Source organism: Lissotriton helveticus, chromosome 5_1 (genome assembly GCF_964261635.1).
Source record: "Lissotriton helveticus chromosome 5_1, aLisHel1.1, whole genome shotgun sequence".
NCBI classification, from domain to species: domain Eukaryota; kingdom Metazoa; phylum Chordata; class Amphibia; order Caudata; family Salamandridae; genus Lissotriton; species Lissotriton helveticus.
Genome location: NC_136065.1, coordinates 1,291,076,046 through 1,291,220,224, shown reverse-complemented (window position 1 = coordinate 1,291,220,224; position 144,179 = coordinate 1,291,076,046). Strand labels below are relative to the sequence as shown.

Genomic DNA, 144,179 nt, shown 5'->3' with positions numbered 1-144,179 from the left:
CAACAGAGGTTCTTCGGTTTTTGACTTCGTCCCGTATTCGGCCGCCGTTTTGTGTCTTTTCGCCATTTTGTATTGCCTTCACTCAGGCAGCGAACAAAGTGTTTTTGCCTTTTCCAGCTGCTACGTGTCTCTTCTGTTAAAAAGTAACCTCTTGCCCTTGTTTACGAAACCGATGTCAGGGTCTGGCCGAGTCTACTAATCCATGTCTGGGCTGATTGATCCCTGTCTCGACTGACTATTTGGCTCTCCCTATTCTTTCCTCATTTTATCTTATCCGACTGGCCTTCACTATTTTCTCCTTGTATTCTCTTGTTACACAACTATCCTTTGAGGCACACAAATGCGTCTTGCCTCCTGCAAATTAGATTATGGCACCAGCATTGATTAAATTGTGGGGAGGGGTGACACACAGGGTTTGAAAGGATGGCGTATTCGTGACATTTGATAACTTGTTTTTCAACTTTTCCTATTAGTCAGCTTTGTATGTATTAGGAGTGTACGTTGTAAATATGTGTGCTATAAAAGATTGTGCTCCACGTAGTAAAGTGGCAGTCTCCTAAGAACCTACTCTGTACTTCTGGGACAACTGTGCTTAGCTGCAGCTAATAAACCTGGTTTTCTACGCCTAACAGAGTGTCTCGTGTCTCTGTCTGACAAGGCAGGTGAACTCAGGAGATTTAGGCGTGCCCTGCGCCGCCAGGCCCATAAGGCCCGGTTCTTCAACTGGCGCCCAATGTGGGGCCAGTTTCAGTGGTAGCGGTTCAGCCCGAGGGTCGTGAGGAGCCTCGCAAGAAAATTCCGGAGGATTCGCGAACCACGTCAAGCGACCCCTGTATGTCGAAGTGGACCGAAGGTCGTTTGCAGCACGGCTACTCCTTTCCGACGGCTGCTGATGACTGCTGCCCTGACTGCCGCGCTGCCTTGGCCCCTTTGGTGACGATTGGTATTGCGAGACGTTAGACGGACCTCTGTTGGCGTGAGAGAACACTTAGTTAAGCATTCATGGGTAGCGCCCACTTCTTTGTTTTATTTTTGTTTTTATTATACGACAATTGCAATAGTCGAAGCCAAGGGGTGAGTACGTTTATGCTGTGTTATTTGCTTTAACCCCTTGAAGTTTGTAAGTAGACCAGTGAATTGAAGATGCCTGGTCTTAGTAAATTTAGGAAGTTTTGTTGTCTTGATTGTACTAGGGATTCCCGGCTGGAGGATTCTTGTCCGATTCCTCCGGTTGGAACTCCCACTTATGAGCTCTATTCGAAACAAGGTGTTGGCCCTATTACTTATAACGAAGCATGGATCCGATACACAAAGAAGGATGGTGTTTTGCAGTGGCCACAAAACTGTAGTTTTGAGCCTGCTATATTAGATAATTTAGAAGCAATTTTGTTCAAAAGAAAAGCCCGGCCGGCAATGTTTGACTCTTTCCGCCTTTGGCGTAAAGAAGCAAAACAGAGAGAAATTAAGCAGGCGAAGAAAGGTAAGAAAGAGAAAGGTATGACAATTATACAGGCTGCCCAGCAGTTTAAAGATAATGAGATTGATCAGGCGACTGGAGTCTCAGAAAGACAGCATCGTATGGCAATAGATAGATGTTACCCTGTGTTGCCTACTTCCCCACAGAGTAAGGATCTTGACGAAGATCCCTTAATGTCCCATTTGTTGAGATTGCCTCCGCCCTATGTACAAGGTGCTAATGCACCTCCTTTGTTACCACTTGTCCAGCCACCTTTTGTTCCACCATTTGCTCAGGCTCTTCCACAATTGCCTCTTCCAGTATTACCACCCCCACCTCCTTTGCCACCGACTCCTGTCCCTCGGACTCCTGTACCTCAGTCTCTTTTGCCACCGGTTCCTCTTATAACTCTCACACCTCCTAATGCCTTGACTCCCGTTCCATTGTCTGATTCTCCCACACCTCGTAAACGATTGGTCGACACTGTTTCTGGCCTTTTCTCCCCCCTCTTCGGGTCTTTTAATATGACTTCTGCTCTTTCTCGAAGGCAATCCCGTAGTCAACTCCCAGGTCCCGACGAGCGAATTGTGTTGAACAATCTTGCTCAAAAATGGATCATGAGTGGTCCACAGTATAGTGTACCTGATATTATGAGCACCTTTCACCAGTGGGATACGCCTAGACAGAGATACGTTTTTAATGTTATGTGTGACACTCTTGTCAAAGGATGGGAGGATATGGATTTGGGTTTAGCTCCCCAGGGTCTGTTAGACATACAGGCTCAATTTGATAAAGGACTTATTGTGGGTGCAGAGGTCGAGGACGCCGTGAAGACACTTGTCACTTTTAGGTCTTTGTTTTCTTCTCAGGCTTTTCTTGAACCTGATCCCGCAGTTAGTCAGAAATTGAAACATTATCCTATGAGAGAAGTCCCTCCAATATGGAGAGATGCAGTTCACCAGGCAGGCGCTGTTCCGGGTGTCCCTGCTCATTTTCAGCGTATATGGGTACATGTCCCCTGGAAACGATCTGAAGTCTTGGCTCTTAAACAGTCTTTGCAAGACCCTCGTAAAAATCCTGCTGGGTATTAAAAAGAGCTGTCCCAGACTGTTGATGCGTGTATCATAAATTTAGCCGACATTGATATGCTGATGGGAATTGTAGTCCCACAGGCGTTATGGGCTCGGATTCGTAGGGAGGACCATGACCAAGCTTTAGGCGGTAATTGGGCTGCTATAATTAACGCAGATGCAGCACAAGTAGGTGGGGCAAAACCCGATGTTTTGATTACAGAAATGCCCGGTAGGATCATCACTTTAATGAAAACGATGATGCCTGCCTTACGTGTTAATTGGGATAAGTTGGCTGCATGTAAACAATAGAAAGATGAGAGTGTTTCCGACTTCTTTACCCGTTTTGAAGAGACGTTTATCGACCACAGTGGTCAAGATATGAGTACTGAGGGTGGACAGCGATTATTTGTGGACACATTTTTATTTAATTTACTTCCAGAATTATCGCATACATTGAAAGACTCCGAAAGTTCGTGGGCTCTTTCTTCGTCTGCCCAGATATTAGCGACTGCTCAGTATTATAAGAATAGGGATAAGGAGGGAAAGGATAAACTAGAGAAAAAGACTAAGGAATTAAAAACAAAGGTTCTATTGCAACAGGCATATCCCCCTCGTTCTGCTCAGTGCCAATTACAACAACCTCCTCAGTTTCAGAGGTTGTTACAGAAACCTGACGCCTTTGTTCCGCGACCTTTGTTAGGTCCTAATCAATGTGCCTATTGTAAGGAGGAAGGTCACTTTAAGAATAGCTGTCCGGTTTTATTGCAGCGTAATGGTGGATTTTCAGGGTCGAGAGGCCGTGGTGGTTTTCAGTCAGCACCCAGTGGTAGAGGGAGAGGTGCGTTGTCTCAGACACAACGTTCCTTTCCCCCTCAGAATTCTATGAATTATTTTGATCAACAGACTATTCAGTCTGCACAATATTAAAATGACGATTATTGTGTTGAGAATGAGAGTCTGGATTTTCACACTAGCTAGGACAACCATGGACAAAGAAAGGGAGTTGTATCAGTTCCAGTGGATCAGGATGGGCCTTATGTTGAAGTTGTTGCATTGGGTATTTCAGAGCCATTTCTTTTGGATACTGGTGCAATGAGAAGTTTTATCATTCACTCCAAACTCCCTGGGGCACCTTTGTCTGGCTTAACGAATGTTTCTGTAGGATTCTCTGGCGCCCCAGTTCGCAACCCGGTTTCTTGCCCTTTGCCTATTTCAATTAGTCCTTATGATTTGGAGGCCCTGCTCATTTTGACGACTAGTTGCGGTGAGAATTTGTTGGGTGTGGACTTATTGAAACGTCTTCATGCAACATTGTATTGTTCCCCTTCTGGGGTGCATCTTACGTTGGGTGAGAAGTTGGTTTCTCCTATGTATTTGTCCAAAGATCAGTTTCCATCCGAATTGCATTCCCTTCCTGCTACGCTTTGGGCTACAGGTCCGATTGATGTTGGTCTGCTTCAAATTCCACCTTACGTGGTTACTGTCAAGCCTAATGTTAAATTACCACGCATTCCTCAGTATAACATTTCTAGCGATGGCGAAAAAGCTCTGTTGGCTATCATTTCAGATTTAGTTCAGAAGGGTGTGGTTGAGGAAATGTTTGCAACAGTCCTGTTTTACCTGTTCTTAAACGCACTGATTCTTCTCAGCCTCCTGTATATCGTTTTGTGATCGATCTTTGGGAGGTTAACAAAATTGTTATACCCCAGTTTCCGGTCGTCCCAGATATCACTGCTTTACTCACAATGATACCTGCTTCGGCTGCTTGGTTTTCGGTTATAGATCTCAAGAATGCTTTCTTCAGCATTCCTATTGCTGAGGAGAGTAGGGATATTTTTGGTTTCTCTCTCGGAGGCCGAAGTTTCAGATTCAAACGTGCACCTCAAGGATATTGTGAGAGTCCCTCCATTTATAGTCAGGCTTTGAAATCTCAGCTTGATGCTTTCACTTTGTCCCCAGGTGCCACTCTTATTCAGTATGTGGATGATTTGTTGATTGCTGCTGATTCAGAGGATGTTTGTAAGAATGCGACTGTTGCACTGTTGCGTTATTTGTCCAATTTGCATCACAAAGTGTCACCCTCTAAGTTACAATATTGTCGCCAAGAGGTTACCTATTTAGGTAATCTCTTGTCGAAGGAGGGAAGGCGATTGACCCCAGGACGTATTCGAACAATCGCACAAATGTCTGTACCATCCACACAGAGGGAGGTACGTGCCTTTCTGGGCATTACCTCTTATTGTAGACAGTGGATTCCAAATTTTTCTTTGTTGGCTAAACCTCTGCTGGCACTTACTCTGAAAGACACACCCCAACCTCTTCCTTGGACTGACGAATGTCAGAAGAGTTTTTCTGACTTACGTACTGCTTTGTGTTCTGCCCCTGTGTTAGGTACTCTGGATTACAGTAAACCTTTCACACTCTATGTTCATGAAAGAGAAGGTTGTGCATTGTCAGTTTTAACACAACAATTTGGAGACAAACAGCGGCCATGTGCCTATTTTTCGGCTACATTGGATCCAGTAGCCAAGGCATTTCCTAGTTGTCTCAAAGCTACGGCAGCAGCGGCGATTTCCATTCGTCAATCTGCAGGATTGGTGCTGGATAACACTCTTGTTGTTATGGTACCGCATGCAGTGGATACTCTTTTGAACAGAACAAAACCACAACATCTTACGAGTGCCCACTTGTCTGGGTATGAGCTGACGCTCTTGGCTAGTCATATACACATCAAGCGATGTAATACTTTGAATCCAGCAACATTGTTACCTATTCCGGAAGAGAAAGACACCCAAGAACAACATGATTGTTTTCTCCGTACAGACGAGGAAACGAAAGGCAGAATAGACTTAAAGGACACACCACTCGTGGATCCGGATGGGATCCTATGGGTGGATGGGTCTTGTTTCAAACTTCCTAATGGCGAGACGACAGCAGCTTATGCTGTTACCACCTTGCATACAGTAGTAGAGACAGCACGGATTAGACAGAATTCAGCCCAAGCAGCTGAGCTGATTGCCCTGACGAGAGCGGGTGTGTTGGCTAAAGGAAAAAGAGTGAATGTTTACACCGATAGCCAGTACGCCTTTGGCATGGCTCATAGCTTCGGACGTTTGTGGAAGGAAAGAGGATTCTTTACTTCACATGGGGCTAAGATAAAGCATGGTCAGTTGGTAACTTACCTTCTCGAATCACTTGCTTTGCCTACCCAGATAGCAATTGTGAAGTGTAGCGCACATAAAAGGATCACTGATGATGTGGGTCGCGGGAATGCTTTTGCAGACGAGGTAACGAAAGAAACAGCGAGAGATGCTACAAGTCGCATGTATGTTGCAGGTCCTGCAAGACGGGTCAGAGAAGGAGGAATGTGTGAGGACACAATAGAAAGTGTGAGGATGATTCAAGAAGAGGCTACAGAGAAGGAATTGAGTAAGGGGAGAGAAAGTACGGGAATGTTGGACGCGACAGGGTGTTGGACGGAATTGTCAGAACACCAGCGTTGGCTGTTACCAGACGCCTATGTATTGCCTGTAGTTACTATGGCGCATGGTCCAGCTCACATCAGTGCGAAAGGGATATGCAAACTTCTGGCTCCAGTATGGTAGAATGAAGGAATCCCTAAATGTGCGGAAAATGTGGTGAAACATTGTATTGTTTGTTTGATGCATAATCCAGGAAAGGGAACTCCTACTCCGGCAGGTCGCTTTGCTCCCCCTACGTATCCTTTTGAGGTATTATAAATAGATTACATTCATATGGAGTGTTGCAATAACTTGAAGTATGTCCTGGTGGTGGTCTGTGCCTTTTCCAGATGGATAGAGGCCTACCCCCTAAAGGATAATACTGCTTTGTCCACTGCCAAAGCTATTTTGAAGGAATTTTTCCCGAGGTTTGGTTTGCCGCAAATTGTCTGGAGTGACAATGGAAGTGAATCAGTAGGCCAAATTATGCAGAAGGTGTGTGCAGGTCTTGGTATTAGGCAGACATTCCATGTGGCAAACCACCCTCAGTCAGCAGGCTTGGTAGAGTGCTATAATGGCACTCTTAAACTTAAATTGGCAAAGATTCAGGCCAGCACGGATCTTACTTGGCCCGATGCTTTACCTTTAACACTCCTGTCAACAAGAACAGCTGTACACTCTCACTTGGGACTCAGCCCATACAAGGTTGTTTTTGGGCGCCCAGCAAATGTTTGGGGAGTTCCTAGACCTAAAAAGTACTCCTATATCCCGTATCCTATGTTGATTGACTACTTACATGACCTCACCACTAAATTTCTTTTTTCAGTATGATTTCTACTTTATTCCCATCCATGGCTCACAGAACATTATTGCCAATGGCATTTCTAGAAAACACATTTTGGTTGGGGATTTTGAGACTCTTGTCCTTATGCTTTCTGAACAAAGTTAACTGCCTGACAAGATCCTTTTTAAATCGTGAGAGAAAAGCTCTCTTCATTTTCGTTCTCTTTGAAGATTGACCCCACTTTTCATGTCTTACAGAGGCAGTATTTTCTGCCTGGTGCTTTTTGTCTGACTTCTCCTCTTAGTGTTACTATGGTAGATAGAGAACCCGAGTACCAACTTAGTGAGATCTGTGATTCCCAGATTTTCAGAGGCCGCTTTCAGTTCTGGAAGGAATATTCTGCTAGTGAGCGTTCTTATGTTCTTGCCTCTTCAGTCCATGCCTCTAGATTGGTTCATCATACTTTTCTGGTGTTCCGTGACAAACCTAGGGCCTTAGGAGGTGAGTATACTTTTGCAACTGTGGCCTATGGGCACCAGAGAACCATGGCACATTGCATGGTGCCACGGTTCCCGGGTCTCACAAAATGCAGCATGAAGCCCGCAGATGTGGGCAGTGAGTTTTACTTATTTATTTATTTATTTGACTCATCTGGAGCGGCATTCCCTGGTGGTCCTAGGCTTCTATCTCCTGCTCCTTGCTCCTCCAGCTCAACATGACAACAGGGTTTAAAGCTGCCTCAAGGTTTGCAGTTGCCTTTTAAAGGTGCTTTGCAGCTAGTTAGGTTCAGTTTGCATTCAATAGGGAAACAGACTTTACAATGAGGTTTTTACCATTGTGTGACTTCACCACATATTTTTTACCACATATGAATTTACAACATATATGCCTTTACCACACATTTAAGGTCAGTTCGGTGGTTTGGGGGTCTCCCCCCAGAAATACATTATATATGTGTGTGTATGTGTGTGTGTATGTGTGTCTATATATTACCTACTGATGATCGCCAGAAGGTAGTTATAGCGGTATAGTTAGGATGTAGTTTCACTAGGAAGAGCGGTTTTTCATTTGATAATAGACATGGACATAGTACAGAGACGGCACTTTTATTTATGGTTGAACACCTCCGCTCTGTACTAGATGCTGGTCAAACGGCGGCACTGGTCCTTTTGGACCTTAGTGCCGCCTTTGACACTGTATCCCATCCCATTCTTGTCCAGAGGCTTAGAGAGGCTGGCATCTCAGGCAGTGCGTTAGACTGGTTTCAGTCGTTCCTCTCGGAACGCTCCTTTCAAGTGATTGTACCACCATTTAGATCTAAATCTCGTGCCATCACCCAAGGAGTCCCGCAGGGGTCGGCGTTGAGCCCCACTCTCTTCAACCTTTACGTTCAACCATTAGCGGAGGTTGCTAAGAGTTGGGGTCTCACAATGGTATCTTACGCCGATGATACCCAGTTGGCGGTGGTCCTTAACGGAGAGTCCGACCAACGGGCATCCAACTTTGCGGATGGTTTGAGGGCAGTTGCCAGCTGGCTAACGGCCAACTGTTTACAGCTCAACGCCCTCAAAACCGAGGTGATGGTCTTGGGAAAACAGCCTGAGCTGTGGGGTGCAAATTGGTGGCCTAAAGAGCTGGGATCTCCCCCAAAACCTGTGTCGGAACTAAAGAACCTTGGCGTTTGGCTAGATTCCAAACTTACCTTCTCGTGCCACACCAAGAAGGTGGCATCTATGTGCTTCGGCATCTTACGTGGTTTGAGGCCTATCCTCAAATTTTTCGATGCCTCCACTCGCCAGATGGTGGTTCAAGCGAGTGTACTATCCAGACTCGACTACGCCAGCGCATTGCTTCTGGGCGCTAACCAGGCGGAAGTCCTGCGATTCCAACGGGTCCAGAATGCGGCAGCTAGAGCCCTGGTAGGCCTCCCGCGTGTCTGCTCAGCCCGCAGCACAATTGTTAAACTACACTGGTTGCCAGTCATCAGACGCATCGAATTTAAGGCCTTATGCTTTGCTTTTAAAATTCTGAAATCTGACACTCCCGCTATCCTCCAGCATCTCTTGACTCCTTATACTCCTTCGCGCAGCCTGCGCTCTGCTGGCCAAAGTCTGGCACTTGTTCCCCGATTCCATAAATGCAGAGTGGGCGGTCGATCTTTCATGGTGTTGGCCGCCAAACTGTGGAATGCACTTCCTGTCCACATTCGTTCTTTGGAAAATCTCTTTGCTTTTAGGAAAGTCATGAAAACCTATCTTTTCCCCCTGCCTTATTAGCTTCCTTTTGACTTCCGCTTGTTTGTTATGTTCCTTTTCAGACATAGCGCCAGGACGCCCCTTCGCTGGGGCAGCTGTGCGCTCAAAAAATACACTTAACATAACATAACAATATATATATATATATAAACAATGTGCGGTAAAGGAATGCGTAGTAAAAGCATATGCGTTCTAGTTCTAAAAAAATATGTGTTAAAAACTGCGTGGTGAAGCCATTCAAAGTATTTCCCTGTGTTGTCGGTCATACAACTGACTTCCATTCATGTTTCTTCTCCTTTTCCATCATGGGTGTTTCTTCCGTGATCCCTTTCTGCTTTTCTCAACTCTTTATGTTTCATGTCATGTGATGTTTGATTTCATTTCCTTTTCCTGTGTCTTTTTTACTACATAAAGGTTTCAGTCTGGTTGGAGGGTGTGTCACGAAAAAGCTTACCTTGCAGACCAACACAGCAATCATGTTTTACCTCGCAATGCACACTGGAATGTGCTAGTTCCTATAATTAACGGTTGTGCTCATTACTGGTAAAGGAAAGAGAGTTGACTTGAAAATAAAAAGCTGCATGATGTTAAATTACAGCATAAAGTGTCAGGATGCTGAAAGTCTAACTTGCTTTTAATGCAGAAATAGCAAGTAACACAGCAGAAAATGAAGAGACTATTGTCATGTCGTCCAACCAGAAATCTCACTCAAAATGCCCATTTGAAACACATGCTAAAACACATGCACAATGGAATGGTTTATATAGCGTTTTCTCTCCAACGAAGTCTAAGGAGAGCAACCAAGTGATGGAAAAATGTTCACTTTCAGAGAAACGTTAATCGTAGTTGGCAGTCTTTTTACAGGGAAAATGCTAGATGTCCTTGAAGCAGAGATACAATACATTAACACACCACTGAATTAATTACTTTTCCTGAAACCACGCTTCCAGTAGCCAATATTGAAAGCGAGGCTACACTTTACCATGAACTGTAGGAAATGTGAAATTTACTACATTGACTAAAAAGGCTTCTAGGCCTTCAAGTGTCATGAGACTTAACAAACATATTGAGTTTCAAGGGCACTTCAGATTTATGAGAAAACAACATTTATATTTGACTACAGAATATTATACCAGTACTTGTAAAATACGGAAGCAGAGAAATATTGATCTTAAAGCAATACAAGAGGTTTTTTAACATTGTTAATATTCTATGTTCATCCTAAGAAAACATTCCCACTCTAAAGAATGTGTGTTGCATGGCTTCTACTTGAAGAACTGCTAGAAACCCTTTCCCTTATCCAATGCCCCAAAACATTCTGCCATGTAAAGTTCAGAAAAGATCCATTGCCTGCTGGTAGCAGATGCAACAGATCTCTTGTGGTACAAGCTGCAACACAAAGGTTTATTTACTCTATACACAGCCAGTGCTCTAACCCCTCCTGAGGACCCCTAATGTTCTCTCAGCACATCATGAACCACCAATTCACCTTTTGTTAACCCTTGCACTTACACTTCAAGCAAAGTTAGCACCTCACACACAAAACCACACTACTACCTCAAGTACAGTATAACATTAGGGGCTTCCTTAGGAGTCTGACAGAGATCAGCCATCTGGCAGGATACAGTTTTGCCAGCTATACAGCTGCCCAGTGTTCCAGTACCTGGGATTAACAACTGGGGGAACACCTGGATCTGTTTCACGGAGTGTGAATCCACATATAATAAAACTGATGAGACCAGTGGGCTCAGGCAGGGGGCAGAACATCAGCGAGCCAATGCTCCTCCTAGCAAGGCCATACCCAGCACTGGCATGCCAGATTTTCCTTACTCCCCAGCTCAGTAACCCTCTGGGTCCCTGACTGCTGGCACTTAACGCCTTCTCAAATGAAGTGGTAAACATCTGCAGATGTGTCCACATATTCGGGGAAAGCCATCGGAAAAGTTTCTTGTATCTTCAGGGATGGACATAAGTTCATCAAAATTCCTGGTGTAGTTGAAGATACATCAGAAACCCGTTCACTTTCATGATGTCACAAGAAGTGACAACAATTTAACTTGACCCTGAATCTTCTCAAAAAGTAATGTCAAATTATCTTAACCCTTATGACAGCACAATAAATTAGTATCTCTAAAGGTTCATAACAATTGGATAATTAATTAACAATACAACACAGAAAATGCCTATTTTAGATACAACCTTTAGTATGGTGCTAACATATTATGCCAGGGAAACATTATTCCTTTTTCTTTGGATTATATGAAAAATATATATTTGTTAGAAGAGGATACAGGGCAACAAACCCCCAAATATATGTCATGGAGATTACCATCCTAATCATTGATCATGCCTCATAATTGTTTAAATTCACATCATGTGTACACTTTTTCTTCATGTTGGCATTAAACAATGTAGACATTAAAAAATTTAGGCAGAAATGTAATCCTTTCTCAATTACCAGTAGCAAGGGGGGTATAATTATTGCCATTTTGTAAACTTGAAATGTGTAGCATTTGCATATTCCTGAATGAGAAACATAAAAACAACAAGTTACAGACTTTTGTGCAATATCTGTATATTCAGATGAAGAATAAAATCTACATTTTGTGAATACAAAGAATTTTGAGACATAGTATATGGTTGACAAGGGCAATCACCATGGCAATGTCTATTGGATCCTAACCCCTGCCATCCTGAACAGGATCCCTCTCTGGTATATAAAACTACAACACACCACTGGGATTCTAAATTATTTATACCACAAATAACCATGAAGAGTGTTTACAGTGTATACCATAATGAGAAATGCGTTGACTAATCACAGTGAGAAGAAAACAAGAAATTAATAGCAGTTATGGCTACGTGTTCATTGTTATAGACATTACAGTGATTAGGAAGTATGCTAATAGCTTAAATTATCCCTTATTTTTAACACGTGTGGATTCATTGTCATTTGCAATACGCATCACTTGTGTAAAGCACAAAGGTGAAGGCTTTATTCGAACACATATTTGGTCATGTGTACACAATAATTAAATATGGCATGTATTAGGTTTTTAGAGTTTTGTTGTTTTTTATTTATTCAGAAAAGAGTGTATTGCACAGCCAAATATATTTCTTTTGGAAAACCTAAAACATGAAGTCCTGGTTACAGTGGAAGCAGCAGAGTAACAAGCATTCATCAAGACACTGCTTACCTTCTGTTCTTGCGGGTGATCTTAGAAAGAGATGGTGCAGTATACTTTCCCTAAATTGTAGGGAGAGAGCTAAATGAGTAAGCCAGAATTCTTTGAGCAAAGGATTTTTCCCAGGTGCCGCTATGCCAAGAATTGCCAGAGACAGCATTTTGTACTAGGTGTCGCTGTAAATCGAGAATTACCTTTGAGTATTCCAGTACCAACTGCAAACTTGCAAGTATTACACCGCATTCTCAAGCTTACTTCCATTCAGTCAGTCACTCACTCACACTCTCATTCATTCTCATTCATTCACTCATGCACTCATTCTTACTCTCATTCGTCACTCTCACTCTCTTACTCTGACTAACTTATGCTTTCTCACTCACTCACACTTGCAGTCACAATTACTTTCACATTCTCAGTTTATTTATTTTATTTTATTTATTTGAAAGGCTTTATATAGCACTGGCTAGACCCGGGGGTGTCAGAGCGGTTTACATGTGTGAAAAACAAGATTACAGGAGTTGCTCAAAAAGCACAGTATGAAATAATAAATAAAAACAAACGTTCCATTGAGGTGTAATAAACAGAGACATAGCAAGAGCAGATACATTTACATACATTTTTACATAGGATGGGGGAGATAGAAGGGGAGGGGAGAGGTGAAGGGAGGGAGTGAAGTAGAGGAGGATAGGGTCATCAGAGGTCAGAGGTATGATTTAAGGACCCCTGTATTTGCAGAGGAGGTGCAGTTTAAGGTCTTTTTTGAGGCATTGTAGGAGGGGTTGCAGCGCAATTCCTTAGGGAGGGCATTGCAGAAGATCGATGCATCTCCAGAGAAGGAGCGAGATTGAGTGGTTTTCTTTTTTAATAGGAGAGGGATGAGGAAGAAAGTGTTTGTGCTCCTTATTGTTTTGGAGCTGCCAGCTTTTTAAAGTTTGTTTGTGAGATACAGCGGGGCATTCTGGTGTAGGGCTTTATGTGTGATGCATGCTGTCTTGTAGGAGGATCTACCATCAACAGGCAGCCAGTCGAGAGCCTTCAGGGCAGGGGAGATGTGATCAAGGCGATTGTAGCCACTGATGAGCCTGGCTGCTAGGTGGAGCACTGATCTGAGTGGGGCTAGGTGGACTTTGGGGGTTCCTGTGAGGATAGCGTTCCCATAGTCGATTTTTGAGAGTACCAGGGATTGGATGACCCATTTGAAGACTTCCGGTGGGATGAAGGGTTTGATTTTCTTCAGGTTACGGAGAGTGAAGAGTGCTCCTTTAGCAGAGTTTTTTATGTGGTCATTGAGGGTTAGATTTTTGTCAACGGTAAAACCAAGAGATTTCACAGAGTTGGACAAAGAGAGTGAGCACTTGAGTGCATTGAGTCAGAGGTCCAGGTTTGGACGGGGATTTTGTTGTTTTTAGGGGAGAAGAGGATGATTTCCGTTTTCTTGGGATTGAGTTTGAGTTGGTTGGAGTGGAACCAGTGTTGGATCTTGTTTAAGGTATGGTTAAGATGTAGTACATCAGTGTGGGACCTAATCTTATAGTACAGTTGTGTGTCATCGGCATGGAGGTGGTAGCTGATTCCTGCTTGTTTCAGGATGAGGGTAAGAGGTTCTATAAAGAGGTTAAAAAGTGAAGAGGAGAGAATAGAACCATGGAGAAGCTTAGGGAAACCGTAGAGGGGTTGGATAGACAATCGTTCATTTTGACTTGTTGTGTTCTGTGTTGGAGAAATGAGGTGAACCATTTAAGGACCTGACCGTTAAGGCCAAAGCGGGACTTGAGTGAGTTGAGAAAGGAGTTGTGGTTGACTGTATCAAAGGCAGCCGAGAGGTCAAGGAGAATGAGTAGGCAGGATTCACCGTTGTCAAGGGAAGCGTGAATGTCATCGATTATATTTAGCATGGCAGTTTCCGTGCTGCAGCCTTTTCGGAAGCTGGATTGCAAGGGGTCAAGAAGGTTGAAGTTGTTAATGTGTTTATCTAATTGAAGGAGAGCACATTTTTCCAGGGCTTTGGAAAGGAGAGGTAGGTTAGAGATAGGGCGAAGGTTATTCAGGTCATTAGGGTTTGAGGTGGGATTTTTAAGGATAGGCGTGATATGACCAAGTTGAAGAGAGTCCGGGACACAACCTTTGGAGAATGAGGTGTTGATGATGTTGGTCCAGTAAGGGGCAATGATGTGTTTGAGATTCTGGATAAGACTGGAGGGGTTAGGGTCTTTGGTTTGTGAGGATGGTTTAAGATTAGCTATGATGTTAGAGACTTGAGGGCATATTATCAAGAACGGTGTTAAAATGATCGCCGCTTTAGCGGCAGGAAACTGCCGCTAAAGTGGCGATAATGGGCTTGATAATATGCCCTTGTGAATTCCCCTAGGAGCCCATGTTCACACCAGAACATGGGCTTCTAGGGGAATTCACAAGGACATATTATAAAGCCCATTATCCCCGCTTTAGAGGCAGTTTCCTGACACTAAAGCGGCGATAATTTTAACGCCGTTCCTTGATAATATGCCCATCGGAGTTCAGTCACGGGGTAGAAATTAGACCAAGATGCATCGTTTTTTAGTTGCTGCGGGGGAAGGCTGGGATCTGGAGGTGTAGTAGCGAGAGGGGGAGTGGAAGGGTAAGGAGACAGATGTTAGGATCGATAAGTGTATTGTCAGCGACGAGAGGGAAATTGGGTGTGATCTAAGTTAGATGGAAGGAGTGCTCGATTTTTGCAATTTTATCCAAGAAGTTGCAAATTTCATCACATTTATTTGTAGAGGTAGTAAGTTTAGGGGGGTTGTGGATGTTTGGTTGCGAACAATTTTAAATAGTTCTCTGTGTCTGTTTTTTGCCAGATCGAGTTGTATTTGGAAAAAGGGGGCCTTTTCCTTGAAGATGTGTTTCTTATAGGATGATCTAGCGGCTCTTAGACAGGCAAGGTGGGCGGCAGATGGGTGTTGTCTCCAAGATCTTTCAGTCAGTCTAAGGGTGGTCTTGTTGAAGAGTTCGGTCAGCTCATTTGCATCTTGGGAGAGAGGGGTTAGAAGAAGTTGAGCTTGTAGTTTAGACTCAAGTAGGCCAGGAGGGATTTGGTTGAGGTTTCTGGTCCATTTCAAGGGTGGGTGATTTTTAATAGGTGGGGGAGGGGAGTGGATTCGATCTTGAACAGGATGAGGTGATGGTTAGACCAGTCAATGGGAAGTATGCTGGAGATGGTAGCCAGGTCATCATTGGATATGATGGCATCGAGAGTAGCACCTTTGGCGTGGGTGGGAAAGTGAAAAAGTTGAACAAGGCCATTGATTTCTAGAAGATTGAAGAGATGGGTGACTGGGGGTTCAGCAGTATTGTTCCAGTGGATGTTAAAGTCTCCAAGGAAGATGCTTTTCGAGTTGGAGAGAGAGGATTGTGAAAGAAGGTCGGAGCGTTCCTCTGCAAAGGGAAGTGGATCACCCAGAGGGTGGTAGATGTTATGTAGGATAATTAGGGGGGGGGGGGGGAATCCTGAATAATGAGTTTGGCGCCAAGGTATTCGAAGGTTAAATGTTTGGCGTTTTTAACACAAGAGAGTTGCACTTCATTTTTGTAATCAGTGGTCATTAGGCCAGGTTTCTGTGAGGTAGGCAATGTCGATGGATTCACTAAGGAGGCTTTCAGGTATTTCAGTTGCGTGTCGTACAGCCGAGCGGCAGTTAACGAGCATGCAGGATAGGGGTTTAGGGTTGGCTTTGGCGGTAGTGCACAAGTGTATGGTGGTAAGTTAGGTAGGAGGTCAGGGCGAGACTGGAGAGGAGGGTGTTCTGCTCGTTCCCAAGATCACTGGGATGCTGAAGAAATGGGGCGTGCGCTCGGGGATCAGGGGTTTGGGAAGGTAAGAGTTGCATAGGTCCGTAGTGGCAGAGGGGGAGAGACTGTACCTAGCACTATGCGGCCTAGAAGATCTGTTGTAGAGGGGAATAGTTTTCCAGAGGTTATGTTGGGAGGGGGAAGTGAGGAAAGGACGGGGGGATCCAGATTGCGGAAGGCCTTGTTATTCAGAACCCTGATGTCTTCTCGGAGTCTCATAACTTCCGTCTGAACAATGGAGAGGTTTAGTTCGATGTTAGACAGCGATAATGTTGAGCATTAGCTCGGGTGGCGAGGAGGGGGTGGAGCATGGGGGTTCGGTGTTGGCCGTAGACAAGAGCCTGATGGGTGGCGGGGGAGATGCAGTGTAGTGGGGTCAGAGGGGAGCAAGTGAGGTGAGACGTTGAGGTGCAGGGGTCACTCATGCAGGTAGGTTCTGAGGCCAGGGGAGGGGATATGTTGGAGAGAGGGGAGGGGAAGGTGAGGTCATGATGAGGAGGAGGAGTGATATTCGGTGGTAGAGGTATAGGAGTAGTGGGGCGAGTGGTGGGAAGCAGTGGGAGAAGGAGCCAGGATTTCATTATCCCCGCGTGCGTGGGGTGTGTAGTTCGTAGTAGGTGTTGTGGGCATCGGGAGGGGGGACGTTCAGGGGGGAGGGATTTGGGAGATGTGGAGAGGTCATCGGTAGCGAGGTGGGTTTGGGGATGTCGGTCATTAGATAAGGAGGGGATTTGGGTGGAGGAATGCTTAATTAGGATGTCTAGGGGGTGTGGGCTCAGGGCTGGTGGGAGGGAAATGTGGGTGACTGACGTTTGGGAGGCAGAGGATTTTGGGGCAGGTTTGGATAGAAGATCTGTCAGAGAACTGTAGAGGTGGTCGAAGGAGTTGAGGTGATGTTTGGGTGCTTGAATGAGAATGTTGCCGGTTTTATAAATGGAGATGTCAATTACTCCGTTAAAGGCTGGGGATGGGGAGGTAAATAGTTTGAAACCATATGGGATATTGCCGGATTTGATGATTGTGAGATAGTTCAGGAAGATGCTTTTCCATTTGGAGGGGCGCTTGGAGAAGAAAATAAGATTAGTTTTTATAGGCAAAGTGAGGCTATGGTAGGAGTCAACTATGAGCGTTTTGGGGTGTTGAGTCAGTAATTTATGCTTAAAGTTTTTCTTGGCATGTTTGGATAGATTGGATGGGTATACAGTGTTCCAGGAATCTGGAACATGTCTAGAGAGGGCGGGATCTGGGGGAGTGGGGACGGAAGATGGGGGTGGCATGATGGGCCATCAGGGGAAACAACCTTTACAACGCAACTTTTACAACGCACTACCATTACAACAAAACTTTTACAACGCAACATCCATTACATCGCATGCCATTACAACGCAACCATTACAACGCATGACACTACAACGCATACCACTACAACGCATGTCATTACAATGCATACCATTACAACGCATAACATTACAATGTATAGTATCCTTACACTATCCAACACTTACCCTACTGTTGCACCCCCTGGAGTTAGAATAGTAATTTTTATCCCTACACTATCCAACACTTACCCTACTGTTGCACCCCCCTGGAGTTAGAATAGTAATTTTTACCCCTACACTATCCAACACTTACCCTACTGTTGCACCCACCTGGAGTTAGAATAGTAATTTTTACCCCTACACTATCCAATACTTACCATACATGCAATGTAGTGTTATGCGTTGTAATGGTATGTGTTGTAAAGGTAGTATGCGTTGTATAGGAATGCGTTGTAAAGGTAGTTTTTAAAAATCCATTGTAATGGCATGCATTGTAATGGATGTTGAGTAGTAAAAAATGCGTTGTAAAGGAATGCGTTGTAAAAGTATGCGTTGTAACGTCATACATCCGGCCGTCCGGAGGGAGTTGTTAGGAAAAAAGAGAGGAGATGAGGTTGGGTCAAAAGAGGTTTCATTTGATCACAGTAACTCTGACTCACTCTCATCCACTCTCTTTCACATTCACTTTATTTTGATTTAAATGTATACAACCAACAGTCAACCAGACCAAATAGATTTCCTAACATTCTACTGCGTCGACCACCAAAAACTGACTACATTTCTCGGTTTTACAACCAAGAACAAAAAACACAAAGATTCAAGATGTCGATACAGATAGTATATATTCAACATGTTTGAATGGCATCATAACAGTTATTGAAAGAAAATAAGCCCACACTGCCCTATATCTTCTTGTGTTTCTGAGGACATCCCTTCACCTTATGCATAGTCTCCTAAGCCACAGCATATCTGTCCCTGTCCCCATTAACCATTCCTCCATGGAAGAGGGATGCTTCCCTCCAATATTTTGCAATTCCCTTTTTGCCAGAAGCAGACCTGTGAATGCAAGCCTTCGCATTGCTCAACTTACCCGAACTTCTGACATGATTCTGAGCAGGGCAGTCCACAGACTGAGCGCCAGGGAAATTCCTATAAACATTTTGAGAGTTGTGTGAACCATCCACCAACAAACTTGAATCGCTGGGCAGGCCCACCCTACAAAATAGAAGGAGCTGTCAGCAGCCCAACATCTAAGATACCGGCCATCCACACGCCTACCCATCTTGCATAGCTGGGAAGGTGTATAGTAAATATGATGAATTTTCTGATTCACAGCGCGTAGCCGTAGCTACGCAGATGCACTCCACTCTGAAAATATGAAGACCACTCCAATTGTAGATTTGCAGTCCAAGGAAAATTTATTCAATCATTGCAGCATGGAAATCAGGCAATGGAACAAACCCCCAACGCGTTTCGGCGACGGTCTCGCCTTGGTCACAGGTGATTTTTAGTGAAATCCCAAAAGGATAAATAAAGTTTACTTTGAAAGCAATTCTCGTGTGAGCCCATGTGTAAACACAAACAATGGACTAGTAGCACCGTTACTTAGCGGCAATCTTGGAATGGTGTGTTAGTGCGATTAGTCTAAAGACCCGATTCCTATACAAATTCGGTTGCAAGTGCAAATAAAGAAAGTCAATATTGTAAAGGGAAACAAAATCCTGCCATGAATTGTGACAAGGGAAGCAAGGAAGGCTTGGGTTTGTAAACTAACTGGCCTAGACCACTCAAATTGAAGCAACAAAAAAAACATTGGCCAGGTAGATTGTTTATAACAAAGTCTAGTACCACTTACCCAATTAGTCTAAGTGGACACATTTGTCATTTAGTATTTTTTTACTCATTTTTTCATTTTAAAAAAAAACTTCATTCATATATGGCTGGAGAATGATACCATTTCAGTAGCAAAAATTCACATAAAAATTACACTTTTCGAAACATAAATTTTACAATCACTGTGAATGAGACATATTTACATTTACACAATAAATACAAAAACACAGACAAAAAAATGCCTATTTTCATTGAATGTTTAAGGCACCAGTCCTGATGTACAACCTACAAACAAGCAAGGGACCTTTTGATATTTTTGCTAGCCCGCTCGCTTGACTATACTGGAACTTGGCAACTACCGGGGTCAAAAATCAGGTAGAATTTATCTACAATTGAAGTCCTGACGTGCCCTACCTGAATCTTGTTCCAGTATCGTGTCAACGCGTTTCGAACCCAGTTGTTATTGAGGGGTTCTCCTCAGGACCTGGACTGGAAACTGTCCTGTACTGTGAAGTGTAATAAAGAATAACATCGTGTAAGAACCACTGATCCCTTCTGAAATTTACATACGCATTCACTCTATCTCAACTACGGATACCTGAAATGTAGCATTTGCGGAGCAACAGTATTCATTTTTTCGGGGGGACTGTAATTCTGTATATCTGTAGGTATACAAAAGATCGTATCAGGACCACCTAGATTAGCTACATTGTTTTCTTGTACACAGCTCGATATAAACAACAACACTCTGCATGTTTGAAAATCCTACCTCAAGGCGGGATTTTTTCAGACTTGTAGTCTATCTGCCCGGTGCTATTTGCTGCAAAGTGAGTAGAACAACGTTTGAGTTGTCTGTACACATGTCCGGCTAGTACACAACTCGTCTGGGGCGTCGTTTACACATACCTCATGGGCGAGGGAGTCGCGAGTGAATCGCGGTTGATGCAGGGGGTTTACTTCATGATTCTGCCGAGTCTGTTGGTAAAATGTGAGACGCACATTACAACCGTGTAACTGCAGAGTGCGCTCCATTGCCGATTTTGCTTGTATGCACTAGACACTTACGATTGCTCGTAAACCGACGCTGCGTCTGTCTCACCGCTCTCAACTTCGGCGTCTGACGTCAGCCCGTGGGGACGGGCTTGTCGATGTTTTCTATCACAACGCGAGTCACTCTTGCTGCGTTTTTTCACCCCGGGGCACCTGGTCCTTGTAGTCCTCACTGTTTTTTCATCTCATTAGGTTAGTGAGTGCAAACATTTACGACTTTCCAGACGTTTTTGCAATTAGGACTCTCTTTAGCTTGCTTTAGGCACCGCTCTTAGCTCAAGTTGCTCAACTCAGACATTTCATTTAGACCAACATTGGTTGTGTTAAATTTCAGGATTAGCAAGGCCTCCCTTCGTGATAATTGAAGATCCGGGTCAACTCCAGATCCATGGGCAATTTTGATAGATGATAAGACAGTCCATTTAAATTCGTTTGGGCCATGCTTTTGTTCCAGAAAGTGAGGTATCAGTGGGGCAGACATTACTTTGTTCTTTATCCTGGATCGATGTTGTATGATCCTCTGTCGCACCTCCTGCGTCGTTTTTCCGATGTATATCAACTGGCACGGGCACTTGATGGCATAAACAACGTATATAGTTTTACAATTTGTAAACACATTGTGTCTCCAATATATTTTGCCGTCACTGAACAATGTGCCCTCTTCAGTGGTGTCACAAACCGAGCAGGTTCCACACTTATGATGTCCTTTGACTGGACCTGCTCCTGGAATTGTACTCTGGACTGTCTTTTTGACCAATGGACATGTTGACACTATTTGTTGTCCAATACTGCGGGGTTTTTTCAGCGCTAACAGCGGTTTTCCCACTTGGGGGATGACATCCTCCACCAAGTGCCAATGATTGCGAATGATTTTCTGGACGGATTGTGTGTAAGGACCGAAGGTAGACACACAGACCATCCGTTCCGTAGGTGATTTATTTCTCTTTTGAAGTAAGTGCTCTCTAGGTGTCCACTGAGCCCTCTTCTTCGAGTGCTTGACCAATTTCCACGGATAACCTCTTTCTTGAAGTTTCTGACATAAAGCTTCACCATGTAGTTCAAATTCTTCAACCCTTGAGCAGTTCCGTCTCACCCTGAGGAATTGTCCATAGGGGAGGTTGTTTTTTAAATTTCTCGGGTGGTAGCTGCGAAAGTGCAGGGCATTGTTCTTGTCCGTTTTTTTCAGGTAGAGAGAGGACATCAGTCCTTCTGGAGTGTACTTGATTTCAACGTCCAGGATTGGGAGAGATTTACAGTCATACGTGAGGCTGAATTTAATGTCCGGGCTTCGATTATTCAGCCATTGATGAAAATTTTCCAATGACGTGGGTGTACCTTCCCAGATACACCACACGTCATCGATATATCGCAGCCATTGTTTTATATGTTGCTGGTAAGGGTTGTTGTTATATACGAACATATCTTCTCTGGCACAAACGGACAACCCATCGCGGTTCCTTTGATCTGTAAAAACAGATCATCCTCAAATTGAAAAAAATTCCTTTTCAATGCCAGGGCAGCCAAACGTAGAATTAAGTCAGTGGGCACTCAATGTGGGCGTGGTCTCCTTTTGAGAAACACCTCCATAGCATCTAATCCATCCTGTTGGGGAATCTGTGTATATAGGGACGACACATCCATTGTTGCTAAGATTTGTGTTGTTGGATCAAATGGGAACCCTTCCACCCGATTTATAAATTCCATTGTGTCCCGTAGATGTGCTGGGACCTCCAATATACATGGTTTTAAGAAGACGTCCACGAATTTGGATACTGGTTCAAGAACCGAATCACAACCAGAAACTATTGGTCGGCCAGGTGGTGTCATGGCATCCTTATGAACTTTATGTAGGAAATATAGATGGGGGGTTCGTGGGTGTTTTTTCACAAGGTATTCAGCCTCCTTCTTCCCAAGGATTCCTTTCTCCTTTGCATCATCAACAATCAATGTAATCTCTTGTAAGATCTGCATTGTGGGATCTGTAGAGATTGAACGATACCATTCCGGGTTTCCTACATGTTTGGCTCCCTCAGATTTATACAGATCTTTTGACCAAAGGACAACTGCAACCCTTTGTCTGCGGGTCGGATCACCACTTCCCGCTCATTCCTTAGTTTTTCGATGGCCTCTCTCTGTTTCTGAGTGATATTTACTGGAATGAAAGCACGCTTTCTCTCAGATACATTGAGGGCTGATAGTACAGTGTGTTCGAAGGTTGTTATTTCTTTGGGCATTTTATGGTTAGAAGGACAGAACGCCGATTTGTATCTCAATCCTGATGCTTCAGCAGAAGCTGTCTCTACAGAGTCTTTAAAAAAAACACCTCAGCCTGATTTTTCGGAAAAATTCGATGACTTCCATCTTCACTTTTGTGAAGTCCATCATAGTGCCAGGTACAAACGATAGACCAAGTTCAAGTACCTCCATCTCGGCCTTAGTCAACACCATATCCGATATATTGATGATTGGGGATTTGTTCACGATTTGTAATGTTGTTTGCGCGTTGTCATCTCCCATTGTGGTTTGAACCTCGTGCGTGGTTGTTGCTGGCCGCGGCCTAAAAAAGGCCTCTTTTGTGGCTGGTTCCTGTTAGAATACCCTTCTCCTGGATCAGAGTCACTTGTGATGTCAGAAGAGGAAGTATCCGAAAATGTAAGGAACTTTTTCTTTGATCTCCCTTGGTATGTATTGAGATACCTTGTAGAGTCTGATCGGGTGTAGAACTCGTCCTTTAGATAGGGATACACTATCTCCAAGTTAAAAATGTTCTTGTCTTTCTCGAACTTGGTAGTTTTGAAATTAATAGTCTGATCTTTAAATGTTGCGAGTTCTTTCTCAATTTTATCCAAGAGAATTTTGGCTTCTGACTCTGTATGATTTTCCTTAATCACCTTCAGTTGTTTCTCAATTTCCTCCTGTTCCTTCTTACAAATGCGTTGGCCAGTTTCAATAGTGTGCACCATCAAGTCCCTACTACACTTGGTGCTTATGCAACTAAATCCCTTCCTATACACAGGGTCATCGGTAAAAATCACTGGGACGTTTTTCACATGCAAACCCCAGGGGATGACCCCCGCTCTGAGATTTGCTAGGAGAAAATGGCCATGTAATTCGGTCCTAATGTTTTTCTTTTGTAGTCTAATGAGCCTGTCACTAATGTTCTGTTGTTTTGCCGAGCTGCTCAAATTGATAAAGGAAAAGAGTGTGGAATCAGCTATGAGTTTTTGTATGTGATCCTCACTAAAGGACAGTGTATCTTTCTCAGCCATATCAAGTATCAGGGGAGCACCTCCCCTGACTGCAAAGAATATTGCGCACTACTGGGTTTTAGTTGGACACCAGAGGACAGCCTTGCGAGCTATTGCTCGCACTACTAACAAGGGAAGCAAGGAAGGCTTGGGTCTATAAACTAATTGGCCTAGACCACTCAAATTGAAACAACAAAAAAAACATTGGCCAGGTAGATTGTTTATAACAAAGTCTAGTACCACTTACCCAATTAGTCTAAGTGGATACATTTGTCATTTAGTATTTTTTTACTCATTTTTTCATTTTTCAAAAAAACTTCATTCATATATGGCTGGAGAATGATACCATTTCAGTAGCAAAAATTCACATAAAAATTACACTTTTCGAAACATAAATTTTACAATCACTGTGAATGAGACATATTTACATTTACACAATAAATACAAAAACACAGACAAAAAAATGCCTATTTTCATTGAATGTTTAAGGCACCAGTCCTGATGTACAACCTACAAACAAGCAAGGGACCTTTTGATATTTTTGCTAGCCCGCTCGCTTGACTATACTGGAACTTGGCAACTACATGGCTACTTATAATTCTATAGGTACAATAACTAATACGTCCAGTGACCAATACACATTAGAAAGTGATCAGCACTGTCAACACCAAGTGGTGTTATAATATTCCAAATATTATTATTCTAGTTCAAAAGACAATCATAACAGTTGACATTGAATTAAGTCACTACCATCCCCAGTGGGCAATTAATAAGGGCATAATCACTTCCATGTGTAAATAAATCTTGCCACGACCCAAGAGGGTATTCATATCCGATGTGCAGATGCTTCAAATTGCCTAAACAGAAGGAAAAGGAGGAGCCGGTCAAAATCTCAGTGTTAGATATCCTCGCATACACCAAAATTAGCTACCATGGTACAAAGTCCCAGGCGGTTCACAGTGAACCATATTACCCACTCCAGAAGTGCTCATTTCCACAAAATGTGAATTAAGTTAAAAACAATAAAAAAATAGCACGAAAAAAGAAGAAGAACATCAGATATAAATTGCTCATTTCAGTCAATCAACAAAAACAGAAAAGCATGAGACAGAATATGAAAATACACATAATGCATGACAATTACAAAAAAGATCATGATATGTAAAATGATCAATGGTATCCACAGAATACAGACTAAAAGACAATAAGGCAAAACTACTCCCCCAGATGCCAAATCATTTCTTCTTCAGAGTTCAGGCCTCTGGGATCACTGATCACTTTCTAATGTGTATTGGTCACTGGACGTATTAGTTATTGTACCTATAGAATTATAAGTAGCCATGTCTTGTCACAATTTATGGCAGGATTTTATTTGCCTTTACAATATTGACTTTGTTTATTTGCACTTGCAACTGAATTTGTATAGGAATATGATCTTTAGACTAATCGCACTAACACACCATTCCAAGATGGCTGCTACGTAATGGTGCTACTAGTCCATTGTTTGTGTTTACACATGGGCTCACGCGACAATTGCTCTCGAAGTAAACTTTATTTATCCTTTTGGGATTTCACTAATAATCACCCGTGACCAAGGCGAGACCGTCGCCGAAACGCATTGGGGGTTTGTTCCATTGCCTGATTTCCATGCTGCAATGATTGAATAAATTTTCCTTGGACTACAAATCTACAATTGGAGAGGTCTTCATATTTTCAGAGTGGAGTGCATCTGCGTAGCTACGGCAACGCGCTGTGAATCAGAATATTGTAACAGGGTTACCTCTGCCCCTGTGATGCACCGCTGTCTTGGTGTCCCGGCAGTTATGCGGAGGATGTGAACATTTCATAGTAAATATGATGAAACTAATTAAATGGAGATGGAACACGTAACCAACAGATGGGCCACCATTCTAGCTTCCACCCAGTCCTTTTCCTCCAAGACACCCAGGTCTTGCTCCCATCTCCCCCACAGCAGTTTTAAGGGATCAGGGACATTGACCACCAATGTTCGATATAGAGAGGAGATACCCTTAGACTCAATTCCTCCCACCATAAGTTTTGATTCAAGTGAATTCATGTCAGGGGCCTCTTGCAAGTTCGTTTTATGGACCTCCAAAGCAGACTGTAGCTGCAGATAGAAGAAGAATTGAGAGTTCTGGAGGTTAAAATCTGCTTTCATCTGATCGAACAGCCAGGCACCGCCTATTGTGGATATCTCAATAGTGTCTCTAAGCTTGAATCCCAACAATTTCCCCAGAGACAGCCACAGAGGGCAACCATATCCCATGTCACAAGGGTGCATCATTGGTGATAAGTGTGTACTAACCCATTCCCTTCAGGGGCTTCTGCCAGCAGACCAAGGTAATACTCATGACCTGTGAGAGATGCTGGAGTACCTTCCCTTTCCACCATACACTTGGAAAAAAGCTGAGGGATACAAAGGGTTAAGATTTCTAGACTAACAGTGGGGTCTGAAATATCTGCCAAGAGCCAATTATTAATAAGGATCTACTGCGCCGCTCCATGGGACAACCTAACATGTGCTATGTCTAAGTCCTTAACACACTGTGATTTAAAGCATTTAGCGAATGAGACCCTGGGATCAAAACCTGCCCAGAGGTAACTGGTGCTGATAAAGCTATCTGGGAGAGAGAATGGATAGTTCTGAACGATATAAAGCAATTGAGGTAGCACAATCTTCTTAAAGATGACTCCTCATCTCATGACGAAAAGTGGCAATTTGCCCCATTTGTCCATGTGAGATCTATGTTTAGTAGGGGGGGGTGGTGCTTTCAGGTCTCAAACCCTGCCCAGGCTCCTTGTGATATGCATACCAACATACTTAAGTCTGACTGTACCTTTAAACCCACCCCAGTCCCTAATAAGTAGGGCACACATCTCCTCGCGAGGGAACCACCACAGATTTGTTACAATTGGGACACAGTCCTGAAGCCTCCCTGAAGACATCCAGCATCCGACAGCCTCAGAATAGACAGGGTGGGCCGTCCCACATATAGTTGGACGTCATCCGCATAGATGGCACTGCCGTTCTCATGGCCTCACCCTATAAAATACCCCAAAATGGAGCATCCAACTTGACCCACATGGCGAGCATTCAATGGCATGGATGAACAAAAGTGGTAACAGAAGGCACGCTTGCTGCATACCTTGCATGATTGCAAAAGGCTCTTATAATACTCAACTGATCCGCAATCTCTCTAAGGCAGAAAAGTATAAGAGCTTCACATAGCATTGAATTGAGGGGCCAAAGTTAATCTCAGTAGATGATGGATCATATCACCCCAGGCAGGCTATTCGCAATCATTTTCACAAGGAGCTTTGCCTCTGCAGTGGGCAGGGAGATAGATCTATCATACGCATAGGCCATGGAGGGACATCCAGGCTTTTGCAGAACAACAATTGTGGCTCATCGTAGGGACTGTTGGAACATAGACAGCATGTGAGGAATAAAGTCAGAGAAAGAGCACTTAAACAATTTGATGGAGAAGCCATTAGGCCCAGGACTTTTGCTGACTGGCATATCTCCCAGTACAGAATGCAGCTTCTCCTCAGAGAAGGAAAGGTCCAGGACTTTCTTTTCTGCAACTGACAGTCTAGCCAGCAGGAAGTCCTTCAACAGAGGTCTTTGCTATTCAAGCCCACTGGTTCTCTTTTAGCATAAAAGATTGCATAGTACCTAGCGAAAACATTAGCAATGCCCTTTTCCTGTCTGCCAGACAATGGATTTTCTTTCCTAACATTGTCGCCAGACTGATATATTTTACATTGGGATGTCAGCTATGCCATCTGGACCCAATTAAGGAACTTGGTCGTAAGCTTCTCTCTGATCACTGACAATGAATACAAATTGTCTGCAAAGGTTATAGTGATTCCCTCGTCTCAAGCATGGCTAGGTGCCTCTGGAGGTTGATAATTTCCTTTAGAATTTGTTGTTTCTGTTTAGTTGCATGTGCCATTATCTTGCCCCTTAGTAATGCCAAAATGACTGTGAGAGGACAACAGCAGAAGAAACAGAACTCTTGTTGTGCTAAAAGTAAAGAGGAATATCCTCTCTCAATTCTTCAACAAATATGACCTGCACCAACTAGCCGCTAATCCTTCACCCCCACTGACCCCAGGGGAGCCTTCGGTAGTGCCACCCCCACAAGGCAGTGATTTGAGAGTCACTGCTTATAGCACAAAGGCCCTCAACTTGGTGAAGAAGTAGTCTATCCTTTATTGAGTATTCTGGACATGGGAGTGGTGCATGTATTCGAGTCTACTGGGGTCAGGAACCCTCCAAATATCTCTCAGGCTCATCGGTTCAGCCCACTCTGCCAAGTGTTAAGCTCTGTTGCCTCGAGGGCCAGTATCAAACAGATCGGGATGCATAACTGAGTTAAAGTCTCTTCTCATCACTGTCAGTCCAAGGGGAGATTCAGCAAGAGAGTGACAAGGACCAACAAGGTACCTGCAATGACCGGCAGGGACATATACTCATTCACATTAGTCCACCTTCTACCCTCCACCTGGCTTGATATGTCAACCCAGTGACCCAAGGAACATGGACTACCTCTTCTATTTCTAAAGGGAATGTTTTATACAGAAGGATACAAACAAAAACGGAAGTCTTACAGGAGGTAAGAGCTGTCTCAGAGCACTCTTGGTGCACATACAGTGCGTGGTACAGAAGTAATTAGAATAGGCGTAATCATGTCTCCAAATGTTTTTGATGAAATTTATTTGCCAAAGTATTTCAAATAAGTTCAAAGGTATCTCAGTAACATATTGTCTTCATATGTTCATTTCAACTTTATACATGGAAAAAGACTTATGATCCATATGTCATCCTTCTCAAGGTAAGTTAGCAACCCCAATGCATTTCGTGCTAGGATAGCACTTCTTCAGGGAGATTATGTATCTAGAAAGAAAACAAATGTACAAAGCTCGATGTAGATCGCCGAAAAACAGGAAACAGTACAGGATATGTAAAACGTGAATACATAAGACGTGTGGAAGGAATTTAGGTTTGTGACTTAAAAGGTATAAGGTAGTGCTGATATCTCTGATCGAACTGTGAGGAAAAACGAAATTCCCCAGATCGAAAAAAAGAAGAAAAAGAAAAGAAATAGGGTGCGGTCAGTAGAACGTGCCTGATAGAGAAAATACCAAGAAAACTGAAAACGAGCCAAAGTGCTACGTGCAAATCAAAAAAGTTATGGCGTGGTGAATCGTCCAAAAGAAATATATACAACAAGAAGTGAAACGTGCTCATTCAGACAAAATGTCACCGCGTGAATCCATTAACCATAATAGCTTACCAGATACCGAGAAGGTTTACGAGTGAAACAGGTAGACTGCATCCAGTGTGACCGAGCCGTAACACGGAAAACGCCACGCATGCGCAGAGGCGCTCAGTAAAAGAAAGAAAACGTGAACAGAGAAACAGGACTGGCAGAGTTCATAAAGAAACCACAAATGGGCGAAGGAAAACATTATAAGAACCAAGAAGGAGAAAAGAGTATAATAAGTGAATAGTGAAGTGTCAAAAACAAGACAATAAAGCGTACAATGCAGAAAAAAAGAAAATAAGAACGAAATAAACCAAGGGTACAGAATTAGAGATAAGACATTTTTACAGTGCATTATCATACGAACAAATACAAAAGAAAACCATACGGTCTAGAAACAGAAACAACAAGAATCAAATGTAGATCACAGGCATGAGAGAGAAAAAGCACAAATGAATACATGTTATTCATAGATGACAACTGAGTTCAATTCTGTCATTTAATCCCTTCGGTTGTAGGGCTTGTAAGAAATAGATCCAGTGAAGTTCGCCCTGTAGTAACAATTTACCATTGTCTTTGTTAGGAAATTTCTTTACAACTTCCAAAACAAGAAAACGAATTTGACTCAGATTGTGGGATTGTGCCACAATATGAGCTGCTATGCATGACTTTAAGTTCTTCGTGCGAATGTTACTCCGGTGTTCCGTGAGTCGGGTTTTGATCTTGCGTTCCGTTTTACCCACATATGGGAGGCCGCACGGGCATTTCAGCATGTATATGACGTTAGTGGAGTCACAAGTTGCGTTCACTTGGAGGTGAATAGGGGTACCTTTCGTAGGGTGACATAAAATATTGCCAGGGATAATACTGTTGCAGTGTACACAGTTCCGGCATGGTATGGTTCCTTTAAAGACAGTCAAAGTTGATAATGTTGGTTGTTTTAGAAGAGTTTGTAAATTGTTAGAACGTTGGTATGCAAAAATAGGAGGTTTGTCAAAAATGTTGTTGAAATCTTTCTCCAATTGAAGCATTGGCCAATGTTTGCGAATTACTTCCTTGATTTTTTTGGATTGTGTGGAAAATTTGGATACAAAGACAGGACGATTTTCATCTTCTTGGAAGGTATTTTTAGGTTTGAGTAGGTCTGCTCTGTTAAGGCACATAGCGCGTTGTTCTGCGTTTTTTGTGATTTGTGTGGGGTAACCCCGTTGGTGGAATTTAGAGATGATTTTCTGGCTATCCTGGGTGTATAGTTCGGATGTAGAAGCAATGCGTTTGGCACGTAACAGTTGTGAATATGGTAAGTGACGTTTCAAACTGGGTTGATGGAAGCTTTGATAATGTAGGTAATTGTTGCGATCAGTTTCTTTCGTGTATATGGATGTGATAAATTGGTTGTTGATCAATTTGATTTGGACATCTAAGAAAGAAATTTCAGTTCTGCTGTAAGTGTGGGTGAAATGAATCCGGTCATTGATGGAGTTTAAATTCTCAATAGCACTGTTCAATTGTGTCTCATTACCCTTCCACACTAGGAAAATGTCATTGATGTACCGATGGTACGAGCACAAGAATGGTTCCCAGTTTTTGTGTTTCAAAATGTGTTCTTTTTCGAAATGGTACATGAACAAATTGGCGTAGGCTGGAGCAGCACAGTTGCCCATAGCTACTCCAGATAATTGCAGATAATGTTGGTTATTGGAGGATTGAAAGTAGCTGTGGTGGAGGGTGAACTGCATAAGTTCCAGGATAAAGATTTGTAAATCCGTGGGTTTGTTGGTTTGTACCAAAGCAGATTCTAAGGCTTCAAGGCCCAAGTCGTGTGGAATCGAGGTACAGAGTGAACTGACGTCTATGGTAGTTAGAATGACAGATTGATCCGGTGTGATATGTATTTCATGGAGTTTTCTCAGAAAGTCAGTGGTATCTTGAATATATGTAGACATTGCTTTGACACTGGCTTGAAGATGTTTGCCGATGTATCGTCTGGTAGGCTCATGGATGGAATCACAGGTACTGACAATCGGCCTGAATGGAGGTTTTGTGGGGTGTTTATGGATTTTAGGCAGTAGGTATATATGGGGCGTCTGTGGATATTCTTTGATGAGGAATCTTTTGTCCCTTTCAGTGATGGTATTAGCATGCGCTGCATTTGTCACTATGGTAACCAGAACCGATTTGAAATCGTTGGTGGGATCCAAGTTTAGTGTCATGTTGAGGTCCTGGTTGTTAAGATGAGCTTCCGAATTTTCAGTATAGTAGCTGGAATCTAAAGCTACTATGGCTCCACCTTTATCTGCTTTAGTGATTTTCAAATCCGTGTTGTTGGCAAGTTGTCTTAGAGCTTGACGTTCGTTATTAGACAAATTTGGTCTATGTGGTGTAAATGATGAAAAAATTCCATGTAATTCTTGTTGGACCACTGTTTCAAAAATGTCCAATACTTTGCGGCTTGTAGGCGAAGTAAAAGTGCTCTTAGGACGTAAGCCCATGAGTGTGCTGTCTACTTCTCTGTCAGTGGGTGCACATACGTTGGTGAAAAAATGCCTTAGGCGTAATGTTCTCATGAATTTGGAGAACGATATGGTGGTGTTCAGTTCATTGGTTTGGTATGTCGGTACGAAGTTCATGCCTTTTTGAAGGACTTTTTGTTGAGACATAGTTAAAGGTGTTTGAGAAATATTTATAATCAGATTCTGTGACTCCTGGTCGATTTGGCTGGAGGTAATAGAGTGGTGTTTCCTTCGGGACCTCCTGGATCTACGGAGGGCGTTTGGCCTACCCCTAAAAAAGAATCCGCATCTGTAGTTGGTTGGCTAACATTTCTCAAAACATTGTTAGTTCCGGATGTAGATTGCTGGTCCGATGTTTATGTTCCTTGTTGAGGACCTTGTTGTCTCGGTTTGCCTCGAAATGAACCTGTTCTTGGTGGTTCTTCCGATGATGTAGAGTCTCCATCAGTTGATCTGTTAGTCTGGGTGCGATGTTGCCTCCTTGCTGCGTATATCTCGGCCCAATTGTAAACTTCGCCAAGTTTATAATCGACAGTGTCGCGCTTAAATTTTCTTAACCTGCGTTCATTTCTTTCTTTCACATATTTATCTAACTGAATATTTACTTCATCCAAAGATTTAGACAGTTCTTCAGGTGTAAGTTTGGTACTTAGTTTGTGTTTTAGTTGTTTCACTTCGTTTTTCAATTCTTCTAGTAATTTAGACAATTCTTCCACAATAAGTAGTATAAGGTCTAAAGAACATTTATTCAATAATCCATACCACTTTTCAGTAAAACGTGGATTGTTTTTAAATAAGGTAGATTTCAAAGGAATTCGCAAGCCACGGGGAATGCGTTGGACTCGATGGTATCTGATTAGTGTTGAGGCGTGTAGCCTTTGGTTGACCTCTCTCTTGGCTGTGAACAGCAGTTGACGAATGTTAGATTGAGCAGAACCAGAGCTGGATTCAATGTATTCAGGTTCCTGTATCAGCGAATAAATACGATCAGTGTCATCCGTATTGAATTCAAAAGTATCTGCTTAATTGGTGGTTAAGCTGGCGATATCAGCATAGGACATAGTGAGTGGGTGCAAAGCGGTATTGAACCAGAGTGAAATAAAGGGAAATGTTGAGGCGACCGCTGCACTCCGAGGTAATAGAAAATCTTGTAAGTAACACAAAATTAATAATTTTCTAGGTGCTCTGGGAGATCACCTTCTGGTTCCAAAAGGTGCGAAGATACAAACAAAAACGAAGTCTTACAGGAGGTAAGAGCTGTCTCAGAGCACTCTTGGTGCACATACAGTGCGTGGTACTGAAGTAATTAGAATAGGCGTAATCATGTCTCCAAATGTTTTTGATGACATTTATTTGCCAAAGTATTTCAAATAAGTTCAAAGGTATCCCAGTAACATATTGTCTTCATATGTTCATTTCAACTTTATACATGGAAAAAGACTTATGATCCATATGTCATCCTTCTCAAGGTAAGTTAGCAACCCCAATGCATTTCGTGCTAGGATAGCACTTCTTCAGGGGGATTATGTATCTAGAAAGAAAACAAATGTACAAAGCTCGATGTAGATCGCCGAAAAACAGGAAACAGTACAGGATATGTAAAACGTGAATACATAAGACGTGTGGAAGGAATTTAGGTTCGTGACTTAAAAGGTATAAGGTAGTGCTGATATCTCTAATCGAACTGTGAGGAAAAACGAAATTCCCCAGATCGAAAAAAAGATGAAAAAGAAATAGGGTCCGGTCAGTAGAACGTGCCTGATAGAGAAAATACCAAGAAAACTGAAAATGAGCCAAAGTGCTACGTGCAAATCAAAAAGTTATGGCGTGGTGAATAGTCCAAAAGAAATATATACAACAAGAAGTGAAACGTGCTCATTCAGACAAAATGTCACCGCGTGAATCCATTAACCATAATAGCTTACCAGATACTGAGAAGGTTTACAAGTGAAACAGGTAGACTGCATTCAGTGGGACCGAGCCGTAACCCGGAAAACGCCACGCATGCGCAGAGGCGCTCAGTAAAAGAAAGAAAACGTGAACAGAGAAACAGGACTGGCAGAATCCATGAAGAAACCGCAAATGGGCGAAGGAAAACGTAATAAGAAACAAGAAGGGGAAAAGAGTATAATAAGTGAATAGTGAAGTGTCAAAAACAAGACAATAAAGCGTACAATGCAGAAAAAAAGAAAATAAGAACGAAATGAACCAAGGGTACAGAATTAGAGATAAGATATTTTTACAGTGCATTATCATACGAACAAATACAAAAGAAAACCACACGGTCTAGAAACAGAAACAACAAGAATCCAATGTAAATCACAGGCATGAGAGAGAAAAAGCACAAATGAATACATGTTATTCATAGATGAAAACTGAGTTCAATTCTGTCATTTTATCCCTTCGGTTGTAGGGCTTGTAAGAAATAGATCCAGTGAAGTTCGCGCTGTAGTAGCAATTTACCATTGTCTTTGTTAGGAAATTTCTTTACAACTTCCAAAACAAGAAAACTAATTTGACTCAGATTGTGGGATTGTGCCAATCTGAGTCAAATTCGTTTTCTTGTTTTGGAAGTTGTAAAGAAATTTCCTAACAAAGACAATGGTAAATTGTTACTACAGCGCGAACTTGAATAACATGTATTCATTTGTGCTTTTTCTCTCTCATGCCTGTGATCTATATTTGATTCTTGTTGTTTCTGTTTCTAGACCGTGTGGTTTTGTTTTGGATTTGTTCGTATGACAATGCACTGTAAAATTGTCTTATCTCTAATTCTGTACCCTTGGTTCATTTCGTTCTTATTTTCTTTTTTTCTGCATTGTACGCTTTATTGTCTTGTTTTTGACACTTCACTATTCACTTATTATACTCTTTTCTCCTTCTTGGTTCTTATTACGTTTTCCTTCGCCCATTTGCGGTTTCTTCATGGACTCTGCCAGTCCTGTTTCTCTGTTCACGTTTTCTTTCTTTTACTGAGCGCCTCTGCGCATGAGTGGCGTTTTCCGGGTTACGGCTCGGTCACACTGGATGCAGTCTACCTGTTTCACTCGTAAACCTTCTCGGTATCTGGTAAGCTATTATGGTTAATGGATTCACGCTGTGACATTTTGTCTGAATGAGCACGTTTCACTTCTTGTTGTATATATTTCTTTTGGACGATTCTCCACGCCATAACTTTTTGATTTGCACGTAGCACTTTGGCTCATTTTCAGTTTTCTTGGTATTTTCTCTATCAGGCACGTTCTACTGACCGCACCCTATTTCTTTTTCTTTTTCTTCTTTTTTTCGATCTGGGGAATTTCGTTTTTCCTCACAGTTCGATTAGAGATATCACCACTACCTTATACCTTTTAAGTCACAAACCTAAATTCCTTCCACACGTTTTATGTATTCACGTTTTACATATCCTGTACTGTTTCCTGTTTTTCTGCGATCTACATCGAGCTTTGTACATTTGTTTTCTTTCTAGATACATAATCCCCCTGAAGAAGTGCTATCCTAGCACGAAATGCATTGGGGTTGCTAACTTACCTTGAGAAGAATGATATATGGATCATAAGTCTTTTTCCATGTATAAAGTTGAAATGAACATATGAAGACAATATGTTACTGGGATACCTTTGAACTTATTTGAAATACTTTGGCAAACAAATTTCATCAAAAACATTTGGAGACATGATTAAGCCTATTCTAATTACTTCAGTACCACGCACTGTATGTGCACCAAGAGTGCTCTGAGACAGCTCTTACCTCCTGTAAGACTTCCGTTTTTGTTTGTATCTTCGCACCTTTTGGAACCAGAAGGTGATCTCCCAGAGCACCTAGAAAATTATTAATTTTGTGTTACTTACAAGATTTTCTATTACCTCGGAGTGCAGCGGTCGCCTCAACATTTCCTTATACAGAAGGATGGCAGGTGAATTCGGCATGATACGATCTGCTGTAACCGAACCTCCCAGGAGATTGACAATTGGGTGCATTTATGCTGAAGAGCTGCTGACAACTATCTACAGGCCTTTTACAGTACTGTTCTCCTCTTATATTCATTGTTAAGACTGTTGACGTTCCAGGATATAAACTTAGTGCTCAGTGTACCAGAGTCATGAACCATATTGCACAGAGAGTATCAGCGTATGTGATGGTACACACCATGGTGCAGTCAATGTACATAAAATAAAAAAAACACAACTAAAGCACCCCAATGAGTTCAAACATGAAAGACATCGCTGATGCAAAAAGAGGATATCCCTGCTTCATGACCTTCATCCTTTTTCCTGGATCGCGCTCTACGACTTCTCTGATTGTGTATCCGTAGACCCATTCCCCACCTTGGTCCTGGCAAACCATGCCACTGCAGTGGGCAGCCTACATTACTCTACCCAATCCCATGCACTCTCGGGGTCTTAAAGTAGAAGGCCTTGTCTTCATTCATCACTTTTAATTCAGCCAGTAAAATTACATGTATTTGGGAGCCATAGTCCTCAGCTTCTGCTTCACCCCTTCAACGGATTTAGGCTGCTGCTGTACTTTGGCATTAAAGTCAGGAAAAAAAATGATCTTGGTGTTGTCACATTTTAGGTCTGGGGTGTGATAAGCCACTTTAAGTATAGCATCCCTATCTTAGTAGTTCAAGTCACGCATTTATGAGCATTTTGGAGCAGAGAGCAGCCCTTGGTGGAGGCATGGGAGTCATTGCTCTTTGAGCACTCTCAAACACAAAACAAAAGGAGAGGTTGGAGTGGGGGGGTTGCAGGATTTGAACCATGTTGGGTAGAACTGTTCTGGCTTGTGGACCTTAGTTCCTTCCAGGACATCGATGAGCAACAGCTTACTACCTCTAGAGTGGCCCTCATCATCCGCAGTCATCTACTCCAGCAGCACTGAAACTTCACACTTCACATCCTCTGTGAGCGAGTAAACCTAACCCACCACCATGAAAATACCACTTTCGGCATCCATTTTGTGATTTTCCAGTTTTCTCAGATCTGGCACAGGAAAGAGACCTCAACTCCCCCTCCCAGCGGTGGCTCCTCCTCAGTGGCAGATGAGCATTGCCTCACTGCCCAGCTCAAACCCATTAAATGAAAAATAAAACAATGTAATCATTGTATTTTTCATTTGGCACCTCTGAGCCAGCTTGCCATGGGAGGGGTGGGGCATTGTGAGGAGGAGTGCGATGTGCACTCTTCTCCCTAAGTGAGTATATGTGTTTTGGTTGGTCATTTCAGGCCGACCAAAACACACATGCGCACTTAGGTTTTCTCCAGCCCAGCTGCATTGCAGAAGCCCACAGACTCATTGGTCTGAGCACAGAATTTTTACTGCCTGCTCAGACTTATCCCCGCGCTGCTCTCACGTGAGAGCAGCGTGGGTATTGCAGTGAGTTTGTGACATGGCAGCAGTGCTTGCTGGAACCAAGAAGGACTGAGACAAAGCACGAAGGGGGAGGCAGCTCCAGGTAATTTTTTACTTTAGATACATTTTTTGTTATACCCCCCAAATCCCCTGTGTGCTCCCCATCTCCTGCTCCCTCCTCCTGCCCCACCACCTCTTTATTGTAGCAACCATGACTGCCCTCTCCTCTTATCTATGCCTTCCACACCTCCCCGGAATCACGGATGGCCTGGAGAATGGTCACCGAGGAGGCCTTGCCAACAGATTTACTGTGGGGTGCAGCCGCTGCAGGGACTGTGTCTGTGCGGGTCTTGGAGGCCCTGGTATAGTTATCGATTTTCCCCTGTGTTGTGGCAGCTGTCCTTCCCCATGGCACTGGTTCAAACGTGTTTCCCCCCAGCCCCACTGGTGAAAAACACAGGTCTCTGCACTGACCAAGGGGTCAACTCACCAAATGTCCAAAGGGGGGGGAGGGCTGCCGCACCCTCAGCAAACAAATACAGACTATTAGAGTCGAGATGTCTCATCACAAGGCAGCCCCCTGCCTGCTCCATTTGCTTCCCCAATCCCCACACAGGCAAGCAGCAACAGCTATGTTCAACAGCAGAGCACTGTATAGTAGTGGGGAGACTACACGGCCAGTCTCACCTCTTCAGGGCAACACATTTCAGCAGCACTGCAGTATGACAGCCTTCAGTCAATTTATGTCCAGCCGATGTGACCCCATCCTTGAGCCGTGGCCCAATTTGGACCTTGGAACAGCCCTCGCACCAAAGATGAGGCAGAGGGATGAGGGGGCAGGAAATGTAGTCGTGGAGAGCAAGCAAAGATAGACCCGGCAACAGGGAAAGGAAACCTGGGCCACGGCCATGCTTCTGTCAATCTTCCTGGCTCTGATGTCAACAAATGAGCCCTCCTCGACCCATCCGCCTGCCAGTGTTTGACGCCAGGGCCTCAAGATCCCACGTGAGTGGGGGAAAGGATGCCTCCAGAACTCAACTCATCCTCCACTCTTCTTCGTGTAAAGGGGGCCAGGCTTTTTGGTGCTCTCACCACAACAGGATGTGCTCTTCCTCTGCCGCCGTTGCCTTACAGGATCGCTGCTCAATTGAGCCGGTATAAATAGGCTTGTCTGCCTATGCAGCCTTCTCTGGAGCATCGGTGCCACTCTGGTTCCTTGTTCCCATTAGTATTTTGCCAGAGTGTGCTTGCCACGACTGGACAGGGGCATGCTACAGGACAAGGCCTGCTTCACTGGCACCGCCTTCACATGTACCACTTTGCTAGTTCTCTATCATTTGTACTCAATCTGGCCCACTTTTTCTCACTCACAGTTACAGTCATCATCACTCATTCTCACTAATTCTCAGTCACAGTCCCTCACTCATTTACAGTAATAATTTCTCTCACTCAATCATACTCACCTATTGACAGTCTCACTCCCTCTCACTCTTTCCCTCATTTTCTCACACACACAAACACATCCAGATTCACATTCACACATACACATGTTCTATCTTGCACACACATGCTATCACCTGCAGGCACAGACACAACATATATTTAAAACATGTTATTTAACTTATCTTACCTGTCCTGCTACTTAATTTGTATTACACTAATAGTGAATAATTAACAATTGTTCATTCTTAGTGATATAAAAATGGACAGCAAACAAGGAGAGCGGAGACCAGAAGCCCATTAGAGCTAACTACTCCTGTGCCCTTGGCACTGATTCTGCCACCTCTAAAGAGAGGGGTCACAAAAGCAGAGCCAAGTATCACAAGAGGCAAACCAAAAGGGCACAGCAACTCCTGTTGACCCTAAACGATGTCCATGTGTTGATTACCCACCTCTCAGGTCTTTATTCTTTTCTATTTGTGTATTTAGTACCCATCTCCTCTCCTCTCACCTTTAGCCTCTCATTCTGAGCTCTCACAGTGGCATCTCTTTATTACCTCTCTAACACCTGTTTGCTACTCCCCAACTCCATCACTTTGAACTGTCTCTGTCTCCCTGTCTATCACCTCCTTTTCTGGGACGTCTTGCTTTTTTATGTGTCCTCCTTCTCTGTTGTTTCTTTCTAGACAGTTTATCTTTCATATATTTCTCAGTCTTGTCTCTCCTTTTATTTCTGTATCTTTTAGCAGTGTATTTTTTATCTGTCTTCCTGTCATACTTCTAACCTGCCTTCCTCTTCTGTAGTCTCCTTTGTCACCTACCTCTGTGTTCATAATCTCTTTCAACTATTGCTCCCTCGCTCTCAGTCTCTCAAATATCTTTCTCCTGAGCTGTCTTAGTTAGGTATTTATTTCTCTTTCTCACCTCTCTCTCTTTCACACATGATTTTTAAACAAATATCAGAAAATGCACTATATATCACGTCAATAATAGTGAGTACAAAAATTTCATGCGGGTAGGTTTCACTAGGTAAGCAACATTTTACTGTGTATAAGTCCATTTATATATGTACCATGACAATATATATCTTCAATGGACATAGATGTGGAGTTAAGAATATTGAATCCATGCTTACCTCTTTGCTGTTACCCTCTGGACATTTTGGTCCTTGATATTTTTGACACAATAATCTGCCACACAATATTTCTGTTACCAATATTCTGTCAGTGATCCCTCACACTCACATTTTTGTCTCTTACTGTCTCATCTATCTGTCTGATGTGCCTTCTTCCTCCCTTTTGGTCTCTCTGCTGCCTCTGCTTGTTTATTCAATATTTTTCTCTCAATTCACTGCCTTATTTCCATCTCCCCACCCGGCAGAGACATTGAGACTCCTTTTACTGAGTCCTCTCAAGGTAGAGCATTAAATTATTAATTATATTGCGAGTTTGTTATTTTGAAAACACCATGCCCTGTGCTTGCTAAGCAGTTTATAAAACTATACAACACGCTGCAAAGGAAGCTCAGGTCTCAGCCCCCAGGGAAGGAACGCCGGAAACATTGTTTCATTGCAGTGTGAGTTTCATTGATTTATTTATGACAGTTAAAAGTCCCTGTTGGCGGCAGGATAAAAAAGGTTTTAAAAAAACCCGATAGAGCTCGGTCTACCTTCTGTTTCTGTATTGCTTTAGCTGTCTCTTAAACAAAGGTCACAAAGCCAGTGCCAGGGGGTCGCAAGAAAGAGATCGGAACTGAAAAGCCAAAAAAGACGTCCATGTTTCCAGATCTGCATGGATATTCCTAAATCTGGAGACAAACACTCCTAACATCTGGATTTTGACTGGAAGATCTCAGTTGGAATCAATAATTTACTCCTGCTATCTCCTCGTTATAATCTACCGTTCTCATAATGAGTGATAGTCATTTTTTCCATATAAAGGCAACGCTTATGTTACCCTTGAAGGAGTGACCACCTCAGCCAGGACATGGCATCAATGGAAAGGTAAAGTTCAAGTTGAACCTGCATTATTTCAGGCACTCATGACAATTGTTGGCAGACAGCAGCTACACTTGATCTACTAAATAGAGGCCTATGTGCATGTATAGGGGCATGTATATTCCCTTGTATTTTTGTGTACATTCCATTCCATAAATATAATGTAGAGCAGATCCAATAAAATTAGTTGAAATCCCTACATCGCTTCGCATTTATTTATTTTTTTGTATTTATTTTTATTAATTGTAAAAACAAGCAAGGCATAAACAAATACAGAGTGCTGGAACGGGCGCGAGGCCAGAGAGTGAATAAGAGAAAAATCAACATTACATGTAGGGGGGGGGGATTCATAGGGGCAAACAATTAATCAAAATTACAATCAGTGAAAACAGGACTAGGGAGACATCGGAGCATCAATGTTATCCATCATTGGGGGAGTGCAGAGATCTCCACGGTAGGCGTTCCACTGTCCCCACACACTCTGCCATTTCCGCGGACGGCCCGGGCCACAAACACAGTTTTTTCACGAAACATGCACCAGTCCATGTTTTCCTTCCAAAGTTCGACCTGAGGTGGTCTTTGCGAACCCAACAATTGTGCAATATCACGTTTTGCTATCATGGCACCCAGGGTCGCCCACTGAGTTTGGGCCACATTATAATCCGTGGGCTCCCAGACATTCAAAAGACAGCGTCTAGCTTCCGGTAGGAGGGAGACACCCGTGACTTCCTCCATCACCTTATATACTCCATTCGAATAAGCAACAACCTCAGGACATTCCCAAAGAATATGAAGAAACGTCCCCACCGAGCCACAGCCCAGCTTGCAGAGTCCCTCCTCAGAAAAACTCATACGTACTAGACGGGGACCAGTGACATATACCCTATGCAGAATCTTAAGTTGGACCAGTCAGAGTCTCGCAGGGATCCCAATCTCCTTAGGCGAGGAGACAGCAGATTGCCAGTCCTCATCATCTAACTCGAGACCGTCTTGGACCCACCGGTCACGTAGTGGCAGGCTTCACATTTTTTAATGAATTCAATTAGTTGAATACATATCCATAGGCTGCAGCTACAATAAGTGCAGTGGATACAGTGGTACCTAGGCCCAGAGCTCTGAAGTGTACATTGAAATCTATTAACCACAAAACCTTAGTACCCCAACAACAATCAACGGGCGAATTTTCCTTGCTTGCAAAATGAAACTAATTTGGCGTTTATGAATTGTATCAGGCTGGGATATCTTCTGACTTCACCATTGCACGCAGCTTCTCCGAAGCAGATGAAGTCACAGGGTAATTCAGCCAAGAAACACGGTGGAGCACAGTTGATTTCCTGATTTTCTGGTTAAAAAAACAAGATATGTTAGCTTGCATTTAACAATGCTTATCAAAATGTCCAAGCAAATATTTAGTGGGGGAAAGATCACAATAATAATATGGGTATTTTGGGGGCCCCTGTTCAGAACAGTTTTGAATTTATTATTCAATTCCAGCTCTTTCATGCCCCGTTTGGCCAAGTCACTGACAGTGCACAAGCAGACTCCTCTTCTCCTATTCTAAATGTGTATTCTTCTAATATTCAGGGATAGTGACATGTGTTTTCAATATTGTAACACAGCAGCAGCTCAATAATGTTACTACAAATATTCTCTGTGACCCCCTCCCATTTCTCATATGTCAGGTCCTGTTTTGATCTAAAAGAAACAATTATATGGATGTTGCATGAAACATAAACACAACATTTCTCTGCAAAATGTCTGCCATAGACTCTAACACATCACCCACATTAAAAATAAATTTAAGGAAAACGGTTTTAAAACAATCTGCTTAAACATTATTCAAGGTCATCAGGACAAGACACTGCAAAATAGAGTTGGCTCTATCAGGCCCTCCCTGAAAGGCTGGGGTCTGGGCCCATGCCTCAAAACGCCTCTCGTCTTTGCTGCAACTGCGAAGTGCAGCAGAGCCTGCATGAGAGTGCCTGAATGAATTGCAGGCCCAATCATTGGAGCAGTGCTGGAATTGTTGTGTGCATGGCAAAGTCAGATCAAGAGGTTATGCTGGGATATGGCGGCTGAAGGGAGGAGTCACAGCACCGAAGCTCTGCTTTAAGGCCAGGGGTTGTGCTTTAAATGGGCTAGTGCTAATTTGAAAGGGGGAATACCATCATTTTTCAGCACTCCTGCAATATATTAAATGGGACAGTGCGAGGCCCAGGTAAAATGTCTTCTAGGCTGACGTAATCTCACATCATTTTGATAATCTGACATTTAGCATGCCACGCAAAATTCCCAAAATAAAATCAGTATGCCACATCCCGTAATTACATTCTGTTTGTGGAAAGAAAATAGCTCTCACACACATTGGAACAATACAAATGACCAGAGCACGAGCGTTTTTTTTCTTCTTTTTAACAGTAAAATACATATTTACATAAACAAATTGATGCATCTTGTGTAGTTACTAGTTAAGCATATTTCCTAAAATTGTCCATAATTATGTAATGCAACTTTTGCACATCCCTTAACATTTCCAGCACTTCTCAGGAGCAAACTGGTACTGTGGATAGAGAGAACCTGGGGGCATATTAGCGAGGGCGTTATCGCCACTTTAGCGGCACTTTTTTCCTATAAAGTGGCAATTTTTTTATCGCCCAATTACCAAGCTGTCACTAACAGTAGTTAGCGACAGCTTCCAGGCGATAGCGACCTGTTTGGGGCCTGCTTTGCATGTCAGCGATAGTTATCGCTAATGACATGTAAAGTGGGTGTACCCAAACTGGTAGCGACGGAAAGCAGTCACTAACACAGCTATCGCCTATTAGCAATACCCACGACGCGATAAAAAACGCACGCTAACCGCGATTAGCGCCAGGATTTTACACCTGGTAAAAACCTGACTTAGCCATAATAGTCAATGGGAGGTGGATTCTACCACTAAGTCCCCACCTGCCTGTTAGCGAGATTTTCTTTAGCGATAGGATTTATATCGCTGAAAATCTCACGTTATAGATGGGATTTTCCGCTATTGCTGGATTTTTTATCGCTGTGGAGATAAACGTTGGTAATACTGTGTTATCACCGCAATAAAATCCAGCGATAGGAGGCGATAAAAAAAATCACGCTGAGCACGGTTTGCGACAATTATCGCAAGTTGTTGCTAAAATACCCCCTGGACTTTTACATTTCCTTTTAAAGCACTGGCCTGGGGCCCATATTCAAGATGCACAGGTGTCAGTACTCCGCCTCGAAGTGCAGCGTGCAGTCCACATTCTAAAAGGGCAGGCCTAACTCCATTCTTTATTCATCATGATCACTTCCTCTACACACTTGCTGGCGCTGACAAGAGGATCCATACGTGCGGGAGGTATTTGCGGCCTGGACAGTGAACACCCTGCAGCCACTGCAGCTCATGCTTGCCTGCCCTCGCTGCTGTTCTCCTGTCACCCATAGACCAGCCCTGTCCTCTGAATTCTTTGTCCATGTTACTGTCCTGATATCCTGGTGCACTATGAATATTTCTGCTGTGTTTTTCCTGACAGTCCGCATGAAATGTCTTCAGTAATTTTTCTCTTGTTTTCTCTTTTGTTACTCCTTGCTTTTGTAACATGCTGAGACATTGGTTGGCTGCTCTAGCATTTCCAGAAATAAAATAAGATAAAATAAAAAACGATTTCTCTCTATGAGGCTGTGGAAAGGCCTGTACATGTCTAAGTTATTCCCTAATTGCACTTATACCCCTCTGTCAGATCACGCATGTGGAATGGATAGTTTGCTACTGTTATTTGTAATAATTCATTAAAAGTGAAGTGACATCAAAAAGCCTTCAAAGTGTCAACTGCACATTGCTGGCGATCTATGGTAGTTTGAAGGCTGATGGTACGTGAACAATCAAAAATAGTGTGGCACAACCACTGTGACAAAAAACATCTGCTTATCTCATTGCATAGAAGACTTTGGCACTCTCACAATGACTTTCCTTACAATGCCACAGGATTGCCGGTAACTCCAATCAACAACCAGGGGCCTCATTTATGAGAACTGACGCATCGCTGCGTGAAAGCAGCGATTGCGTCACTTCTCACTTCTACTTGCGACATACCTGATGCGTCATATTTAATGTATGACGCATCATGTCGCAAGGAGTTACAGATACGTCAGTATTTCTGACGTATCTGTAAGCGCAAAAGTGACGCATTGCTGGAGTGTGTCACAAAAGTGACGCAACTCCAGCAATGTGTCCTTTCACATGGGGCAAGCCCCATGTGAAAGGGCCTGCATCAGTCTTACGCCTGCTGTGAGACAGGCGCAAGATTTTGACGCAACAGCGTCCTAGAAGTGACGCAGTGAAATCTCATAGATTTCACTGCGTCACTTTTACAACCCTTCCTTGCGTCAATACGCCCCCCTTGCATACATTATACCTGGCGCAGGTATAATGTAGCGCAGGGGTTTACAAAGTGACGCATCTACTTAGATGCGTCACTTTGTAAATATGGCGCAACAAGGAGCATTTTTTACGCCACTGGTGCGTCACAAAAAGTGACGCACCGGCGGCGTAAAAGCGACGCACAGCCTCATAAATGAGGCCCCTGAAGCGTGAACCTCATAAAAAAAGCAAAATATTAATACACTGTATCAAAAAGGTATTTGTGAGAAAGTAAGGAAGGGTGTGCGAGGGTGGCAGGGAGGAAAAACGTATATACAAAACATTGTAAGGCAGATTTATTAAAAACATCACTAAAATAACTGAAAAGCAATGACGGGTGAAGTAAGAGCACTCTGAAAGAGAGTCTTGGGAAATAAATAAGGTTGCGCATAAAATGAATTTTGGTAAGAGGGAGAGGAAAGAAGATCTAGTAGAAAGAATACAAAAAGCCTTCGCAATGCAATAGGTCACGCATTTACGAGACTTGGAGCTATTGGCAGTGTAAATGTCAAAAGCTTAAATTCTCGCAAATGCTAGACCTTGGAAACAACAACAAACAAAATATTTGTAAAGCAATACGTGACACATATGCAAGAGTTTAAGTTATTGTCAGTTACAATGCCAATAACTCAAACTCTCATAAATGCGAGACCTATGGCATTGCAAAGAAGCGGCGCCATATTTCCGGACTGCTTGAAAAGTGAAAGCGCACATGGTGCACTGAATGTTGCTGCAAAGAACGTCGTGCTGCAGTAAGACAAAACTCACTAAAGAAAATAGTGCTTAAATTGTAAATAACACAGACAGTGTAACAACAGAAGTAAAAGGGCCAGTCCTCATGGGAGGTTACAAATGAAGGCAATCCAGTACTATGGAGGGACTAACAAGCCGATTACCGAATTAGAAGCCAGAATTCACAAAGGACAAAGACACAAGACAATGAAAAATCTGGGTGGAGAGTGTGCAGAGCTTCAAGTGCATACTCTAATACAGCATGCCTCGCAGAGCAGCGCATTTGCTGCCCAGGCTGGACCTAAACAAATTATGAGTGAAAGCAAATGATTCTTCGAGGCAAAGTTAACAAGAAACAAAACACCCTCAACCACTGTCCCTCATGGTTGCTCATTGTTTTATTAACAATTCATTCAAGAAAGGGAAGTTTTAACATTCAAATCCCAAAATGTGCCCGTTGTTAGTCGTACTTTAAAGGAAATAGTTCTTTCATGCCAACTCCCTCAAAATCAACATGTGATACAAAATAGATGTAATGGGTAACATGAGTAATATGGTCCTTTAACGCCTTAACCGCGGCGGTTTTTCTGCCGCGGTGCGGGTGTTCTAAAGGGTGAGCGGGGCTCCGTCGGCCATTAAAACTTAATTAGGCCGCACACCTAATGCCTTGCGAATCTTAATTTCTGGTTTTGTTGAGTTTATGGTAGATTTGGGCCTTCATACCAATTTAAAAAATCATTTATAATGTCTTGTGGCCCCAAAAGTTATAAAATAAGCCATATTCAATCAGGGGATGACATTTTAACAAGCACTTGCACTTTCCCTTATCTTGGGTTGTTATTTTCCAACATTGGCTCTTGGCAACCTCATGTTGCCCAAGCAAGGAACAAAATGAGCAAGGCCATAAATTCTTTAACCTCCCTTCGTCAACCCAATGAGGCAGATGTGATTGTGTCACTTTTACAAATCTATAAAACACAATGCCTGCCCGTGGGAACCTATGGTGCCGAGGTGTGGGGTTATGCTAACTGTACCCAATTACAGACCGAAGAAAATAGATTTTGCCGGAAGATTTTGGGGGGGTCATTAGTGCACCAACTTACATCTGCCACAGGGAACTAAACCTCCTTTACACAGAAGACTTCATAAGATCTAGACCCCCACTGTTCTGGATAAAAATCTGGTGTAATCCTGCTGCCTCCCTGTCACGCGATATTATCATGGACTGTTTAAACTGTGAGAGGGCTAATTGTATACCTTGGCTCAAAGCTGTGGAAAATAGTCTATCGAGTGTGGGGTTGGGTCATCTTTTTACTACTCCACAACTTATTGATCACACGCATAAGAATTTAACTAAAAAGGCCCTCTATGCTCGTTATCGCAAGGAGAGACTAACGCGTGATTAGGTAAAATCCACTACAATTAGATACACCTCCTTCATGGAGACAAGTGAGAAATCACCTGCCCTGCCCCAGGGCTACCTCCGCTTGAAGCTTGGCAGATGGAATAGGAGTTTGCTATTTCGGTTTTGGGGCGGAAGCATTATAAATTTACTCTGCTTCCCGTTAGGCTTCAACAAACATGTGGAAAACCTAAACTGTCCCTGCAACTTTGGCGGCACACAAAGTCTGCTTCATTTTATTTTCTTTTGTGGTTTTTATAGAATGCACACTTTGCACTTTTTAATGCCGTACTGAAAGATCATTTGACATTGACATTGACTTAACCACAATTCAATATATAAGACTAATATCACAAAAAATAATTATTTACTACATAACTGTGCAAGGTAAGTGTGAAAACTAGTGAGAATACATTTATTTATTTGCAGGTTTATAGAGCGCTTGAATCAACTCCCATTGGAGTATCTCTGCGCTTAGGAGCCAAAAAAACAAAGACAGAGCAAAATGACATCAAAAGGATTTAGATCTGATTTCTGAACAGCAGGGTTTTGAGCTGCTTTCTAAAATGTTGATGCTCTGAGCAATGTCTGAGGGACAAAGGGAGTTTGTTCCACAGTGAAGGTCCCGCTACAGATAGAGCTTTACCACCATGCCTGGCCTTTCTAGCACGGGGTACCACCAAGAGAAGGTGGTCACTGGATCTGAGAGACCGGGTCTGAACATATGGAGTAAATTTATTTTCCAAGTAGGCGAGCCCTTGTCCATTTAGACCTTTATGTATTAGACAGCAAATTTTAAACTTCGTTCTCTGTCGGATTGAGAGCCAATGCAGTTGTTCCAGAAGAGGTTTAGATGCCGTTCTCGGGGGAACCTTCAGGACTAAGCTGGCCGCCCTGTTCTGGATTACTTGGAGCTTAGCCATCACACCCTTATTTGCAGAAAGTACATTACATAATCTTCGTGCCAAATTGGTCTTGTCCTTGGTCTGTCAAAATGTTTGGTTATCATGTTGCCAAATGATTACCTCCAACACGATGAGATAGTCGTGAACGTTGATCATCAATCTTCACTAAACAAGATACATTCCGAACATCGCATGAATCTAAAATCACAACATTTCTCTTGACTTCAGATATAACAAAAGGACCTATAAATTTAGAATGTCCCTTTTTGACAATACCTGGTTTCCTGACAAGAACAGTATCACCAATATTCCACAAAGTTACTTTAGTACAGTGTTTCTTATCAAAATTAACTTTGTATTTATCTTGATTAATTGTTCTCCGTGAAATTATATCTGATAAAGAAGGTTGATCACAGTTAGTATTATTCAATCCTAACCAAACAGGATTTAATTTGCAATGCAGTTTCCTACCTCTGAGTACAGAAAAAGGAGAAGCATTTGTGACACAATTAGGAGTTACTCTATGTGCCCACCACGTTTCTCTCAAAACTACTTTCAACGATATCTTGTTTTGAATAGCACGTTGAACACAGTTCTTAACAATTTTATTCATGCAATATAAAGGAGTTCTAAAATGTAGAATTGCTAGACTGATAAGAAATTGTTCCACTTCTGAAGACACAAACTGCGGATTATTATCCGTAATAAGGGTTTGGGAATTCCCTCTCTAGAGAATTCATCCTTTAAAAATTCAATAACAGTTTGAGTGTTAACTGATGGAACACACTTAGTCACCACCCATTTGGAAGTATAGTCCACAAGCAGAATTACAAAACGCTCACTCTGATTTAATAACTCAAATGGACCAGCAATATCTAATCCCAATTTCGTCCATGGTTCAATTGGTATCTCAACAGGTGAAATTGGTGCAGAGAAGGTTTTCTTGGACTTATCATTGTTTGCACACTGCCAACAATCTTTAACAACTGACTCCACCTCATGTTCCATACCAGGACACCAATACCATTGACGAAGCCTCGATTTTGTTTTGTTGTGACCCAAATGGCCTTCGTGTGCTAAATTTATTATTTTGGATCTTAAGCTGGAAGGAGGAACTAAACGTTTTCCCCTCAAAACTCTATCATCAACAATACTCAACTCATCTTTTATACAAAAATAATCTGACATGGAAGAAGGTACTAGTTTTCTCTCTGGCCAACCTTTTACAATCAAACTTTTCAAAATCATTAAATCTGAGTCATTCAGATAAGAGTCACTCCATTCTTTATTTTCTAAAGCTGACTCAGAAATCCAATTTATACTTGGTAAGTCTTTACCATCAGAATCAACATGAAACTCAGTATGAATGGGCAACCAAGACATACAATCAGCCATGCAATTTTTTGAACCTTGTACAAATTCTACTACAAAATTATACTCTGTTAGTCCATCTATCCAGCGAGAAATTCTAGGAGAAAGATTATCCAAGTCCCTAGAAATGAAAATCCTTGTAAGGAGTTTATGGTCTGATCTAACCGTGAATGGTATCCTCCACAAAAAGAATTTAAAATGGAGAATTCCCCAAAACACTGCCAACGCCTCCCTCTCTATTACCGAGTACCTCTCTTCAGCTCCTCTCAATGAACGTGATGCAAAGGCAATTACTTTCATTTCACCACCAACAATTTGAGAGAGTACCGCACCTAATCCACAAAGACTTGCATCTGTAGACAAAACCGTTATTTTATTCACATCAAAATTTCCCAAAGTTGGTAATTTTGCAATTCCACTCCTCACATTATTGAATGCAACATCACACTCTTCTGACCATTCAAAGTGAGAACCTTTCTTTCAAAGAGATCTCAATGGTTGTGATAAGGAAGCAACATTTTGTATAAATTTAGAACAAAATTCAGCAAGCCCAAGGAATGATCATACTTGATCTTTGTTGGTGGGTTTTGGTGCTTCAATTATGCTCTTAGCTAATTCAAATTTTGGACTAACACCCTCACCAGAAATCGTGTGTCCGAGATATGTCACTGAAGTGACCCTAAATTTGGATTTCTCTTTCTTGATGACTAAACCTGCACCTTGTAACCTTTCCAAAACTTGCCATAAGATGTTGTCATGCTCCTCAAAATCCTTTCCATAGACCAAAATATCATCTTGAAAAAACTTAAAACTTTGTCTAAACCATTTAACACCTGTTTCATGATCCTCTGAAAACATGCCGCAGTGGAGGCAAGTCCAAAGGGCATCCTCACAAACTGAAACGCTCCAATGGGTGTTGCAAATGAGGTCAAATGCTTGGACTCTGGATGTAACTTGACCTAGTGGTAAGCGGAGGACAAATCCATAACACTAAAAATCTTAGCATCCTTAATGAGTGAGTTTGAGAGTTTCATTTATGTTCAGTAAAGGTTGTCTATCAACCCAAATAAATTTGATTAATCCTCTTAAATCCGCACATGAACTTATCTCTTTCCCACCATCCTTGGGTGCTACAACCACCGGGGCCAACCACTCTGAACTCTCAATCTCCTCAATCACCCCTCTCTTTTTCAGTTTCTCAATCTCACATCTCAATGGTTCCATCATCATGTTTGGCGCTTTCCTTACTTTTGCTACAAACGGAATGTCTCCCTGTTTCAAAATGATTTTATGTTCAAAATTCTTCAAGAGGCCTTGGTTGGTACTGAAAACTTCTGGAAATTTTGAGACAATATCTAAAGGAAATTCCTCTTTAGACAACAACAACACTTTTTGTGCACTATTGGGGTTAAGAGTTATGCCCATATCCCTCTGATGTCTCCAACCAAGAAGATTATCACCCCTTTATGCTATATAAACTTTTCCAACAGTCTCACGATCAGAAAATTGAATCTTTTTTACACAATAACCTAAAACGTCAATCTTTACACCACCATTACCTACAGGGTTAATGTCTGAAGGTAACAACTCAATATTATCACTTCTAAATGTAGTTTCCCAATTCTTGTCACCAATCATCGTGTATGGCGATCCAGAATCTGCCAGAACCATTATTTTCTTTCCACCCACAAATATTTCACACTCAGGCATATCAATTGGATCAACATCAACACATCCATCCTCATGTATACTAGATACTATTTTTGTTTCATCTATTAGTTGATTTACACCTTGCTGTTTGAATCCTCGGCATACTCGAGCATATTGGCCTTTCTTACCACAATTCTTACAAAACGCAAATCTTGCAAAACATCCGGGACTGTTCGTCCAATGACCTTCACTTCCACACCTAAAGCACTTGGGAATGGCAGATTTGTTGTCAATAGAAAATGTTTTCTGTTTTCTAATCTTTTCTCTGGTTCTTTATTTAGTGGAGGTGTTTCATCCCTGTTTCCCTGTTTATCTGTTTTATTCTGTTAACAGACTCTTCAGTATTCCATTTGTCTTTTGATGTAGAATCTTTATCTTTCTCATCACGCATCTTCCGCACCCACATATTAGTGTTTTCCATACCTCCTATTATAGCAACAGCATCTTTCAAATTTGGATTTTTACTTAACAACTTCTCTTGCACTTTAACGTTATTGGTGCATCTAACGATTTGATCCCTTATCAAGGAATCAGTCAACTGCTCCAATTCACATGTGGGTGCCAACGTTTTAAGGGAGACTACATAACTAGAAGTGTTCTCGTTTTTTCCTTGAACCCTGGAAAAGAATTTATGTCTTTCTAATACCACGTTAATGTGTGATCCAAAGTGTTGTTCAAGCATTAAAACTGACATATCATAGACATTACCTGGTTCTCCTGCACCATTACCTATTTCAATCTCATCTAAACTTTCATAAATACATCTACCTTCAATACCCAAATTATGTAACAAAATTGTTTGTTTGCGAATGGATGAAAATTTCTCACCTCTCACTGCTATGAGGTAAGAAGCAAAAATCACTTTCCATCTCCTCCATGGCAAAACAGGCTCACCTTTCTCAGTTAGAAAATGGGGAGGTTCAGATGTAGTTGCCATAGTTCAAACCTGCGAAAAAACAATTAAAATGGGTATAGAAGGTGTTCAAGGAAAACAACTTTCACAAAAAAATATAGAAAAGTGAAAATAATCAATAGTCCAATGTTTTGTTCCTGTTTTGTTCCAGTCAAATCACTTTGTTGATAGTCATGAAAATGACACTTTTCAGAAATATGTCTATCATCAAGTTGTAAGATCACCGTGAAGAAAATCAAATGTTCCCAGAAAGTCAAGTGTGCGCATCACTGAACGCACATCAACCAATTCAAGACAAGTGTGTGCATCACTGTGTGCACTTTGTCGATTTTTGGACTTGTCGACCTTCCAACATCAATTGTGTACATCTCCACCATAAATAGTTTAAATTGTGAAAACTCAAGATGAGATAAATAAAAGTTACCTTGGAATCCGTAACGTTTTGTTCCAGAGATCAGTAATGGTGAAACTGATGAAAATTCTCCTTTCCTTACTTAAAATGGCCGCCGTGCCATACGTCATGACGCACAGGAAGCGAATGCTGCGCTCATATTCCAAAACAGATGATGTGGAACTACGTTGACGGTCTACCTTATATTTCCCAGAATCCAATGGGAACGACTGTTGTAGAATCCATACGTCATCATTTGAAAATCGGAGCCGCGCTGATCAAATCACAGTATTGGATCCATGGCCACATCAAACTCCGGCACTCTCCACACACACGTAATAAAAGTACCTGTAGAGCCGATGTTCACTCAGAAGTCAATCGCAACGTTTTGAGAGTGAAGACATTAATGGTGACTGGTAAGAAAAAAATTACAATTCACTTTTTTTGTTCCACGTAAGTCCTTAGTTAAATGTCGTGTAGGGTTGTTGTCTATCTCCTTGAATTTCGTCGCCAATGTTAAGAATAATTGCTGCAGTCAATTAGGATTAAAATTGGTCTTTAATGCAGCAAGTTGGAAACACAACCCTCACGGACCAGGATCCACTCCAACTGTCCTGTGTCAGGTTCTAATAATTACATTCTTAAAAGAACTTAGAACTATAGTACATCATAGCATAGATATAGTAAAAGTATTACAGTAAAACTTAACAACAACAGTCTGGCTTTGATGTGCCGTACCCCACACTCATACAGGAACACCTCTCACCCGGTACTCATACAGGAGGATCCTTCACTCTGCACCTCTTCATCAATGCCAGCGCCTTCCTCCTCCTTGGAGACCTTAACTTGACAGCACCAACACAAACTCTACATCACTTCATGAAAATATCAGAATCATTGGCCTCACTCAGAACGTTACTGAACCTATCCATACCACCAGACACCTATTGGATTTAATTTTCGCCTCCATTTTTTCTGACCTTCTTTTTGTTGGTGTTAGGACTCTGGACTCTTTGCCACTGGTAGCCAGGGCTAAATCACATGTGCTTTCCCCCTAAACATGGCATGATTGGTTTACACCTATTTGGCATATTTAATTACTTGTAAGTCCTTCGTAAAGTGGTATACCATATACCCAGGGCCCGTAAATTAAATGTTTCTAGTAAGCCTGTGAACAATGTACAGGATACTTAATATTGTTGGTGTACAATGGCAGTTACCATTGGGATACGGATGCCGGAGAAGAAGACCAATCACAGAGAAATCAATACACAGGCCAATATTGTTAGTGCAAATAGTATATTTGTATTCTAGTACTGTAAAAACGAAAGTGCTCGATGTCCAAAGTTAACTAGAACCTATATTACCAGATTGACAATTTATAACATATATTGAGGTTTCACAATCAACAAAAACGACCATTTGTTTAATATATAGTCATTGTTCCTAACCTTCTACCATATTCAAAGGGCTATCAATTGGTTTGTTTAAATATATGTTGACAGAGTTTTAACCTCACCTCCAGTAAGGGGTCTCTCCAAGAACATTTTTATCGGGAGACCAGGGGGGACGCTGGGTGGTATGAGATTTGTGTCAACTTTCCCACACAGATATGTGAGAAAAATGTGATATTTTTCAGCTAACTTTGAGGTTTGCAGGAGATTCTGGGTAAGAAAGCTTTGGGGGATCCACGCAAGCCACACCTCCTTGGACTCCCCAGAATGTCTAGTTTTCAGAAATGTTTGAGTTTCGTAGGTTTGCCTAGATGGCCACCAATACCGGGACCAAAAACACAGGTGCAGCCCTGGCAAAACTAGGCTGTTATGTGATAGCTAATTTTGATGTCTCCATAATACATTTTGGGTTATTGCCTGTAGCGGATGCTGGGCCCGCCCACACAAGTGAGGTACCATTTTTATCCGGAGACCTGAGGGAATACTGGGTGGTAGGAAATGTGCATCAGCCACGGTGATCCAACATCTTTCATACACAGAAATGTAAGAAGAATGTGATTTTTTTCAGCTAAATTTGAGTTTTGCTGGGGATTCTGGGTAGAAATATTGGGGGATCCACACAAGTCACGCCTTCCTAAGCTCCTCCAGGTGATGTGTCCATGTTGCGTTTTGGGATGTTTCCTGTCACTGGTACCAGCCTACCCACACAAGTGAGGTACCAGTTTTATGAAGAGACTTGAAGAATGCTGAGTGGTGGACGTGTGTAGCCCCACGCAGATTCCAGAACTTTCCAGTACAGAAATGTGTTGTTTTTTTTACTAAGTTTGGGCTTTGCAAAGGATTCTGGGTAACAGAACCTAATGTGAGCCACACAAGTCGCCCCATCCTGGATTTCTCTGGGAGTCTAGTTTTTAAAATTGTATAGGTTTGCTAGGTTTTCCTGGTAGCTGGTTGCGGGTCCAAAATCCACAGCTAGGCACATTGCAAAAAAAAGGGTCCGTTTTCACTGGAAAATTGTGATGTATCCATGTTGCCTTATGGGCCATTTCCTATCACTATGCCTACCCACACAAGTGAGGTACCATTTTTTATCAGGGAGGCTTAGGGGAACACAGAATACTAGAACAAGTATTATTGCTAATTGGCTTTCTTTTTATTTCTGTGCTCCAAATGTAAGACAATGTGTAAACAATAAGTCATTATGAAAAATGTCCTCTAATTTACATGCTTGTATGGGTACCCACAATTTTGGAGATGTGCAAATAATCACTGCTTTTAAACCCTATATTTTGTTCTCATTTTGGAAATATATAGGTTTCCTTGATACCTATTTATTACTCTTTATATTTGACCAGTGAAGTAGTGTGGCTCACTGGTTAGAGGCGGCAGACCCGAGAGCAGAGGACGGCCCGGGACCAGGGTTCGATTCCCGGCGCGGCAGGTTTCTGGACCAGGGTCAGCGGACTCGATAATTCTCTCGCCTCGGTGCCCACTCTGATCAGCGATCACACTCGGCAACTCTGGGCATTAGCTTGCCTCATCTTCACTAACGGCCCCACCAGACCGCCGGGGATGCCTGGTCTCACCCTGGAGATACCCATTAAGGGACCATCTCTCAGGGAAGCCAGGAAGGGTTTCGCAGCGGTCGAAGCGCCTTGGGACCCTACGGGTAAGTAGTGCGCTATATAAATGCCTATACATTTTACATTTACCACATGAATTTTTAACTGGTACACAATGAAAAACCATTGTAAAATGCAGCTCAGTTATTGGCTCTGGGCTCCACAAGTTCTTGGTGAACCTACAAGTCCTATATATCTCTGCAACCAGAAGGGTCCAGGAGACATAACAGTATATTGATTTGAAAAATCTGCCATACTTAGAAGAAGTTACAGGTGAAAATGTTGGCCCAAATGGCTGTTTTTTTCAACTCAATGGTAATATTTTTTTATTTTCAACTGTTAGTTTCTATTAAAAAAACCTTGAAGGATCTACACAAATGACTCTTACTGAATTCATAATTCTGTCTGCCATCCAGAAATATATCGGTTTACAGGATCCAAAATTGCTTTTACACTCATTTCGGCCACTAACTGGCAGGAGGTTGAAAGCACAAAAAATAGATGAAATAGGCTTTGTCCCAGTAAAATGCCAAAACTGTGAAGAACATTTGGATTTACTGACAAAAGTCTGCCTGTTTCTGAAAGCAGGGAAGATAGTAATTGTAGCACCACAAACCCTTTCTTGATACCTTTTGCAGGGAAATAACTAGATGCTTTCTCCTGCAGCACTTATTTCCCATTTTACTTAAAAAAAAAAACGTACTGTATTTTGGCAAATTTCTCGGTTCCCTCTGGGGCATCCACAAACCCTGGGTACCTTTGGAATCCTCAAGATGTTGGAAGAAAAGTACGCACATTTTGCATGGATACATTATGTGGAGAAAACGTTACAGGGGCCTAATCACGAACTACCCCAAATAGCCCCAAAAAAAGGCTTAGCACAGGGTTAAAAGGCCTAGCAGTAAAGGGTTAATTGTCAACACCACACTTATGACAGTCTGTCACATGGTGGCACTGCTCATTTAATTTAAAGTAGAGCAGAACAACGGTTGTTTATGAATACAATAAACATAGAAAATTACTAATACCTACTCCCCAGCCATTTCCTTTACCTTTGAGGACCTGGAATAATGTGAACTGTTGCCCTTGCAGGCGAGACAGCTGGTTAGTAGTTTTGGGGTAGCAATGAAAGGAGTGATGATTGGTGCAAGCTTCTTTGGCCTCCTGGTCAGGGACCTGGCACATATTATTTTACGAATTAAGCATTGCGTATAGGTCGTCCTTAAGGTAGGCCCTTGGTAGCCCTATGGGCAGGGGTCGGTGTAAGTAAAAGGTAGGACATGTAACTTTATGTTTTGCATGTCCTGGTAGTGACAAACAGCCTATTCCATTTTTCTCTGCTTTGTGATCTACCGCTCTCATTGGCTAGCTTTGGGAATTCCCTTATATACTTTTAAGTAGTAATTCCTGATGAGAAAGGAGTGGCGTTGTAATGTTTGGATTGTTTAAAATAGTTGTGATAAATCCTGCTTACTGGTAAAGTTGGATTTTTCATTACTATTTTTGAAATGTCAATTTTAGAAAGTAGGCCTTTCTCTTTGCTTATAACTCTTTGTGCTTTGCAGCCTGTCTCCAATACACTTTTGGGCTCAGTGACAGCGACACTTTGTGCATTCTCTCCAGACAGCCAAAACACAGGAAGGGCTGGGTGTGACAATGGATAACATCTGCATTCATCTACATACTGAAGGTCCTCCTGGGCAGGGAGAGGAAGAAGCGGTTCACAATTACATTTCAATCGGTTGTGTCCTTCCCTCATACAAATGGCTGATTTACTCCCTACTGATTGTCTGGAGCCAGGGCTGGGATGAAAGGGATCAGTGCGCACTTCTGAGGGTTCCTTTGAAGTCCCCAACTACATCAAAGGCATTTTTAGTATAAGTACTTGGTGTCTGACCCCATGTTTTTAGAGACTGTGTGGGACTTGTAACCAGACACTGCTGGCTCTACATCTGCACATTGCCAGGAGGACTGCTGTGCTGCCAGGAGGAACCACCATTTTGCCTAACTGCTTTGTTGTGTTGGCATGCTGGCTGCTGATTGCTGGGCTGCAGGAGGGACTGCCACGTTGCAACCTGACCTACATGTGCTGGCCTGCTGCTTGCTGCTTCCTTTGTGGCCTCCAAGTGTTCTTAAAGGGCTTGTTGGCTTGCCCCCTATTCATTCCGAGTCTCAGGGCCAGAAAAGACCCTACATCATCAATTCCTTGACATGGGACACTGAGCCCAGCAATTCTACACTGAGCACAGCGCTTGTTGAGTGCTGCCTGTTTCCCCCAAGGTTGTCAGGGTCAGCATGTGTGGGGCACTCGTATTGGCACTAGGACTTGTTGAACACTTTTTGAAGAGGAGCGTGTGTCAAGCGCTTTGCTCTGTTCAAGATTTGAGCACCCTGGACTGATTGTCTAGAGCCAGGGCTGGGATGAAAGGGATCAGTGCGCACTTCTGAGGGTTCCTTTGAAGTCACCCCCTACATCAAAGTTATTTTTAGTATAAGTACTGGGTGTCTGACCCCATGTTTTTAGAGACTGTGTGGGACTTGTAACCAGACACTGCTGGCTCTACATCTGCACATTGCCAGGAGGACTGCTGTGCTGCCAGGAGGAACCACCATTTTTCCTAACTGCTTTATTGTGTTGGCATGCTGGCTGCTGATTGCTGGGCTGCAGGAGGGCCTGCCACGTTGCAACCTGACCTACATGTGCTGGCCTGCTACTTGCTGCTTCCTTTGTGGCCCCCAAGTGTTCTTAAAGGGCTTGTTGGCTTGCCCCCTATTCATTCCGAGTCTCAGGGTCAGAAAAGACTCTACATCATCAATTCCTTGACATGGGACACTGAGCCCAGCAATTCTACACTGAGCACAGCGCTTGTTGAGTGCTGCCTGTTTCCCCCAAGGTTGTCAGGGTCAGCATGTGTGGGGCGCTCGTATTGGCACTAGGACTTGTTGAACACTTTTTGAAGAGGAGCGTGTGTCAAGCGCTTTGCTCTGTTCAAGCTTTGAGCACCCTGGACTGATTGTCTAGAGCCAGGGCTGGGATGAAAGGGATCAGTGCGCACTTCTGAGGGTTCCTTTGAAGTCACCCCCTACATCAAAGGTATTTTTAGTATAAGTACTGGGTGTCTGACCCCATGTTTTTATAGACTGTGTGGGACTTGTAACCAGACACTGCTGGCTCTACATTTGCACATTGCCAGGAGGACTGCTGTGCTGCCAGGAGGAACCACCCTTTTTCCTAACTGCTTTATTGTGTTGGCATGCTGGCTGCTGATTGCTGGGCTGCAGGAGGGACTGCCACGTTGCAACCTGACCTACATGTGCTGGCCTGCTGCTTGCTGCTTCCTTTGTGGCCCCCAAGTGTTCTTAAGGGGCTTGTTGGCTTGCCCCCTATTCATTCCGAGTCTAAGGGCCGGAAAAGACTCTACATCATCAATTCCTTGACATGGGACACTGAGCCCAGCAATTCTACACTGAGCACAGCGCTTGTTGAGTGCTGCCTGTTTCCCCCAAGGTTGTCAGGGCCAGCATGTGTGGGGCACTCATATTGGCACTAGGACTTGTTGAACACTTTTTGAAGAGGAGCGTGTGTCAAGCGCTTTGCTCTGTTCAAGCCTTGAGCACCCTGGACTGTAAGACCGGCACCGCAAGTGGAAGAGCTGCATCGGCACTGGCGTGTCCCTTTGGTGACATGCACCACACAAGTGGTGCAGACTCAAACCGAGTTTCTGTCTTTGTCTCTGGCCAAGGCAATTTGGAGGCCCTTTGCACCGCTACCTGAGGGCAAAAGAGCAGTGTGATTCCCATCCGCTCAAATTGTCGGGGGTGATCCTGTACATCTCAGCGTAACGCCTCTTGTCGAGAGACAGTGGATCCCCAGTGATGAGTGGAGCACTCTGATTAAAAGAAGGTACTGTGCTTCAGAGAGGAGACCCTGATGAACCCTGAACACTGACTCATAGCTGTTTGTATGCGCATATCTGAGGGGTTTCTTGCTCATTTGGATGGATTACCTAGGTCGAGTGAGACCGCCAGGAAAGGAATCAATTTTGAGTGTTCTTTTCAGTGATCCTGTGGGTATCATATTTCTCCTAAAGGAAGCAAATAGGCTACTAGTGCTGTGACTGGCCATGCCTACTTTTGTTGATTTTGCTACTAACACTACTGTATCACGTATAGAAGGTGCACAAGTGCTTCTGTGCCCTTCGTTTGCTGCCTACATGCAATCATCAAGGAAATCCTCACCATCTTCAAAGATTTCACCGTGCCTCCTTACAAAATCACCCCCTCACAAGACGTTTGCAAAAAGCTCTCTGAATTCTTCTGAAACAAAATCACCCTAATTTACAGCAACTTCAACCCTCAACTGACCCATCACAGTTGAAATGGCCGATGAGTGAACCATTGAACTTGTTGCGCACATTCACTGCATCCATGGATACCATCCACTCGGGCCCCATCAGACCTTTGTCCCCATCACGCCCTCACCAAGGACTTCTACCAATCAGCAAATCACTGATACCCATCTTCAATGCCTCCATCGACTCAACTAACCCTGGGCGTAGTTCATGAAGTAGCGCTACGCGAAGCTACACGAAGTGCACTTCACACTACGCGAACTTCACGTAGCACTACGCGAGCTGCGTAGTAGCAGGTTCGCACTGTACAAGATGCATTTTCAATGATTGCACAGTGCCGGATGCTTGTTCACACTGTGCAATCATTGAAAACTGCATCTTGCACAGTGCAAACTGTAGTTTTCTGCCGCTCGAGTAGATTTTTACTTGAGAGGCAGCTTTCTCAATGCGAATTGGTAGTTTCTCATCGCGAGCGGTCGCGAGCATGCACGACCACTCGCAATGAGAAACCTGACCTCCCCGCGTTGAGAGTCTTGCCGGGATGTCATTTTGCTTGCTCGCGGTCGCGAACATGACGTTGAGGACCGCGAACAAGCAAAAAATGACCACTACACTACGCTGCGCTACGCGTGTTCGCTCTGTGCTACGTGCAGCTCGCATAGTGCGAAGTTGCGCAAACTTCGCAAACTACGCGAGCGTAGCGTGAGGCTCCCCCAGGGTTAGACTCAACAACATTCCTGGACACCTGGAAACATGCCCCCATCATTACACTGCTCAAGAATACATCTACTGACCCAGCCATGCTTTCCAACAACAGACCCATCTGCCTTCTACCATACCCAGCATAGGACTTAGAGATACCAATTAATAAATGCCTCTCTAACTACCTCAGCAACCACCTGCTCCTCGATGCTACACAGTCCAGGTTAAGGCCCAACCGCATTACAGAACAGCACTCATCCCCTCCAAAGACAACATCTGCATGATGCTTGAAAGAGGAGAAATGGCAGCCCTCATTCTCTGCAGCATTTGACACGGTCTCACACCCCGCCCTCATCAGGCACCTGCATGAGATTGGCACCCAAAGACTCTCCTTCCGCTGCTTCTGCTCCTTCTTAATAGATAGAACACAAGATATCAGCCTGCCACCTTAGCACTTAATAGCAAACTCATCTATGAAGTGACTCATTGCTCAGCCCTACCCTCTTCAATGCATACATGATCCCAATCGCCAATGCCATCTACACATCCTCTCCTACCCAGATGACATGCAGCTCATATTTTCACTCTCAGACACCACCCGCAACACAAGTACCAGGTTCACCGCCTGCATGACTGAAGTCGCTAACTGGATTAAAACCAACTGTCTCAAGCTCAACACCAACAAGACAGAAGTAGTGATCTTTAGAAAGAACACCTCACTTTGGAACTCCAACTGGTGGCCAGTAAAACTCAGTCCCACAACAATACCCAGAACACACACCAGGTACCTCGGAATAATCATGAACAGCAAACTGGACATGCCTGTACAAGTCACCGCCATCACTAAATCCTGCCTCACCCTGAAGATGCTGAGGAAGTTCTTCAAATGGCTCTCACACTATAAAAACTTTCAATAATGTCCAGGTCACCAACAAATTGGACTATGGGAACACCCTCTACTCCGGGATTGCCAAGCAACACACTAAAAGACTACTGTTATGAAGAGGGCAGACTGCACGATCTGCTGCACAGTTGCTTTGTCCCATTCTCAGTTACCTCTCTCCTCACTTACTTAGGTCCTGTCTTGTCTCTTCCTGGTTGCGTCGGGGTTTCCTGCTAGGCCTGCCTTGCCCCCCTGTGATGTGAGACGGGGAACATCCATTACGATGCGGTGTTTACACCACACTACCATTACAACGCTGGTTTTACAACGCAAGTCGTTACCACGACTTGTGCTGGAGGGCACTCTAGGCTAAGGAATAGTAGATTTACTATTCCAAAACCTTCCCTACTGTACGTAGGCTGGTGTTGGAATAGTAAATCTTACTATTCCTAAGTCCAGCACCCTACAGCGCAAGTCGTGGTAACGACTTGCATTGTAAAACCAGTGTTGTAATGGTAGTGCGGGGTAAACACCGCGTTGTTTTGACATACAACCATGTGAGACAGCCCTTTAGGTTTCCTGCCCTTTCCTCCATTTAGAGAGTCCTTACCTTGCTGCCTGGGCCCTTCTCTCTCCTCACTGCTATTGCTCTGGCCGTTTTTACTGAAATCTCACCTTTTTCAAAATATTGTGCAATCCTGTGCCCTAATATAGCTATAACTGAAGCCCTGGGCATGCACTGCTATTGTTCCCCACATTTAATATCACTCATGACATCTGCTATGACACCATTGATAATATTACTGCAACATTTGCAGTGAAATAGGGAACAAGTTATGCTTACCTGAGCCAACTATAACTGGATGATTTCAAAAACTTTGTACGTTACAAACATTACGATGTCACTGAAATTCTCACCCTACTATAACGTTACTTTAACCTTTGTTTTTAGTGAATATATATATATATATATATATATATATATATATCTTTGCTCCAACAAAACACCAAGACGCTGCACTCACAGGCGGGTGCTCCTTGAAGTGGGGGTGCACCCACTTTTCAAATATCCGCTCCTTTTCCGTACTCAGGGGCAATATCCAATGCCCAAACGGCAAAAAAAGGCACTCGCGGGGGACAGTTTGGGTTATTTTATTCAAACACCAAACAAACACTGCTCAACAGACGCGTTTCGGTAGTAAACCTTAATCCATGTTTACCGAAGCGCCCTATAGGTCATGCTTAAGAACACAATATTAATGAAAAGCAAAAAAGGACACATGAAAATCCACAGGTCCCAATATGAGCGCCATCTTAGAATGTCAAATTAATCAATGAATCAATGATTAAACCGAAATAAAGCCCTTGAATGGGCACATCTATTTACAATCTATATGAAATAGACATATTTCAAAAACATTAAGCCCTGGATGGGCATAAGCTCATTATCAAATTGCTTCATCTGTGTTCAATAGTGACCAGTAAAGAGTCAAATATCCAAAGGAGATAGAGAGAAAGAAAGAAAAACAGGCAGAGAACAGAAGAGGAGAAAGGAACAAGAGGTTAGAGAAGAGTAATCCTATTTACATATGATACAGTATTGTACAATTCAGACATCAATTACAGTATATACATTTAACTTATGGTATGACAAATCACTAGTTCTTAACCCAGAAGACCATAAGAATCGATCAAACTTTTCATGACTAGAGCACCCCAATGGCTTAATCCCCCAAATGTACAGCCTGTTCTTCACTGCTATTCAAACCTTGAGGATGTTTCGTCTGCATGTCGACGATGTACCTCGACTCAAGCCTGCGAAGTCTTAGCAGTCTATCTCCCCCTCTAGGGTTGCTCGGAACATGATCCAGGCCAAAATAGCTCAATTGATCCCTGTTGCGTTCATGAACTTTTTCAAAATGGCGCGCAACAGGGTATGCCTCATCACCTTTTGCAATGGCCCTCATGTGTTCCAGTATTCTCATTTTCATGGGGTTAATTGTGCTCCCCACATAGCGTAGCCCGCATTAGACAAAACACCCTACAATGCAATCTGTCCATTCTTTGTTAGGTGCACCCCAGGCCACCTGCTCCTCCCACCAGCCAACAAATAAATTTGCGTAGCTGGGGGCGAAGCAGGTTCCCATGGCTGTCCCAGCCAGTTGTCTATACAGCTGTTTCTCAAACAGAAAAATGTTATTAGACAGGCAGAAATCCACGAATTCCAACACCATAGCACTATGTTGTGAGTATTTCAATGGCCTTTTCTCAAGAAAGTACTTGGTAGACAAGAGACCATCCCTATGTGCTATGGACGTGTACAGGCTGGTTATGTCCAAAACCAACATGCAGTATTCCTCCTCCCATTTCAATTAAGAATTAAGAGTCTTTACATGTTGGATCAGGAAGAAATCGATATAAATCGACAATTTCTCTGTCAAGCTTCCTTGCGACGCTACAATGGGTCTCTCCGGGGGCGCAGTCCTGCTCTTGTGGACCTTGGGTAGGTGATAAAATGTGGGGATGGTAGGGTTTAGACGTCTCAAGAATAAATATTCATCCATGTCTAGTAACCCTTTATTGTGCCATTTTGATGTTAGTGCCTGATATTCTGTCATGCTTTGTTGATATTCCTTGGCTGTAATCGGAGAATAGGTTTCCTTGCCATTGAGTTGACGGAGAGCTTCTCCCTCATAATTGGATTTAGTCTGGATAACGATATTACCGCCTTTGTCTGACGGTTTGTAGACAACATTTATATCGTCACATAATTTCCTCAGCGCTTGTTTTTGTGTCTGAGTGAAATTGTTTGACATAGAATTCCAGTATTTTTGTTTGCTTCTAAATTTCGTTAAATCCTTGACTACTGCATCAGCGAATACATCAATGGCATCCACAGCCATTTGAGGATGGAACTTGGAGGTTGGTTTGAAGGGTGTTGACCCACCTACTTGTTCTATTCCAGATACAGTTAGTTGTTGCGTCCTGCTCAATGGTGTCAATTGTTTCTCTGTTCTTAACTCCTCGAGGGTCATTATTGCTCCGAGATCTCTCAGTCAATGTGTCCGTTTCTATTTCCGTGATGCCTCGTTTTGTCAGCCTACCAGTCTGTAGTTTGGTTTTGAAAAACTTATGAAGTTTCAATTTACGTGTAAACTTATATAAGTCAATACGTGTTTGGGTAAATTCCATAGTTTTTTGGGGGCAGAATGTCAATCCCAGTTTGAGTACCGACTCCTCAGTACTCGTTAATGACTTGTCTGTCAAATTGATGATAGTGAGATTGTCTTCCATTATTGCCGTTTCTGATTGTATATCTTCCTGCTTCTTGTTGCAGGCGGTGAAAAGCCAACCTCCAAATCCTTGGATGTGTGAGTATATATATATATATATATATATATATATATATATATATATATATATATATATCTCACCTTCACTTCTGACCTCGGCAGTAGGTCCCTGCTTGTAATAAAGTCAGTCAGAACGTCACCGTCCTCTGGTAACAGTTATGGAATGCCCCAGTGTGAGCAGCTGTAGTTGTGTGTGCGCTAAACATGGTGCAGCAAAAATATAGGAGAAGATTGGGCACATTAACCTATGCATAGACAAAACAGCAAGCAATCATGAAATCGAAGCATGTATGCCTTTGGGAGGTGTTTCTGGTGTTAATCGAAGACCGGTTGAACAACAATGGCAACAATGTTCGCCCACAAAATCAAGACCACACGCTTTTCTTTATAGCATAAAAGGCCACTTTATTCAAGATATATGAATTCCCATCAGATAACCGTTTATTATTATTATATTATGCAATTTGGCAATTGAAAGCTAAACCATTTGTCATCTTACATTTTGAACTATAAATATAAAATCAGACCGAAACCATCAATATACTTTTCTTGTATCCCAAACTGAAATAAACTTCCCCAACATTTTCTTTACATCCTTCCCCTCAATTGTTCTCTATAAGTCCCCCTACCCCCCCACTAATGACTGGAGAAGCCCACTCTAGACTTTTCCTCCCCGGAATTTTTGCCACCCAGGAAAACCAAAGAGTTTTCCTGGCCCCGCCCTCTACCTAATATGAAGTGATTCACAATTTAGAAGTACACCACAAATTGACTTGTACCTCATGAGCCAGCATATCCCTGATTTCCATTAAATATTAAGCTATACCTAAGTAGGACAAATGTACTCTGTCCTCCCGCAAAAGGTGACCTTCTGTGCTTATTATATTATCGTGCGCAATACATTTGATCTGCATCACTGTACAAAATACCCTCATTGCTTTATTCAACTTTCTCCTAGCTTTCTCGACTGCAGCATGACATCTGGCATTTCTCCAAGATTGTCTATATACGAATTCGGTCCAGATGAGGCGAGTGGTCGGCCAATTGGATCTCAAGACCGCTAAATCTAATTGCATCCTTTTGATGAGTGTTAGACCAGATAAGTCCACCAAATCATTTTCTCCAAAATGGAAAATGAGATAATCTGGGCAACCTCGTACATGAAACATATTTGTGAGCGTCGGGAACAAATCAGCCCATTTCATACCTCCTTTGCCTTTCCACACCAATTCATGTCGTGCGCTGGGAATACCAAGAGATCTTCAATAAATCTGTTTCTCCGCAAAAAGAGCCGCCCATTTTACAAAGGAATGACCTACCATCCACGTTTGCTTTTTAAACCTTGATGTAACTCCACGAACAGTACCTAAATAAGAAAACAGAAATTAACCTACTGTAAAACTTGTCAATTGTCAATGCATATTTATTTGCGTACATATCTTTTGTACCAACTGGATTTCCATCTGCCAATACATTGCAATACGTCCAGTCCCAGGCCCAACCTAGATGCTTCTGTAGCCGCCCCTATTCTGAACGAATGCGTGGCAAAATTCTGCGGGTTCTCGCCTAGTAACGTTAAGGCTCTTCGCAATACCACTAAAAATTGTGCACTCGTTATTTTGTTCCCATTCTCGTGAATGAAATGTGGCCTTGCTGAAAAGAACTTGAAGAAGACAATTGTACCCATTCCTGTACCGGGCAGCAATGAGCTATCCCGCTGTCATTCAGAAAAACCCATATACCCGTACCCAACTGATCAGTTTTTGACCTCCTAACCCATATACCTAGTCTGTGCTCAAAAACTGAAATCTCCTTGCTGCATAAACCTCGATCTCTCCCCAAACCAAAAACTTCTGACACCCTGAATGCGCCAAAAAACATCCAAATCATTGCCAATTTAAAATGCCCCAATTCCCAAACATCATAACAAAATAACGCCAGCTGCTCTAACAACTGTTGTAGTAGCTCAAACATAATGGGGGCCCGTAACTGTTTAAAATTCACAGTCCTCCTCTTGAGTCCCCTCAGCATTTTCCCAACCAAAATGTTATCTACTGGATCAAAACCCCACAACAATTGTCCATAAAATGACAAACCTGATAATTTCCCTGCAATAGTCGTGTGGGATAAACCTTTATCTATTAACATTACAACAAAATCACAAATATTTGCACCTTCTGTATCTGCGGATCCTGTCTCACGTAAACCCTTCTTATAGTGCAAAAATTCTTCCCATGCTTTTACATAACTTCATTTAGTCGAAGGGGCTAAGGACTGCTCGACTAGCTGTACGATCCTCATTCCCCTAGGGCCCAAAGGTTGTGTGGCACCATCGTTTTGCTGACATCCGCCCCCGGCACCAATTCTCGGAACTGCTGCCAATGAGAGCGAGAAAGGGCGTCAGCAATGGAATTGTTAACTCCAGGGACATGCTTAGCTTTGAAAATCATATTGAACTGCAAACTCAATAGCATGAACATCCTAAGCAATTGCAAAACTCTCACATCTTTGGCTTTCTGGTTATTCACTAGATTTACCATTGCTGTATTATCGATGTCAAACAATACCGATCTTTTTCGGAATTCATGACCCCATACCAACAGAGCAACAATCAAAGGAAACAGCTCTAAAAAGGCAATACTGCGGCCTTGTTGCTTCCAATGCTCAGGCCAACTTTCGGCACACCACCTCCCTTCCCAAAATACACCAAAACCACTTGATCCAGCAGCGTCAGAATAAATTTGTACTCGCCAAACGAAATCCTCGTCCATGTATTGCAATGGTATTCCGTTGAAACTTTCCAGGAAACATAACCACAGTCTCAAATCCTCCTTAATTCCCTTAGTCATCTGAACTCCATAGTGTGGGAGAGAAGCACCTGATAACACCATGTCCAATCGCCTACAAAATGTCCTACCTGCCCTCACTACTCTACACGCAAAGTTCAAATAGCCTAACAAGCGCTGCACTTGTCTCAACTCACTCTTTCGTGCGTCTAGGGCCGATAGTAAGAATGATCTGATTTATTGTATCTTACCAGCTGGGAGGCGCGCTGTCATCTTCAGTGTATCGATCTCTATGCCTAGAAAAATCATTATTGGGCCCGGCCCCTCCATCTTGTCAGGAGCCATTGGGACCCCTAAAGACTCTGTCAGTGCTTGGAATTGAATGGGTGCTTGTAATGTAATGTAATTGTGATTTTCTGTAGCGCAGCTATCACTCCAGGGAGCATCTTGGCGCTGTATCCCGTAGCCAGATGGAAGCAGGCCGGAAAACTACTCAAGCATCGGGCCCTGCATACTTATACCAAGGCTTTGCACGCGGTGTCCGTAAGATTGAAAGTCCAGGTTTTCAAAGCTTTCCTAAATAAGTTCTCAGCGGGGATTTGCCGCGGCGGGAGCTTGTTCCACGACCTGGAACCTGTCACTCCAAGAGATTTCCCTCCCTTCGAGACAAGCCTAAATTTGGGAATCAACAACAGATTCTTATTTGAAGACCTAAGGTTACGGGATGGCACGTACGTCTGAAGCGATTCAAAAAGTATTTTGGCCCTCGCTGATGGTATGCCCTGAATGTGAAAATTAGTATTTTAAACAGGATGCGCTTATGAATTGGCAGCCAGTGGAGGGCCTTAAGCGCCGCCGAGGCGGACGACTTCCTCGGCCATCCCAGGACCAGGTGGGCGGCTGCATGCTGACCATCTGCAGCCTGTGCAGGACTGATTTATTTAATCCTGCATACAGGCTGTTGCAGTAGTCCAGTCGAGATGATATAAGTGCAACTGCCACCGTTTTCCTGGCTGCCAGTGGAAGGAAATCAAACAATTTCCTTAGGCCTCTAATGGTGTTAAAGCAGGTGCCGGCCACAGCCACTGCCTGTTGTTTAAATGACAATGACTCATCAAACTTGATACCCAAGTTACGGGCCGTGTCAATGGTGTTAGGAGGGACTTCTGCATCTTGCGGCCACCATAGTTTGGGAGCGAACAGATTTTGCTGTCCAAAAGGCAGAATTTTGGTTTTGCCGGAATTGCACTTGAGATGGTTATTCCTTATCCAGTTAAAGGTGGCTGCGAGGCAGTTTCTAAGATTTTCTTCTGCTCCCGACACCTCGCCATCCAGTACTAGGATGAGCTGAGTATCATCAGCGTACGATATAGTGCTGATCTGAAAGGATGAGATCAGCTCGATCAGGGGGACCATGTACAGATTGAAAAGTACGGGGCTCAAGCTGGAGCCCTGTGGCACCCCTGTCGTCATCGCTTTCTCCTCCGAACAAAACTCTCCCAATACCGTGACTTGCCACCTATGACTGAGGAAGTTTTTCAGCCACTCAAGTACAACTCCTGCTATCCCTGATGTTACTAGGCGGCCAATCAATATGGAGTGTGAGACCGTATCGAAGGCCGCCGATATATCTAGTAAAATCAGTACAGCCTTCTTGCCCTGGTCCATGGCGGTCCTCAGGGTCTCCACAGTAAACAACAAGGCGGACTCCGTAGAGTGCATAGCCCTAAACCTGAACTGGTTAGGGTGCAGGATATCATTATCCTCCAGGAACCTTGTAAGTTGTTTATTTACAACTGCTTCCGTCAGTTTGAATAATACTGGAAGCAGTGAGATGGGGCGGAGATTGGAGAGCATAGTAGGATCTGCCAGAAGTTTTTTCTGTAGAGGCTTTGCAGCAGCGAGTTTCCAATCCAGCGGGATCTCAGCAGTGGAAAGTGAAGAGTTAATGATGCCATTGATAATCGGGTTCACCGTGTCTACTAGGGCATGTAGCAACATCGGGGGGCAAGGGTCAAAGGGTGAGCCAGATTTACTAGCTAATATGGCCCGACGGGACTCTTCTAGACTAATGGGGCTAAAGCTTTTAAGCTTAACTGTCCGAGTGCCCTATTCATTTGTCCCAGCCAGAGGGAGTGGAATTGGTTGTGGGAAGTCTTTAGTTATATCTAGTATTTTCTTCCCTGCAATGGCCCAACTGAGCTTTCCCCACAAAAAGGAAATCATCTAAATAATGACAGCTGACACCTTTGGCACACACTTGAGAAAATACCCACTGAATAAACGTACTAAACATCTCAAAAAGCACACATGAAGCCGCACAGCCCATTAGTAAAACTCTGTCCACATAGTTTTGACCTTGAAAAAACATACCCAGCAATTCAAAATCAGAACGGTGTATTGGTAGTAAACGGAAAGCTGATTGGATGTCACATTTAGCCATCTCCGCCCCTTCTCCCATCTGTGTCACTAATTTAATCGCTTCATCTACCGTGGTCTATGACACTGAAGTATCAATTGCTGAGATGAAATCGTTAATGGAGCCACCTTCTGGCCAGGACAGATGTTGTATCATCCTATACTCTCCCTTTGTCTTTTTCGGAATAACACCTAGTGGGGACACCATTAGATTTGGTAAAGGACAGTGCTGAAAGGGGCCCGCTATCCTGCCTTCCTGGATTTCTGCGTCCAACTTATGACGGACCACCTCTGGCAACTCTTTAGCAGAACGCAAATTGTCAGCCCACCTACGATGACGGAGGCCCTGATATCCCAGCTAAAAACCATTATGGAACCCACAAAACAATCTCGCTGCTGTGTCAGTATCTGGATACCTGTCCAACCAAGGCGTCAGACTTGACAGTCTAACTGGTGTATGCGCCTTTTGGAAAAGCTTGGAAAGGGGCGCCTCGTCCCCTATATGCCCAATTGTTCTGTTCATTAAATCTGTGCTGGACACTAAACCTGTGGCCGCCAAAACCTCCCGCTGGGGAACCATACTACGTGAGTGGATGTCGCCTTCCACACTGTGAACATTCATGTTTAAAGTGACATAATTGTCTACTACACATTCCTCTATTGTAGTTCCAACAGGCCCCTGTCCCAGAGCTGATACCCCTTCCCCATACACCCGCCCCTGATTTAGCGGGACGCCACAGAAAGGGCCAGTAAGGAACTGGCAAACCGTTTGCCGTGTGTGTCGTTGCCAGTGGGTGAGACGTGGACATCCATTGTAGCCAAAGTTCCGAGTCCACATCCCCCCACGGCTTCTCAGCGCATATACTAATACGAGCTCTAAATTCCTCGTCATAGTTCAACCATGACTACAACCATGTATTTATAGAGGGCAACTGACCTCTCAGGATATTTCTCGCAATGAATACTTGCATATATCAGGAAAGCAGCCGTCCAGTTTTCTATGGTACGAGGAACCCTGGGACGTCGCGCTAACTCCCATTCTTCTTCTTTGGACCCCTCCTTAGCTTGCACATCACGGTGTAGTAACTTGAAAACGTCAACAAACTTGTGGTTCCATATCTTCTGTTTGGTTGTGTCTGTTAAGTGAGTCCCCAATGGCATCGCAAGACCCATGTAAGGAAGCCTTTGTTTAATATTAATTGATACTGTTTTATCAGAAACTTCGTCTTTTGACCGCCCTTCGTCTAAACCAGCTGGCTTATTCTGTGACTCTTCTGTACCTATTACTCTATGCGGTGTCAGAACCCTTGATGATACAGACCCGTCTACCAACCCACTTTTCCCACCTTCCATTTCCACAACAGTTTTTGCAGTAGGTAAGACTTTCTCATTTCCCTTTTTTCTTTGCACATCATCCCACACTGCCCACCAATGAGGATTACTGTTCTGCTCTTTGTTGCAACTACGTCCGAGACATCCGCTCTTGATAATCTCTCGGTGTTAGTTCTGTATTAGAGGAGTCCGCACTTGACCTCTGAAACGATAAAACAGATTTTTGTGTTGCCACCCTCTTTTCCCCCCTTTCGCTTTATATACCATACCTGAAATTGTTTGTTTAGAAACCTTTTTGCTATTAAAAGTATCCTTGCCCCTTAATGACAGCCCATCCTGCTCCCTTGTACCCTGCCTAGAATTGTGCAGCATCTCACTTGTACTGGGACATACTCCATCCCCAACGCCGCCATCAAAGGTTATCCAAGAAGAGACAGAACTCCGCTCCAGAGGTCTGCCCAACCGCACAAAATCTGCTCTAGATTCGCTAATATCGTTATACTTAAGCTCCTCAATTGTCGCTGGTACATTAGAGGTAGCCGCTTTAACAGATGGCACAGTAAACAAACCACCCATCTGCGCATCATAAAGGTCACGAGAACCTCGCGAAGAGCTGAAACTTCCTTTGTAATATTTCCCATCTGGCATGTTGTCGCCAGCAGGGTTTGAGTGCTCAACCCAGACCCACTGTCCTTCCAAGCCCGTGGGCTGGGTGTCACCCATGTCCTGCGTTGAACCCGGTGGCGGGCGAGCACGTGGGAATAAGTATTCTCTATCCCATCTTCTAACTGCAGAGCCTGAACGAACTGTGTCTCTTTCTTCTTCAAGTCCCTCGTCATCTCCTCCTTCCTCCTCACTGTCTGACTCTAAATCAACCTCCAAGTCACTTGTACAATGTGTCTCTTGACTTAAGTACATCTGTGTGTGTGCACGGGGTCCCCCCCTCCGTGAGAATGGTGGGCATTCTACTCCTGACTCTATGCTTTCCTCAATCCTGCTCCTGTCCTGTGGCAGGTTTCTCCGTGTCCTGAAAAAGGCCACCTCCTTAGTAGGCTGCGCCGCAAACTATTCCCCCTCCTCGCTGTCGCTGGAAAAAGCAACCAATGAACCGTCCTGCCCCCCCCCCCCCCCCATAAAAGTCTGTCCCATGGCGCTTGACCTGGTGTCCTGACAGGAAATGTCAAATCCCTTCTGAAAGCGCATTATTGGGGGTAGTGTAGGCATCCCTGTGGCCCCCAGCCCACTTTGACTGACTAAAAGTTTCTTCACAGCCTTTTCCTTCCCTTTTCTCTTGAGGGCTGCCAGCTTTACACCACTAGGAACCCCCTTTTTAAACACAGGAACCTGTGCGCTCTTGTCAATAAAGTCATGTACGTCATCCTCTTGACTCACCGTTTTCTGAGGTGGGAGGGAAACGCCCCTGCGCACATCCGAGACTGTCACTGTTGCGCCAAGTCCTGACGCCCCTTCACCGCCTGTGCTCATTGAGCGCGCTCTCCTGCCTCCTTTTTTGAAAGGCGATGTTCGGCAAGCTTCCACCGCTGACTTCACTCCTTTCGACGCTTTCCGCTGTGGAGGACGTGTGGTAGGGAGCATCTCCTGAAGGGCAGCCTGCGTCAGCATGTCCTCTCTCCCCTCCTGTTGAATGACCCTCAAAGCTTCCACCAACTTCTCACTCATATTCATGTCGGGGAAAACTCTTACTTTGTTTATTGCAGCCTCTGCCCCGATTTTTCTTGAAAACGTCACCTGTGAAGCTAATTCCGCTTGAGGTGAACACCTCGCCGTCTTTTCCCTACTCGCGCCTCTGCCTAACGACCTATTCTCCTCACAGCCTAGGGTGTGCTAACCTGCCTGACGCTCTTTCCCTACCTCGTGCATGGACTGTTCCATGTGCGCGAACTCACCAGGGGTAGACGGCTCGCGCCACTCCCTCTGAGGGCCCATTGCACATACCCTGAAAATGCTTTTCTAGTATGAACAGGCCCCTTTACCCAGCGCAAAATCATCAAGTACCCACAACCTCAAAAACACAGTACACATTGGGGCAGATTTACAAGCCCCTTGCGCCACTTTTGAGTCACTTTTAACATGGGAAAAGTGACGCAAAAATGGCGCAAGGGGCTTGTAAATCTGCCCCTAGAACGCAGAGAAAATGGCGCTAACAACCACGTCTGGGCTTCCTGTCATTCTTCACATGCTGGAGCCCTAGGGCAGTGACTTAGTTTAAGTGATTTACTGTTAACACTTCTGAAAACATAACTGCTTTCTGATTTATACATTTGATGCAAAATGTGCTCAAATCGGTCGGCCACCTTAGCTGGATTCATTTAACGTGACTGCACAAAACACTTGCATATGGTATTGCCCTGCGAGCAAAACATGGGCAGAACCATCAAACGTGGGACTTGTAAATAATACACCAAAAATAATTTTACATGTGCAGCAGACTATCTTCCAATGAATTATTTAATTTCTCTAACAGTTGAGTACATTGTGGCACGTCACTGGCCTGCATCTGTTATTGCATCTGATGTGTTACTGTTATTGAAATAAATAATGTAGTACGATGTCGGTGCAGTTATCTTGATAAGTTTATTTAAGATAAGAGCTGGAGCAAATGCGACCAGCACATCGGGGAAACCGTCTCTCTGTAACGGCCCAGCAGGGAACGCTGGGCTCCTGAACCAGGCGCACGGCCCGTCACGAGACCAGACAGCCTCACGAGCCACAATGGACAGCGCGGCAACACGTAAGTATTACAGTTATCTGTTATTGTTAACATCTACTCCTTTTCTACCCGTTAATACCTTGGTGAACCCGCAATGAGTGAACCAACAGATGTCAGTTTGTTATGTTTACAGGGTGCATTGCTATTTGTGGCGCGTGGAGATATGTTAATGTTTATTTAACTGTACACAAGTGAGATTTTATTCCCTGCAGACCGTGAAATGAATTCCTTCAGGTGTTCTCAGGTCTGAGAGTCAAAATGAAGCAAAGTGAAATAGGTTTATCTGCGTAGGATCCCCCAAATTGCTAAGTAGGGACGCTGAGATCGGAACACAAGTTTCCAGGCTGCACTTTGTCCAATACAGTCGGGGGGGGGGTTGAATATCCAATCTTATATTGCTATCAATGCCTTCCCCTTCCCTCTGTCTGGACACTCACCACGACAGTGCCACATGTTATGACGTGCCTCAGATAGTATTCATGTCACCCCTTGAAATCTGTTTCTTTTTTAACCGCATGCGCGCTAAGCGTTTTCCCGCTGTGCGCTACGTTTTTAAAAAACCTGCGGTTCATGACGAGCTCAGTTCGTCATGAGCGTACGAGAGGCGTAACTCATGACGAGCTGAGCTCGTCATGAGCGTCGAAGGGGATAACCCTTTCGGAGCTACAGTTAAATGTCTCTGAACCTTTCTTAATAACTCAACACAAGGTAACATGTGTATGTAAAACCCGTTTTGCGAGTCCTTAATAGCGATTTTTTTGCGAATCACTATTAAGGGCTCGCAAAATGAATTGTACGTAGGAATCGCAATATTGACTGCGATTTCGTAATATTTCTTAATTGCGTATCGCAAATTGTGATTCGCAATTAAGGAATAGTTTCCCATTCATTCCTGTGGGCCTAGAGGCCTATAGGAATGAATGGGAGGACATTCGCAATTTGCGAGTACCCATTTGGTACTCACAAATTGCGAATTCAATTTCAAGGGTGCAAGGGTGTCAAAAGGACACCCTGTCACCTCTGAAATATGTATGTGTGCACATGGGGCGCACATACAGGCCCTATGGACAAATTACCACCAACTTGAAGTTGGTGGTAATTTGCGATTTCTTATGCCAAAATCACACAACTTGGGTGCTTCCTGCATCGCACTTAAGGAATCGCAATTTGTAATTCTTTAAATGCAATCACAAAATAGGAATCACGTTTTTTGCGTTTCCCTATTTTGCGACGCCTTTTTGGGATGACACATCCCAAAAGGCCTTTTCCCGATCGCCAATGGGCCGATTCTGAGAATCGGCCCGTTTGCGAATGGGAAAAGGGCTTGATACATATTCCCCAAGGTGATTCCAGCCATAGGCATTATATATACTTTCTTGCCTGTCGACTGGAGGCACCGCAAGCAACCTCAGATGTGTTCAGTGCAGAGCAGGTCAAAATTTAACATGCACAATTAAAACATAGCATCATTACTTTGGCAATGGCACTAAAGTAAGGTAACATTTTAGGGATATTTGCTGCTTTTTCATTACTTCAATGAAGGTGATGACCTGTTTTAGCCACAGGGACACACAACGTTCCCAGAGGTCTCTCTCCCTGCAGCTGCCCAGCTGACCAGTTCTGACTGGACCTGAGTGGTTGGAGTGAGTCCTAACCCCAAGGTGGTGTACTCCTCAGGTCCTGGACCCTTGGAAGTGTTAGAGTGTATTTTTCCTGTTCCCAAACTCCAAGAAGTGGGACTTGGAAACTTTTTTCTAACTTTCTGAAAGTAGAAGAGACGAAGACCAGGATCACCATCAAAGCCACAGCCGTTGACATTAGATCAACGCTCTGTCTTAGCTTGGGTGGTTTGTCCTGTTGAAGTGGATTCGAATTCCAGAAAAGTTTCTAAGTCTGAATAAATAGGGCTTCATCAAAACCAACTCTGAGCAGAATTTGATCGGTTTTGAGGGACTCCTGGCCACGGACTATGTAGTATGCCTGCTCACAGCTTTCCTGCCTTCGTCGATGACCGCAGCATTACCCTCTCTTTACCAGCTCACTTTTGCCAAGCCCTGGTTTAGAGCTAGCTTTATTCTTGCCCACCGAAGACTCGCTGATGACCACTTTTTCTCATAAAAGTTTCTATGTCAGAAGGCAAACATTACATCAGGAAGAACCTGGTTCTAGTATCTGACCTGTGTTCTGTTGGGGTTAGTCATTACTTTTGACTTGAACCCAGTCTAGCGCAACCAGTTAGCAGTGGTTGGCACTTTGTGCTTTATGGCACTACTTTTAATTCAAACTGTGTTTACACATGTGGGACTGCACAGCGCCGGGACTGCTTAGCGCTGGGACAGTTCCTGGAGTAGCTGTGTGCTTTACAAATTCCCCATAACATAACATAACAGCCAATGAGCACACTGGAATTCTGTGCAGCACTCTGGGATTGGCTGAGGTACCAACAGCACACCAATCCTAGGTCGCTTTACATATTACGATTCTTCCCAATCCCGAGGGCACCAAGAATATGCTCATGAGGTTCCGTGGTTTTCGGGACCGGACTCCATTTTGTTTGCGTCGTCTGAAGATGCCATTTTATGTTGCCCTCACGTAGGCTTAGGTGGTAAACGAACGAACGAAGTTGCATGGGCCTCGTTGTTCATGTACATATTAACAGTAAGCATGGGCGTAAAATCCGCTCCGATCGCGGATTTTTCGGATTTTCGGCAAATTCGCAATCCGCGAACTCTCGCGAATTTGTCGAAAATCCGTGAATCCGCTCGCGGCGGATTTTTTGCTTGGTTGCGGCGCGCGGCGTGGTGCACGGCGTTCACTTTCCGTCATTTTAGCGTTTGCCGAGTTGTTTTTCTTTGCGAGTGACGCGCCATTTTAGATCTTGCTGCGTGTTCCCGCGGGAGTTTGTCGCCCGCGAATACGTACTCGCGGCTTGCCACCTTGCACAGCACACCTCGCGAGAGTTCGCAATTGCGAACACGTAGTTGCGGCGGAAAGGAACAATCTCGCACTTGCGAAATAGAGATTTTGCAATTTCGCACAAGAAAATCACCAGCAAACAGGATAAACCTTCAGAAAATTATGATTTTTATCAGAATCACTCCTCAGGTTGACATTTGCATGGCCTTTTTTTTTGCAAGGAGTCCATTTTGGGGGGGGGGGAGGAAGGAAGCGCCCCACAGTCTCCAACTTCCTGTTCCTGTCCAGCAGGCTCCTCCCAGTGCTTTGTCCATCTCCTGGTCACTTTCATTTGGATCTGGAGCTGGAAGGATTACTTTTTGTGGGTGCTGCTGGATATTTGGATTTGAGGCCTTTTTGACTGTCTTTGGATCACTTTTGGATTAGAAATCAACTTTCACAAGTAAGTTTGTTTGGGGCATTACAGTTGCTGCAAGTACAATTTTGGAACTTTTTCAGAAAATTAAATAAATTATATTGTGGGTAGCCACAGTATCCAGTAGGACCAGGGTTGGTTATGGGTGCATGATACAACTGTTTTGTTGAATTTAAACACCATTGAGGCCATGGATGGGCTGGGATTGTGCAGATTTTATTGTTTTTTGTCGTTTTTTTGGGCCTGCTGGTGTGGCCCTTTGCCCAGGGGTGGTGAGTGTTGCATGGGCCTAGTCTTTCTGTGGGGTGTCTTCTTGAATTTAAACATAATTGAGGCCATGGATGGGCTGGGATTGTGCTTATTTTATTGTTTTTTGTCGTTTTTGGGGGGCTGCTGGTGTGGCCTTTTGCTTGCCCAGGGGTGGTGGTGGTGCATGGACTGAGTGTGCCTGTGGTGTTGTCTCACTCTCTTTGATGTAAACATCATGGATGGCATTGGATTGTGGTGATTTCTGGCTGTTTTTCTGTTTTTTGGGGGTGTACTGTTGATGTGGTCTGGCCATGTGGGTGGTGGTGGTGGCCATCTTGAGTGCTGGCTGGTACAGGCAACATGTGCTTGGGGTGTAAGGGGGCCATTTTGAGGAGAGGCAGTGTCTGAGGCCTGCACTTATTTTGCCTACTTTTCATCCCTTATGCCCAGGGGTAGTGAGTGTTGCATGGGCCTAGTGTTTCTGAGGGGTGTCTTCTTGAATTTAAACACAATTGAGGCCATGGATGGGCTGGGATTGTGCAGATTTTATTGTTTTTTGTCGTTTTTTTGGGCCTGCTGGTGTGGCCCTTTGCCCAGGGGTGGTGAGTGTTGCATGGGCCTAGTCTTTCTGTGGGGTGTCTTCTTGAATTTAAACACCATTGAGGCCATGGATGGGCTGGGATTGTGCAGATTTTATTGTTTTTTGTCGTTTTTTTGGGCCTGCTGGTGTGGCCCTTTGCCCAGGGGTGGTGAGTGTTGCATGGGCCTAGTCTTTCTGTGGGGTGTCTTCTTGAATTTGACCTGCTACAAGGGCTGCCATTTCTCCTCTGAGCCCTTGAACAATTTAGCTGTGTGATCTGGCTAATTGTTAACCAGTTCCTTTTTCATCCATGTATGATGTTTGAGTGTAGTATGATTGGTAGCACGAGAGCAAGTTGGTTGTATGTCTGACACCATGGGGTTTATTGATTGAATTGTTGGTGATTTTTATGATTCTATTGTGTTGTTTATGAATTTGTATAATTAATTGATGTGTCTTCTATAAAATTGTCTGATTTATAACGATTTTTATATGAATTTATATTTATAAAAAAAAGAGAAATAATAAATACAATGTTTTGAATGACTTTTGTTTAGTATTATCCTCTTTTCTGTCACTTGTTGCTGATATGTATTGATGTATGCACATAATTTAAGTATCTGGCCAATGAAGGGACTCCTTTTTTCAGTTTAGTCTTCTTGAATTTAAACATAATTGAGGCCATGGATGGGCTGGGATTGTGCTTATTTTATTGTTTTTTGTCGTTTTTGGGGGGCTGCTGGTGTGGCCTTTTGCTTGCCCAGGGGTGGTGGTGGTGCATGGACTGAGTGTGCCTGTGGTGTGGTCTCACTCTCTTTGATGTAAACATCATGGATGGCATTGGATTGTGGTGATTTCTGGCTGTTTTTCTGTTTTTTGGGGGTGTACTGTTGATGTGGACTGGCCATGTGGGTGGTGGTGGTGGCCATCTTGAGTGCTGGCTGGTACAGGCAACATGTGCTTGGGGTGTAAGGGGGCCATTTTGAGGAGAGGCAGTGTCTGAGGCCTGCACTTATTTTGCCTACTTTTCATCCCTTATGCCCAGGGGTAGTGAGTGTTGCATGGGCCTAGTGTTTCTGAGGGGTGTCTTCTTGAATTTAAACACCATTGAGGCCATGGATGGGCTGGGATTGTGCAGATTTTATTGTTTTTAGTCGTTTTTCTGGGCCTGCTGGTGTGGCCCTTTGCCCAGGGGTGGTGAGTGTTGCATGGGCCTAGTCTTTCTGTGGGGTGTCTTCTTGAATTTAAACATAATTGAGGCCATGGATGGGTTGGGATTGAGCTTATTTTATTGTTTTTTGTCGTTTTTGGGGGGCTGCTGGTGTGGCCTTTTGCTTGCCCAGGGGTGGGGTGCATGGACTGAGTGTGCCTGTGGTGTGGTCTCACTCTCTTTGATGTAAACATCATGGATGGCATTGGATTGTGGTGATTTCTGGCTGTTTTTCTGTTTTTTGGGGGTGTACTGTTGATGTGGACTGGCCATGTGGGTGGTGGTGGTGGCCATCTTGAGTGCTGGCTGGTACAGGCAACATGTGCTTGGGGTGTAAGGGGGCCATTTTGAGGAGAGGCAGTGTCTGAGGCCTGCACTTATTTTGCCTACTTTTCATCCCTTATGCCCAGGGGTAGTGAGTGTTGCATGGGCCTAGTGTTTCTGAGGGGTGTCTTCTTGAATTTAAACACCATTGAGGCCATGGATGGGCTGGGATTGTGCAGATTTTATTGTTTTTTGTCGTTTTTTTGGGCCTGCTGGTGTGGCCCTTTGCCCAGGGGTGGTGAGTGTTGCATGGGCCTAGTCTTTCTGTGGGGTGTCTTCTTGAATTTAAACACCATTGAGGCCATGGATGGGCTGGGATTGTGCAGATTTTATTGGTTTTTGTCGTTTTTTTGGGCCTGCTGGTGTGGCCCTTTGCCCAGGGGTGGTGAGTGTTGCATGGGCCTAGTCTTTCTGTGGGATGTCTTCTTGAATTTAAACATAATTGAGGCCATGGATGGGCTGGGATTGTGCTTATTTTATTGTTTTTTGTCGTTTTTGGGGGGCTGCTGGTGTGGCCTTTTGCTTGCCCAGGGGTGGTGGTGGTGCATGGACTGAGTGTGCCTGTGGTGTTGTCTCACTCTCTTTGATGTAAACATCATGGATGGCATTGGATTGTGGTGATTTCTGGCTGTTTTTCTGTTTTTTGGGGGTGTACTGTTGATGTGGACTGGCCATGTGGGTGGTGGTGGTGGCCATCTTGAGTGCTGGCTGGTACAGGCAACATGTGCTTGGGGTGTAAGGGGGCCATTTTGAGGAGAGGCAGTGTCTGAGGCCTGCACTTATTTTGCCTACTTTTCATCCCTTATGCCCAGGGGTAGTGAGTGTTGCATACTTGCATGTCCCTAGTCTTTCTGTGGGGTGTCTTCAATGTAAACATCATGGATGGCATGGGATTGTGCTCATTTTTCTGTGTTTTGTCGATTTTTTGGGGTGTATAACTGAACTGATGTTCCTCTGTCTTCCATTGCTTTTAGGTGCACAAGAAGACTCAATAGAACCACCAGTGCCAGGAAGAAGTCCTGCAGCGGTGTGTGCAGCATAACGTCACGCGACGTCACGTCTGGACACAGAACCCTCTGCAACTCGTGCAACTGCTGCCTGCTGACCTGCTCTGAAGAAGATGGCCCCAAAAAAAGTAACCCGTAGCTCCTCTAGCAAGAAAGGTGCCAGTAAGGAGCAGAAGAAGCAAGTTACCAAGGACACTGGTGTGCCGCCCGCCCCTTTTTTTGTGAGTAAAAAAAAAAGTATGCCTGCAGCAGCTGCAGCGGGATCTGCTGGGGACCAAGCTGGCAGCAGCACCCCCGCTCCATTGGGCTCAGTGCCACCACCACCACCACGCCAACTTAAGTCCAAGCCCTTGAGTGCTGCAGAGGCAGCCAGTATACTTCTTCAATCACCATCGACCAGTGATGTTGGCTCATCGCAAGAAAGCAGCAGCAATGTCCCTCAATCAACACAGGTTGTTGTAGCTCATCTGACGAGTGTTGAACAACCACAGCGGCAACAACAATCACATGTGCAAGTACAAGCCCAAGTACATGTGGAAGGAGAGGCAGCGCAAGGAGATGCGCAAGCAGAGGTGCATGGAGGGTCACAACAAGTGCCCACAATAGTTGTTCCTCCCGAAGTAGGGGCACATCAGGAAATCGACAATCAAGGCGAGGTATCATTTGAGGAAGCCACTCCTCCTGATGATCCTTCATTGTCTTCCACACCCCTAGCAAGGAAGAGATCAAGGGTGGTGTCTACATCCTCTTCAAGCACACCTCCTTCTGATGATACGGATCAAACTTGGGAACAAACAAAGGTAGTTAAGCGTAAAAGGAAGCTCGTCCAAAGTCTCAGAGTTATGGAGTGTGATGAGTCTCAACAAGAAGTGGCGGATACTGCTGCTGATGAAGACTCTGCCAACGACGACCCAGTCATCATAAAGGTCACTGCAGCCCCAGCGGGCATGCAGCAAACAGACATTTTGACCCTAGCCCGAAGAGCTGCTGAGCGTGATGATGATGTTGTCGATGAGGAGGCAGTGGAAACAGCACAATCATTGGAGTTAAGTAGTACACCAACTCGTCCCGCTTCCATATTTCTTTCTGGCAAGAAGAGACCTCCGTCAATCTCGACCTTAATTAGTGGCGGTGAAAGTGCAAAACGTACAAAAGTTGGGCAATCCACATCCTCCACTTCATCTGGCATTAGCTTCATGACCACCACCACCAGTATCGCCGCCTCCTCCATGTCCCACAGACACTTCAAGTCCCCAGTTTGGGACTTCTTTACTGTTTGTCCAAAAAATCCAAAGTTTGCCATTTGTACCATTTGTAAGCAAGCAGTTAGTCGTGGTAAGCCAGGTACCAACTATGGTACCGGAGGCCAGAGAGGTCATCTTAGGAGACAGCACACTGTCAAATGGTTTGCGCACCTAGATGCGATCAAGAAAGGCCAAATTCAAGGAAACGTTGATGTTTCATCTGATGATGACGAGCAGGAAGAAGACGTGTCAAACACTTCCCTTACACCCAGTACCCCTGTCAGCAGCACACCCAATGTGAGGCACACTAAGAGTGTTGGAGCGAGTGAGACACCAACGCACAAAAGTTCACCAGCGAGCAAAATTGGGTCAACGAAGTCATTATCAGCCCGTAAATGCTTGGTCCAGGGCAACATTAGAACAATGCTTACTTCAGACGTGCCATATGAACGCAACCACCCACTGATGCGTCTGTATAACACTAAGCTGGCTAAAATGCTAGCTGTGGACCTTCTACCTTTTTCTTTTGTAGAAGCGGTAGGTTTTCTTGAATTAGTGGCAACGCTCTGCCCTAAATGGAAGGTTCCGAGCCGGTTCTATTTTGCCAGAGTTGCGGTTCCAGCACTACATGAAGATGTGCTGCAGGCGATTGGGGCAGCTTTGCAGAAGAGTGCTGTTCACACAATACATCTGACAACAGACATGTGGACCAGTGGCCCAGGCGATGATTACATGTGCATCACTGCACACTGGGTCTCTTTTTCAGGTGTTATAGCAAAGCTAAACGCAGGTGTTGACCCGGACCAAGTTTTCAAAGCTGCTCGGAAACATGCAACACTAGCCATGTTTGGCTTTGAGAAAAGTCACACAGCAGAAAACCTTTTGGAAGAGTTTGACAAAAAGGTCTTGACAATGCTATCCCCCCTAAAACGCAAGATTGGTTATGTTTCCACGGATAATGGCGCCAATGTAGTTAAGGCCATGTTGAAGGGTGACCATGTTAGAGTGCCGTGTTTGGCGCACTGTATCAACCTGGTAGTTCAAAAATTCTTGAGTGATAAAGAGAGTCCAGCGTTCGAGGTAATGGCCACCTGCCGCAAAATGTGCAACCATTTCAGCCATTCTTTTAAGGCCCGGAAGCATCTGCGGAGACTGCTACTTGAACGTGGAATGCCAGTGAAAGCACTCATCCAGGAGGTGGCAACACGTTGGAACTCAACCTTCTACATGCTTGAGCGTCTGTATGAGCAGTATACGGTACTCGATCACTATTTCTTGACAGAGGCTACATCTCAGAAGGAGGACCTGCGGATGAGTAAGGCGCAATGGGCCATAGTTAAAAGCCTGACAGACATGCTTCGTCCTTTTGAGTTCTTCACGCGTGCAGTCAGCCAGGAGGACTGTAATTTGGGAAAAGCTATCCCATTGTTGTGCATACTGGAGCACCAACTGATGGCGGTTTCTTCTGAGTTTCAAAAAGATGAAAAAAAAAAAACCATTTCATTTTGTCTGAGAAATTATTACATCGCCTACGTGGTGATGAACGTCTTAAAAACCTCAACTCAGATCAGCATTACATTTGTGCTACTATTCTGGATCCACGCTACAAAAAGGCGCTGGCAGACAACGCATTCTTTCCTTTCGCTGATGCAGATGTTCAAAAGTACAAACATTGGTTAGCCTGGTCAGCCAAGAGGTTTGAAAAAGAACGGCAGGTTATTGAAGGAGAAGCCAGTACATCAGCATCAGCATCAGCAGGCCATCCGCAGTCACAAGAATCCACTTCTGCACCTGTGGCTGGGGCACAAGTGACCTCTCAGCCGTTAAAGACACCGGCAACTGGATCAACTGCACCACACACAATGACAACACTAACAGTGGCTGGGGAGGAGGATTGGCTAAGTTTGATGGGGTATGGTTCTCGAAAAAATGTCACAGCCAGCACAGCAAAAAGTAAGCAAAGTGGAGGAACAGTTGATGACCTTGAGTCGATGGTGCAGGACTATCTGAATGACTCAACAGTGGTCTTTCTTAATGAGGAGCCATTGCAGTATTGGCATGGCAAAAAACAATTGTGGCCACAGCTCTACAACCTGGCTATAAACTATTTGTCTTGCCCACTCGCAAGTGTGTCTTCTGAACGTGTTTTCAGTGCTGCTGGTGGCATTGTAACTCCCAAACGGAGCCGCCTCTCGCCCAAAAATGTGGAGCGGCTGACAATGATCAAGATGAATCAGCACCTCATACCACCAGATTACAAAGTACGAGAAAGCACGCCGCATGAAGACGAGGAGGACAGCAACGTAGATGAGGGGATTTTTTCTCTGTTCGGTGCCACTGACCTCATCCAGCCTGAATTCGCAGAGTATGATGACGAAATCTTGTTCTTATTCCCTGACACCGAGCCCTCAAAATGAGACAATCAATCAAGAACTTTCTTTTTCGTCCTTATTCACTTTTATTCCTGTGTGCTTTGTGTCTCTCTTTCTTTGTTTTGCACAGTTAATTTAATTCAAACTTTAATCACCTAATCCCAAAAACAAGACCATCATCAGAACTGTCTTCACTTGTTTGCTTATTGATTTGAAGGTGCCGCAGTCTACATTCCTCAGGTTCACAAGTTCTGAAGAACATGCTCCTCTATCCTCCTCCTCCAGACTGCGATTTCCCTCCAAGCAGAGTGCTGGATTACGCACAATGAAGAAAGACTCAGCACTTGTGGGGGTGTTGTACTTCTTTGCGGGTGAGTTGACGGTTTTGGGCCCATTGCTGTGAAGCTCTAATAATGGACAAAAGTGTTTTGGACCAAATATGAGGTGGAAATTTCTTGCCGTTTTTGCTGACTTGCTTGCCTTTGAGGTGCTCTTTGGCGGGGTTCCGGGGGTTTGTGTGTAATTTTTGGTGTCTGTCGAAGCACTGCTGCGACAGTCTAATCTTGATTGCATTTGCTTTTCAGGAAATCCGTGGTGGAAAACAGGAGTTATGATGATTGATGATGATGACGACCTAGCTGCACAGCGCCGCGTTTGGACCGAAGGCCGAGAGACATTGTAAGTATGAGATTTAGCTTTTCCGCTGTTTGGGGGTGTTGTGTCGGGTGTTTTTTTGCGGGTGGGTTGGCGGGTCTTGCCTGGGGCATTCCTGGGAAGGTCTAATACCGGATACAAGTGTTTTGGACAAAATCCATAAGGAACAGCCTTTTTTTTGCCATTTCTTCAGACATCTTGCTCAATGTAGCGTTTTGGGGGGCTTCCTGCTGTTCGTGGGTGGGTTGCGGCCAGGGTCTCTGTCGAAGCACTGCTGCGACAGTCTAATCTTGATTGCATTTGCTTTTCAGGAAATCCGTGGTGGAAAACAGGAGTTATGATGATTGATGATGACCTAGCTGCACAGCGCGTTACTTTGGACTGAAGGCCGAGAGATATTGTAAGTATGAGATTTAGCTTTTTCGCTGTTTGGGGGTGTTGTCGCGTGTTTTTTTGCGGGTGGGTTGGCGGGTCTTGGCTGGGGCATTCCTGGGAAGGTCTAATGCCGGATAGAAGTGTTTTGGACAAAATCCTTAAGGAAAAGCCTTTTTTTTGCCATTTCTTCAGACATCTTGCTCAATGTAGCGTTTTGGGGGGCTTCCTGCTGTTCGTGGGTGGGTTGCGGCCGGGGTCTCTGTCGAAGCACTGCTGCGACAGTCTAATCTTGATTGCATTTGCTTTTCAGGAAATCCGTGGTGGAAAACAGGAGTTATGATGATTGATGATGACCTAGCTGCACAGCGCGTTACTTTGGACCGAAGGCCGAGAGATATTGTAAGTATGAGATTTAGCTTTTTCGCTGTTTGGGGGTGTTGTCGCGTGTTTTTTTGCGGGTGGGTTGGCGGGTCTTGCCTGGGGCATTCCTGGGAAGGTCTAATACCGGCTAGAAGTTTGTTGGACAAAATCCATAAGGAAACACCAGTTTTGGCACTTTTTGTAAGTTAGGGTTCATTAGGGTTAGCCCTAGCAGCAGGATTGCATGTGTTTAGGGGGGTTCTATTGCAACGCGGTTCTGTTGTTGTAGAGCACTGTTGGAGCGATGCTGGCTATGGATACTTTTGCTTGCAGGCAAGTGGTTTGAATACAATCCACGGTCTGTATTTGGGTCTACTGTTACTTTCAAAGTACGTTTTGTAACCATTTTTCTGCTAGGCATCGTTTTTGGAGATATGATTGGGTTCTTCTACATTTTTGCGACTGGCTTTAGTAAGGGTCTTGGTGGGAGCATTGCTGGGAAGGTCAAATTTTGTTCTAAAACACAGTAGTACACCCACCTTGAGGGGAAAGATCCGCTATAATATTTTGGCCATACTTATTGATCCTTAAAAAGGTGACTCAGACAGAGCACGCAATTTCAAAAATATTGTACTGTCTATTAGGGAAATCAAAGTGTCACTTTTTGAACCACACAGCGTACATACCTTTTATTTATTTATCAGTGGTATTGTAATAGCACTTCCTGTTTTCCGTTCAATAATTACAGGCCGGGTTTCAGTCAACATCCGCCAGGCAGGCAGTGGACAGGGTGTCTCTTCTGTCAGTGGTCACCACCACATTGATGGACGAAGCGTCAGCTGGAATGGAGGAGTGCCGCCAATAAGAGGAATTGTTTGCTGCATGCAACTTACTTACCAATTTCAACAGGACAACTCCAACAACATACGCAATACAGATACAGTATCCATTGTTGTCTTTTATTCTATGAGTGTGACTGCATGTGCTTACCTTTAGTTTGTAACCAAAGATTGTCTGTAAACTCTGTATCTTCAATTATTGTTTGTCCATGCTCTGCTTTTTTTTTCTTCTCTCAACAAAACCTACCCAAAAAGAAACCCCCATTCCCATCCATTTTACAAACCCTAACCCTCTTCCCCCGGGCTGTGTTGTTTTGCTTGATGTCTGACTAAAATGACATCAATAATTCCACACACTTGCTGGGGAGGATAAGGTGATAGCAGCAACAGGCTGGTGAAGGAATACGAGGATATCTTCTAGACTTACTCAGCTTCAGTACTATATCTTCTAGTAGTAGTAGCCAATGTCAAATAAATTCAACGCAAGTACTAGTTATACTTGCAATACTTTACCATGTGTTAGGCTACATTATGGCACTGTTCTAGTGTACTGTCACCTGCTATTTTCTCGATCGTACCGTAACCGTTGTAATGCTACAGTAAGGAGTACAAACAAGGTTTCGTTTTCTTTTTTTCCATAGGCATGCAACTGCCACTGTGTCACACCACTAGTACCACCGCAATGAGGAAATGTCACCCGCCCAGGAATGACAACGTTAATCCCCATTTCACCTGGAGCCAGCCCTGGGCCTAGCCCTAATTTCTAACACAAATTACAGGTAAGATAAGCGTTTGGTGGGAGGTAGTATAATGGAGTATTATTTCGGAGTAGACAAGAGATTGACGGTTGTACTACTAAAGTCCTACGACTGTTCAGGAAAACAAAGTTACTGTTACACCCCCGCCCCCCACCCACCAGACTGAAAAGCAGTAAAAAACAGGTATGGTCAGATAAAGTTGAAAAATATATTTATTTATCCCTAACAAAATAATCTCCCTCACCCACCCTAACCCCAACGATTGTCTCTGAAACGTCCCAAAACGATCCCAACTCCCAAATCCCACCCCCCAAAAGTCTATAAAAAAAGGGCAAGGGACACTCCACTACTGGAGGGTGCTGGTGCTGGTGCATGATGCGGCATGGGCATCATACTCCTTGCGGAGGGTGGCAAGCTCGGAGCGGAGGCCCTTAACCAAGGTCTTATACCTCAGGACCTCCTGCTCCAGGTTGGACATGCGGACTCGTAGGCGGCGTTGGCGTTCCTTGCAGCTCCTGTGGGGGGCAGCTGGTATTTCGGTTGCTTGGCGGTGGCGGTCGGCTTTCTTAGCCCGGCTCGGTCCCGCTGGCTTAGTCACGGAGGAGGATGCAGTGGTCACAGTCGAAGATGTTGCCCCGCTCGACTGCGTGTCCTCCTCCTCCTCCAGGGCCACCAGCCGCCGATACTCGGCGACTGTGGCCTCCAGCCTCCGTTGCCGGGCCAATCTAGCCTGCTCCCTCCTTGTTGTTGATTTGGAAGGAGCAACTATATGAAGAAAGAAAGACATAGTCTGTAACCAATGCTCCTTATTAATAACACAAAGTGATTGAGCCGAAAGTTGGGTCACAGAGTACAAGTAGCAAATTGAAAGCACAGTACATAACTATTGAGGACAGTATCTATGTAACCTCCCACTTCTGCATCCTTGCTCTAACAGTAGTGGTAGTTTAATGAACTAATTCTACGACCACTATGGACTTCCATTACAGTCGACTATGACAGTACACCAGTCTTATTCTTCTTCTTCTCTCTTGTTTAGGGAAATGGGTACGTTATCTTATGCAAGCCGGCAGAATGACATGGACACAGCACAGTGAAGTTGCACCCGAGAAAAAAAGTTGCACACCATGATGATGGAGACAGACTTGCGTTACTGTACCGGTCCAGTACATGCAGGTGGTGAAGCTATTACTTTTCTATTACGGGTGGCACTGAGAATACTCTGTTACAAGGGCTACTGCTTAATTAATTTACCTTTCACCCTACAGTGCAAATGAGTACTAGAAAAGGAAACTGAAGAAGCTAACTAATTTGATTATCTATCACTTCACATGGGACGTATTTAATGACAGATGAGATGACTTTAGGTGCTTTGCTTAATATTGAGTGAACAGTGATACACCCACACATGAATGACGTACTACAAGTAAACTAAAGTTATTAAGAGAGGTACGGAGTGTCCACCGTAATAACCAGATATATGCTGTGAATGCAAACGCAATACAAAGTACTGCTACTATTCATGGTAGTATTGGACACATTTACAATTTCTTTTCCTTGCCTTCCCTGCACTGGGACGGACGTGCGGGTGCGGTGGTACATGCTCTTCAAGGTAACACTTACTTCACCTGGCGACCATCTACTCTCTCTAGATACACATGTGCTATGTAAGAGTCAGAGAATACCATGCTCCAGGCATCCATTCAGTCAAAGTATACGCACACATACAGTTTCTGTTTCACCCACCCAGGCTGCTGTCCTTCCACCCATCCTTGCTTCATCATTGACCCAGCCATGCACCATACCATATTCTTTCCTTCCCAGCCACCTCTGGGTCCAAGCAAACACATATCGTTCTTCTTTGCCAGCCATCATACAAGTTCGCGTCCCACTTACTTACACCCTTCTTTCGCTTTTCGTTCATCCCATCCATCACGTTCGTCTAAGAACTTATTGGGATTCTTCTCACCAAAAACTTCACAGCTAAGTCGAAGTACATTTCGAGGAGGCTACTACCTGGTTGATTTGTAATTGTAATACACCCGTGCAGAAAGCACACTATGCAGTCTTCAATCTCAATAAGTAAGGAATATATAGCTTACCTGTTTCCGCCACCACCGTTTGATCCCCCACAGGAACGGCCACCAGCTCTTCTAACGCCGCCTCCTCCCCAGAGGCCTCCGAGTCCAAGTCCAACACAGCCACCTCCGCGCTGGCCCCGTCACCAGATGTTACACCTACAAAGTACATTTAAGAATGTTAGAATACACCACTCACTACTATATAATATTTGGTCTAGGAGAAATGTTAAAAAAACAGAATACAATGTAATAATTTGTGACTGTCTACTCCATAGTAAAAATGTCCCATTTTCCAGGGAAGGCTGTTGTCTTGCTGCACTTTTATGCACAACTGATGAATGCTTGCTTTTGATTTTTAACACGCACCACTTTTTCTCCTAACAGACAGAAGCTTGACTCCTGAGTCCTAAGAACACGACCAGGATCAAGTTCAAACTAGGTGAGAGTTCGGCTCGACCACAAGAAATGTGTCCAATTAATCGTCAGCACTAACCACTTTTCCGTTTACAGTTAAATAGTTTTATGACAAAGTAGATTTTAATAAATGTGTTTACTTTTAATAAAGCTTTTACACTTAAATAGACTCTGTGGTTTTTGTTCCTCTAGACTAGAGTGGATGAGCTAAAGGTTTTGGAATTTTTGCAAGCATGAGTGCCTCTGACACTTCTTGACTGTGCTGTGACTCCGTACTACTCTCTTGTCCTGCGTACGATAATCTAGAGATCATTGGGGATCTATAATCGGTGACTTCGGGAGCTGAATGACTCTGCCACACTATCTAGTCAGTAAGGAGACAGTGCATAGAGGTATTGCTGAATATAATGGGAGTCCAATGGAATTGCCAAATGTCCAATCTTAGTTAGCTACACAGACAGACTAATAAGAATAGTCTAGTAATACCACAGGGAGTCATATTCGAGGCAGGATAAGAATTTATATCCAGTCTACAAGAAGATCAAAGACGATTTAGAAAAAATCGAATGAGGAACGCTAGGAAAAAATAGGTACTGTTTATTAAAATGTAAACTTACTGGGGCCAGCAAAGGAGCCCTCGCCTGCCCGATCCTGGCCTGCATCCTCAGCACCCTCCTCCTGTGTCCTCTTGCCCTTGGGGGGAGCTGATGTACAACATGAAAGAAAGAAAAACCAGAAAACATGGATGAGATTTTTCAACCAAATCAAACATTTCAAAAGAACAATAACAACATATTTTGGAAAAATAGCAAATAGATAGACAACTATTCCACGGGATCTATCTCATGTGGTATACTACGTTATTCGTATTGCCTGATTTGCGGAACGTTGACTTAGAAAGTTCCTATGTAACTCAATAAACAGACTACTAAAGAGGTTTGCCTAGGCCTGGCACTGCAGGCAGCAGTGCGCAACACGTGACAGACAAAGTCCATCCTGCTTGCAGATCAGTGAATACTCAAACTATCAATCCACCCGCCACCACCGCCACTATTTCTTCTGATAGCCATGTGACTGTCTAAAGGAAGGACTGGACTTCAGTCTGTTGGGGCTGATTTATAAGTCCCTTGCGGAAGTTGCGGCTGATTTTCCTCCATTGTTGCGTGCCTTTTCTGACGCAGCGGCAGAACAAAAGACTCGCCATGGTGTTGGTGCGGCGTATATATTAAAAAAAAAAACACATATGGGCATATGGGCGATGCATCACGTTGTAAAGCCCTGCGCCATCAGGGGGCGTTCCGGCGCAAGGGAGGGCGTACCTGCGCAGGAACGAATCCTAAAAGTGGCTGAGGGAAATCTACAAGATGTCAATCAGTCATTTTTAGGACAATGATGCATGACTCAAACCCTGCGCGCTTGAAGCCGACGTACGGCTTGATGCAGCATTGGGGAGATAGGGTACCCCAGAGCATTGCTGGAGCTGCGCCATCGTTGGCACGCAACTCCAGCAATGCGCTGCCTTTACGGCACAGATGCGTAAGGCTTCTGTGACGTTTTGGGCCAATGGGTGGTGGTGGCATGGCACACAATTACTGCCGCATCCCTGCTACTTTGCAGGGATGCGCCGGTAATTGAAAATATGACCCTTACTGTCTAGCATTACGCAGTTCTTTTCTTTACAGTACACTCATACATAATTTCTCAGGCCAATGAAATGCTTCTGAACACAACATACAAAACAAAGAAGCATAGTAGCAAGCAAGGCTACTGAGAAGGAGAGCAGTGCACCTGAAAATGAAATGCATAGAAGATTTTGAAATATAATTTACCTCAATGTAATCGGCAGCATTATTGCTCTTGGTAAAGAACAAAGATTTGCAAATAACAGAGCAGGATAAAACAGAGTAGTAAATGTACTACTACTACTACTCACCAAGCCCGGGGACCTCTACGCCGAGCGCGTCCAGCAAGTCCCGCTCCCGGTCCATGACATCGGTCCAGCGGTGGGTGGCCTGGTTATATGTGCGCCGGACCCCAGAGATCTTGTACATGGCCCGGCACACCTTCTCCCACCGCTGGCGGCGCTCCCGGATGCCATAGCCGGTCGCGATCTTGCCGCCTCCCAGGATCGTCTTGGGGAGGCGGCGCTGGACGTGGAAGATCAGTGCCGCCACTTCCTCCGCGCTGAAGATCTCCCTCGGGACCACTTGCTCCCCCCTTAAACGCCCGCACGGGAGCCGGGCACGGGGTGCGGGACCCTTCCCCTTCTCAGGGTGCTTCCCGGCTCCCTTTACCATGGTCTGGGCAGAAATAAACTTAAATGATAAAGAAGAAATAGAATAGTGAAGAAGAAAAGAAAAGAGTTTAAAAAAGTAGTTTAAAAGTAAATAAAAGCTGCAGAAAACACAAAAATATAGAGCTAGAAAAATAGAGGGTTAGATAATAAGTAAAATTAGATCAAAAAAACTTCAAACAAGCAAAGGATGGCAGAGATTGAGAGAGGATACAGAAAGCATGCCCAGAACCATAGCAATGAATGAGAAACAAGATGGCCGCGCCCGTTCACGACCGCGTGGGTAAGTTCGCGCGAGATTTTCCTTGCGAGTACGCGTGAAATTGTACTAGCGAGCAGCACACTTTGCGAGATTACACATAGCGGGCGGAAACGGAATTACGTCACGCCAACAAGATGGCCGCGCCCGTGTACGACCGATAGGGTAACTTGGCAAACGAATAGCTAGAAGCGCCTCGCGAACACGCGCAAGATCACGCGAACATACACGTCGCAACAAAAACAATTTTGTATTCGCACGTATTCGCGGCTTCCGAAATCGATCTCGCACGGATTCGCGCCCCAAATAACGCGCGAAATTGCAAAAAAAACGATTTTAGCTAAAATGAAAGCAATGAGCAGGTGCAAAAGTTCAAACTTAACATTAGTAACATTCAAGGTAGTGCTTCCTGATGGGCCCCTCCAGAGTTTGCAACAATTCTATGACCCTGCTATGACCCAAACAGCAGGCTCATAGAATAGCACCATAAAGGTCCTGTAAAAAAAAAATTTCACTGCAACAAAAAGCAAATTACAGATAAGGAAGGAAGCAGGTGCCAGCCAGACTGAAACTTTCAAAATTACTGACACATTAATGAAACACAAATTAATTGATGGCAGTTGAAGAAGGGCAGGTGTGCTTGCTTTTTTCAACCACCATAATCTACAGTGATAAATAAACCTAATAGGTGCCAGTGAGGATGTACTAGAGGGTGGCATGGGTGTCCCAGAGGGTGGCAGTGGTGAAACAGAGGGTGCTGTGAACCTGTGATGATAAACCAGACGTAGAAACAACATAGTCGCGGCCGTTGCAAGCCGAAAAGTAAGTTCGCAATTGCGAACTTGTCCCAAAATCGGCGCGAACACGCGCCAACACAAAAAACGGAAAAATCCGCAAATCCGCTAGAGTTCGCGGATCTTCGCGGATTGCGAATCCGTAAATCCGCAATTTCGCGTACGCGAGATCCGCTAGATCCGCCCATGCTTAATTAACAGGCCCTTTTCGATTTGCAAGTGAGCTGCAAAGATGCTGACCCCGTCACCTGAAACTGACCCTTTCACGAAGCCAATTTCTCTGGCTGATCGTTGTCTGAGATTACCAATCAATGTTCAGGATATCGTTAACTTTTAGTTTCCTTGCACATATCTTATCCTAATCAGCATCTGAATTGTTTCTTTCCTTACGACTTTTCATTACATGGGTAGTGCTTTCAATTATGGGTTTGTCCGGCTAGTTGAAATTGGATTTGGGACAGTCCTAATAATTAACTTTTGGGTTGGGTTACTGTAAATTGGGTTTTTGTTAATGTGATACTCAGTTAGAAAATGTGTCCTATTGGTCAGAATTTTGTGCAGTGGGCGTCCATTTGTAATGTGAATATTGGGTATAAAAAGGGATGTTTCTCCTTACAAATTTGAACAGTTTCTTGAGTTGTACACCGTGTTGTATTGCTGAGATTACTGTTACTAGCTGCAGCTAATAAATTTGATCTCTGACGCCACCTAGAAGTATTCCGTGTCTCTGTTTGCCAAGACAGGAGAAACCGAAGACTTTGGGCGTGTCCCTGGCGCCGCTGGGTTCTAAAACCCGGTTCTTCACTCAACCATCGATTGGCTGACATGCAGTCTAGAAGTACTGAAATTAGGGACACATATAAGTAAAAGATGACGTTTGATTAGAAAACCATGTTAGTTAAGGAAACACCTCTTGGAACTTCTTGGTAGCCAACAGGACTACAACAAGAACTCTTTTATTGTGGTAGTGCACATCATCTGTCCAATCAAAAGCTGTTCTCAAGGTAACACACATGTAGGTGACACCAACGCCCTCTTTCAATGAAGATTTTTAAAGCTCTTTTTTGGTTCACTGTATATTCTCTGGTGACAACTGCACTGCCAAGCCAAATCTGAAAAAGTGAAACACTCGATAAAAAGAAACAACAGACCTATTACATCATGAACCCACATTCATGTAATTTAAACCACATAACCAGTGCCCTACAAGGAAAACAACCATTAATAAATAGAATAACTAAATCAAAAATCAATCAGTAAAAGTATAACAAGTATTAACAGCTACATCATAATATATGCTAACACTCTCAGTTATACAGTAAAATCTACATCATCATTCAGACACAAAAGTTGTTTCACAAACCAAACCAATAAATTCACCACATTATGTAACCAAACATCAAATGTCATAAAGCACTCACCTGGGCCGTGCCCAGCGCCAGAATCCCTGGACCCCGTGAACGCCACGACACCAGACTCCACTACGATGCCAGCAGCCTCCACGCACTCAACGCCGGCCGCAACCACACCTGCTTCCAGGCCGCCCCGAAACGGACCCACGGACTCTTCTCCTGCCGCACCTGCAGCTTCACCTGCGACAGAACCACTAAACCTCCAAGGACTGGCCCCAACCACCTGCGCTGCATACTCCTCAACACCCGCTCCGCGTGCAAACATGCCGTCGAGCTCAGGGATCTGCTCGACACCCCCGCCCCAATGGTGGCCACCCTGACCGAGACCTGGTGGAACGACTCCTCGGCGCCCGACATCGCCATACCCGTCCCGGATGGCTGCAAGATAACCCGCAGGATCACGCCAATGGAACCGGAGGAGGAATAGCCATCGTCCACAAGTCCACCCTCAAGGTCGCCACCCATGCAGATGACACCCTCAACGCCGCCGAACACCTGCACTTCCGGATCCACACCGACCCCAACACCACCCTCAGAGGAACACTCATCTAGAGACCCCCCGGACCCCTCGCTCAGTTCAGCGACTCCATCACCGACCTTGCCAGCACCCACGCACTCGCCTCCATGGACTACATCCTCATCGGGGACATGAACTTCCACCTCGAGAATAACAACGACGCCAACTCCGCCACCCTGAGCGACAACCTGGACAATCTCGGACTCAGAAAACTCATCACCGCACCCACCCATGCTGCCGGCCACCCGCTGGACCCCGTCTTCTCCACAGGCACCCACGTCGCCTTCAACCACACCACCGAACTCCACTGGACCGACCACCGCTGCATCCATTTCACCTTCAAGAAACCACCACGCACCACCGCACCCAACAGCTGCCTCGCCGCTGCTGGGGCAAAGTCACCAAGGACTGGCTGATCACACCCCTCTCCCAGAACCCACCCACCGACCCCACCAACCCTGATGCCGCAGCTCGCAACCTCAGACATTGGATCAACGACTACGCCAACACCCTTGCCCCGCTCAAGAAACCCTCCAACAACCACGCCAGCAAGAGAGCCACCTGGTTCACCGATGAACTCCAGACCTCCAAACACGCATGCCGGAAACTGGAGAAAATATGGCCCCATGAACGCACACCGAACAACCACGCAGCCCATAAGGACGCCACCCGAAGACATCACCACCTCATCAGATTAGTCAAGAGATCCTCCTTCAAAGACCGCTTGGATACCAACGCACATGACAGCAAAGAGCTCTTCAGCATCGTAAAGGAACTCTCCAACGCCAACGCCAACGACATCCCGCCCTCACAAGAACTGTGCGACTCACTAGCCATCTTCTTCCACCGCAAGATCGCTGACATCCACGACAGCTTCAGCACCACGGCCGCCCGACTAAGCCAGACTCCACCTCCCCTGTGAACACGACCAGCGCCATCCGCCTGACCTCCTGGTCCAACGTCAACGGGGACGAGACACGCAAGGTCATGAACTCCATCCACTCAGGATCGCCGTCAGACCCGTGCCCGCACCACGTATTCAACAAAGCAGACGCAGCCATCGCACCCCAACTACGGAAGGTCATCAACATGTCCATCGAAATAGCGACATTCCTGGAAAGCTGGAAACACGCCGAAATCAACGCCCTCCTCAAGAAGCCCAAGGCGGACCCCAAGGACATCAAGAACTTCCGGCCCATCTCCCTGCTCCCGTTCCCGGCAAAGTTCATCGAGAAAATCGTCAACCGACAGTCGGCCCGCCACCTGGAAGACAACAACATCTTGGACCCGTCCCAGTCTGGATTCAGACAAAACCACAACACCGAGACAGCCCTTATCGCCGCCACAGACGACATCAGGCGCCAACTACACAACAGCAAAACATCAGCCCTCATCCTCCTGGACCTGTCGGCCGCCTTCGACACGGTCTGCCATCGCACTCTAAAGACACGCCTCCTAGAAGCCGGAATCCAAGAGAAGGCCCTTGACTTGACCACGTCCTTCCTCTCCGGCAGAACCCAGAGTGTCCGCCACCCACCGTTCCGATCCGAAGCCACCGAAACCATCTGCAGCATCCCCCATGGCTCATCCCTCAGCCCGACGCTGTTCAACATCTACATGGCCCCCCTCGCACAAGTCGCCCACCATCACGACCTCAACATTATCTCCTACGCCAACCACACCCAGCTCATTCTCTCCCTCACCAAAGACCCACACTCCGCCAAAACCAACCTCCACGAGGGAATGAAGGCAGTCGCCGACTGGATGAGGAGCAGCTGTCTGAAGCTGAACTCGGACAAGATGAAGGTACTCATCTTCGGACCCACCCCTTCAGCCTGGGATGACTCCCGGTGGCCGACCACACTGGGAACTGCAGCAACACCCACCGACCAAGCACACAACCTAGGATTCATCCTCGACTCCTCCCTCTCCATGTCTAAACAGGTCAACACCGTCTCCTCCTCCTGCTACAACACCCTCCGCATGCTCCGCAGGATCTACAAGTAGATCCCAACCGAAACAAGAAGAACGGTGACACAGGCCCTCGTCAGCAGCAGACTTGGCTATGGAAACGTACTCTAACAGGAATCCCAGCCAAACACCTACGACGACTTCAACGCATCCAAAATGCCTCCGCCCGACTGATCGTCAACATTCCCCGCCGCAGCCACATCACCCCCCCACCTGAGAGACCTACACTGGCTCCACGTCGACAAGAGGATCACCTTCAAGCTCCTCACCCACGCACACAAAGCACTCCACAACGCCGGACCAGCCTACCTGAACAGCAGACTCAGCTTCTACACCCCCAACTGCCTGGTCCGCTCTGCCAGCCTCGCCCTTGCCGCTGTCCCCCGCATCCAACGAATGACCTCCGGTGGCAGATCCTTCTCCTACCTCGCCGCCAAGACCTGGAACACCCTCCCTAACAAGATACACAGACCCAAGACCTACTCGCCTCAGAAGACTCCTCAAGACCTGGCTCTTCGAGCAGTAGCAGCACCCCCCTCACCTCAGCGCCTTGAGACCCTTACGGGTAAGTAGCGTGCTCTACAAGTACTATGATTGATTCACCATTGTGACCTGGATGCAGCAGTAGAAGTGCACTCTCCACTCTCATGGCATATAGCACTGACCACACATAATATAGTATGGCGACAAATGTTGAAATTTGCGAAACAGTCATGGGTTCATACAACAAAGACACTGGATACCACCACTCTGTCTGGTCACTGACTTCTGCTATTTGAAATGGGTACCCTAAGGTAAATAACTACATCTTGATAGGCAAGTTAGATATTGTAGGTATGTATGGTAGATATGAAAATTATGGTAAGCTTGCTATGTTTGGTATTATACTGTAATGGTCAAGATAACCGCCAAGCACTCAATAAGTCTAAGAAATATCTTCTAGTTTGAATTGTAATGTCCAATGTCCTTTATTCGAACATCCAGATTTTCTTGTTTACATTGCCATTAATCTGTCCTTTACTGGAATTCAAACCAACACCTATTTGGTCTGTTTGTATCAAAACAAGACTTCATCAGGGCTTAAACGTAAAATAATGGCACCATAAAAGTGTGATTTAAAGAACTATATACAGGGATTAGGGTGAAGTGTAAGAATTTCTTCACAAGGATTTGTTTCTCACCCATCTGGTGCCTTGCATTTCTTTTGCATAGCAGTTGTGAATATTTAGAAAGAGAGTCATTTGCGAAATTGAAAATATCAGGAGTAGGAAGCAGTGAGAGATCAAGGAAGTTCAATAGTCCACGTTGTGTATAATAAGTCACCTTTGAAACCAAATTTCCAAAGTGAGTAAATTTCTATCTAACTATTATACCCGATATTGTGTGGCCTCCAATACGAGACACTAAAGAAGCGAGAGCTGAATACAAGACGGGAAGATAACCATCAGTGTCATCTCTATTGTCTTTAGTTGTTGTAAAGAATATAGTCTCCTAAGTGTCCCCAAATATCTGTAATACAGCCCTTAATTAGACACTGTAAAAGTAAAAGTTAATCCTCTTTGTACATCTCAAAGTGTTACATCACTTACTCGGATATCACCCGTATGGGCGCAGTAGAAAAAATTAGAGTATTCAGTGCGTCTGCATCTGTAATAAAGACAGATGCACTAGACATCAATCTGAGCCATATCTCGTAAGTGAAAATAATGTGATAAGAAGGAGGTAATGAATATCAGATTGAGCCATGTCTCGTGAGCAAAGGCCAGTGCTATTGCTGCCTCTATCTTGAAACAATATTGTTGAGTAAGCCAGAATTGGCCATCTTGTAAAATTATACCGTAGGGTCCTACTCTCTCGTTACATGAGCATAGCATTGTTAAGACCAAGACGTAGCTTATAATGCCAATAAAACCCATAACGTTACACCCCTACGTACGGGAGCACAATGTTATATAACTTAATCTGTAGTAGCCACGTAAGTTAAGGCAATCTCGCAATTACAGATTTCTATTCCCCGTGAGTTATATTACGGCCTACAGAAGCTTACCACTCTAGTGCCAGAAAGTAACTATACTTCATTATTAGTCTATTCAAAATAGAGCTTTGATAAAATCATAATGCATATCTCCGCCATCACATATCTGTCTTTGGCTCTTACCCGTGGGTAGTGTAATTCCCGCGATGTATTCAATCCATGGCGTTCTGTGTGGGTGCCATTTTACATCTCCCTTATATACTCGGGTCACGTATATTCACGTTGATTGTCCGTCAACTGTGGCGGCCATCTTAGCGTGTCTAAGCTTGTATTGGTACTATACAGTCAAGTAAAATCACATAATGGCTGTAATATTTGTGTATTTGTCTGTAAATCAAACTAAATCAAGATGAGTCTAGATCCCCTTGAAAAATATATATTACCCAATTCCAGCACGAGATGTATTCAAATGCCGAATTGTAATAGTAGTAACTTATCTTCAAGAAGCCTCATGTGCAAGCATAATTGCCCATTCGAATTGGCAGAATTCATGTTAGATGGGCTTATTAGTCTGTGTTCATTCTATCTATAGAGATGTATATCCAACAATATGTATGTCCAGATAAGGCAGGATACATCAGATTCTTATAAGACAGAATTATCACTATACATACTATCTATCAAAATGGTGCCCGTATGGGATACCCTCAAGAACAAGGTTATAGGGGTATACTCTTAATCCCAAGTAAAAACATGGGATCAAAAGTGGTTGTTTGAGTCAGAATGTCAAATAGCATAATATTAGCTACCCTCCATAAAGTGTCGCAAGCAGACGTAATTGACCACTTGGTTTTTTGTCATGTGTAACAATTAACAGAGTTCATATTAAATGGGTTGTCAGTCTATAATCTCTCTACCTATATAGCGAGAAAGGACAGAAAACCAAAAACCCACAAAGTAGTTGTGTGATCCAGATTATCAGAACCAAGATAAAAGATATCACAGTACATTCAGAGTATGACAGTAATTCAACATGACATGTAAAATCTCCTACGAACATTATTCTTTGTTCTTAATGTTATGACTGCATTACTCAAATACAATAGAACATTATATAAGACCAATCACAATAGTACTCAATGGTCAATGACAGGTACTGTCACAATTCGTGGTTATGTATATCATATATTCACTACATTTGTGTAATAAAAACCTATAAACCTCTGCTATCCAGTTTTAGCAAGTAGTACTTAAACACATTATAAGAATTTTAACAAGAATTTCTGTACTGGACTGTAAAGTTACGAAAGTCACTCACTGGTGACTTCATTCTGTACCCAAGAAATAATGCAGTTCACGGTCTATGTTCAGACCCTCATCCACTGCTCTTAGGCACATAATCTGTATTGCTTCTTGGCGTCGTAGCCTAAGTTCTCTATTACCACCCTTTTCTGTAGGTGGGACTGTTTCTAAGCCATGAAATTGAAAAGATCTGCGTTGGTCTTGTTTGTCACAGATAAGTGTATGTACTGCAAAAGGATACCTGGGATCACCTTGTTTTACTACCCTGAATTGTTCTTGGATTCTTTCTCTAAGCATCCTGATCGTGCTTGCTACGTAAATTTTGTTACATTTGCATATTAGACCACAAATTGAGTGTAACAGTTAATCTTAGTTGTGATCACAAATGTAGGGCTTTGGTTATATGAACATTCCCTCAAATCTCTGCTTAGTCTACAAATTGAAAAGTGTCTGCATTTATCCGAACCCTTGCTCTGAACCAACAACCAATTGTCTCTCTTAGTCTGCGCTAGGTAACTTGGGCAAATAAGTTGACCCAATGTCCTAACTCTGAAAAATGTTATACTTGGATTGTTTGTGATGTGTGGTGCAATGTTCTGGCCCCTTTGAGTACATACCAGTGTCTTTTTAGTATTCTACTCAAATCTCCTGTGTTACTCCCAAATGTCACAATAGGTCTGATCACATCCTTTTGTTTTTGTGTTCATTTTGGGGTTGTCTATAAGTGTGGATGCCCTGTCCAATTTAGTAGCTCTATTGAAGGAACTCTTAATTGTGTTTTTATCATATCCTCTTATCTGAAATCTGTTTTTGATATCCTCAAAGTTCTTTAAATATTCATCATCACAACAACAGTTCCTCCTGGCCATGACTATCTCGCCAAAAGTTATCACATTTATTTGATAGTTAGGGTGAGCACTAGTTGCATGCAGAACTGAATTGCATGCAGTCCTTTTTCAATAAATCCTACTCTTTAGTTGTTGATTATGAACCTAAAGTTCCACATCAAGAATTCAATACTGTGCTTGCTGAAGTTCATCATGAAGGACATGTCACATGTATTGGCTTCCAAATGGCATTTAAAATCATGTAGTTCTTCTATCGACCGAGTCCATATCAACAAAATATCATCACTATATCTCCCTCAAAAATGGATAAATTGTATCCAATGTGCTCCGTTCCTGTATATCATTCATCATGCTCAGCACATGCTTCGTATCTCTTATATATGATGGCAATTTGGGGACTAAGGCTTTTAAAAATGTATCCACATAGTGTGATAAGTGTTTCGTGGGTCCCCCTATTCCAGAGACAATAGGTCTCCCTGGTGGAAAGGGGGCCTGTTTGTGAATCTTGGGAAGGGTATACAGACACAGGAATCTTGGTTTATTAATCTTAAGGTAAGTGTATTCTTCCATAGTCAACTCATAACAGTCTTTAAGATCACTAATCACTGCATGTGTAATCTGTGGTATGGGATTGTTGTCTAGCGCCATATAGCAAGCATTATTAGCAAGTTGTGAATAAGTCTCATTGTTGCACTATTAGCAAGTTGTGAATAAGTCTCATTGTTATAATCTGTTCTATTCATAACCACTATACATCCTCCTTTGTCTTCCTCTCTGATAATCAGTGTCATTATTTCTCAATTTGAATAATGCATCCCTCTCATGTCTCGTGAGATTGTCCATACTTCTTTGTCTATCAATAATGCATTTCTTAGATACGCAGTCTAAATCACTGCACACATTTTTGTAGGAAACATCAAAACAATTGTCTGGTGGAAGATTAGGGGTCCAAGTAGATTTAGGTTTCAACCCACTGTCCGTGGTATGGCCAATATCAATACTCAATCTGGACAAAAGTCATTTAGCATCAGTTGGTGCGCCCTCCTCATAATCAGGAGAAAATAATAAAGCAGTATCCACTACATCCTAGATTTATAACTTACCCTATGGTGTCATTCTGATATCAGGGTCAATACTAGTCACATTTGTAGAGAAATATTTCTTACGAATACATTTGTATAAGTCAATTTTTAGCTGTTCATCATTTACAATATTTGAGGGAAAAATCCCAAGGCCCATCTTCAAAACTTTATTCATGTCATTTGTTAACAGTTGATATGACGAATTGATCACATTAACATTCATATGTGTGTCTTCTATACTTGAACACATTAATTTGTTTTGTTCCAGGATCTCGTACGTACACCTGCCCCATTGTCTGACTGACCCCTTTGCTCCCTTGCCTCGTCTTGTTTTCCTATTCTCCCTGTACGTATATTGCTTTTCCGATTTCCTATCCGGATTCTCCTCATTTCCTCTAAAAAACGATTATTTCATGAATCAGAAGTGCCCTCAGCCTGCTCTGTATTACTCTCACTGTCTCTGGACGCTAGGCTAGATTAAGTAATGCTTACTGTTTCAGTGGGAGCATCAGTACCTCCTATCACTTTCTTATTGATCAAATGGTCACATTTACTTGCAAAAGTAAAAACTCTCCCTGCTAGGTAATCCCTGTCATATCTGTTTAGTTTTCTAGCTTTGCGCATTTTGATATCTTCTTGGTGTTACCTGAGTACTTCCTTTAATATCACAACGTTTTTATCTGTTGATTCTGACATGTTCAAATCCATGATGTCTTTTTCCACATACTTAATTTCACTCTGTAGCTTAACTACCTTTCTTTCAGCATTAACAATCAAAATCCCCATAAAATGTATTGAATTATTAGTGAGATCTTTTACCCATCTCAATACGAGGTCAGGCTCTATATCTTCGTAGGTGGGAAATATTTGTGTTTGTAAGCCTCTAGCAATTCTATTGAGCTTGATATATTGTATCAATGTAGATGCGTCCCACCCTTTGGATTGTTCAGTTACCTTCAGTCTTTATAATCTTAAAAACTTCTCCTTTAACCCCTCATTCCTTGCTACTCTAGGCTGTGTAAGCAAGCCGGAACTTAGATCACTGAAAAGTTCTTCTGCTATCTTTCCTCTATCTGTTAATTCAGACATCATATTGATCTATTGACTCACGTAACGCAAACCAAACCAGGTGGTGCTGCACACCCAATATAAACACAAGATAAGGTGGTGGCTGGGGAAATCGGCGCACACACAGTACTGATACAGGGCGTTTGCAGTGCATACACTTATCTGTGACAAACGGGACCAACACGGATCTTTTCAATTTCATGGCCTAGAATCAGTCCCACCTATAGAAAGGGGTGGTAATAGAACTTAGGCTATGACGCCAAGAAGCAATATGGATTATGCACCTAAGAGCAGTGAATGAGGGTCTGAACATAGACAGTGAACTGCATTATTTCTTGTGTACAGAATGAAGTCACCAGTGAGTGGCTTTCTTAACTTTATAGTCCAGTACAGAAATCTTGTTAAAATTCTTATAATGTGTTTAAGTAGTACTTGCTAAAAATGGATTACAGAGGTTTATAGGTTTTCATTATACAAATGTGGCAAATATATGGTATACATAACAACGAATTGTGCCAGTACCTGTCAATGGCCATTGATTACTATTGTATAATGTTCTATTGTATTTGAGTAATGAAGTAACACAATTAAAGAATAAAGAAACATGTTAGGCAGAGATTTACATGTCATGTTGTATTACTGTCATACTCTGAATGTACTGTGATATGTTTTATCCTGGTTCTGATAATCTAGATCACACAGCTACTTTGTGGGTTTTCGGTTTTCTGTCCTTTCTCACTATATAAGCAGATAGATTTTAGACTGACAACCCATTTAATATGAACTCTGTTAATTGTTACACATAACAAAAATCCAAGTGGTCAATTACGTCTGCTCGCGAGACTTTATGAAGAGTAGCTAATATTATACTATTTGACATTCTGACACAAAGAACCACTTTTGGTCCCTTGTTTTAACATGGGATTAAGAGTATACCCCTATAACCTTGTTGTTGGGGGTATCCCATAGTGACACCATTTTGATAGATAATATGGATAGTGATAATTCTTTCTTATGAGAATCTGATGTACCCTGCCTTATCTAGATGTACATATTGTTGGACATAAATCGCTATAGATAGAATGAACACAGTTTGATAAGCCCATCTAACATGAATTCTGCCAAATCAACTGGGCAATTATGCTTGCACGTGAGACTTCTTGAAGATTAGTTACTACTATTACAATTCAGTATTCAAATACATTTCGTGCTGGAATTGAGTAATATATAATCTTGAAGGGGATCTAGACTCATCTTGATTTAGTTCGATTTACAGACAAATACACAATTATTAGAGGCATTATTTGATTTGACTTGATCATATAGTACGACTTGATACAAATTCATGACTATCCAATATAAGTTTAGTGTCACGAGGGGTCACCGAAGGACCTTGACGAGGAAGACGATAACCCCTTACCTCCTTACATTTCCCCTGTCTTCTATTTTCAGTCACCCACAGCCGAAGATGATGATGGCCCCTCTAAATCCTCGTACTTCCTGGAGCTGGCCCCGTGTCATGTGACTACGTCACATGCTCCAATGGGTCTTGACCAGGAAGAGGAAGCAGGCTTCTTAATGGAACGTATGCGGATAGATGAAGGCCTTCGGGAGCCTGAACCTGGTGTGAGTCCATATCGAGGCTAGCTGGAGTGAAGGAATAGCGGGTCCACAGAGCGACTGGATGCGCTGGTGTTAAAGAGCAGAGGGAAGATATGGGAAGAAGCAGCAGAATGCCAGGACCAAGGAACAAAGAGTCGGGAGCCGGATCCTATCCGGCAACACCAACTGGCCAGGCACGCTCCTGGAGGAGCGTGGCTACTTGAGGTACGTGGGCATATCCGAAAGTGGTTTCGGAAAGAGAAGCCTGTCGGAGGGGTTACTCAAGTCGGGAGGGGGAGGACTAACAAATGCCCTCACCTAGTACTCCACCTGAAGCAATAGCCTGCTAGGAGCACAACGTATAAACACTCGGTGGTGGTGCAGTGTGGCGGTGACCCTCCATCACTCCCCTCCTTCTTCTGAGCACATGAGCGTAATTTTCATGTGTTCCACATCGGGCTAATCCCTGAGGCCCCTACTTCTGGTGAAAGAACTAAGACAATTCCGCGCGCCGTCTTCTGGAGAAAAGAAAGAAGCCATTTGGATTCTTGTGTTGCCATTTATACTCTGATAAATAAAGAGCAATCCTGTTTTGATCCATACATCCTCTCTGCCTCTCATTGCCCATTTGACACAGACACGTTAAGATGGCCCCCACAGTTGACAGACAATCAATATGAATATACGTGCCGTGAGTATACAAGGGAGATGTAAAATAGCGCCCACGCAGAACGCCACGGATTTAATACATCTCTGGAATTACTCTACCCACCGGTAAGAGCCGAAGACAGATATGTGAGGGCGGAGATATGCGTTATGAATTTATCAATGCTCTATTTTGAATAGACTGATAGTGAGTTATATTCACTAGCTGGCATTAGAGCGGTATGCTACCATAAGCCGTAATATAACTCACGGGGATTAGAAATCTGTAATTGCGAGATTGCCTTCACTTACGTGGCTACTACAGACTAAGTTATATAACGTTTTGCTCCCGTACATGGGGCTATAACGTTACGGGTTTTATTGGCGTTATAAGCTATGTCTTGGTCTTAACAATGCTATGCTCATGTAACGTTAGAGAAGTACCCTACGGGTATAATTTTATTTACAAGATGGCCAAGTCTGGCTTCCTCAACAATATTGTTTAGAGAGAGAGGCAGAAATTGCACTGGCCTTTGCTCAAGAGACATGGCTCAATCTGATATTCATTACCTCTGTCTTATCACATTATTTTCACTTACGAGATCTGGCTCAAATTGTGCATCTGTCTTTATTACAAATGCAGATGCACTGAATACTCTAATTTATTCTACTACACCCAGACGGGGATATCCAGGTAAGTGATGTAACACTTTGAGATGTACAAAGAGGATTACCTTTTACTTATACAGTGTCAAATTAAGGGCTTTAATACAGAGATTTGGAGACATTTAATAAGCTATATTCTTTACAACAACTAAAGACAATAGATATGACACTGATGGTTAGCTTTTCCTCTTGTATTCAGCTCTCGCTTCTTTAGTATCTCGTATTGGAGGCCACACAATATCGGATATTCTAGTTAGATAGAAATTTGACTCACTTGGGAAATTTGGTTTCAAAGGTGACTTAATATACGCAACGTGGACTATTGAACTTCCTTGATCTCTCACTCCTTTCCAATCCTGATATTTTCACTTCCACAAATGACTCTCTTTCTATATATTCACAACCTCTATGCAAAAGAAATGCATGCCACCAGATGGGTGAGAAACAAATCCTTGGCGAAGAGATTCTTACACTTCAACCATATTCCTGTATATATTTAGTTAATTCACACTTTAATGATGCCATTATTTTACGTTTCAGCCCTGATGAAGTCTTGTTTTGATACAAACAGATGAAACACGTGTTGGCTTGAATCCCTGTAAAGGACAGATTAATGGCAATGTAAATATGAAATCTGGATGTTCGAATAAAGGACATTGGACATTACAATTCAAACAAGAAGATATTTCTTCGACTTATTGAGTTCCTGGAGATTATCTTGCATTACTTAGGAGAATTTTTTTCTCCAAAATGAGGAAGATCTAGTGGCTCTACCACCTCCTGAAGCAACTACATTATTGAATGGACATTTGATACATCGAGAACTTTACTTTGTGCCAGTACTGTGATTGCGCCAATTTCCCCAGCCATCACCTTATCTTGTATACAGTAAGGGCCAGATGTACAAAAAAGTCAATTTGCGATTTCTCAGATACTGCTTGTGATTTCCAGTGGGTTGCAAATGGGTCTGTCCCATCAATATTCTTGAGGCAGGTCTCAATTTGTGACCCAAAAGGAATGGCTACAATTACAGGGATAGTGGCTGTCTGGGGTCAGCAGGCCACCATGTCTGTGAGTGCTTTTTAAATAAAGCAATATTTGTTTTGTAATGCAGCCCATTTTCCTTAACAAAAACAAAATGTGATTTAGTAACTGAGTCGCATTTGGCATTTTGTACATGGGCTGTTTGTGACCAGTAAGATCCTTTGTACATCTGGCCCTAAGTGATGTAGGATATGTACACTATTTTAGGTAGCTTTGATAAGTAGGTAGGATAGATAAGTAGATATAGGAGGTAGGTTTGGAAGGAATATATCTTAGGTTAAGTATCGAAAAGTAGATTACCTACTGTAGGTTAAATATAATAGCAATGGATTCATTAGGCTAGTGTTGGTAGGTTAAGCATGTTAGGCATGGTCGATAAATATATCAGTAGGTAAGGTATATAAGAAGTGTGGGTAGGTAGGTGCTGTAGGTAGATATAGAGGTAATATAGGTTAGGTATGGTAGTGTAGGTATTGTAGTTTTAAATAGTATGTATGTTGTTAGTACGTCTATGTATAGTTTTATATTACACTGCTGCCCTGAATAGTATTAGTGAGCTTCTTGCAAAACAACAATTAGTTCTTTTGCTAAAACATAGTAGAGCAAATTGTTCACATAGTTAACTCATTCCAAATTATGACAAATGGAATTGTAACAAACAATGTATTTATTAATACAGATTAGGAAGAAAGAAGAGATGTGCAGTCGAGAGGGTAGGATGTCCGAAATTATACATTTTAGCACAAAGAACCATCAAAAATAGTTTGAACAAGGTAGTAGATCAGTTTAATAATTGTGTTTTCAGTCCTTTATGTACTCATTTGAGTATGGCATAGTAGATTAGGCATGGTACGACATACATTCTTATCGGATATTTAAATGTTTTATCTATAAAATAACATTCTAAACTTCTTGCTTAAAACTGATAGCTTTGTTAATGTAAACTATAAATATGCACCGTTATTAAAAAGGTACACTTTTTCTTTTAGATGACTTGCTTGTCATATATTATGTTGTAAAACATCTAGGGCCAGATGTAGGAGCCCAATACCGGTCGGTAACGGCCGATATTTAGGAATTGGCATGTAGGGGGCCAATTTTACCGATTCGGTAAATTTACTGAATCGGTAAATTTACCGAATCGGTAAATACCGATTCGGTATTGCCCATTGATTCCTATGGGATTTTTACAGAATTGGTAATTCAATTACCGATTTTACCTAAATCTCCCTCCTTCTATTTTACCGATTCATAAATACTGAATCAGTAAAATTCGGTATTTATGAATCGGTAAAATAAATTACCTACATCTGGCCCCTGGTCATGTAGGATAAGTGAATGAATGGTATTAAAATAATTGCATGTAGGTGCCTTATAATAATATTATTAATATTAATAATAATAATAACAACAACAATAACAACAATGCTAACACTAAATATAATAATATTTAATAAATGTAATAATACTAGTAATACAACAATAACAACAACAGTGCTAATACTAATGATGATAATAATAGTAATAATAATAATAATAATAATATTAACAATAATAATTATTATTATTCATATAATCTTTTTGATTTATAGAGCACATAGCTGCACAACTAGGGTTTCACAACACTTAATAAACATGCTGAATCTCATTGCTCACTCAGCGTTAATTCAGAAAAGCCATGTTTTGAGCTCTTTCTCGAAACCTGGCTCATTCGAGCTTTAACGCAGATGGAGAGGCTAGAAGTTCCACATTTCATCCATTAGGAACTGGAAGGAGGCCCCCTCTCGAGCTCTTCTGATCCTGGGGACAAGTGAAAGCCAAAGGTTCACTGATCTAAGAACCCTTGCTCAAGAGTAAGGCTGAATGAACTTACTGAGAAAAAGAGTAGCTGAGTTGTGGTATGCGTGGAACACAAAACAGAAAGTTTTGAATTTTATACTTTGTTCCACTAGCAGCCAGTGAAGATCCTATAATTGAGAAGGAACTGGTTGATGTCCGTGAATACGTGATAATAAGAGGTCAGTCACATTTGAGCCACCTGCAGTCACTTGTGCAAATTCTGTGCCATGCCCAAATGTAACACATTTCCATGGTTCAAACAAGAAGTGATAATGACCTGGTCCATGTTTTTTTGGCTCTGGGGAGGCAAGCCATAGACCTTTTTTAGGCTTCTAAGGAATCTAAAGCAGCATGCTGTCAGCTTCCTGACTTGTTACTCCATCATCAGGTTCTCATCGACGCATACCCTAAGTTTTTGATTGTAGGTTTTGGGACAAGAAACCGAATGTCGGCAAGCGGGTGCCTATAAACATAAAAAAGAATGAAGCAAAGGAATCAACTCTGCTGAACTCTACAGGACATAGGCAGGATGGATGAGATGAAAGGTTTTTCAGAAATTTGAAAACAGAAGTCCTTCAAAAAAGAGCCAAACCAGTTTACGGCTGACTTGAACATCCTATAGCCCAATATTCACTGGAGGAGAGGGCTGTTGGACACAGCTTTGAAGGCCACACTTAGGTTGAGTAAAATGACAGCTGCGGTGCCTCCTTGGTTGAGAGACCATCTCCAATCTCTCAAAACCACTATCAATGTTGACTCTGTATTATGGAGGGGACAAAAGCTTGATTCGCATGGATGAAGAAGGCTGTAGGATTCCAGGTAAGAAAAAGTTGACTGTTCATATGTTTTCCCAGCATTTTACTTGGGTAAGCCAACAGGGCTCTAGAGTGGTAGTAGTCTAATTTGGTTGGCAGGTTTCTTCAGCAGGGGAACCACGTGTTTTCATGAACGTGGCACTTGTGCTAAGGAAAATTATATGTTAAGAGGATCAGTATAGATACATTGGATCACAGGTACAACCTTGATAATATTATGAAAGAGTTTGCTAGACTTAAGAATACATTTGGTTCAATGAGCTTGGAAGTTAACAGACAGGGACACTCAAGATTGTTCAGGGACCAAATAACCGGATCCAGGGCATTCTGAGCCTCTGCAGCAAAGGTCCATCTGATCTTGCCAATAAATGCACTATTCTTCCAGAAGCACCTGAACTATGTGCATCAAGAAGCATTTTTACATTAGGAAAATGCATCAGCCCATAGTCCATTAGAAAATTGAGGATATCTAGTCTTGGCTTGCCTTGAAAGTGACAATTGGAATTATAGAAGTGAAGTTCATCTTAATAGGGGCTGGTTGCACTAAATTCAGATTGGAAGACTAGGGTGTAACAAAAGCTGCAACATTTCTAGTTGAGATCCCCATGGCCCAGATTCAGGTTGGGTTTGCAGTTATTCAAAAATCTTCCTCTACAGGACATCAGATCCTAGCAGAGTAGGAACAGGCAGTTGATACAAATTATCCAGGTCTCCTTGCATCAGCTGGGCATGCATGGGCAAAGACTGTCACAGACGGGATTGCCTTTGGGCCACCTTCGATGCACCAGTTGCAAGCCCACTGTACGTCCGTGCATTGACTCTGCTTAAATAGACGTTCAGCCTTCAAAAATTGTATCTCTAGATGGCATAGGGAAACTTCTGCTTTTGAGTTCAACTCTCTCAGTAATGAGTACTTGGCCTAGGGAATGGAGAAGTTCGTGAAATGCAAAAAAAAAAATGAAAACCCTCCACAAATCAAAAACACAGTCAAAATAACCCTCATGCAAGGTTTTTAGGAATCTCAGATAGGAGGCTCACACAGCCATGCTAAGGAATACAATACAACACATTTAAAAGATAAAAAGAGACAAAATTCTGCAAATTAAACAAATACCCCTCAGGTGGTGTCTTTAGGAATCTCAAATAAAGTGGTAGTGTGGCTATGCAAACAATACAATTCAGTATATAATATTATTATTATAAAAATTAATATAACTATAATTAGTATTGTTGTTATTATTATTATTGAGAACAGATTGCATTAGCAGAGTTGTGCTGTATGCTCAAGAAAAGTCTTATGAAATTGAGATCAAAGATTAAATTTGCATTGAAAGCGAGAGATGTAAAAGGCAAACACAAATAAATATTGCATAGCAGATACTTTGACAATTTCCATTGCTCTTTGAGAAAGCATTTGTGCCCAGACATCCTTACATTGTGAACAAAGTGGTATGATGACAGCAAGCACAACAAATGAAAGTGCAGGTGTCATTAATGGGTAGCACTGTGTATTTGTTATGACAGGCTTAGGCATACAAACAGCAGCAATAAGCCATAAATCAGAAGTTAAAATGTCATTGTTCTATCAAAATAAATACATCAAAGGACACAAACTGGGTCTCAATATTAAGCTACACTGAAGGGTTCATCTGCAGTTTAACAAAAATACTACTTCATCCTCTCACTAAAATCTAATGAGAACACAACTGAAATAATTCTCAACATGCAATGGCCATGAAATACAGCCCATTCAAGCAATCGAAAACCAAGAACAGCACATGAAAGTTAACAGCGGAATTTGGCTTTGCTCAAAGATCAAGCCAAAAGTGTGATAGAACACCGTTGAAGAAAGAGAAAAGCGCAGCATAATATATTGTGGGGTAATAGGTAAGATATTTACAGTGCAAAGGACAAGTAATAGGAGTAAGGAGGGAAAGATGTACTAGAGTATTGACAAAATCAAAAGTTAAAGGTTGTAGGTAGGAGTACAGGTGCTATTGTATAGACAGGGTCATTGAATTATGTGATTGGGTGGCCATGTCATTTTCACTATAATTATGTGGTAAAAAAAAGGCCCTCATAGTGTGGTCACTGCCAGTGTTGCTGACTGCTATTGCTGTTCTGTAGGTCTTCACACTGGGGCACTGCAGTCTAGTCCCCAGTGAATGTGTTCTGACACCTAAACTCAGTAAAATGGGCTACTCCTGATTGGCATAGTTAACTTTCTAGTAAGGCCATAGTGTATGGGAAGGAAAATGCATCAACAGCATGAAAAATGTTTGTGCCACTGAAGGAGCAAGGTGATGAACAACATTTTGTTCAAACTTGCAAAGTTAAACTTCCATAATAACCGTAACTGAATTAACAAGAATGTGGTGGAATTATTAATCAACTTAGTTTAAAAATGCATTTATCAGAAAAAACGTGGGACTAACTTATGTGCTTTATGTTGCAAATGCGAAGAGAATAATAAACTAACCTTGTCTATTGTCTTTGTCAGTATTTAATGCAGCTGTTTAACTAATGGCATGTGCTTATTTGTGTGCTTATGTTATGTCTTTTTATTCTGTGACAAAAGCTTGTGGAAAATCCTTGCGGTTCAAAAGAAGAAGGTAGATATGAACGCTGCTTTGTGTGCTTAGCTAGGTAACATAAATTAACGGGTTTTTAATTAGCAAAGGGGGTGGGTGACAGAATGGGTCTCAATTCTTTAATTAATTGATGTCTTGTGTTTGTTTGAATAATAGTTTCCAAGTGAAGCCTAAGACTGAGGCAAAGAAATGGCTGACAGAGATGCAGTTGTGAAAACTTGTCCAAAGTGGAGCCTTGCACATGCGCTGAAGTGGAAACTTTTACCACGTTGACATCTTTGACAGAAAAGCAGCTTATTAGTTGTGTTGAACGTGCTCTTGGAGAAAAAGGCTCAAGGACAGGAAACCAAACGTGACTGCCAAGGCTAGGAAGTCATAGACTGTAACTCGAGAGAAAAGTATCTCTTCTGAGGAAGCTGAATGACGCGAAAGGAAAGGACAATAGGGCTTATGTAAAAAGCCTGTACTTGGACTAGAAGCGGTGATGAGTTAACTATATTATCGTGGACTGACATAAAACAGCCAATAGGGAGCTCGGATTTCTAAGAAGGATTTCTAAGAAGGAATGCAGAATGTAGATAGATTAGCTAGACAGAAAGGTATAAAACCTGACCTCATGGGCAAGAGGGTGCTGCCTGCTGTTCCGATTCCTGATTGACGTGACATGCTGTCGGACTTTTGGCGCACGTAAGGACACTGCTGTTGTATATAATTTGTAAATAGTTTGTGAATAGTTCTGATTAATTAGGTCACATGATTCAGTCGCTCAAAAATTGTCTCATAGGTGTTATGGGCCTATATTTGCATTTCATGATTAATGGTGAGTATTGTGGTGATAAATAGTGTTATTGGGACAGTTTTTCAATAGGAGCGCTGGATCACAATCCACTAGAGTGACAAGGGGCCCGATGTAGGTAAAAGGGAATTTCCGATTTCAAAATACCGAGGCGGGCCGAATCGGTATTCTGAAATCGGAAAACGAGATGTAGCAAACAAACAGCGAAATAATAGGGAATCGGTCGGCATCGGTAATGTGAATCGGTACGTACCGAATCGGCATGGACCGAATCGGAACTAGCCGAATCGGCTACCACCGAATCGGAAATAGCCGAGTCGGTAAAATCAGAATCGGCAATTACCGAATCGGAGGTATGAAAACACACCCATGGCCAAAAAGCCCATAGGAATGCATTGAAGAAACCGAATCGGTAAAATCCGAATCGGATGATACCGATTCGGATTACACCGATTCGGTAATATCCGATTCGGATACAGCCGATTCGGTAAAAGCCGCTTCAGCCAATGAGGTGGCTCCCCCTCCCCCACCCAAACAGGGAGTGGCAACCCTGGCAGGTGCAGCCAATTAAGAACTTTCTGGAGAGCCAGCCTGAGCTGAGCAGTCACAGTTAGCAGCAGTGGGAGTAGGAGTTAGTGAACTGTTCAGAGCAAGATGGAAAACCAGAGTGAGAGCCAGAAGTCCAGCCAGAAGAGGAAGCCTAAGTTCAGCAGCACCGAGCTGCAGGTGTTGGTTGAGGAGGTGGTGAGGGTGCACCGGCAGCTATTCGGAAAGCTGTCCCTCAATGTGCCAGACAGCACCAAGAGGAGGCTCTGGAGCGTAATCGCCCAAAAGGTCAACGCTGTGGGTGTCACCCCCAGGTCCCTGGATGAGCTGAAGAAGCGCTTCTACGACATCCGCAGCCTGACCAAACGGAAGATGGCAGAGATCCAGAAGCAGGCTGGAGTCACTGGTGGTGGCAGGAACCCGGCGCCACCCCTCACCGAGCTGGAGGAACTGGTCTCCAGCACCATTGAGAGGGAGAGCGTGACCGGAATTGGGACCCTGGACAGCTCAGCCAGAGCTACAGCTACAGGTAAGAGGCATGCGCATCAGGACACACCCTACCAGACACCTCCCCATTAGACACAATGCATAGCCAAACCCCAGCACAGTACTGTAACCAACATACAAGAGACAAGCATCATGGTACATCCAGTCAGCAGAAGGTATCAAAATATGGCAGTGCAGAATCACAAGACATGAAACAGTGGAACACATTCTACGGAGATGCTAGGACATGTGGAATGCTTTAATTGTACTGACTGTAATACATCGGCACACTATTTACAAATGCTTCTTTGTACCTAGGGGCACCATCAGGCGGACAACCACTGCCAAAGGAGGCAGCAGCACCATCTACCACTGCACTCGCAGGGCCAAGCACGAGTCAGGCTGCCGAGGAGGAGGAGGAGGAAAACACCATAGGGCTGGGTATTGAGGGAGACCTGGCAATTGACTTTGATGCACTTCACTCCCCACTAATGCAAAGCACACCCCCCTTGCAGTTCTCCCCAGGGAACTCCCCGACAAGGGAGCTCTTTCCACCTACACCAGCTCCTGCCACTGTGGCTCCAGTACACCCTGTCCTGGGAGCAGCGGCTCAGGCCCCGGCCAGCACCACACCCCCACCAGTGGCACCCCAGCCCACTCAGCAGGCGGGCAGCAGCAGTACCCGGCGCCGTGCCATTCCCACCACTGCAGAACCAGCACGGGAGGCCAGTGTGTTCCGGGGCCTCGAAGGTAATATGGTGAAGATCCAAAGGCAGCAGGCGAAATCCATCATGGCATGCCAACGCCAGCTCCTGCAGCACAACCTGCAGATGGGGGAAATGGTGAAAGGATTTCAGGCCTTTGTGGATTCCAACAAGGAGGCAGTAGCAGGTTTAGGCAGGCTAACCACTGCCATCACACAGTTATGTGGCAGACTGGAGGAGCAAGAGGTGATGCGCAGGCGGGATGCCCGGGTGCAGAACCGCTCCATAAGCCGCCTTGCTGCAGCAACGGCACGACTCTGTCAGCGCAGTGCCAACATGGAGTCTAGTCTGGCACAAAATACCGCAGAGTTGACAAGGGGAATGGCCCGCATCACAACAGCAATGGAGGCCTTGATCATCTCTACCACTGCCGCAAATCCTGCCCTGGACCTGGGGGATGCTGGGGACAGCAGCAGCCGCAGCAGCCCGGCCAGCGCTGCGTCAGAGCCACGCAGGAGCACCAGGCGCTCCGCAGATGCCGCTGGTCATTCTGAAGGGGGTGAGGGACACCACAGTGGGGCTGTAAAGCGCTCAAAGAAATAGCCTAGCAAGGGCGGGTGAGGCAACCTGGACCCTAGACTTTTGTTTTCATTGCTATTACACCTTTTTTATGTTGCACATCAGTGCAGTAACTGTGTAGCAACAGTATTAAAAATTGCTTATTCAACACAACCATTCACCTGTCTGTGCATTTGTACTCACTCAGAAATAGTTTGCTGTTATCTCCTCACGTCTATATCTGCCATCATTTGGCGTACACACCCCAGCTGGCTGTGTTAGTGGCACAGCTTCGTCGTCATCATGGTCCTCGTAGTCACTCAACTCCACCTCAGTGCCCTTCTTCACCGCAAGGTTGTGTAACATTGCAGAGACAGCTATGATTTTGCAACAGGTGATGGGGGTGTACTGCCTTGCACCTCCACTCTTGTGCAGGCATCTAAACCTGCTTTTCCAGATGACGAATGTCCTTTCCACAACATTCCTGGTGCTTTTGTGGGCACGGTTATACCTCCTTTGGCTGGGTGTAGAGGGGTTGAGGTAGGGGGTGAGAATGAATGAGCGGAGGGCATATGCACTGTCGCCTAGAAGGAAAAGGGGTAAAATTACTTACATGCATACATGTATTTCACTTTGCTGTTTTTGGTTATGGGGGGCTGATGATGTGTCTCACCTAGGAGGTATCCTTCTCCAAATTCCCCAGCCATCAGCCGTGCATAGATGCCGCTCTGTTGGAAAATGTAGGAGTCGTGGGTACTACCCGGAAATTTTGCTACCAGGTCTGTGATGGTGCTTTTCGCATTGCAGATCACCTGTACGTTGATGGTGTGAGTGGACTTCCGATTGCGGTAGATGTATTCTGTGTCAGATGGTGGGCAAATCGGAATGTGTGTGCCGTCTATGCAGCCAATGATGTGGGGGAATCTTGCCATCTGGTAGAAGTCTGCTTTGGTCTGTACCAGTTCTGCCTGGGTTGCAGGGAAGGAAATGTAGTGGGCCATCCTCTGGATCATGGCATCAAGGAACTTGTGGAAGAACCTTGACAGGCTGCTCTGGGTCACCCCTCCTGCCACAGCGACTACACTTTGATAGCTGCCAGACGCCAGCAGGTGTAGGCAGCATAGCACCTGCACCTGCACAGGGATTGCGTGTGCCCTTGGGGTGGGGTGCTGCAACAGGGGTTGGAGGTCCCTAATGAGGTCTGTGATGGTCTCTGAGTCCAGCCTGTACCGCTGTAGGATCTCTGCATCTGTCAGCATGACCAGGGTGATACGCTGTCTGTATACCTGCTCCTCTCTTTGCCATTCCCTCTCTCCTTGCTGCTGTAGCCGTAGCCGCCTCGCTATGACATAAAAAGCTGCCATCCTGCAAGTTGCAATGCATTTTGGGGCTGTTTTTATGGGTTGGAGTTGGTTACCACCTGATCGTAATCCATGGTAATTACCGAGTGGATTCTACCGATTTTGAGCCAAAATCAGTGTTTCTGTGCCTCCCTACATCTCCCCTTCTGTCCGAAGCGGGGATTTTCCCGATCGGTGATTCTACCGAATTGGTAGGTTCTCCGATTTGGCTTCTGTCCGATTCGGTGTCTCTACCGAATCGGTACATGGACCGATTCGGCTTATGTCCGAATCGGTGTCTCTACCGAATCGGTACATGGACCGATTCGGCTTATGTCCGAATCGGTGTCACTACCGATTCGGTACATGCACCGAATCGGCTTATGTTCGATTCGGTGTCACTACCGATTCGGTACATGCACCGATTCGGTGTTTGCATCCGATTCGGTGTGTTACCGATTCGTACAGTATCCGATTTTCGGTATGTACGTATCGGATTCTTTTACATTCGGTAATCATTCCGATTGGGTTTTGGGTCCGATTTGTACTTTTTTTTTAGCCCTACATCTCGATGCCAGTATACCGATCGGTAAGGGCCCTAAATCGGTATTTTCGGCCGTTACCGATCGGTAACGGCCTACCTACATCGGGCCCAAGGAAACATGGGCTCTGGTGGGTTTAGACCTACTTGTTTAGCCTGACTGCTGCAGCTTTTAAACTTGCAGGCAGGAAGAAGCCTTACTTTTAAATATTAAATACACAGTCCTAATGAGGCCTTGTCACTAACAAGGTAGAGAGGCTAGTATTTAAAAGTGGAGCATATATGAATTTTATGTTGCACAAGTCTACAGGGACTAGCGCCCAAAATATATTTTTACTGTGAAGGTCTATAGCTCACACTGTTAAGGAAATTAAAGTGTGATTTAAATACTACTTGAGTTATTTATGGTTTTGAATAAGCTACAGATATTAGTCAACCATTGTTTCATAAAAATATGAAACATTTTGTTCAATTGTGAGTTTTTTTTTAAAACATATACAGCAAAAGTAACTTAAAAAGAATTGATTTCCTGAGGTTCCAATAAGCCTATCCTCGTTAGTCTGCCAGGCACTGTCCCTTGTTTGTCCTTTCCTTCTAATGAACTGTGAAAACTATTCCCTGAGCAGAGACAATGACTTAGACCTTTGGTGGGAAGACCACTGTGTGAGACATGTGATTCCACTCAGTTCAGAAAGGGCAGTTGGGTGGTTCAGGAATTCATTAACTTGAAGGGGCCAGACTGAGGCCTGCCCATTCATAGCTAAGTTTAAAGAGAGACCTAGGGAAGAGGAGCCCTTTGTACCCTGGGCCAACTGTCACCAGCTTGGCACCAGCCCAACGGGAGGGGGAACTGCACCTAGATCAATTTTGGTATAGTTGAGGTTTAGAGCATGATTCATTTCCTTAGACAAAGCCCTGGCTGAGACAGCAGCCACCTACTCGGACAGAAGGCTTCTGTCATTTTGGATTTAATCCAGAATAGTGCACAGTAGAATACTCTGAAGTTGCCTTTGGGAGCCTTTCTCTCATTAGTTAGAGAGTCCCCAGGAATCACATCCACCCTCCAGGTCATCAGAACACATCTTAACTTGTGGAAGAATAGAAGAGGACAGGAACTAATGTCTAGGACCTGTTTGGGGACCTGCAGGAATGAACCTGCTCCCACTCAAGGCTGCTCCCCATCAAGGCGGTAAAGTAGACTTTAAGATTCATTTGGCTGATTTCCTGTATGGTTAGAGTGACACAACAATCAGCAAGAGGCCTTTATCTTTGATTGACCATCTGAGTAGTGGCAACTGCATCCTGACTACACCATGCTGGTGTGCACTACTGGATTGAATCCTGACCCCAAAGTTTTGTGCCTGATTTCTTGTAAGACTTAGAACAGAACAAAGTGGACTGCTCCAGAAAGCCAGAAAAAGAGGGAACGCCAATACTTCTGGAACTTCAGTGGGCCTCATGGCAAAGGTAACTCATTCGAAGAGGACTTCTTTAGCTTCAGCTTCAAGGATTGCTTCACTGGAGGATTTTGAGCTCCAAAAAAGAGACTGAAGGCCTGATTTAGATTTCGGCGGACGGGTTGAACCATCACAACAGTGACGGATACCCCGTCCACCGAAATATAATTCCCATAATATCCTATTGGATTTATATTTTGGCGAGCAGGATACCCATCACTGTTGTGACGGAGTAACCCGTTCTCTGAAATCAGGCCCCAAGTTGGAAGGAGTAAGTTTTGACCAGGTGAAAACACGAAAAGTATGTAACCAGTGAAAGGCCTTCAGCATATCTAAAAGTTGAATTTCCCCACTATGAGCTTTTCCAGCTAAAACAAATAGCTTCAGATATGACCTTGTCCAATGGCTACCCGACTTTGAGAGGTCCTCCTCTTGTACAGCCTGCAATCTTGCTCTTTTTTTTTTTTTAAAGTTCAGAAAAGGTTTATTAGGACAAAAGAATTACAACAATGTGCAGAATATAAAAACAATGAAGGCAGTAGGTTCATATACAATGTAACAAGTGGGTTTAGAAAATAAAGAGAGTATAAACATAACAAATAAGAAATGCAAATACAGTCAAAAATAATGATAACATAGGCAATATTGTACAAAAGAAGGTATAAATAGAAATATAACTTAACACAGAGGAAGTCATGGAGGTTTAGTAACTTCTTGCTGCAGAGCTCTAGGGGTAGTAGAGCATTTAGCATGAGCGTCAATGAATAAAATGACCGGAGCCCATAAATCAGAGCGCTTGGATGCCAAATGTGATGGATATACAAATGTAGTGTCTAACCGGTGATTGTAACAGACCGCATACCACCATGCTTGATATGAGAGCTTAGTGAAATCCTTCCAGTTTCTCGTTATTTGCTGGAAGGCTACTGCTATTAGGAGGTCAATTATTTTGATATTAAAGTTACAATGTTCCCAGATGGAGGATACGCTACCTAAAAAAATATGTAATGTAGAAAAGGGATGAGTGGACTGAAAAATCAAGTTTAGTTGATTCCACACCTTTTCCCAAAAAGGGCGAACAAATTTACAATTAAAGAGTAAATGGAATAAATCAGCATGTTGGGCCGAACAGGACCAGCATTCATGTGCGACATCAGCGTGGAACGAGTGGAGAGTAAGAGGGGAGAATAGAAGTCTATTATATATAAAGAAGAGCGTTTGCGTCGTGTTTGCAGCCCTGGAAGATTTCCTAAGTTTAAGCCAAATTTTATCCCAGACGTCGACATTCCAGGAGGTGTCAAAGTCCTTTTCCCACAATAGTTCTGTCTGAGTTTTGTCTCTTGGTGTGGATGAGGTATGTAAAAAACTGTAAATGGTAGAAGCTTTAGAATGAGCAAGCAACAGAGAATGCAGTTTAACAGTATGAGTAGAATCAATAGAGCTGTTTAAAGGAGGTGGTCTAAAAGTCAGGGAGGCAGATTGGATAGCTTGTGTTAGGAGGGAATACTTAGAGCAAAAAGATGAGGGAAAATCAAAAACAATACGAGCCTGTGCAAAGGGTAGAATTAAATCCTGATTATATAATTGATTGACCCAAATCAGTCCACGTTGTCTCCAGGTTTTCCAATAGAAAGGTTTATTGTTAATTAAGATGTGTGAATTATGCCATATGGGAGAATTAAGAAAAGATGAGGAAGGTGTAGATGGAATGAGTTTAGAAGTAAGTTTAATTTTCAATTCAATTTCAATTTTATTTATTATGTTTTGGCTCTCTAAAGAGGGCCACATAAAATGTACAGGATAAAAACAAAATCAAGATATATACTTTTGCATAGAGAAAACAGAAAAATGTACCTCTTGCCACAACAGAAATTAGATTCCAGACTAACATACAAAACATTACTACAAAAGATCGGAAGGTCAAAACATCACCAGGACATATTAATAAATAGCTAAAAAACCTTTAAAAAAGTTAAAAATATGGAAGCAGAACATTTCATTAGGAGGGCAGTAAAGTGCATGAAAAAAACCATTTAAAGTGACAATGCCAAGGCGCAGACAAATAACTCTTAACCATCTGGCGCGCAATTTACGAAGCACAGGGCAAATCAGTAAGACATGCGTGCAGTCCTGAATATTCAATTTACATAAATTGCACAAGGCAGAGGAACCATACCATTTGGATAACAGTAGATTTAAGGGTATTAAATCATAACGTAAAAGAAACCAAAATCTACGAATACCATGCGGTAGGTTCCATGTGGTGTAAATTTGAGGTTGCTTCATCACGTATGAATCAAGAAGAAAATCTACCTTCCTTTTACCACAGATTAGCTTTTTATCAGACTGAAAACTTAAGTCCCACGAGGCTGTTTTTAGAACAAGTTTTAACTGAAGGGGAGAGTACGAAAACAAAATGTTTTCATCTAATTTTAGAAGGGCTACAGCTTTTCTAAAATTACATACAAGTTGGGAAAACTCATTGAAATCACCCAATAGTTCACTTCGGAGAAGAGCTCTTATTGTCCCTTCTTTTGCTCTAGCAAGGCAGGCCACCCATCTTACCAGGGCACATAATCCCTGTGCCCAACTACTCCTAATGCCAAAATCAAGCCTGCAAGCGGCCAAAGAGCATGCAGTGTTCAGGGAAGAAAGAGCTCTAAGAAGTTTCCCCTCAATCTTTTGGCAAAAGTCCCAGTTTTTCACTTCTATAAGTTCAATACCATACAGTATAGTCGCGGGGATTTTTGATCTATACACTTCCAATAGACTCAGGAAGTGTCGCCTCCCCGTTGCCAGGTATAGAGACTTTAAACCTTTACCATGGGCTAGAGCTTTGCGTGAGCAATGCTCAATATGGAGCCTCTCACTTAAATTAGCCATGATGATTTTTCCCAGGAAGGTATAGGACTTCACAACCTCCAGTTTTTGGCCCCCAATGAGCCAACCATAATCTACGGAGCGGCACTTCTTTTTACCAGCTATACACATCACCTTACTTTTGGAAATATTGATCTTCATGCAATGGGCTACAGCAAAAGCATGAAGAGCGTGTAGTCGATTTGCAAGACCTTTAGGGGTCAGATCAAGAATGAGGACATCATCGGCATACATCAAACAAGATATAGAGGTCCCCCCACCACCGGAGCGATGCCCTCGCTGGCGGACACAACGGCAGGTAAGTCTGCCGTGTACAAGGAGAACAAAAGGGGAGCCAATAAACAGCCTTGCTTAAGGCCATTCATAGATGGAATTACAGAAGACATTCCCCTCTCGCCCCCCATCAGGACCCTACACCAGGTCTCTGTATGCAGAGCCCGCACCAGCTCCAACAAATAGGATGGGAGACCCAGCGCGGCCAATTTTCTCCACAGCGTTCTACGATCAACTTTGTCGAACTCTGTGGAGAAATCAATAAAGGCGGCGTACACAACCCCTCCTCTCACCTGAACATATTTATCTGTCACTACATGCAGAGAGGTGAGATTGTCTAACGTACCGTGATCCCTACGGAAGCCCGTCTGTTCAAGAGGCAGAATATTATGCTCCTCTACCCAAGCGGAAAGGGAATGTAAAAGACATTTCGCAAAGACCTTTCCGATAGAGTCGAGGAGAGCAATCAACCGATAATTGCTGGGGCTATCCCTAGTTCCCTTCTTAAAGATAGGGACCAGGATACTTCCCCTCCAAGAGGCGGGTACCTTTTTAGACAAAAAACAGGATCTATACAAGGGATACAGAATTTTACTCCACCTTGAGGGATCCTGTTTCAGGACCGTCATGGGGAGTTCGTCAGGACCCATTGCCCCAGAGACACGCATCTTTTTTATTGCCATCTCAATTTCTACTTCTGTGGGGTAATAAATGAGTCCTTCGGAAGTGGCATCTAAGACAATGTCATCACCTGGGATCCCGTTCCCAGCATACAGATCCCGAATATAAGAAATCCATACCTCTTCTGCTATAGGGATAGGGGAGGGACTTAGTCTGGAGCCACATCCCTTACCGATTATAGCCCAAAATTCTCTAATCCTACCCTGAATAACAGATTCTCTCAAATTAATCCAAACCTCGTCCTCCCTTGCCTTTTTTATTTTTAACTTGAGTCTACATCTCTTTCTTTTTAGCCTGGAAATTTCATTTTCACGTTCCATGACTCTATCTACATATTGTTGTCGGACTAGTTTATTTATTTCCTTATTCAGGATACGCAGTGTACTAGGGACCACTACCCTTTTACTAGGTCGGGAAGTTTTTTTAGCATAAGAGATGATGTTTCGCATAAATTCTTCAAAGTATTCTATTTCATTCCCGCGCCACTCATTTAACACCGATAAAGTATCGGATAAAAAATCATGTATCCCATTAATGGCAGAAGGATTCCATACGCACCTTCCCGAAGAAGTATGGAAGGCAACATCACTGCCATTAAGAGACCAGGGTGCAGTGGACATGGGATTTAAAGAAATAGTTATAAACAATATGCTGTGGTCACTCATAGAAGTAGATATAATCTTAAGATCCTGAATAAAAGGAAACAGACCATAGTCAGCGATTGCATAGTCCAAGATGGAAGACCCAAAAGGAGATTTGTGAGTAAATTTAGCGGGCACGTCGGAAGGGAATCTCCCATTTAATATAAGACCATCTACGGCCGCTAATTCTTTTAACAAAATCTTCCCTCTTTTGTTTGTCACTAACTTGTCAGGGAAGAGTGCTTGAGGGACAAAATGCGCCTCTTCTTTAGATTTATTCCTAAAGAGTTTTAAGCTAGCGTTAGAAATTTTACAGTTCAAATCTCCCACAAGCATAATTTCCGGAGGCGAAGAAACATTTTTGATTTGATCAATATAACCAAATAACTGCTTCAATATCACATTAAAACGCTCTTCTGGAGGAATATACACATTTAAAATTACGATAGGAGATTTGATGCCATTGTTGAACAGGTTTTCAATGGTTATCGCATGGAAAAGTTTACTAGGGTCAATATAATGGGAGAATCTCCATTGCAATTTGTTAGATAATAAACAAGCGATTCCCCCCCTAGCATGACCCTTCCTGGAAGAGGCAGCAGGCACTTCCAGGACATAAAAATCCTTAGAAACATCCAGCATACTAATACACCAAGTTTCCTGTAAACAAATCACATTCGCTCCTAAAGAAAATAGGAGCTCAAATTTCTCCGGACTACTGTGAATCCCTGCCGCGTTCCAAGAGGTGATTTTTAATGAGGTGTTAAAGATGATGAAACAATCTGGGATTATCCTTAGTTTTAGTAACTAAGGCGCTGTGGAGCCAATTCCACTGATTATTATCCTCTAGGGACGAATTCTGAATCAGCGGAAGAGGCCTCACTTGCGAAACTGAACGTTTTCCCTTAGAGACCCAAATCTTCAGGTCTGTAAGGGGAAAGGAAATCCCATTTTGCTCATCCCTGCTACATACCTCCCCAGAAGAAGGGTTTGTATTACCAAGGTTATACATCGGGAGAATATCAATACCTATACGTTGGAAATTCTCTGCTTGCTGCAGTATCAGATTTACAATAATTTGAGAATAAAATTTCACCCTTATGCTTGAGACCCTAACTTCACCCATCAGGGACACTAGCTCAATGTCCCTGGTTTGGATATGGCGAAGACTTTCAATCTCGCTAAAACACTTAAGAAGCCAGGCTCTATTTAAGGGTAGATCAACATCAAATAGAGGTAAGAATTCTAGCACAAGAGTGTCCACTGGAGTTTTTAGAGATGTTAAGCGACGGTCCAAGAAGGGGCGGTCACCAGTCTGTAAGGCTGCAAGAAACGGGGGGGCCAGAGGGTTAAGGGCCCCAATTGGATATTGAATAGAAGCTCCAGCCGTGATCGATGGTGAAGGACCTGGAAGAGGACCCCCCATTTGTGACACAACATCCACGGGCGTTAGCGGACACAGATCATTTTCGACCTTTAAAGATGTGGAGATAGACGAATTCAGTTCAATTTCCGCCTTTAGAGATGTAGAATTTAGGTCGTTTTCTTCATTCTCCAGTGCAGCCAGAGAATTTTGAAAGATTATCCGGCGCTGTCTTTTCTTCCTGTATTTTCGAATTGTTTTCCTTTTATTCCCTTTATTGTTTCTATGTTTACCATTTTTTACCTTTACCTCATGTTTATAGTCCAAAGGTTCTTGTTTATTTTCAGACATGAAGATGGGGAATAGTTCTTGTACCACTTTTGGACCGGGAGTGGATTTGTTGTCCTCCTCGATCTCTAGAACTGAGTTCTTAATACAGTTAGGCGCTGCGGTTAAGGGGATAGTTGCAGTATGAGTTTTCAGGACTGTTGTTACAGCCTTCATGGTGAAATCCGCTGATTGCTCATTTATTTTCCCCTTAGGCAAACTGGGTTCCATCGTGGGGGAGGGAACACTCCTTGTATCAGGCGACTTTTGTAGCAATGCCTTTAATATTTGAGTAACAGACTCTAAGATACAATCCGAGTTGCCTACAAATTTCCCTAGAAGGGCTAAGATGGAAGCTAATAGTTGTTCCAACGCAATCATGGATTCGGAGATTGGCTTTTCACACGGGTCCACAGGGCGGCATATCCCAGAGAGGATAAGACCCGGACTCCCAGAAACATCTAACAAATCGGACATATCCTGTCCGTTTAATGAAGGGGTACTACTATACAACATTAACCCAGATGGGGTAGCGCCCCCAGGAGGCTTAATGGGGTCTTGAGTCTCTAATTTAACTGTGTTAACATATCGGCCACAAAGTTCAAGATCAATTGATAAAGATGACTGTTCACCCCCCAACCTATCCGTCAACACAGCTTGAGACAAAGATGGTTGATTCAAGCATTCCCTTTCGACTACCAACAGGTCAGGATTATTGACTTCCTTCCCTTGATAAAAGACACGGGAAGGGGTCACCACTGCCGCAGGTTGTGAGGATATAGTCTGCACAAGGGGAGGCAAGGGATCTGTGATGGCTTGAATATGATATTCCTGACCCTTAGCTCCAGGTGATTTTTTAGCAGCAATATTAGGTTTCTTAGAAGAAGACATGTCCCAAAGCTCAAAAAGCTGGCATTGACCCTTCAACGGGGGATTATTTACAGATTTATTTCTTGTACGGATTATATCCATTTTAGCACCAGGGGAGCCTCCCACTTCCCTTCCAGAACGTAATTTTTTTGACATCTTCAGTAAGGAGATTCAACAGTTGTTTAGTGTATAAAAGGAACTTTGTTCCAGAAGAGTGGTGACTAAAAAAAGGAAAAATATATTTACTATGGCACTGTTAAAATAATAAATAATGATTAAAGTCCTGGATGAACAGAAATGACCGACCGATAGTAGAGTGAGAGGAAGCGACCAGTAAGAATCAGTAGATCGTTATTTCTCCAGCTGTCAGGTGTATAAGTGTTAGCTGGATACAAAACAATGTCACTGAAAAATAACCGGGCCCAGCCCAGCCTACCTCGGCCACTGAGGGCCACAGAGGGCCCGCCCTTTGTCCGGGCTTCGTCCGGCGTCCCGCGAGACGGGGGTGACAACAAATTTATGCGCCTCCTGGCGCTTGATTGACGCGGACAGCGTCGCCGGGAATGCTGGGAAATGTAGTTTTCAGCAGGCCCCAACACCGCGCTCCGCTCAACGCTCAGACCCACAGATGGGACAAGGGTCAGGCGGCGGGAGGCGGATGGGCGAAGTCTCAGCTTCTCAAGTGCTCGTTCTCCTCAGACCAGCAATTAGGCAGCAATTCGCTTTCTGGCAAGTTGAAGTAAGTTTAAGTATAGGAGTGGAAAAGGATTGTGGTTTGCGTGTAAAAGATAGGTATTCCTGAAAGGAGAAGGGAGAAATGAAAGATCGTTCTAATGTAGTCCAGAGAGGGCAAGGTTCAGAAGGGTCAGAGAGCCATCGTGACGATTGAGTCAGCATGAAAGATTTATGATAAAGAGAGAAGTCCGGGAAATTATTTCAAATATCCCTTTGTCTCTCCCGGACTGCAATCTTGCTCTGATGGAGGTTTTCAACTTCCATTTCATAAGCAAATTCTACAGGAGATTAAACATTAGCCCAGACAACTTTGTAAAAATGACAAAGGTATGGGATACTTCCACTGAACAAATTTGTGGAGGGATGGAAAGGAAGGCGGGCTCTAAATGGCACCTGCCCAAGCTGTCCATGTATGACTGAATCCCTATCGCACTTTTTGTTTGGATGTTAGGCTTACAAGAAGGTGAGAGCAAGATGGTTGAAACCAGTATGCAAGGTTTTAGGGGTTAGAGATTTCAGGGTCGCGTTGCGCATCCTTTCAACTGACACAACATCTCTAGTTGTTGTATGCGGAGTTGCTAAATACTTATCAAGCACCTGGTTTACTCGCTCCAAGTTGTTAAATAGTAATATTGTCTAGAGCCTGTGGGAGTAGAATCACTGCTTGTATATTGCTGCTACTGAATGAGAGATTGTCAAAACATCTGTTTTAACCTGAATATATATTTTTTTTTTACTGTCTTTAATCTCATTTTATTAAGAATTGGTTATTAACTGCCCTTCTAAACTCTCTATTTGTTTATTAAAATGTATGTATGTTACTTTATGATATTTATATCGAATAAAGTATTACCAACAACAAAAATGACAAACTGATGAAGAAATACTGTCACAAAAGTTGGAGCATTACATCAAATATTCAGCCTTTTCTTGCTGCACAATTTGGTCATCCTGTCACATACTTTGGTACTCCCCTTCTGTATTATTCCATTGCCCCTGGGTATAGCTTAGCTAGGGACATAAGTACTAGGGTATACATTAAGGTGGAGGTACTAAGGCATGGATATGTGTAGATGTAGACAGAAACACAAAGAATGCTAAGGGTCTAAAAAGAACTACAATCTAGTATACACTCAAATAATAATGTAATGTAGTCGTTAATGTAAGGAGAAAAATAGAAGAAGTGTGAAATGCATGAAATAATACCCATCAGCCCACCTGTCGGCGGAATCTCATCTGGGTTTTGTAGAAAACTGGTATCTACTAGGTACCTCACTGATTGTAAGTAGAGGAATGCTACTATCAGATCCACCAGTAAGAGAGAAAGCCAACAGAAGGAATTGGTGAGTTTGAAGGGAAAAAGAAGTTGCAGTGTACAAAAAGTATAGAAAATGTGAGAAGTTAAAATTGCCTAGTATGATGCCAAAGAACAACTTTATTAGAAGGGGATCATCATAGTGGCAAGATTAAAAGCAGAGTGAGGATAGTGTGTTAAACAAATATCACTATCAAGCTATATGGTCAACATGTTTCAGCCTACAAGGCTTTCGTCAGGACCTGTTGTAAAAACACTACTGCAACACTGAAAAGTGAAGTACCAAAGAATAAATTAATAACGTGACAAATGACCTACCAATAAGGAGTTACTGTGTGGTGGTCTCACATCGTAATGTTGAGAAACTTCTCCTATAACAAAAACAATTATGAAGGACAAATGTAGTAACCATAAACCATCATTTGTAAATATGTCTGTGTAAAACTTTTTGTATCAAATACAAGGCACAGAACACAGAGCAGAACTCACCCATAAATTTGTATGGAACATGCCTCACCTCGCCTGGCGCTCGCTCAGGTCAAAAGAGGCCCCACTCTAAAATAAAGAGGGGGGAAAATATGCATGTTGTTAACTACAAACAATGTTATTATATCTTATTTTCTTAGTTCCCTCTTATAAGTTTCCAAAAGTCGCTCTGGATCAGTGGTCAGAAAGAGAAACCCCTAAGCACCTAGGAAGTTACGAAAAACCCTTTGTTTCAAACGAGGTATATCAATGGCTCTTTAATTTTGTATATGAATTAGAGCATAAAAGCGCTCAAAAACGAGAGATAAAAAGAACCTCTACTTTGCATTAAATAGAGCGGTGCTATTAAGGTTGTCAGAGCAATAGCACAGCTCAAAAGATTGTAGTAAATTGAGGCAGGAAAGAAACGAACGAAACAGCACGGAAATGCTGAATGGAGAAACCCGCTCTGGTGCCGCCGAGAAACCCACCTGTCGGTACCTCCGGCTAGAAACTGAGCCGAGGGGAAGGTGACGGGTATTGCGATCTGTTGGGTTTTGTTTCCGTAAGGCGGACCAGAGAGGGCGCATTCCAAAGTACTTCCTACCGTTCAATGATTGGACACTCAGTCGTAGAACGGAAGTTAAATAAACCGGAAATTATACAAACCGGATATTATATGTACAAGGCAAGTAGTTCTTTTTAGACCCTTAGCATTCTTTGTGTTTCTGTCGACAGTTAGATTGGGGGATAGGATGCAAGCTGGTCTTTAAACTTTTTCTCCCCTTTTGTTTTCTTGATCTATGTGTAGCTGTAGTAAACTGTAGGCATGGGTACATGTACTAGGGATCATGTAGTGTTAGAGGTACAAGGGCTTAGACACGTACATTGGTACTAGGTATATGGCAGGGTAACCGTACAAGGGTATATGAAGCACATGAGCCACTAGGGTATAAGCAGTCATAAGTAGGAGCAATGTGCAAAGGTAAATGTAGGGTTTGAAAACTAAAGGTCTGGGCACATGTATACTGCTAGTCAGAGACTGTGGTGCAGTCAGTATGGGGGCTAGGGTTTGAAAAATATAGATCATGGAGACGGCGAAGGAAACTACTTGTGTACAAAATTATGTTTTAAGAGTGGAGAAGAGAAAGGACCTAGATGTAAGGCAGGAACAACATGAACAAGATAAAAATATGGTAAACACGTGGGAGGAGGATTTTGGGTAACTTGATATAAGATAGACAAGGTATCTCTGTGATACTGGTAAAAATAAACTGTGGGGATTCATTTAAGCATGGAGGTAGCCACCACAATGATATCCACATCGTGGAATTGGAAAACAGGTTTATGGAGAAAAAATGTCCTGGAGAGTTTACCTCAAGACTATTTTAAACCAGAATCACATGCAACCAGGATGCACAATAAAAGTTATTCAATATTTATTTCATGTACTTTGTGTGCACATCATATAAGAAAATGCACAACAATTTTCGATTTAGTTGTTTAGTGTGCAATTGAACAGGACTTTTATGTTCCACTATTATTCTGGAGAAGTTAATTATCGGCAAATAGTTGAGTAGTAGTAGCTCATTGAAAGCTCATAGAGGTAGTGGCCTCTCGAAAGACAGCAACACACAACAGGCATTTTGCATGTGCTCTCACTGTGTTGTCTTGTTGTAAAAAGAGCCCCCTCCATATGTCTGAATGGCAGCACCAGTACCCATTTTTGGCAATGCAAAAGGAAATTAGTGGTCAAGAATGTAGAATAATAAGGGTTTGCAGTGACATTTTCAGTGGGTCTCGGGGAAAATTTAAAAATGCAGAGAAAATTTGCTAAACTTATGAATTTTTCATTTTTGCAAAATTCTTCGGCAGTTCGAAGAAAACGTGTGATATAAGAAACTGACTGGTCCCTTTTTTAGTAGTACTACTAACATTTTCAAGGAAAATATACTACAGATTTAACATTAGAAGTGGAAAGCTAAAACAAGAAAACATACTTTGAATATTTTTGCTTTTTAAATAACGCTAGACAGGAACTATGAAGTTTTAATTTGCCAAATTGTTAAATATCTATTAAACTTCCGAGCAGCTAATAAAAGTCCTGAACACATTTTGCTCTTAAGAAGAATCAGAGTGGATTTTTTTTCTGAGACGTAGCAGGAAAAGGACATAGTTAGGTACTTACTGCAAAGTGAAATCGTAGGTTAACGTCCAGTCATCAGTGTCTCAGATTGGCTGGGTGAATTTTTCTAAAAAGTTCCTCGCGGTACGAAAGCTATTTTTTTTAAATAAATGCCTAACGGCAGGGGTGTAACACAGGCCCCCCGCAGCCGACGCATTGCGGGAGGGGCCCTGTGCTCCAGGGGCCCCCTCACTTCATCATGAACTAAAATGATGAACACAGCAAGTCCGGCCTCGTAATAAATTATATGGTGCAGTTTCATTGCCATCCACATGAGGAGTTCCAGGGGCCCATCTGCAGGTTATTTGCTCACTTAAGACACTTAAAACATCTCTTTCTGATGAATTATAAAGCACGTAATCATGGAAGACACTTGGTAAATAAAAACTGACATCACTCTTGAGGATTGAAGCATTAAAGTGGATTAAAAATATACAGCCCGACCAGTTTCCCATGGCAAAGATGGTGACTGAAGCTGTTCTCTCACCTCGTTTTGTCTTGCTCTGGAATCCTAAAACCGCATGCCTGGCCCTGGGACAGTTGGAGACGCCCCCTAATGACCACATGGACGCATGATAAACCCTCCCCGTGTTATGAACTTTACGTTAGGGAAGAGATTTTTTTGTTCTTTGATTCTTTAGCAGATTGCTATTATCTGAGTTGAACGTTCACCGAACTAAAGAAAGTCGTTGTGAATGGGTGCTGTCTAGGGACCTTGGTAAAAGTGCACATCTCTAAACACAAGCGGAAATTAGCACAAGTTGACTCTGTGTTTGCAGCAGGCCCGGTTCTAGAGGGTGGGCCGGGCCCACCCAAACATGAGCCTTGGCCCACCCAAACAGGAGCCTTGGCCCTTGCTAACGCGGGATTACTGGTTACTAATTATCTTACCAAATCCCATTTCCTGTCGACTGAATCGTTGGTACCTGTCTTGAGTAAAAGGTAATCTCGAAGTAAACAATCAATTTAAGAACTTACACCACTCTAAATGACCACTGACCAAAATGAAGTTTTAAAGATTTAATATAAAGTCAAAGATAACTGAAGATACAAACTTCTCAAGATGAGATTCAACAGGTATATCGGAATCACTATGAACATGAACTTCTTGAATAGTCTGAGTCTGAAGAACAAAATAATAAGTACAAGTTCGAATACCATCAGGGTTGCTAAAATGGATACAAGTTGCAACCTCAAAGTCATTACAGAAAAGAAAATTAAAGTTAGTCTGTCCCTACACTATACTAAATGACATCCCTACTTAACAAGATCTTAACCCTCTAGGTGTCAGCCGTGGTGACTTCCTAAGAAGATCACGCACTTCTCTTTGTCTCTTCTCTGATAATGGGTCTCTCCTGATCAGCCTATCTGCCTACCCATCCGCTTCCTTAGGCTCCCAAAATCATCTGCTCTGCTCTCCTCCCGGGTCACTTTCCCTAATACCAAATCACATTTCCAATAGAAACGCCCCTTGGGACGCCCCTCACGTGGTACATCTTTCCGCGGCAAACTCCATGATGGTACTCTTGAAGACCCTCGTTAAAGTTGACCTTGGTTCCCAGGCAGCTTCTTCAGTGCGCTGATACCCCCTGAAATTCCTGGAAACTCCTACAGGCCTGCGCAAGGCGCCACTGAACAAAGTCCCTTTCATTCGAGCTGATTAGGACCCTCGCACCTGCATACAGCTCTTCCTGCAGTGGGCCTCAAATTCCAGACTTCACCATATCTTAGGCCATAAAACACTCTCAGAGCTTCATACTGGACACCTCACGACCTCTCCTCTAACGAGCACATGACGATTTGAACTTCATGACATTATCGGCTCTGGCCTACTTGATTTACATGCAGCAGGTTCCTGCACTCTTAAAACGTTAACTTGATTTAAACAGCAAACATTCTTAACTAGCATACGTTTCTAAAATAACACATCTATAAAACATATACTTTTAACCCTAAATTCAATAGTACATTTTGAAAGAACCATGTCAACCTTGTCTCACATTATTTTAGCAGCACGTTTAGATTTGCTTGTGAAATAGCCATGAGGCCTACACAAAATACTGGGTTTTTAGAGTTACATTCAACTCTTACATTATTCCTTTAACATGAGAACATGAGGTTTTCATATTCATCCCAAACATTTCTACATTAGTCTCACACAGTTATGATTATCGTTACTCTACTTAAACATTCTATGCATTTCACCTCTAAATATAAGACACTCTGTGTATTTCACTTCTAAATATAAACACTCTGTGTATTTCACTTCTAAATATAAACACTCTGGTGCAAAGTACATGTGAACTAACTACGTGCTTGTAAATATGGCGTACTTATACATTTTTTCCAAACTTGTGCTCTCTCAGTCCCCCCTTTGATGACCTTCAGGGGTCATCATCACCATGACACTAAAAATGTAGAACCTTTAAAGTGAAGTCAGGACAGTACCACTTCTTTTCATACTCTCTAATGCTTTCAGACTTTTGTATTGGGTGTCCTGCATCGCTGTCAACTCTTCTTCCTGTTTCTTCATAGCTCTCTGTAACCTATTTGCTCTATACCATTGATACAAACGCACCAATCCCCACAAAGTGATTACACAAATCACTACTATGATGATGGGCTTCAATATGTACCAAACGATACCCTTTCCTAAGTTGGCAAACCAACTTCCAACTTTACCCATTCCATGGCCTACTTTTTCCCACACATTTACCTTTGCCAGGTCCTCAATTTCGTAGTGTATGGCAGTAATGTTTTGTATATACTTCTCTAGAGGCTTTGAATTGTCTGGAATGTAAGTACAGCATTCCTGTACCTTCAAGGCCCTACAGACTCCTCCCTCTTTTGCTAACAGAACATCTAAAGCAAGTCGGTTCTGAAGAACCATTGCCCTAATCGATTGCATCTCCCCTTCTATCAGCATCAAGGATCTTGCAGTACTGGCAGACAGTCTATCTACGACTGTAGCTAACCTCCTGATCTTAATGTCATTCATTATCAATCCTAAGAAAGGGAATGCAGCACCTATTACATCTCCAATTACTTCTGCTGCACCTAGCCCTCGCTTCCATCTAGTTGATATTTCTTTCTTAGGCGTCTCTAAATTCTCAACATGATATATTTTAGGGAAGACAACAGCCAGATAGCATGATCCGTACCAATTATCTGGTAACTTCACATAGGCATATCTTCCACATACAAAATATACATTTGGTATTGCTTGCATCCCTTTCATGAAGTTCTTAGAGTAGTACTCCAATTGAAAAGCATGTTCGCAATTGACTTGTCCTACATAAACGTTTTCATAGTAGGAGTAACTCCTGTGAATGCACAGTTTCCCCCGTTTCTCCTTATCCAAAGCAATTGGACCAATACTTCCTTTTCGTTGTTGTGCCCTTTCCTCCTTGGTCCAATCTGTTTCTCCTTGTCCTGATGCCTTCAATGCCTTCTGCTTTCTGTATCTAGTATCTACCTGAGCTATAAACTTTTTCTCAACTTCTGATATTTGACAAGTCAGATTGTTGTTTCGAGCATGTGAAGTATCTAACGTTCTCCATGGAATAAACCATTTGTGTAACCTGTCTTCGCTTTTGTAGTAGTCCCATTTGTTCAAATGCTTGAAATTCGGAACCTCTGGCAATGTCGAGTCGAAATTCGAGAAGTAATACTCAAATCCGTCTCGTCCATAAAACATACTTAACAATAAACTGCACGTTATTCCATATGTCAACGGGAGATGATGGTATTTGATACCCTCCTCCACCGAAATTGGTAACTGCATACATACATAGCAGTCCTTTACCTCCATGGCATCAACATATTCATAAAGCAACTTAGCATAAGCATTTGACTTGTAATTCCCCTGTGATTCATCCATGTGTAACCTTTTTACTTCTGCATCTAACAACGCCTTGTCTTTCTCATTGATGTTTCCCTTCTCCTTAACTGTGGTAGTTCTCGGTGTTGACACTCCCTTATCCTCCTTAACTGTGGTTCCATCCCCTTCGTGTCCCGCTAGGAATGAAACAGTTACCACTAAAATTATAAGAGAAACCACTACTCCTAAAAATGTAACAGCTATACATTTTGCCCTGCGGTTCGGGTTGCCAGCCTCCATGTTCTCAAACAGTGTAGTTTTCGACTATCTTCCAGCATTCACTTCCTCTTCTTTTCAAACAAAGTCTTTCTCTCTTGCAATGTCTTTCTTGAAACACTTGGAAGCTTGACAATTTGTTTCCGCAAAACAGTTCAAAGTCCAGTAGAAATAGACAACCCTAGCCCTTCTCCATCCACTAAAATGAAACCCCTATCACTTTTCTTCTTCCACTCGGCGCTAGGTTATCTTGCAACAATTCACAATTTCTTTTCAAAAGTCTTATTTTCGTCTGAAGTTATGTATGACTCAAGGAGTGACACTACTTCTTCATAAATGTCCATCCGAAGTATCATTCCCTCAGGTTCTGGACAATTCGTACCACACCATGGAAAGTCAACCTTTTCTAGGATTATTCTCCTTATTTCGCTCAAGACAAGTGGACGGACGAAATTGAGAGTTAGCGTTTTTTCAATTTCCAATCCTGGTACTATCAGTTCTATATCCACAATTACAAAGGGGTCCGTTCTAATCAAGATCACTTTCTTCACTTTTCCAGATCTGCACCCCTTTGAAGACATTCGTAGTATGATCTTAGTCCACAACAATAAGCACTCCTAGCAATTCTACTACTCGTTCTAGCATTTCCAAACGAAGAAGAGTTCCCTCCAATATTGGATATCGTGAACAGCAAACTGGAAACTCAACTGTCTCTAAAAGCAATTTTCTTATTCCACTCAGGAGAGCAGGATGAACGATGTTGAGTGTCAGCAACCTTTCGGTCTCCGCTCCTGGCAGTAGAAACTTTATTTGCACTGTGATGATCGGGTCAGTTCTGATCAGTTCCACTTCCCTGATCCTCCCTGTTCTGTGTCTCCCAGACATCTGCAACAAGGTAGGTCCAGTCGGGAGTAGAGTATCTTCTGCTAGGCACTCGCACCCTACTTGATCTTCTAAGACCCTCCTCGGCTTGATCCTGGATATCTTCTTCTGGATCTGAGTCTTCGGATATAGGAGTAAGTGTTTCTTCTTGGGCCGACCTCAAACTTAGCCTTCTTCTTCTTGTTGGCCAAGTGGCAGCTCCAAGCCTTATTCTCCTATTCCTTGTCCTCCCACTTGGTTCTTGATCGCTCCGATACGGATCTGAGTCTGAGTCGTATTCACTTCTGCTCTCTCCTTCAGTTGCGTCTTCTGTCTCACTGCCGTCCTGCCTTCGCTCTTCTTCTGAATCCGATGCGTTCCCAACTTCTTCCGACACCCCCTCAGCTGCCTCTATCCCTTCTTGCGACTCTTCTCCCACTTCCGGGCTCTCGTCTGGGATGGGAGCTGTTCCTTCTAGAGGTGCTGGAACTCTTCTAGTATGGGATGCATGGATCCAATTTGGCAGCCCCCCGCACTTCACCGCGGTGTTCGTGATCAGGATTACCTGAAAGGGCCCACGCCAGCGAACATCTAGGCAGTTCTTCCGGACGTGTTTTTTAACCAGGACCCAGTCCCCTGGGTTCAGGTCATGACACAGGTTCCTCGCTGTTGGAACTTCAGCCGCATGCACCTGAAGGGACACAGAATGGATGGCGTCAGACAGTCCTTTACAATAATCCAAGATCAGATCATCTGTAATATTCAATAGAGCAGTAGTTGGAACTGTAGGAAGTCTCATGGCCCTCCCCATCAGGATCTCGTGGGGAGAGAGACCTGTCCTCCTATCAGGTGTGCTGCGCATGCTCATGAGCACCAATGGAAGAGCATCTGGCCAACTCAAGGATGTGGATGCCACTACTTTAGCCAATCTATTCTTCAAAGTGCCATTCACTTGTTCCACAATTCCTGAAGCTTCTGGTCGATAACTACAATGCAGCTTTTGATCGATATTCAGTGTGGAGCACAACATCTTCACTATTTCGCTGTTAAAATGTTTTCCTCTGTCCGATTCCAAAGAGGCAGGCACCCCGAAGCGCGGTATCAACTCCCTGAGCAACAATTTTGCCACTGTGAGTGTATCGCACCTACGTGTAGGGTATGCCTCAACCCATCTGGAAAATACGCATACAATCACCAACACATACCGAAGGCGATTGACTCTTGGCATTTCGATGAAGTCTAGTTGCATTCTATTGAAAGGCCCCCCTGACCTCCCAATGTGACTCAGTGTGACTGGTGTTCGTTTGCCTACGTTCAGTTGTTGGCAGGTAACACATCGCTTACATACTGATTCTGCTGCTATTCTGAATTTCGGGCAATACCAAGTCTGCCTAAAAACTCTCATCATAGCATCCCTTCCTAGATGTACTGGACCATGTATTTCTCTCGCCATGGGATTAGCTAATTCTTCAGGTAACACAGCTCTCCCATCTGCTGAAACCCAAAAATCCATTTCACTTCGCACACAGCCTGCTATTTCCCATGCCTTTTTCTCTTTTTCAGGTGCGTTCTCCTGCATTATCCTCAAATCCTCCCAAGTGTCTACAGTTTCTAACATCATACTTAATTCAGTCTTTTCTTCTGCACCTTCTATTTCCACCTTTGAGAAAGAATAACTTTGTTCCGCACAATAGCGTGCGACTTCATCAGCATATCTATTATCTTGTGACACAAAATCTGTATTCTTAGTATGAGCTACACACTTCACTACTGCAATATCAACAGGACCTTGTAATGCTTCTATCAGCAATCTCACAAATTCTCCATTTCGAATGGGCGAACCAGAGGAGGTCATGTAACCCCTCTGAGACCACAACTGCCCGAAATCATGAACCACACCGAAACCATATTGGCTGTCCGTGTAGATGGTGACTCTCTTTCCATTTCCTGCTATGCAGGCACGAGTTAGGGCAATAATCTCTGCTACCTGTGCGGAATGTACTCCTTCCAGGCAGGCGGCTTCCACAACTCCAGTAAGGGTACAAACAGCATAAGCTGCTCTCAACCGACCAGTATCGTCTCTTAAACATGAGCCATCAACAAAGTAAATTTCATCGGGGTCAGACAATGGCTCATCCACTATATCTGGTCTGGGTTTCGTGCATAGTTCAGTCACATCAAGGCAATCGTGGTCTTCACATCCTTCGCCTTCTATTACAGTAGGTAATGGCATCAAAGTAGCAGGATTCAAGACAGAGCATCTCCTGAGAGTCACGTTTTCTGCGGCAAGTATAACTTGCTCATAACGCGTGAGCCTGCTATTGGTCAGATGCTGCGTCTTCGTCCTGGTCATTAACAATTCAACTGAATGCGGTACATACACCACTACTGGATGTCCCATTACAATACTTTCGCTCCTTTCAATGCTGACACCCGTTGCAGCAACGGATTTGAGACATCCGGGCAACGCTGCGGCTACTGGATCTAATGTAGCCGAAAAATATGCAACTGGTCTACGGGCATTACCGTGGGTCTGTGCCAAGACTGACAAAGCACATCCCTCTCTCTCACAGCAATAGAGTGAAAACGACTTTTCATAATCTGGCATTCCCAGAGCCGGAGCACGACATAAATCGTCTCTCAGCTGTAAAAACGCCACCAGACATTCTTCATCCCATGGTACCGGATCACTCACCTCCTTGTGCGTCAGTTTCTGTAAGGGCTTTGCTTTCAGTGAAAAGTTAACTATCCACTGTCGGCAGTAACCCACCATTCCTAGGAACATTCTAACCTCTCTCTGAGTTGTAGGCGCATTCATTTTCATTATCGCCTCAATCCTCTCTGGGGACACCTTACGTTTCCCTTTTTCTAACCTGTGCCCTAGATACTGTACTTCTGTCAGACAATACTGTAACTTGCTCGGAGATACCTTATGTCCATTTTCAGCTAAATGATTCAGTAAGGCAATTGAATCTACTTTACAAGCTTCCTCTGTTTCTGACGCAACAAGTAGGTCATCTATGTACTGTACCAGAACCGAGTTCTGTGGCAGTACTAGATTCTCAAGATTCTTCTTCAACAACTGATTAAAGATGGATGGACTGTCTGTGAATCCTTGTGGGATTCGACACCATGTTAGAACGCGATCTTCCATTTTAAACGCAAAAAGGTACCTGCTCTCTTCATCCAATGGGATTGAAAAGAAAGCCTGACAAAGATCTATCACTGTGAACCATTCTGCTTGACATGGTATTTGAAACAATATTACTGATGGATTCGGTACCACGGGACAACATGAAACGACTATGTTGTTAATCTTTCGTAAATCCTGAACTATCCTAAACTTCCCGCTAGGTTTCTGCAAACCCATAATCGGGGAGTTACAAGGACTGCCCACGATTTCCTTCAGTATTCCCTGCTGTATCATTGACTCGATCACAGGCTTTATTCCTGCAATCGTTTCCTGGGACAATTTGTATTGAGGCGTTCTTGGAAACTCAACATTTGGCTTTACCAGAATTTTTACCGGTTCTACCCCTTTAATCAATCCTATATCTTCTCCTGTGAAATCCCACACCTCTGACGCCACTGCATCTCTTAAGTCTTGTGGAAGATCTTCTACAGTCAGAGTAGGATATAGTTCTACACAGAATTTTGAATTGGCCACCTTAAAGGTAGCATCATCGTCGGTAGTCTGTACCTCCACTCCTTGTGGGGTGCAGTATATGGTGCAATTCAATTTGCATAACAAATCCCTACCTAACAGACATACCGGACTCGAGTCACAAACCACAAACTGATGTTCGTTCATGTGGTTTCCAATTTTCACAGACACTGGTTCTGTCAAGGGACTAGTCATTCTTTTATTTGCGACTCCTACCACCTGAATTGTTTCCCCTGACATTGGCAAGTCTGGAACCACCGCTGATCTCAGAGTCGAACGAGTAGCCCCAGTGTCCACTAAGAACGTAGTGGGACACCCTGCCACTTCTGCCTCAACAAATGGCCCTCTCTGATCCACTTCTAGAACTGCCCCGAGGGTACAGTCCTCTTCACTGCTCACCCGTTGTCCTGTCAAAGGATCAATGTAATAACATTTTTCTTCCTCGATAAACAGAGGCATTTGTTTAAAGACCTTTCCTCCAGCTGCTATCTTCGGTGGCTGTGGGAATTGGGCCCGTGGAGCCGAAGTCCCCCCTTTGGCCACCTTACTACTTGGGACTGTCACTTTTTGCACTGGGTCTTCTTGGACCTGCTCTTCTACTTCTTGCTCTCCGTTTTCAGGGTTAAAGGGACACTCGCGTCGCCAATGCCCCACCTGATGACACAGATGACACTTTGTCGTTTTCTTTAAAGTGGCAAAGTCTATCCTAGGTCTCTGCCCTTCTTCATTATCTTTGTTCTGACCATTTGGTTTTCGTCCCATCCCCTGCTTCTGCTGGCCACCCTTCCCAGCGGACTGCATTTGCACCACCATCAATTTCTCCTTTAGATTCTTGGCTTTAGAATCTATCTCGTCACTGCAGTACCTCGCATATCGTAAAATCTCATCTAGTGGTTTGTTCTGCCAACAGATTAAATGTTGCTGTATCATCAAACAAATATCAGGTCTCAACCCCAATACAAACTTTGACACGAACTGCCCTATGTCTTTGGGATCCATTACATCTAGTCCACTGTATTGCTTGAATGTTTTCAATAATCTTTCATAAAACTCGTGAACTGTCTCCTTGGGTTCCTGCCTTGTTCGGTCTATTTTTACCCATTCTATATCCTGTGGTGGTACCTTATCTTTCAGCCATGCTATTACCCTTTCATACTTTCGCATGACTATCTCAGCTGGTCCATTAGTTCGAACATCTCTCAATGGTTCAGCATTTGGCCAGTCGACACTAGTCTTACAAGGGGTCCACAAATCAGATGGGACCACGATGTCAAACAACGTGTTCAAATCTATCCACAGTACTTTCGAAATTTTAACAAACCTCTCTACCTGCTTATACCACTCGACTGGGTTGTCCCGCAACTTCGGGAATGAGTTGGTAAATGCGGCTAAGTCTCCTCTACTCCAGGGCACATGTACATAATTTCCATTTGATATTTCTCGCAAAGGGAATGCCTCCATCTGCATTACCCTTCCCTCAGGGGTCATCACATTTGTACTTCGCCTAACTGTGCCCTTTTTCGACCACCTTTCTTCCCATTTATCCAGTTCTCTCCACACTCTTATCCCTGTTACCAGCTCTCTTATGTGTGTTTTTAATCCAGCAGTTCTCTTCTCGTCTAGATCTTGGTCTGCGTACTGTAATCTGTGGTTACTCTGTAATGCCCTTGTCCTAGACAAATCCACGGCATACTTGTCTGCCAAATCAGTCAGTTTTTCATGAACCGCTCTAGCTTTCCTAGTAATATCCTTTGCCATGAACAATAACTCATCCTGTTCATACAATTCTATCCTCTCCAAAGGCAATGTTCCATCTATTATCTCATCTACATCTGACTTTAAACTGGTAACATCAAGCCTTTTTGCCTTTATTTCAGCTTTCAAGACACTCAATTTAGCTCCTCCATCCGCATCTCTCCCATCCCAGCTCCGAGATCTACGTTTAGGTATTGGTGAATTATAGGGAGTCCTCCCCTGTTCCCATCTCTCTAAGTCCCATGCCTTTCCGTCTTCTCGGGGTGGGTGGTGAAACACTCCTTCACGCCTCCCAGCCTCCCTCTCTCCATCCTGGCTAGTTTCACGGGATTGAGGATAAGAGGTTCTATTACTCCCTCTTTCTTCCCTACTTCCCTGTGCTTCCTGAGTATTCGAGGCGTGGCGGGACCTATCGCTGTTCTCCTTTCTCCAATGTTGAACGTCTTCCCCAAGCGTATGATGAAGGCACCTAAACCTATTCTGAAAATTCCGTACCGCCTCATCTCCTCCGTTCCCCCAGAGACGGGACATTTCCTCACATTCTACAATCCTAGTATTTTGTTCCGACTGTTCTCTCTGATTTGTAGGACCTGCATCCCCTCTATTCTCTTGACTTTGGCCTTCCCGGCCCTGACTGCTTTCGCTGGCCCCACAATGAGATACAGTCCCGTTACCCCTGCTTTCCCACTCTGGTTCCGTTCTTGTCCTGTTACTCGGAGATACTATGGACCCGTCCCATTCCCTCAAATCAGCTCTTAACTCTGAAAAAGATCTTGGCCGCGGTCCCCTTAGATCCATTGGTCCTCTCGGACCTCCCTGTTCTGAATTGGGACCGACAGTTGTGTCTAATGGGGTGTTCCACGTTACCGAACCTGGTAATTGTTTCCATGCATTCGTCACATTATTCCTCCTTTCCATCTCAATCCTTTCCCTATCCAATTGCCTTTGTTGTTCCCCTCTATCTCTCTCAGAATTATAGATCGAAACTATGGGTCCTATGGTAACAGGCACTTGAAGAGCGTCTGGCAATCCCACAGACTCAACCCTTTCTGTGGTTGGCGTTTTCTGCACCACAAACCTTCCCACTACACTCTGTACAGTGTTGTTTGGAGGTGTTTCTCCGCCTTTGCTAGGTGTCCATTCCGATATAGGGAGTGGTGTATATCCCTCTATCTCATTCCCATCTTCCCTTGCGAGCCCTCTATCTTCTATCAAACCCACTCTCGGAGGTGGTCTATCCATCAACAATCTGTTTATCAGATTGTCCTCCGACTCGCTTTCCTCGTCTTCTTCCATGAGGTTTCCTCCTCCTGACACCTCCCTCATCGGATACATTTTCTCCACCTCAATAGTCTGTACCCTCCAACGCTTTTCCTCCTCATCCCATTTGGAATCTCGCACTGCCCTTACCGATCGCGTCAGCCTTTGTTGACGCCTGTTCAAATTTCGGTCGTGTGCAGCCTTAATCCATGCATTAAGAGCCTCAAACTGTGTTGGTCTAGGTGAAGGTTTCAATGAGGACATGGTTGCTTTTAGCCGATGTAACACCTCTAACTTAAACGTTCCGTACTTTGGGAACTGCATTTCCTCATTTCCTTCCGTAAGCTTATTCCAAGCCCCAATCCATAATATCGTATGCAGCCCCACATTCGTTGCCATATAATGAGCTGGCGTACCCTCTGGGGGAGCCTCTTCCCCGTAATAATGTTCACTTCGTTTACGTTTAAAAATCCCTTTCAAACACTTAAAACACTTCATGATTTCTCTTTTCTCCGCGTTTGTTTACTTCCTGATGATATTCCACCAATCTCAGCGCCGTTCTCACTAACTGGCCTATCCGTACGCGACTTTCCTCCGACGTCACGCTAGCCGCCCAACCAGAGCGCGGCTCTAGCTAACGTCACACCAACCGCTCAATCAGAGCGCGGCTCTAGCCGACGTCACCCGTCCCCCTTCGCAGCAGTTCCCCTCCTTTCTCAGCTCGTCTCCTCGGTCATGCACGCATCCCATTCATACACTGAAAAATGATTACTTCCGTCCAAGCGATCACCTTTCTTTGACTGTACGCCCACAGTCTTTCTGTAGTTGTCCCCCTAACTTGGCGAAATGTCTTTCCGTTTACTTCCAGACAATCGCCTTCTCCGATAGGTTACTCACACGCAGTAACTTTCGACCAGCGTCCGTTACTCATACACTCACTCTTACACTCCCCCTATCTTGGATCCACGGCGGTCAATGGTACCTCGTGACCTCCGTACTATGGTCGACAACTACCCTGGATGTTCGATACACCCAAAACCACTTAAGCTCTGGCCTGAACTTAAGATTTCACCAGTACACCCGTTTACCAGGTTACCAGTTTACCAGGTTGCGCGCGCTCACAACCGTCTCTCATTCACACTACAGGCATTCAACTCCGCAAGACATTACAATACAAATACAACACAAAACACCGCAATCTGTTCACGCATGACCCTTTTTATACTCACTCTCCGATACTGCTGCTTTTCTCGCACCGTCTGCACCTTTCGGCACACGATTCTTCCGCTGCTCGTCTCTCGACGTCTCGGGCCTTGGGGTAAACTAACCTCTCTAGATTACCTTCCTCAAGAAGATAACCATCCTCACTCTGCTACCAACTGCTAACGCGGGATTACTGGTTACTAATTATCTTACCAAATCCCATTTCCTGTCGACTGAATCGTTGGTACCTGTCTTGAGTAAAAGGTAATCTCGAAGTAAACAATCAATTTAAGAACTTACACCACTCTAAATGACCACTGACCAAAATGAAGTTTTAAAGATTTAATATAAAGTCAAAGATAACTGAAGATACAAACTTCTCAAGATGAGATTCAACAGGTATATCGGAATCACTATGAACATGAACTTCTTGAATAGTCTGAGTCTGAAGAACAAAATAATAAGTACAAGTTCGAATACCATCAGGGTTGCTAAAATGGATACAAGTTGCAACCTCAAAGTCATTACAGAAAAGAAAATTAAAGTTAGTCTGTCCCTACACTATACTAAATGACATCCCTACTTAACAAGATCTTAACCCTCTAGGTGTCAGCCGTGGTGACTTCCTAAGAAGATCACGCACTTCTCTTTGTCTCTTCTCTGATAATGGGTCTCTCCTGATCAGCCTATCTGCCTACCCATCCGCTTCCTTAGGCTCCCAAAATCATCTGCTCTGCTCTCCTCCCGGGTCACTTTCCCTAATACCAAATCACATTTCCAATAGAAACGCCCCTTGGGACGCCCCTCACGTGGTACATCTTTCCGCGGCAAACTCCATGATGGTACTCTTGAAGACCCTCGTTAAAGTTGACCTTGGTTCCCAGGCAGCTTCTTCAGTGCGCTGATACCCCCTGAAATTCCTGGAAACTCCTACAGGCCTGCGCAAGGCGCCACTGAACAAAGTCCCTTTCATTCGAGCTGATTAGGACCCTCGCACCTGCATACAGCTCTTCCTGCAGTGGGCCTCAAATTCCAGACTTCACCATATCTTAGGCCATAAAACACTCTCAGAGCTTCATACTG

At 43.6% G+C, this 144,179-nt stretch overlaps 1 long non-coding RNA gene across 1 annotated transcript; it reads right to left on the bottom strand.

Annotated features, from left to right (window-relative positions):
- Positions 1–41,298: 41,298 nt before the first annotated feature.
- On the bottom strand, positions 41,299–128,589 carry LOC144753588 (uncharacterized). The gene is made up of 4 exons (XR_013594422.1): positions 128,564–128,589; positions 128,097–128,162; positions 127,926–127,978; positions 41,299–41,429 (listed from the first exon to the last, which is right to left on the bottom strand). It is a non-coding gene; the product is annotated as an uncharacterized LOC144753588 (long non-coding RNA).
- Positions 128,590–144,179: the final 15,590 nt, after the last annotated feature.